The following is a 120,188-nucleotide window of genomic DNA, read 5'->3' on the forward strand; positions in this document are numbered from 1 at the left end:
CTTTCTTTTTCAAATGTCAAAGAAATGACATACTGTATATACAGTACCCCTGCCAAGGAATTAGCATCCCGTCATCTCCAGTAGCAAGATAGGCTATCTTCTACAGTCACCCAGCTTGGACATGGTTATATATAAAGTCTGCAAGGTGCGGGGAGGCCTCCAAAGGTATCAAGGGCTATTCTTAATCCAAAGTCTCATAAAACGTATTGCAACTTTTATAAGTGGATTAAGATCTGTTAATTAGGCAGGGCAGTATTACATAGCTGGTTGACCTTAAGCCTATCTGCTTTTATTTATAGCATTTTATGACAGGAAAGATGACAATAATCCAATCCATCAGCTCAGATAATGGTAAAGAAAGGAAACTTCGCTCTCCCTCGTCTTATTCAATGAATTGATTAATAGCCAGAGATCAATTGAGTTGAGAGCATATACTGCAGGAATCTTAGCCAACATTTCTGAACAACGCAACCCCAACCTAATGTTTTTGTAAAGACAGTACAGTGCATGTGAAAAATCATTAAGATTGCAGTAGTTGAAACATTTAGATTGTTTTTATATGTTACATTTTTGGGCATCATTGTAATTGTTTGTTTTTTCTGTTTAGAAATACAGGAGAAGGCTGCAATTGTATATATATTTATAAGTATTTGTATTCATTTAGTAAATACTGTATAAATAATAAAATACAATTTCAAACAGTTAGATAAGCTCACGGAACACGATTGTTTACATTATAGTAATAGGTGTTGTATATTAAAATACCACGGCTGATGCTTGAAAGTGTTAAACTAGTTTTATGGTCACAATTCCTATCCCAACATCTTGACTGAAATTACCAAGGCTATCCTTGACAATGTGTGGTGAATTTAATTGTGAGACCTGTGTTCAGCTCTGCTTCAGCACTCAAAAGCCATCAGTTTGAATGTCTCATTTCTAATCAGTTAAAGAATGAAGGTGGTAGAAAAAGGCAGGCCTCTAGCACTAACTTAGAAGTTCATGTGTTGTGAACAAGTGACCCGAAATAAAGGCCTCATCAGGCTGTCTCCAGAAGCCCTGTCAAAGTCACATGTTAATCTAAAAAACGTAATTTGTACTTACATTAATGAATACAAATAGCTCCCAAGGCTTGTCATGCTCACTGTAATACACTATTACAGATCCCAACAATCCAATTTCTTATCATTTTTCAATTACATGCTTCTGCTGAGTTGTTCAAGGATAGCCATGTTTGATGAAGACAAATGATCTTCCTCCAACGAGCTGAATGTCAAGCTCTGCTTAATAGTTTTCTAATTTGGGAACATCTTAAATAATAACCTTTTTTTTTTTTTTTAATTGCATGACAGTAAAGTTATGTAATTGAAGGCAGGTGCTAATTACGCAATTAATGAAAATTCCAATTTATAAGCAAAGTTAAGCACACGGAAGGCTGCCCTCGCCGTCACTTAAAATTATTTCAAGATCTGCGGTCATTTTCATTTTGTTCAGCACCAGCAAAGGTTGTTATCTAACCCATTTTGATGCGGGGCCTATAATGTATTCTTTGTCCCTGAAAAAAAAAAACCTGGAAGATAATGAACTCACAATAGGATCGTCCAGACGGACCTTTAAACCCATTTCATTTCAACATATCAACAGTAGCTGGTTTTGATTAATTGGGTAAGACTGAACATTTGAAGTAAACATAATAAATATTTTTTGTATACCCTGGCTAGTTAACAGTTGTGTTTTTGAACGCATATGCCAATTACATAAAAAAATGGACATTTACATTTCGAAGAAATGTTAAAATAGAAATATGTGCAGAGTCACTGAAAGAAGTACTGTCATTCACCAAAATACAGCTTAAATCCAGCCGCCCCTCCTGTGCTTGATTAGAATGTGTACAGCATGTTTTTTGCCATTCCTTTGTTTTCTTTGCACACTTTCTATAAGCGTAATGCTTATAGACATGATTCTCAGTCACATACTCGGGATTTATGGAAGAAAAACTACATTGTATACATATAATTTGAGTTTTTTTCTGACAATATTTTATTTCTACTGTCCCTCCTTGTCCTAGTTTACACAGCTGATATCCAGCTTTCATCATGCAAAAGTACCCGTTTTGTAAATAGATTTGTTCCTCTTTCTCAAATTGCATTTCATGTCGGGCTTGCTTTGAATGCAGGATGTGGAGACGTATATAAACTTAACCCCATTTTACATTGATTTTAGCAGCCATAGATAGTGCTGAAGCTCTTGGCCCGTGATGACCTGCTTGGCTTGTTTCTGCATGCTCTTGACTGGATGCAGTTCTTGTTAGTATCAATTAGAACAGGATATTCTGCCAAGTGCCATCAATCATCCTGATGGTTAGGCCAGGCAATCCGTTCAGATCGCGAGTGAACAGAGAAGAGACCGTCTGACTGACAAATGTAAATCCATGTAGACGGAGATATACATTCATAAAAGGAATTGTTCGTTATAAAATAAAATGTATGTTTTAGAAAATATTGGAGCGACGGGTGTAGTGGGTTCCAGTGGGAAGAAGGAGATGCTGCAAAAGGGTTTCTTTGGTGTCAGAGAGTGCCATTTATCGCTCTTTGAATCTGGACTGGCGCTTATAAGTGCCATTTATTAGCTCTTTTAGCACAAATGGATTCTTAGCTCATTCTATCTCTCCAAACACTCTATGCCACTCACCCAACAGTCTCTCTGACAGCGCGCAGGTTGCGGTTTAAATACAGTCGGCCCTGACCACACCAGCCCCCCCCCCCCCCCCCCCTCTGTACTAATCACCGTGCGGCACACAGACTCCAGGCAGGGCACACTAACCTGGCAGGCGGCAAAGAGCGGACCTGACTGGAGACAGGCAAGCAGCCAAAACACAGACAGACCACACACACACTGTACAGCAATACACAGAAATACAACTATTTACAAGAAAAGTAATAGCCCCGGTCCCCTCGCAAGTTCAATGTAGCACACAAAAAGTCCCACTAGACGGTACTGCGAGACCCAATGCTACAATATTTTGAATGTCGGTAATTTGATTACATTCAGATATTATTTCATTTTTTATTATTTTTTCCACCTAACATGCAGAGAGTTCATATTTAGAATATAGCCCCATATTTAAAAAAAAAAATACAAAAAATACAAAAAATTTTAATAGATATATAAGAAATCTGTGATTGTCACATGTCCTTTAACAGAACATCATGCAGGTCAAAGGTGATCATCCCTTTCCGTTTGGCTTCTGAACTGTAACAGAGCTTGAGAAGGAAGTACTGTACTGTAGTTGCACATTTCATATATTGTTTGTTTTCTGCTGTCCCATTTATGATCATTATGGGTGGTTCTAATTGCAATTACTCAAATACAGTACCGTTTTTTTTTTTAAATGTATATACATTGTTTTTTGGTTTTTGTAATTATTTTTCCAGGTACAAAGATAACTTTTGATGCAGGAGTGCAACAAAAAATGGCCACAGATTCATAATAAATTCAAGCAGAACACTGTAGGCTTAACAGGAATTCCATTGGAATCCATATGAATTTGCAGCAATTATTTTAAAATGTAACTAAAACTAGTTTAAGGGTTTGAGACCAGTACATGAGTCAAAATGTGGGTCTAGTCCATGTTTCACACAGCCCTGTAACCACACAGCTAGAGGCTACTCTACCAAAAGAGGTCATCCAGGGTAGGAGTGACTATTACTTTTAAACTGATCTACAAGGGAAAGTACCCTAATCCAAAACAAAAACGGGGGAAAAAAAACCTTGACTAATTCAAACTAAACCCACACATGTCAGACAAAATGCTCTTGGCTCCAATTCACAGATCTGGAATGTGCTTTTTTGTCTTCAAAATAAAACGTAGAAACAATAATTAGAACCCAGGCAAACAATAAAGAGCATTCCCTTATCATGCTAGGCTGTTATTGACTTGTTCCTGTTTGAATACTGGCAAGTACCCGCATACTGGCGCTCCATTCATTGCTCTATGAATAGCTGTTCTGTGCATTAATGTGCTGTCACCACGGCGACGCCAAGGGAGCCTCACACAAAGAACAAAACAAAAAAACAAACACACAAGTCCCAGATGATGAGCAGCCAGCTAGACTGCTACATATTTGGCCACTTAAACTCGAATGCTGACTAAATTGTAACTCATTTTAAAGGTAAGGCTGGCTTTTGTTCAATATAGTCCCTTTTTCCTCCTTAAAGCACACTTTAAAATTGCATTATGTCAGTTTAGAATAGGACAGCTATAGTTTCGTAGTGCAGTTTGCTTGGGGAGGGCAACTTAAAACATCCATGATAAAGGTTTACCAGTGTATGTTTGTAGTTTTCCCATTTTTTCTCATACTGCACTATGCACAGTTAATGTGCTTCCCTGCACTTTGCTATGCTGTTATATTCAAGACTGCTGACTGTTGGTTTTTGTAACAAGTCTTGAAAAAAAAAAAAAAAAAACTGATTTATTAAAACAGTCTTTAAAGTATAGTGACAGAAATCCCTAGTGATTTGCTTTGAACTACTATATATTCCTTCGTTATTTCCTCTTTCCAATAACTATTACACAAACCATTAAAGACGTCAATGTGTTTTCACAGAAAAAAGTCATTGTGCCAAAGTTTAATCCGCTTGATATAATAATACAATATAAAGAAGTCAATGGATACAAGCTCCTGCTAAAATCACTTGAATATTGTTACACATTTATCAGTCATACAGTTGATTTAACTTATTTTCACTTAATATGTTAACATAATATTACAAGGCAAAGAAGTAAACTGCAAATGGAAATCACATTTTATAATGAATCAAATCAAAGCCTGCAGTGCTATATTTCCATTGCATAACAGACATGTTCTAATGCTTATTATTGGTGCTCCCGCTTATTGGTGAACTCCTGAAAAAGTAAACTCTGCTCTGCTTTTGGCTCCGTCCCTTTGAAATATATTAAAAGCGTTTGACTGAAGGAATTTTAAATAAGCTTGTGTTATTTTTTCTCCATCATGTACTGTGTGATTTTTTACCAGCATAAAGAGAATATATCACTACTTGAAATAACTGAGACCAGTTTAAGATGAGCCAGCGATACAAAGTGATACAGCGAGCTGACAGTATCAACAGAGTCAAAACAAGTTGTGAAAACTCAACAGACTATGCAGGGTTTCTACTGTAAGTATTTGCATTTACTGCACTAAACAGTAAAACGTGCTCATACAATTGCGAAACAAATAGTATGCTCTGTGAATTCCTTGCAGTGAAACTAAAACTAAACCAAAAGCAGCTGCTGTGACTATCAATATTTTAACCAGAAATGAAGGCCGCATTTCATAGTGATTGCAAGTTAAAAGTGGGCAAGCAACAGCATGCAATGCCCACTACTTTATCAAAGCTTTGGGTAACACCTGCCTGTGATTGAGTCATTAAAAGAATGAAAAGAAAGTCTGTTTTTTTAATTAATTTTAACTGTTATATGCCAGTAACACTCTAGAACAGTTTTGTGAATGTCAAACTGTTAAAAAAAAAACTTTAAATAATGCATGACTCAAAACAATTGTATATAATGCTCATATCCCAACAGCTAGGCATGCTTTTTTATAATTATCAAATGTAAATTAAAATGTGGGTATCCTTGTAATTGTTTATGGTTTCTTGCTTGTAAACGATTTCAATATTGTTTAGCTGTTCTGTCTTTATTTCCCTGGGGGTGTCTGTTTTTAAAATAGTCCTGGACAGAATGCTAAGACTAATCACATTGTTTATTTTTGAAGCTGACAAATTCCAGACTCTAGAATAAAAACACAAATCTAGTTTTAATTACAGGGGCCACTTAACACATTAACACAGAAACTTTAATAAGGAAATAGTTCTGAAATTAATGTTAATGTGTCTATGACCCTTTGAAAACATCTGCTCAATTATAGCTAAGCGCTACATTGAAAATGAACAGAATTTTCAGTGAATAAAATGCTTACAGCTGCCTGGCTAACATTTTACATCAGTGAGCTGGCTGACATATAAGCTATTTAAACAAAAAAAGAAGGAGCCTCTGTATTCTTCTATTACATCAACCATCATTACATTTACCAGGAAGTTGTGAGATAATTCAATTCCTTTCAAGGGGCTTGTAAATCAAGAACTTTGGGAACTACCACTGTAAATGACTTTACCATTTTTAATTCATCACTCAGCCACATCTTATTTCATATTAAACTGGCAGACAACCAGATTGCTTAACCTGACACCAAAGCAGAATTGCATGAAAGTTTTATTCGTTGTGTTAAAAACATCAGAAGACAGACGGCTAAGAATTGAGTTATCTCCAGTTTTCAAATGTAAAAGCAGCTCTGTGTCTATCACAGTGCAGCTTTCAAAGACAGAGCAATTAATCACCTAAATGACAAGTCAAGAGAACAAGTTCATGGCAAGACTATGTCAGTCATATTGTAAATAAAAAGTATACTGTTGAGGACACAAGGCACTATTATCGTCCTACTAATTGACAACATTTGTGCTTACTTGCTAGAGAACAAGAGCGCAAATGTGGGCCAGATGGATTTCTGGATTCTAAAAGATACAGGAACCCATATCTTGTAAGAGAACGTTTGGTCAAGAAGCTTCAAACTAACAGGGGTGCATCCTTATCAAGACCTCAACAGAAAGTAGATCTATCATCTCAAAAAGAGTACGACCTGAAGGCACATGAACATGGAATTCAATGTATAGAAGTAAGAGAGAAGCATTCCATCTGCTTTCATCTCAATGTGTCTGGATGAACAGATATTTTGGAATCTCACATTGTTACAAGTATTTGTGGCTAATAAAGGGCACAACTTGTATAGTAAGTCAAATAGGACTGGATTAAATAGGAGGATTTTAAACAATAGTCGAGTGTGATTTTCATGTTTTGTATTTTCATGTTAGTTTGCATTGTATGACATCCCCAGTATAAAGATGCTTTGAGAGAATATATGCATGCACATAAAAAGAGAATACTTTTACCATATTATTATCAGTACATTAAACGTGTTTTTGTAGTTTTGTAATAGAATCAAAGAATAACACTAACATTTTTTGTTTTCTTCACAACAGAAGCTGGTTTGCAGAGCTGCAGAAATTGAACACAAATTGTCCAGTGAGGTGCATAGATCTGAATATGAATGGAAGAAGCAAAAGAACCAAGTGGACGATCTTCAAGCACAACTCTGCAGATTGAGAAAGCAAAACTCAAATCAAGTACGTGGTAACAGTTGATTTAAAGTCAATTTAACGACTGTAGTCTAAGTGACTTAATTATAACACATGATTTTATTGTCTGTAAGATACATAGGGGCATGGCTGAAGCCCTTAGAAAAGAAGAAGAACTACTTTGGCTGCTGAGTAAAGAGGAATCAGAATTATATAAGGTACAGTAAATATACTGTTCTAACATTGTTTAGATTATTTGCGTATGTTTTGTGCAGACCATTTGGGTTGTCTAACAACCTTAGCAATAATCTACATTGTAGATGAACGAGGAGGACTTAAGCATGCAGGCTCACACATTATGCCCAAATATTATTTCTTTTCAGAGGCAAGCTGCCCACAGACAATGAGGAGACTTATCAATTAGCTTACGGTTGGATAGTTGTTGTTTAAGACAACACTATGTTCACTTTCAGAAAAGAAAGCCATATAGGGATGCCATATATTATAGCATGAGTGAAGCCTTCTCCTCCCACTCTCCAGGCTCGCCATCATCCCTGCACTCACTGTGCTGCTATACAAAGTGAAAAAAGATTACTAGTGGAAATACACTGTTTGAAATGTATGGACCCTAATCAGATTTTCTGAAATTACCTCTAAGGAGCTGATTAAAATCAGCTGTTATGTATTTTAAGGGAGGGCACTAATTTGATTGCCTTTTCTTCTTCTGATATTTGATATAGTTCTCAGTGGTTATTTAGCACTAAGAAGAATCACCAGTATATCAGTGTTTAGAACACTACTGTCTGCATCTATGTTACAGCGGTGGGCTGCAGTTTGGGCATCCCAAAGATTAGGTCTGTGGGCCACAGAGCTGAAGTTAGTGCGTTTGAGTTAATATTTGAACAATGTTGTATAGCCAGGCTGTTGGGTTGCGTGGGGTGACAAGGGCTGGAACTGAATTATATTACTGTATGTTAATGATAATGATAAATATCTCTATATGCAGGGAACATTAATGACATTGAGGGATTTCATGCATACTTGTATTATTAGTTGTGGCTTTGTTCAGTACAACAGTACTTAATAATATTGTATTTTTAAAAACAACTTACAGCACCAGAGCAAGAAAGAAAACAGCTATGGGAAATTAATTAATCACAGAGCCCTGCAAAACGAGGACAAGCACATTCTGGCTGAAATGCAAAAGGTAATACAGTAGCTCATTACTATTACCAGTACTGTTAGGAAGAAACAGATACAGCACCAGGCATCTTGGTTTGAAATCATTCAAATTGACATCAGTAAAATTTTAGTTATTGATCTAATAAAATGAGCATTACATGAGCATTTGATCATTTTATGTTTGACTTCAACTGGTAATTTTTATGTTGTTCTCAGAACTTGCTTTTAAACCCGACTGTTTCTGGAAGATACAGTACAAAATGTTATTAATTATGCATGTCTGTACATTCATAATAGCAAATTTCACTTTATACAAATGTACTTTTCTACAATAAGTAATGCTTACCTATTGTTTTATTACAGGAGCACAGAAGATTACTTAAAATCAATGAGAAGACTAAGACAAGGTTCAAAATAAAGGATCATTTCAGAACTCAGAAAGTGCTGTACAAGGTTGGTTAGAAAGACCAGATATTTCACCAATATTGGACTTAAACCACACATACAACCCCCCCCCCCCCCAAAAAAAAACCAAAAAAACGATTTTTTAAAGTATGCTTATACATGTGCATATGCGCTCTTATATCTTGTCATTTACAGAATTTTCGAGGATTTCTTTTGTGACATTTCTTTTAAAGATCGAAGCGAGTAGTGCTGCACTTGTAATGGTACCTTCTTGGAAATAAAATGAAATCAAACATTTTGTGAATGGAAAGAATTTCATTTTAATGTATTACGTATGGAACGTATATACTGTATGTAGATGGATACAACCAAAAAGACACAACAGTTAAAATAGTAAAAAATCTAATATATTAATCAGTATTCAAGATCTCTTGAAAAATAACGTAACTACACAGATATGCCACATGCTTTACAATTTCATGTTCTCTGGTTTTCCAAAATTTTTTACATAAGTGTTGTTTTAAATCAACAAAAGTGTTTTAAAAGTGTTAAATATTAAAGCGATAGAAATACTCAACAATATAAAACATGTGGAAGAGGGGGGCTAAGAAGCCCTACAATGCAAACAAATGCATTAAATATACACTATTTTTAAAGCACTCTATGTTGTATTGCTCAAAGTAATACTAGTTCATAGAGTCCACTGACTATTTCAATATTCAATATTCTGCATCTTAAAGAGTAAGTAGCATCAAATGTCAATTTTTTTAATTTTCCTATGATGTTAGCAATCATTCTGAGTGATTCTAGGTTATGTTGTCCCAATACAGGGCAACTATCACTTCTCTATATCTGTCTTTACCTGGCTTGAAGCTTGTTTTAAACTTGCCTGGAGATCTGCTGGCACACAAGAGACTTGCTAACATTCCATTCAAATCGTGTGACCTACTTGCTCTCTCAATTAATACAAAACATTATGGGGAAGGCTCTGTGACTGAAAGGATCATTTACGAGTTCAGGAAAAAAAAAAGTGGTTTAAAAGCACTCCAATACATTGTTGATTCCACAAGGAGACAAAGTCAAAACACGCTAAAAGCAAAAGGGACTCATACAGTTAATATGACAACAAGAATAAGCAGACAGTGTACAGTAATCAGACATTCATTATTCAAATTGTCCATGATTTGTTACACAAATTAAATGAATACAACTTATTACAATATTGTACAGTAAGAAAAAAAAAGCTAGTTCCCTCACAATGTTAGTTGCTCTGTTTCCCTAGTCCAAGTTGAATCTCTTTTGGTTAACATTTATGTATGCTTTTCATAATTTGTTACTTCAGTGATTATTTAACTCTGGTTTCTGCGCCCCCACCAATTCATTGGACTCACTTACACTGTAATTGATTTACTCTTGGAAATATCAACAGCAAGTGCAAGTAAGTGCAGTAATTGTTTGGCCCTCTTTTTAATCTGATGAAAATGTAATGCTGCATCTTTTTAATGAATACCACAATTTCATGATTTCAGTTTTGCTATGCTGAGACCTACGCATGAGACCTGAGACGTTTTTGTACACTATTGCAGCGGTTCGCAAACGCAGTCATTTTTGCCCTAGCGATAGCGGCTGCACACATATTTGCTAAATAGGGCCCTAGATCTTCTGGTTCATTTTGTATATAGTAGTTCTGGTATTCCCTTTGAATATCTCAATACTGAATGATACACCTTCAGAACAATTTGCATAACAATGCACATTATATGTGGAACTCAAAAGCCTCTCACTGCATCAACGTTGTTATACTGGCAAGACAAGATGAATAAAAGGCCTGCATTGTAGCTTAAAATGTATTAATACACAATAGTACATGGTTTCAGCTGTGCAAATTCTTACAAATGGTGCACTGAAGGATATGCAAGGGAATACTTACAATTTACAAAAACAATATATTTCCAAAAAATAATTCTAAACATATTTACAAAATGTGCCCTTTGCAAACGGTGGAATAACTAAAGTTGACACAGATCAAAACAGTTTTTGCTGTTGCTGTTGGTTACCATGAAGTTCCAGAATGCCCTGCAGAACTTCCACCAAGACTTTGTAACAGAACTGGTACTGATCCTGAAAAAAAGAGATCATTATAATTAAAATGTTAAATGGTACAGTGTTGGCATAATATGACAAGCTATTTGTTATTTTATATAATGTATCATACTCATTCTGGTCACCGACCCTGGCATCATACAAGAGAAATTAAGCCTATCCAGTAATGGTGGTTTAGGGCCTTAAATAAGATGCTAAATGTTACATTGATTTTGAAAGCAGATAGACCGTGTCTGGATTCCATATTCACGAGATTTGGAAATGTGTGCACATCCTAGCATGAAAGCACATTGCTCATACACATGTTTTCTGTATTAACATGGTGTGCTGTGCAATAGTGTATGCTGTGCTAGTCTCCAAACTACTACCCTACACATGACATCATGAGCATCAAGCTGCTAGGTGGGATTTTATTCAATGCAATGGTACTATGTATAGACTTAACAGAGATTTAGTAATTTAATCATAAAATGCTATATATGCAAATTCCATACAAAATAAAAATATAATCTGTTTTTGTAACTGAAGGAATTTCAATCGTGTCAGGACATCGGGAAATTATACTAGCTGTTTTGGGGCTGTTCCGTGTTGTGTTATTTTATTAGTTAGTTGTGTATTTTAAATCTTTATATATTTTTGTATTATATTACTGCTGTCTGTTTCTGGTCATCATGTCAGGACACTCTTGTAAAAGAGGCCTTTCAATGTTTTTTTTTTTTTACTGGTTAAAGAATGAATACATAAATACAAAATACTGACTACATTAAACATAGCACTGTAGTTTCTAATCAATTTACCCTTGTCTGTATCATTCCATGTCTTTGCTGTCGCATCTCCTTCACTATTTCCCTTACATTAATCTGCAGAAGAAAAAAAACAGCAATATACCCCGTAACCATAACATGTCATAACAAATAGATAAGCAAAGCTAATTTTGTCAAGCATATGTGAGAAGATCATTTTAGTTTATCATCAATTTTCCACCTACAAGGCCTTTTGCAAAGCAAAGCCCAGACCAAGATTCTTCACAACTGGAGAAGCATTGTCAAGATATACAGTAGAAACTTTACAATATCTCTTTTAAGTGCTGTTCATCTTTTGCGGGACATACATCTTTATTAGGAAAGTGTATATCCATATCTAGACATGATACACTGACAAACACTAACGAAATGATGTCATTGTTTATTAGTTTAATGTTGGAAATAGCTGCACTTACATTGAAATCCTTTTCTATCAGGCTGAGTATAACGTCAATACAGATGAGTACCCCACACCTCCCTATTCCAGCACTGCAGTGAACAACTCCAGGTCCTGATTGTTGAACTGATCTCATGTAGCGAATGAACCTTACGAGGTGTTCTGATGACCTGGGAGTGCCGTGGTCTGGCCAGGTCGTGAATTTCAAGTGTTTCACCACGTGTGTATTTCCACTCTAAAACACAAATACAAACCCTTCAGTTATAACAGTGTGTAGCACTGGTGCGGCATACCTGTAGCATGATATTACCGTGATACAATAATAGCTAACGTCTCATAATACATTGTCTTACTGGTATATGGTTTCTATACAGGCTGCCAACTAAGCTTCACATGGGCTGTTATATTTCAAACAGCATTTAAAAGCATGGCAAAGCACAAACCTTGTTTTTTCTGTTATGAAACTTGAATTACATGAAGACCTATATGAGTGTCATTTTGAAGAATTAACTTTAAAATATGACAAAATACCACACTGTGTATTTAGCAATAATCACTGAGCACCGACCAGAGGCATTCTACAAGTGCTAAATGTATATATACAGTATCTCACAAATAGACAGCAATGTTGTATTTAATGGATTATTTACATAATATACATGCTAGTGTCATATTTTTCAATAAGTCATTCTATTTCTAAATGTTGGATTGTGGCAACCCTACTATTTACAATAGAGTATGTACACATTTGTGTATAATACAATTATAAATCAAAATTAAACTGTCATTCAATGATTTTTTATTTTTTTGTTATAACCTTGACAGAAGTAGAGCTTTTATGACACAGGCCTTAAGGAATATCTGTAGGAGCTGATACACAGTGAAGCCTGTATTCTGTATTTATGCTGGCAGAGGATAAAAGTAAAAAGGAAATCACTAGCAAAATAAACATTTCCCAAAACAGATTCTGGAGTCTAAGATCAAAGGTGATAATCAGAGCAGACTGCACACAAAAATAATGCTCAGAATAACTAGCTAGTGGTCTTTAGGGGTTGTGAATGACAAATCCCTTTTTTTTTACCTAAACTGGTCAAACTATAGAAGAGAAAGACATTATAAAATAGATCTATAATCCAAAAGAGAAATTCAGCAATGCCCTCCAGTTCTGCTGTTAATTTCAAAGGGGGTGTCAGTAATTAGTTATAATTGATTGTATTGTAAATATTTGGAAGAGATACCAGCAGTGCTCAAAATTAAGTAGATTAAAATAATGAAATTCAAATAAAAAATGCCACTTACTTCCTTTTCAATCATCCTAATGATTTGAATTTGAAAATAGTCTAGAATTTGATAATTGTCCAGAATAAGTTGGTATTTTTTTGTTTCCATTGGCTTGTTTAGTTGGTCAGGCCAGTATTTATGACACTTGACTTTTCCATGCTCCACCTCTTGAGTCATCATTGCAATCACATCTGATTTATTCTCCCAGACCATTTGCCAAAATACATCAATTGTGCCAGGCAGGGGTCCTTGAGATGAAATGTAACAGTACTCTTTTGGGCCAACTGACATTTTGATGTAACTTGCATTTATATAATCTTCTTGTTCTCCAACAGGGACCCGTGTTTTATCATCTGCAAGATTAAATAAGTGTTAAAATAACTGAATGTGTATGATGCACGTCTCTATACTGTTAAATAAACCACTGTTGTGTGAGCTGGAACAATATCTGAAAGCTATTTATATATATAAAAAAAAAAATGAATGACACATTTTGATCCAACATTGTTCAGGTTCTCCTCATTCCCAATACCACAGATCAATCACATTGAACCCTCAAAGAAAGCTGGCCACTGTTTTGACTATTTATGGTGTCTTTACTAAAAAGGAGCAACTTCAACTGTATACTGACATCAGGACCAGAAAGTGATAGGAATGGAGAAATACTTTAACAGAAGGAAATGATACACGCAAGGTATCCTCCACAATGGGTGGCATCAGGGTTCTTGAAAAGAAACTATTTCCAATAACAATAACAGTCAAGACCTGGGCCTCACACTTAGCCAACTCACGCTTTATTCAGAACAGATGGACAGTCAGTAGCCAATATAATAAATACACAGAGCAGCATATCCAGTAGCGTAAGGCCTGGGGTTTGTGGGCTGATAATGCAGTTCATTGTGAACAACCTTTCCTTCATAGCAGACATGATCCAGGCACAAAAAACTCATATCTGGAACAGATTGAGGAGGGCTACCTGCCAAAGTAGGACATAAGCACCTGATAATCCTAACTTAAGTTTTCTGTCTCTCTTGCTAGTCCTAGTGTGCCACTTTTTTACAACACACTTTGTATAAACAGTGCTTACATGATGTAACAGAAAAGAATATTCATGCCCTCACATTCCTATGATCTGTCAATGCTGACAGTTGGTTTTCAAGTTTCTTCAGCAAATTCACTTTTTAAGTAAAGCCTGAACCCACATTTGGCCAGTTCCTGTTTTAGTGGCTTGTTATGAGGATTCTATGGTGCCTTGTGCCATTGCGAATATCTTGGAGTCTTTAACTCAGTTTTGACGACATGTTTTTTATATATTAGTAGGCATCAAAACTTACAAGGCAGGATGTCTCTGTATCTGTTTTTGTCTCTGTTCTCAAGTGCTTTTCCTACAAGGCAGTTGTCAATTGGTTTTAAATGTTCCAAGGCCTTTAAAAGAAAAAAAGAAAAAAATAATGAAACATTGGCCTCATTCACAAAAAACTGACTCACATTTTTACTGTTTTTTTTCTTTCTTTTAGATTGTTAAAGGTTGAAACTTGACAAACCCTATTTAGAGAAAGTGTGGTTATACAATCAATTATACATAGAGGTGAGACTAAGGCTAATATAACATGGCAAGATGCTAGAAAGGGCAGGATGAAATGAAAATAATTTACCATAAACTCCTTATGTGGTTGCTGTTGATCAAGCTGTTGCTGAAGAATTTGAATAAGGACACAGAGACTGGATCCAGAATACAGCCCATTTCTGAGTGGATTCACCACAGACAAACGGGAGAGTTCTTCTTCAGACACAATCATTTTGCCTTCATTTCAAACATACACGTAAATATAAATATTAATTCTGTGTTGGTATTAAACAATAACAATATTAGATACTTCCTGTAATAATACTCCAAATCTTCTAAAACAATCCAGAAACTACAGCAAACTTTTGTAAACAAAACAATAAGGGCCCAATTTTGATAAGGAGGCAAACCTCTGAATGCGTTTGCCCCTGATTTTGATTTTAAAAAACTCTGAGCAAATGGGAGCAAACTGCCTGTGCCCTGTACTGAGATTTTGGTGACATGCTTTGCCCTGTCCTTTTCCGTCTGCATTAGTGCCAGTGGTCGCCATAACCTTCAAGGTGTGGCCTCATTTACATGATAACTTTGAATGATTTTGATGCTGGCGCAGAGGGAGGGGTTGACTGCGTCTGAAACTAACCAGGAAAGGGGAGATTTCTTTTAAATACAGGGTCAGTCGTTCCCATTCTAAGTTTTTACAATGTTCTTATTATATATACTATTGCAGCTACTAGATGCTTTTGCCTCCTAGTGCCGAGCTCAAACCCTTCAAAATCACAACACGAAAAGGACAGAGAAATCCAGCGCAAACGTTTGCGTGCTTCATCAAAATCAGGCCCTACATCTCATTTAGTACCTAAATTCTTCACACAAAAAGGTTATTTGTCAAAAATAATATTAACTGATTGGAGTTTGGCTTAAATTGGAGATTGTGGACAACATTTTGTAACTTATAAACATGTATGATATGAAAAGAAAAATATGTTAATGTATTGATACATATGTATTGACACATACTGTTCAACAGAATATTGGTAACTTGGTACTGAATATTTAATCAACTATTATGTCTTTACCTGTAGATGGTAGAAACTCCCGAAAAGAAGAATGAGGTGGATCCTCATCACTGCTCCATCCATCTGAATCACTGTTTTTCTTTTCCTTAATTTTAGTCTCATGATACATATATGAACGAGGACCTAAGCTTCTGGAAAAAATAAGACTTCAGCTTTTTTTAAATTATGTTATAGAGCTGACTATTATGAATCTGAGCTACTGGGAAAAGGACAGAACTGTGGGTTCTTGCATAGTAAGAAGTTTTCAAAGTTTTCATTTTCAGTAAAGAGAAGTGATGGTTTTCAAAGACCAAGGGTGAGCGCACCTCCTCAATCACTTTGATGCCCATCAAACACTGCCACCTCTACCACGGGTAGAGTTACCAGTGGAGTTTAAAGGGTACATTATAAACGACTGACACTAGACGGGGTTGGCTTTTACTTCAAGAAAAAGACAATTGGATGATCTAGCCAGCTCCTGAACTCAGATTAAATTTCATCACACATGGATAAATAATATATTTCTTAAAATGTAACTCTGACAAGTATGTACAGGTGCCTCCTCTTTATTTCCATTACCTGGAATGTGCATTGTCACACCAGTATATACATATGCATATTACTTTTTTACTTATAAAATTAAATAAAAATCACCTGTTTTTTTCTGTTCTCTTTTCTTTTGAGGTATTATTGGTTCTATCTGTGTTCAAAAACACATACCTGTACAAAATTTTAAATATTTAAAAGCTAAACTGTGATTATAAACTGGATAAGGGCGTCTGCTAAGAAATAAATAATAATAATAATAATAATAATAATAATAATAATAATAATAATAATAATAACTATGGTGGATACTTCATATTTGCACTTTTGCTGCTCTTTCTGTATAGAAAGAGCACAGAAATTGCACGACAGCAGTGACAGAGTAAATTGTGGCTGGACTCCTTTAACTCAACTATCAACTCTCTGCTGCCATCTGGTGAAGAAAACTGATTGGTGAAATAAATATTCTCAAGAAATGCATTCTACATTTTCTTTGTTAATATATATATATATATATATATATATATATATATATATATATATATATATATATATATATATATATATATATATATATTGCTCTCTACCTGTCTGTGTTGGGCTGAAGTATATCTGGGACACAAAGTGCTGAGCTGGAGTTTTGCTGATGAGCTGGGACTGAAACATCGGAGTTAGTATATTCCTGAAATAAAGAAAAAAATATATATATAACATACTGGTATCCCCAGCCATTGTATGAGGCCTCTATATTAAAAACAGTATTTCCTGTCTTGCTGTATCATGAAAAAGTAGGTCACCACAATGTGTTCTAATTATCTTATTATTAATGTCTATACAAAGTTTCATCCAATTTCAGTGCCTCACCCACCTGAGGCCAGTATTCATGCAAAAGTAGTATAACTTATATGGAGAATGTTGAAAATGCTTTTTTCCAGTAGAGGGCACTGGTGCTTATTGTATGTTCCATTACAATCCTTGAAATCAGATATAGTTTATTCTAGACAAATGTATACTTTAAATGTTAGATTTTTCTACTGTTCATTTACCTCAGCTTCTTCTTTTTCTAATGCTTGCATGGTTTTAAAATTTGGTTTTACATCTGTGTTGGCAGGACCTCCTTGTCCTTTACAATGGTCATTAACTGTGAATTAGAAGAAAAAAAAGAAATCTTCAATGACACCAGTATTGGATACAATCATACAATGAACACCCACAATATCACTGGTCTATGGTAGGTATACCACAACCTTTCATGACAACATAGCAGCAAGGAATTAACTGAAAGGGTTATTCCATTTCTAAATCCAACGGTAAGCTTAATTAAGACATATGAAAACATATTAGCTGACAACGTCCACGTCCATTATATTTGTTTTAACCCAGTTAACATTTTACTTTTTTTTAAAAATATTTATACTCACAGTGAAATATATTTCATAGCCACACTCACCCAACTGTTCTGTGTTTGTGTAAGTGGTTTGCATGGTGTGATTTTCACTTGTTGAATCTGCAAGTATATTTCTGCAAACAGTGAGCTTCACAGCTCCCTCAGCTTTCCGCAGTATTTCAACAACCTTGCTGTGACTTAGGCCAGACACAATATCATCATTTACCTGAAAGGCAAATATCTCAACTCTATTAAACTGAAACAAGTTCTGTATTAAATTGTACATTTCAAATGGCAATTCTTTTTTTATCCTATATATTTCTGTACAGGCCAACAAGCAATTGATGAGGATGAGGCAGCAGTTTAAGTCTGATCATTTAGAAAAATCTTTGAAAATTGGCAAATCTGTTATTCACTAGAATTGAATAAAATCATACTCGACTTCAATGAGAATATTCAGAATTGATAAGGTAACTTAGTCTATGCAAAATGAATATTTGCATCACAAAAGGTGGCTATAAAATGCTATGTTAAAATCTTAACAACACAGAACATAATTATACAACAGAATCAAGACTAGACATCTGAGTACCAATACATAAGCTTCTTATACCTTGATCAGAATACTAAGGTACCGATAGTATAGTCCTACCGGACATGTTGTGGTGGAAATTAGATCAATACTAGTTATAGACATACTATTTCTATTTATGCCTTGTTTTAACTGTACCTCTAACAAAATGTCTCCAACTTTTAATCTCCCATCGAGATCTGACACACTGCCTGGACTGATTGCCTTCACTTGAAGCACACTTCCATTGTTGCCTCCCACTAAAGCAAATCCAAAGCCTCCTCTTTCCGGCTTTTTGAATTCGATTTGAATTATACAGCTCTACATAGAGAAGAAAGCGAGGGGTCATTTTACTGAACACTTCAATGAGAAACCAGGCCAGCAATAAGTCTTCCACATGATCAGGACCTGTTACTCATTTTACAAGCAACCAATGATTAAGAAAATACTTTATGGTCAGGGCATCATGCTATAATTGTGTTATTTAAAGAGGTTACTGAACACTGATAAATGTGTGAGGGGTTATATAACATGTCTAAAAAAGAAAACAATACCTGCAATAAAATATTAATGCAGGAAGCAGGTGTCATACAATTTCCCCACTGAACATACAGTGGGGAACAGACAAATAGGGATGATATACATTCAGTTTAAATTTAAAATAGAGATGTAATATTGACAAACAAATCATAACCTCATGTTCGGAAGCACTAGATAATCTTTGTCTAGAGTTAGCAGTATCTTCATCCAACTGTTTTGCTGTAGAAAGAAGAAACAAACATACTTAGAAATGTTCCAGTTCAATTATTGACTTGGTTAAAGTCATTGTCTATGTAACTACAGAGGAAAAACATTTTAATTCACATGCCTTAAAGTACAACTTCCCTGAAATCCTTTTTGAAATTCCTTGTTAACGTTACCTCATGCAATTGTAGGAGTGCTAACTCATGTTAAATAAAGACACAATAAACAATTTTAAGTATACATTTCTAATTAATCTATGGCCTCTTTTATAAATCAACTGCAAAGACACATTTTTATGGAGAAGAAAAAAAAAAAACACTAACATTGAAACTATCCAGAATGTACTCTTTCCTGCAACCAAGTTGTTTCTTACTAGTTTAATAGTATTACATTTGCTTTATTCCTATCCGATAATTTGCAATTGCCATTATTATTTTTAAAAAAAGGCCCAACATGTTAATATTTTATATTGCCATTTTTCATTTGAAACTTACAAAGAAGTCCTCTCTGGTGAGCCGTTCCTGAGATAACTGTCCATCCACAGTACTGTTCTTCCAGGTATTAAACACTCCCCTTTTCTACCTCTACCTCCCAGCTAGCAGTTTCCCAGCAACTCTTAGAGTTACGTGCATAAGATAGATCTGTTAGGTTAATAGACCATGTGCAAAAATGCACTTCAATACTCCAGTGGAGGCAGCCAGCTTGCTAATAATTAATCCCGTTATAAACTACCTCGGAATTCAACAAGCTCGATCTGTCAACAGATAAGTGATACTACAGAACAGAGACAACAAAAAGAAGAAACTAGAATCCTCACTGTCTTCACTTAGCTGTTCTTGTTTCAGAGGGCCCTGGTCTTCGGAACAAGCAAATAGTTTCATTTCCTTTTTCCAGTCAAATAATCCTAGTTTTCAGAAACAAAGCATTTGTTCAAATATATTATTTTCCAACATCAGACATATAAATATATATTTGCATAACGCATTCAAATATATTGTGCTATGACAAGATGTATTGTATTTACACAACCATGCATTTTTTGCTTTACATTTGCATTAGTTGCACTGTATAGTACATGCACATTTATTAAATACATAACTTCGTGCTTTATAAATATGTATTTTGTAAATAACTACTTTAGATCTTTAACATTTTAAGAATGATTATATAATGCATTGAGGACGTATTTGTATTTTAAAAAGAGAGTAGTGAGAATGTATACCCTTTGATTTCCACTTAATCATACAATGAGAAATGTACATTAAAAAAAAAAAAACTGAAGGTATTTTTAGAAATCCGTATTCCGAAAATCTATTAGCATTAAAATAATGTTTATAATCCTATCATACCTGTCTCAAAATCCCTAAGCCATTCTGAGAGTGTGCCTAGTGACAATGGTTGTGTAAACACACTGATATAAACAACTGTTTTTTTTTTTGTACTTGTTATTTTTAATTGTATATGTTGCTATTGCAATGAATCGATCTTGTATGACTTCCTTAAAAATCTACATATAATACAAAAGGGAATACTGGGAATTATGTACACTGTACATATCTACACAGCAATACATTTAAGCAGCAGGATCATAGCTACAAAAATAAAAGAGCTGCCCCTAATAGAAACTGACATGATGCTCCAAATGTCAAACCAATGAAGTGTTCAGTGAAGCCTCAGTTTCCTTGGCAGGCATTAGAACAGCTTTTTGTCTCATTTATGTCACTTCTGACTAGAATAAAATCTTGAGTCTAAGATTCTATCCATTTCAGCCGCATATCCACCTCTTTTCAAAAAGCTAGACTGCCTTGGGTATCTGACAACCAGTACATTAAATTAGCCAAAGGAAAGGTTAAATAGAAAAGCTGACTTATTTGTTTAAGAATTGATTTGCTTACAAAAGGATATGATGACACTGAAATTGAGTAGAAATGGGGGAAAGACACCATCAGTTGAATGGAATGATTTTCATTTGGAATAAATTAGCATGAATGTACTGTGTGCATACGGTTTACCATTTTCATCACGGCAACAAACAGCAACTTTTTGTGTTGTGAAAGTGAAATGCGATTTTTTTTAAATATTCCTCAACTCTAGTAAACTTATACTAACATACTAATAATTGTTGAATAAAGTAAGCTTGAACAGAAAGACATTAGATTTGTTATAATATTAAGTTGATATGTTTTGTTGATCCACCTCTAGCAGATTGTTTATAGCGGTGTCACCCAGAACAGTACAGCAAGGCCCTGCCAATGTAACAGGCTGGACTGACAGGAACCAGATCCCACTACTGAGTGCGTGCTTTTAACCTTATCTCATCTGCAGAGGTTAGAATCTATAACTGCCCTGTCACAGTAAAGTATCAGGGTACGCAACAGTAAACAAAAACGGTATTACCCATATTTAGCTTATGATAAAAACAAATTAAAAATTGAGAATAAAAATCCCTCTCATGAAGTTACAAATGACGCTATCTCATTAAAGTACATACTATACAAACTGGTCTCTTGAATACAAAAAAGAGAAGTGTTTTCAGAATACTGTACAGCTGGTATGTAATGCAAATGTGTACATATATTTTTAGTTGTATTACAGTAGAAAATGTTATTGTCAAACAGTCCTTGACCAATATCTTACCATTCCATTTTCCTTTTGGCACCACTGGTTGATCATCTCTGAAATAAATGTAAATAAAATGACGTAATGTTTAATACTACAATCAATTTGGAACACTTGAGGTTCTTGACAATACTGATTATGTTTAATAACACTACATTTAGTCAGGCAATACATGTGAGGCAGCTGTTAGGTACATAAATAGCTAGGAACACTGCAAAGAGCACTTTGCTTAAGGCACTTTGATTTATATAAGCGATTATACAACAATAGAGCAAACACGTGTTCTTTGTTTGAATAATTGTCAGTTTACCTTGTAGCCTTGATCTTCACTTTCCGTGTGGCTGACTCACAAGCCTTCACAGCATCCTCTAAGCTCATACCCATTGTACATTTACCGCAGATGTACAGGATCTTGTCGTTGGGCTGAAGACTGCCTTCTTCACTAGCGGGAGAGCTTGGAACGACCTCAAGAATGTAAATGCCTTGCCACTTACTGCCAATTCCTCCAGTTAGCTTAATACCTGGTATACCACAGATTCAACAAAACCAATAAGCACAATAAATCTAGATTTTTGAATAGTATTAAGGATAGCCTTGTCAACGGTTTCAGTTAAACTTCACCAATTTCACCCTTTCACCCTTCTCAAATACATTGAAAGTCTCACACCTAAAGAATGGCTTTTCACAGATATTTATTTTTTATTTTATTTTTCAAACTTCAAAAATCTCTCTACCAAGGCGTGTTTCAAAACAGACTTTAAAAAATAGTTAAAATACTCTTGACAGAAAAAAATAAATATTAAACTCCCTATACTGTAGAAGCGGATGTAATGTGCATTTGTTATACTGTGGTATTGTAATACTGTGGGGTACATGTAGAAAAAGATTTTAGGTGTATTACTTCGTACCTAACTGTCCACTTGGGCTCCTCACAAGGACAACGTCTGGAATGTTTTCAGGACAGGGGGGTGCCCTGAGATTCTGGACAACTCTGCCAATAGTCATCATGAGTTTATTAGGTGTGCATCTCAGTACAGACATAGCATCTTCATGGGAAACATAGGTTACATCCTGTCCATTCACCTGCGACATAAACAAGTCTTTGAAACATATTGTAAATAGTTAAGCTTTAAGGTTAAAATAGCAAATCATTTTCTTTAAATGTATTCTCTTTAGAAAAGAAATAAGCTGTGTCAATTAGAATTTGTATACACCTCTGATATATTTTAACGTTGTACAAGCTTTGCAAGCTGCACACGTTCGCAGATTAAAAGCAGTGCCTGGCTCAATGCTATGGTTCGGCTGCATTATAAAAAAATGTCCCCATTTCCCCACGATTATTTACCACAATCAGTCTGTCCCCAGCTCTTAATCTCCCATCTGCCTTGGCTGGGTTATCCAGAATATCTCGAATGTAGTAACAGCCATCCAGTTTACTTCGAACGATAGTAAATCCAAAACTGCCACTGTGAGATTTGGCTAATGTGACAGAAAGCTCAAATTCCTGGGAGAAACCCTGTCGAAAAGAAATGCAAGCAGCATTTCATAAGGGAAATAACATTTCATAATTACTGAACATGTATATTCCACCGATTGTACAGCTTGTCACAGTAGGGGGTTAAAGCTACCGTATACCCATTATTTGGAATACATTTTGAAACTATTTAAGGCACTCCAGTGGGGTGGTTAACAGGAGATTACTGCACACTGAGTGCTATCTTGCAAGCACGCACACATGCATGTATGCACTGGTTGCTGTTTCTTGTTTTATATTTGTATGGCAACTTGGAAAGGTAGCTCATGATCTACTATAAAAAGCTGTATTGAACTTTACTTTCTGTGAAGGAAGACATTGAAGACAAAAAAAGCCATTCAATACTGTATTTTTGTATATTTGAGGCTTATGTTTATAATATCTGATATAAAATGCCCAGTTTGTGATTTGTGATTTGTTATTTTTGAAACACTACGGTAATTTAGAGGATGTATGCAATAATATATCATTAGTGTTTTGTGCTATATTTTTCATCCATAACTATTAAACACTCAATAGTGCTGAATTTATAAATACTAAAAGAAATTCAATGACAAATGTCTTGACTAAAAGTGTTTTTCAATGTCTTTAAATAATGTTAACTACACTGAAATTACTTTAGATTGTTTGGCTGTTTGCAATACCTATAAATCACCTTTATAACATGTATTAAAATAACCAGATGCTACCCATTGGTGGCGCTAGTGTCCTTTACATTGTGAAATCTAGTATATCTGTAGTACACAATATTTAATATTTAGTAAGTTAATTACACTACAAATGATACATGATCAGAAATGAAAAACACCAATATGATTGCAAGGCCAGTGTTATCATTCAAGGCCAAGTACTCGATCACCCATAGGGTAAACCAATCTAAAAATGATCTCTTTGTCTACATTAGCAGACTGTGATGTGACAAAGAACACTTTGGAAAATTGTCATTTACTACGTGGTGGTGATGCCACAAACTTGCATAGCAACTACCCCTTTGTTAATGCCAACTGGCAGTGTCTGAGTGCAATTGCAAGAGAGTTAAACAGAATATTTTCTTGCAGGGTGAAAGGGTGCCTAATGCTTCATAAAATGAGGCATTTAAATGTGGCTTAATTAATATATGCAAGGTTACTTAACATTTTCGAGCTACACTATGGCGCTCTTACATTTTTCTGCTTTTCCTCTTTTTCCTCCTCCAAATCCTCCCACTCATCACTGCTGATGGGTGGCTGTTCCACTTGAATCTGGGCCTGAAGAGACGGTGCTAGTGCTTGGGGCTGAGGGGTAGAGATCAGGGTTGAGGGGGTACCAGAACTACAGGAAGGTGGGGTAACAGATGTTGAGCTGATTGTCAAATATTCCTCATCAAGCAATGCTTTACCCCGCTGGCTAAAAGTGATTGTTGCATCCATGTCTTCTGTTGTGCTACTATAAAGATAAGGAAATTAATGACATATACCTTTAAATTAGCAATGAAATCACCAAAAAGCTATCTTTTCATTCTTTCCACACAAGCATATGCAGTGAATGGGCACTTGTCATGTCTGTTTTCATTATAGCTTTTTTTTTTTCTTTTTCCGACAGGCTTGTTGTTTTTATACACTGTGAAGCTCAATATAAACTGTTTATTTTAAGTTCAGTTGAGGATATAAACACATAAATCATTACCTTTCACAGATTTCATTTAAATCACATTCTGAGTAGCAGTTTTGTCTTACATCTTCAGCTAGTGCAGTACATGTTGGTGAAGTGTTTCCTTTCAATCGGCGAAAATGGATACCCTCGTGTGGAGGAGTTGCAATGCAATGTGAAAAAGCGGCATTTCCTTCATCTAACTCAGAGCCACTGTCGCAGTCTGAAACTGTAAAATCCTCCAGCTGTCCTGGTTCCTTGGAATGACCTTCTCTGTACTGAGCCCTCTCCTCGTTTTGCTGTTGTAGGGTGCATTTATATTCATGTATTGTGACATCGGTTTGGTGGAAGGCAGCTAATCTTGATTTTATCTCTTTAACGGGGGAAGGTGCTGGAGTCTACAAACCAAATAATAATAAATAGAGTAAATTCATTACATAAAATTGGAAAACAGAATACAATATTCCTGTCATAATAAAACCTACATTGTCTTACAAATATTGCTAAGCTACTCTAGTTTCAGGATACTTCTGGATATAATCAAAATCAGTTCCCAATTTTCTGTGTTTATTTACCATTTACTATCTAGCAACCCACCAGTCTATCAGGTCCACCAAAATCTGACATAGGCGTATCTCTAATGTGCTTTAAAACTTAACAGATGGACAGCAGTTTAATGTCTTGCAAAATGTCGTTCCAACAAGTTCAGAAATCAGTATATTTTGAAACACCCCTATAATACCGACCAAAAAAACAAACAAACACATTCTCCAAAGGCCCTGTGGTCTCAGAACCACATTATCCAGATCAGTTCCACCTCATTAGTGAGTTCAAGGGAGCAGCAGGTTAATACACTTGACCAGGGGGGGTTATGGGATACGCCTTGGACAGCAAACACATTCCTAATGGTTTAACAGTTTAAGTGAATCGTGAAGAAACATACATACCAGTGGAGAGACCGCTGTGTGCATACATAATTATTTTTTAATCTACTATAACAGTGTCAGGTACACTTTTTGTTTCTTCATTTACAGGTCGAATTCAGCAAATGCATAAATTAGGAGGAAATCAGGGATAGCAAAATTAAGTTTTTTTATTGTTCGTAACGATATTTGCCTAATACTGTACATAGCAGCATTGTGGACTTGATTTAATGGTGAACTATACTACTATACTACTAAGTTACAAGTGTCTTCAGTAAGAACACTAATATACATTCCATATGCCTCTGGTAAACAAAAGGCTGTATCTTACCATTGCATGAGTGTCTATTTCTGGAAGTACACCACAAGCTGGTCTGCACAGAGACAGTGTCACTGTAGCTGGGGCACCCCGTAAAAGATGAAGGACTTTCTGTATTAAAAGAACAAAAACCATTTATTTCCACTGGAAACAAATTAGGATACCTTTTAAAAAAGGATCGACAGCAGCAATTTTCTCTTTTGTTTTTTACTTGATTTTAAGAGGCCTAATCATTAAAGGTTGGAACTTCCACTTGCAGAGCCAAACACATGTAAAGTTGGGTGATTGTTTTCATATCCGACAGACAAACTCTGCAACACTTGGAATCTGCAGATTACAGACATTTTAAACAGTTGTAATAAATGCAGGTCTTGATTGCAGGTGTCCTTATGTTGCTTTTACCTGATATGACAGTCCCTTTACTGATTCCCCATTGACAGCAAGAATGACATCCCCAACTTCAATCTTCCCACTTTCCTCTGCTGGTTGTCCTGGGAAAAGTCTTTTGATTCTGATAATGCCCCCTCCGTCCCCCGGAAGAGATTCCATCTGCAGGAAACTGAAACCAATGCCACTAATGTTCTTTTTTAACGTTACTTCAAAAGTGTTATCTGTAAAAAAGAAATTTAAAAAAGCACACAATATAACATAATGGTAATAACCTTAAGCCATATATAGCATACAACATTTTTTTTTTTTTTTTTTTTTAAAGAGTGGGTCCAATGGATATTGTACAGTAAAATTTGCATATCATCATATCTACATATAATACCTAAAATGTTATTTGTGACGCGGACATAAATGTATATATCATGAAAGCAACTGTATTTGTAGAAACATCATTCTTTACGGGCAAAAAATCTATTTGTATTGCTGCTTTTACAGTCACTTATCATTCACCTTTGTGACACCCCTATATACCAGTATGTCTGTTGCAAGGAATACCATACTTGCATGCAACTATAACATAATACAGTCTTCAGGGCATTCGAATAATGGTTCTATATTTGTATTTTTCTGTAAATTCAGTGTCAGCGTCGCTGTCTGAAATGACAGTGCTACTAAAAGACTATTCCCTTTCTTATTATCATTTCTTACCATCTGTCACAAAGCTGTAGTCCTTGACATTGACTGACAAGGGTGTTGCCATAGAAACAGCAGCATAGCTGTCTTTTCTCATCTGACTGACATGAAAGGCTGCAGGAGCTCTCTTGGTTCCTGGGCTGTGGCTCTCTGCGGCTGTGTGCTGTCCTCTCTGCAGAAGCAGCTGAACCATCTAACAAAACAATGTTACACATGTGGCTCACATTATTCTCCCTGAACACATTGATAAAGGGAGATGATTTACACGTAGCATTCACAACAATATTTGTTTTTATTTGACAGAAGAATGGGAAACGCCATTTCAGGTTTTTCAAATTAAATAAGCTATTGGTATATGGTTTATTGTGCATATTTAAACATAACAACAATATTTAAACAAGTCTGAGCAGAGTCATAATGGTAATTGCAGTCTGACCTTACGTTACATTAACAAAACCTGCTGATGCCCTGTGATGTATCACAACATACTTGCCATGTGCAGACATGTAATAAATCAGTGGCAGGTATTTATTACAAAGAAACTAATAATAGTAATAAAGGTTCAGTATTAATGAGGAATGTGTTATGTAGGTCCTCTGAGCTATTCTTTAGTTGATAGTGTATGTGTTGTCATTTCTGTTCATTTTTATTTTGAAACATTCTGACATCTAAGACTGAGCATTCAATAGTGATAACTGACCTCTGGCAAAATGTGCTGAACATTCCTGCTGTGAGTGGTTTTAGTCAGATATTTTTAGACTTGCATTTATTGCAATGGTACACTAGGCTTACAGTAGTAGCTGGCAAATACTGCATATGTATTTTCACATTACCACATCAATAACAATATTTTAGAGCCACCGCAGGTAGTGTGCCAATTAAAATAGTACAGTATCACACTGAGACAGTCTCGACAAACCTAATTCAGAACGCACTGCAATTACCATTATGACTTTCACACAATGCCTTTGTTGAGTGAATTGTCTGTACATTATAATTCTAGTTTCAAAGTACAGTGTCAAACAATCTATTGAGGATTCAAAAGTTTGCAGTCAAAATATATAAAGGCCCAGCTTATCACAGCTTGTCACAGTGTACTGCCTCATGTTTCTGTAAACAAACCTCTCCTGTTCTCTTCAGACACTCCACAGCTTGCTTGTGAGTGATACCCTGTAGACTGACACCATCTACCTCCAACAGGCGATCACCTAGCAGATAGGAAACAATCAGGCCAGGGTAGCTGTTAAAAATATACTATCGCAGCACGATCATCATTCTACACGGGAGAATGAATGACAACAACAAGATGGGAGTACAGTCGTGATTCAAGTCCATCCATTTTCCTTGCTTTGACTTGACCTACTTTTAGTTTGTTAGCATACCTGTAGATCTTAAGTCTTTCAATACCAGGTGTTGTTTGTGCTATAGGGAAGGTAATCCAATTTACAGGTACTACTTATTTAAAATGACATGTAAGCACACATACCTACAGTAACTAATCCACGTCACTGTACAAACTCATTGTCTACTTTAAATACCTTTTCTGATTCGCCCATCTCGGTCAGCTGCTCCTTGGGGTACAATAGTCTTGATATAAATCCCACCATGACGTACACTTGTGTTCACTCCACCCTAAATACATTTTAAAAAGCCTGTTACATACATGCCTAATGAGATACTTAGACGTGTGAACAGCTTGATACTGTCTTCGATGAAAACCAATTCGTTTGAAATAAAAGGTCTACTGTATGATCTTAACTGCTCATTACTTTACACTTCGCAACACTGAAATGAACATAGACATAAGCACATACTGTATATTACAAAGGACAGACTCATCTGGGATACCATTGTAATATAAGATAATTACCCAGAACAAACCATCAAACCAGCAGCAGAATAATTATAAGATACTATTTTCATATTTGATTCATTACTTACAGTGACACTGATTCCAAGGCTTCCATCAGTTTTTCTTAGTTCCACACAGTACACTTCACGTGGCTTTACATTGTCTTTAAGCACAGATTCTGGTCCACCATCCTATGACAATCATAAATCGAAATATATATTATCAAATGTATTTATGTTGCGGTGCTTATGTTTACACAACGTAACTTATATGGAAAGTTAGGGCATACAATGAATCAGGTCTATTCTAAACATGGAGCATCTACAGTAATATAATATGGTAGCTTTTGTTAACTGGATTTATATCATTGTATACAATACTAGGTTTAGAATAATTGGTTTTCTATTTAATGTAACAATACTGCAATGACTAAAAGTAGAAGCATTAATGAGGTGATATTGTACAGTATATTTTCTTTGAAGCTATATATATATATATATATATATATATATATATATATATATATATATATATATATATATATGGAATAAAAATGGGAAAGGTTAAAAAATTCACTTTTTCTTGACCCTAATAAAAGCAGTACTTTAAATGACTGGTACCTGGGTATCCATGATCCGATCCACATGTACTTTTGTTCCAGAACAAGGTGTTATTGTGTCAAGTTCATTCAGGGATAAGTGGTTCTCTGTGGTTAATGTTGTTTGGGAGTCATATTTTCCTTCTATATTGCAGTGGTTGCCTTGCACCTTATGTTTCTTGCTCCATTGTGGTGTTATTTGATCTGGAATATACAGTAAGGTACTGGCTGTTTTGGCTGGCATTACAGACAATTGCTGATATATTTTTATGTTTTTATGGTCTAGTAGGGGGCAACAAAAACATCAACATGGTCAGATTAGCCTACTGAAGTCCAACATGCATCATTCACCAATCTGAATATTATGAGTAGCAAAACCTGTTAATGCATGGCTGAGAGAGTAATATTCAAACTGTGCTGACACTGTATATTCCAACTGAAGACAATACATTGGAATGGACTTAAATCAGAGTTAAAACCTACTTTTTGATTGAGAAATAATAAGTTCCACCTCCTCTGGAGAATTTTGCAGGATTCCAGCAGCTGTGCTGAATGTGACTCCTTCCAGACTTGCTTTGTTTAAAGAAATCAGCCTTCCACCTGAGGTAAATAAACATCCCTAAGAGATCACCAATATACACCTTTGAATGCATTTGCACTATAATTTAATTTATAATGTTAAAAAGGGTAAAGGGAGACTTTTACTACAGGGACTGTTACCTGGTTTAATACGACCATCTTTATCTGCAGGGCCACCAGGTATAATGGATGCAATAAAGATTCCAAGATCTAATTTTCTCGTTTTGTCTTCACCAACAATTATAAAGCCTAATCCAAATAAAAGTTAAGAATCTCAATAAACCAAAAGCAAATAAATAAAGATTGAAAACTACAGGGGGGCATTCTATTAATTACGTGCTCATGCAGTGTTTCATTGTTTATAGCTTTTTTTCATTTGTTAACCAAAAAGTTAAAACATACAAAGGCATGATATTCAGAACTGTTTAGTCATTTGTTGATTAATCTTCATATACAATAAACCAAACTCTGTATCCTGAGCCCTGTAGCTTTTGGTTAAATTAGGTAGTAACGCCTCAATTTACTCACCAAGGCCAAGCTTTGGGTCCTTCTTCAACGTTGCACAGATAATTTCTCTCTCTGGCATCTTATTTTGAGAACCTAAAATACACATATAAACAGATGCCTCTTAACAAATGTTTGATTTTCTGATAAGGCAAGAACCCCAACAAGTCTTGATTCACAAATCCATGCATAGCCCAGGGATGTAGGGATACACAAACACAAAAAAAGCAACTGAAAGGATCATGCTTGAAAATAGAACAATTCACCAGCTTTTAAGATAAAAACTCAAAAACAAGCACAAGGTTCATTTAAAAATGAAATAACAAAATTACCTCACAAGAGGTGGAGCGTGGATTGATTCTCTACTACCATTACAATTGTAAAAGACAAAGATCAGAAGTAAAAATAAATCAGTATTTTAAAAAACACTTTGTACTGTATCTACTGTAAATGCCATCAATGTGTTTCCCTGAGGGCACACAGTCTGTTTCTCAATTGAATTATGGGTATAAGATGAATCCTTGCATAACACAGTATGTACAGCGTTAACAGCAATTATGTTTGTTTAATATGAGTGCCTCATATTAAACAAGCTTCTTACAAGAGATATATTTAAGATCTAGCTGAAATAATACAATGATGCAACAATTAAGGTGTATATTCTCAGTGTATAAACCTACTGTAATCAAGATACAGTGTGAGAGAAGCCAAAAGCAATGGCTATCCAGGAGTAAATTGCTTGAAAATCCTATCCTACTGTAGGGTTTCTGTGTTAGGACTATAACATGATGTGTTTTCTCTCCATGTCCATTATTGGCCCATTTTTTTTATATATATATACGCTGACTTGAAAAGAGAGTAAATCTCGTTCCATCAAGCAGATGTTGTGAGTGATAGGATGACAGAAGTGCATTTATATCTGTAATAAAGACTAGAGATCTCCTGGGTTTTAGTTTATCTAAGGTGGAAAATGAGCTATGTCTATTATGGTGCACTAGTAGGAATTACAAATCTGTTCTCCCTCAAAAAGAAAAAAGAAAAAAAAGAAAGTCTCTGTCCTAATGTAATTTAACACAAAAACAGAAAGAACACACTCCTGGTGGCCCATTCATCAAATACCTAGAAGAGAGTATTACATGTATTTCTCTCTCTAAGCAACTGTTGCCAATAGGCTGAATTCTTTTTATAAATGCAATACATACCATTTAATATGGGGTGGCTTGAATGACTGGGTGCTCCATCAAAATGGCTTTCTTTTTTTTGCACCGAGGAGTATGTTTCTAAGTGAGAAAGAGCATCTGAAATGCTAAAAGACAGATGTGTTGTGTCAAAACCAGACTACCATTTGCATACGCTACATTTGTTTCTTATCTAATGGATACATAGTTGTATTTTTTAATATTTCACCATGCGTATTTTACCAAACAACTGTTCCTTTCAGTCTGATGAATACAAAGCTTTATATAAATCATATAAACAGACTTTTGAAAAAACATTATATGTGAATTGGGTTCCATTATGGTAATCAATATTATAAACCTACCTCCAAATCTGTGGTTCATCTCCAGACCCAGTCTCCATTTCAACACTAATATCATCACAAGACTTGCTCATCATATCACCTGGCATTGGGTTCAGATGGGAGGGATTTAGCACACTTTCCGAGCAAGACAGCCTTTGAGCTAGTCCTTTGTGTCGAGCAGCATACCTTGATATGCTTTCTTCTAATGCAGTGTATTTATTTTCTTCTAGAAAGATTATTTAAAACAAATGCTGTCAGCATTATGCTTGGAGTAGTGAATCATCTCAATGTCAGTTTACAAAATTTACAGCACTTCCAGTTTACAAAATACAAAACAATGCTGCACTCACCTGTTGGAGGGTTTAGGGTGAGTTGTCGTGAGTTCATTTCATTTTGAAATTTGTGCTGGGCAGAACAAAGACTCAGAAGGTATTTGGAAATCTTTGAGCTCTCTGTGAGAAAGACGTGCTTTTTCCCACTTGAACTGCTCTCCACAGTAAATTTCCTCCTCTGTTTGAGAAAAAGAAAGCATTTCCTACACCTTTTTATTTTATTATTGTTTTTAAAACACGTTTTAGCCCTCTATATTCAGGGGATAGTATTCATTCAAATCTCCCCATGCTCAAGAGACTAACGTAACTTGAATCAAAAGCACATTTACTGTAGATATATGTATCGTTCATTTTTAAGTTCACACCCACATATTTCACAGTTTCAACTGAGTTAAAACTTACACTTGAAGAAATACTTTCAGTTTCCCGCCATTGGAATCTAAGGCTTGCAATCCTGGAATTATTTTTGACTTCATAAACAATGATGCCTTTGGCACATATCCCGAGGACCAAGTGTCCTGGCACAACTTTCTTTTCCCGTGTAACACGATGAAAAAGCACCCCGTATTCTGGAAGCTGCTGCAAAACCTGGTGACACAAAAAAATGTTTTTCTAGATTTCACGGGCTAATTTTTATTATATAACAACATGTTGTAACGTAAACATCTTTGAACTATTAACTGTGTTAAAATTCTGTATTGTATCACATGTCCCAAGTTTGAGGATCTTGAATTATATATAGATTTTTTTTAATAAAATCTATTACCTTCAAGTATTCAATTTCTGCCTCTTCAGCGGACAGTCTGCTATAATTGGCATGTAATCTTGGAAGCTCCTCGTTCAAGCATGTCAAGGCCATTTTTTCCATCACACTTCCAGGAATGTAATGCTCCAGCTGAAAGTAATTCTTCCCATACACCTTAACATACAGTGATATATTTATCAGAAAAATGATATGCCTTCAGTTGAATGATTATTGCTTCACATGAATTAATTTCCTAAAAAGCTAACTTAACTTGCAGCCACACAATACAGACATTATATAAATGTATTAAATCTGAATATGAACATTTAGCTATATTACACACAGTTTTTTTTGTCAGAAAGAAATGACTCTTCAAAGGTATTTAAATGTTCTATTAAATGTACTACAATTGTTTTTACAACTGTAAAGAGTTTCAGTTAGGAAATGATTTAAGAACAGGTATCAGTGAATCATTTCTAAAAAGCGGATTCATTGAGTATCCCACTTCCTGATAATACAATACCTAACATTGGCAAAAGAATAAAATACCCCCGGGAGATAGTCCCCATATTCTGCCTGTAGAGCGATAGCACCGAGCTGTAGGGCTGTCTCATCATTACAGTACAACCTTTCTTCAAGGATATCCTTCCGCAGCTGTAGATAGTGCTGGTGCCGAGTCAGTCTGTGTCTTTATAAAGAAATAAATAAGACAGTACTACTATAGTATAACAGTTCACAGGTGTGCACTACTGTAAGTCAACTAGAACCTCAGTGTACTCTTCCTTGGCCTTGTAACTGGGATCATTGTTTTGTTCATCTTTGACACTGTTAATCATGTAATTTGATATGGAACATCTCGGAGGCAAAGCTCACAAACACACCAGAACCAAAAGGATTATATTTAATCAATGCAGGCTTTAGTATCAGCATATGTTTTCACTCACTGGATAAAACTGATGTTATCCACAAAAAACTTAATTCTAAGAAACAGAGTAAAACGGACGGGCGCTCCTTTCTTCCATCCTTCGGGAACAACTTTCGACAGCTTGGTTTCGTGGTCCACAAAGAAAAACTCATTGTCTGAAAAATAAATAGAATAAAAAATACTCAGCAATACAGAGCATTTAGAGGTGTGTGTATGTGTGTATATGTGTATGTATGTATGTATATATATATATATATATATATATATTATACATGAATGAAGACTCTATTTGCATCCTGAGCCATTCGAAAAAAGGCATAATACCACAGTAGTGACGTCAAAAAGTGATAATTCCTCTACAGGAAAATATATTTGAACTTTGATCCATTCGACTCCTCGAGACCATCACTTTCAATTCAAACACAAAATGTCTTGTTTTCAATCACTCGACAACACCCACAATACAGAAATGTTAATTAATGATCAACAAAATGAGAATACATAAAAAAAAAAAATGATGTAAAGCTGGTACATTCGTATCTCAGAGAAACTGGAGAGTAATGGGAAATTAAAACAAGGCAAAGGCAATCATCCAAATAAAGCTGAAGCACTAACGGATAACAACATAGAACGTACGGCACTGAAACATGAAGCCCATCTATTATACATATAGATATAAGAAATGTAAATATTGGCTGTGTAATATATTGTTTTGCTGTTTTTTTAGTTGTAAGTTGTTTTTTTATTAAAATGTCAGTTTTTGAATATTTTCAGACATAAGTTAAAGTAGTGTGTATGTTAGAGTGTTAATTGTAAAAAAGATACACAATTATTCCATCCATCCATCCATTATCATTAACCGCTTACTCCTTTACAGGGTCGCGGTGAGCTGGAGCCTAACCCGGCATACACAGGGCGCAAGGCGAGACTACACCCTGGACGGGACGCCAGTCCATCGCAGGGCAGATACACAATTAGGTGTAGCTAAATAATAATAATAAAAAGATCCTATTGGTTGACTCAAATCCTGTAATTTTATGCTTCAATGGAATTACCTTATCAATGTTTTTGAATGCATTTGGAAGAAAGTTATGCCAATCAAAAATGTCATATTCCTATTTTTTAAGAATCTTTTGAATAGGGGCTTTAAACAACCACATTCATTTATAATTATTCTTGATTGTAACAACACCCTGTTCGGTGTTTTCTTTCTTTATGTTTTGCAGTTGAAATCTAATTTCTAGTTCATTGCTGAATAATACAACATTTCATAATCACATAAATACTTCCTACTCCCCTGCAATAGATGAGTTTTCTTCTGTTTTTTTTTTTAACTAAATAGTTAATGAAACTCACTTACCATCAATGAAAGCGAGACCAAAGTAGAAGTGTTCCAATAGATTTGCATGAGCCACAACCAAGTCAAAGACATCTCTAGCTTTAGACTTGATATCACACTTCACTTCAATACACTGTCCATTTGGCATAATAACACTGAGATCCCTTTGCGAGTAACCAGACTTGCCTTTCTTTGTCTGAAAGTTATAAAAAAAGCAATCTTGTTACGGGAATACAGACTTGTTATGAAGACAAAGTGGAATATCAAAATGTTTTCAAATAACCAAAGGAGAGAATATACTGAATAACTAATTTTAATAAATAATTTCAAAACATAAGAAAAATGATCAAGAGAAAATGTGTTATTGGTAGAAAACAAATTACACAGCCAAACTGAAAACCAGGATTCCATCTTTTTTTTTACCACAATTGATCCAGATAGTTCCAAGCTTGTTTGTGGTTCTCCAGGTTTTCGATGGAACTCAGGCCCTAAATGCTTTAAAGAAATAAAAAGTATTAGGCTATAATTACATACAGTTTGAATAGTGTGGTTCAGTGCTCTGGCCTTTTTTATACATTCATTAATCATTCCAAATTACTGTATAAAGTACACATTGGGACAGACATACTAAGCTTTTGTTTGTCGTAATGTTCATGTTAAAATTTGGTTAAATTCATGAAAACAACATTCTGAGTTGTACATTGTTAGTTTTTTTTAGAGCAATTTAGCTTTGTACAGTAAATCTGTCCTATTGAGATTATTCAGATGGCACTCCATTAGTCATATTGGCCAACACTGTAAAAGCATCTCAGACTTCAACATAATTATCAAAACAAATTGTGGGTCGCCACAGAAGTTTGGATAATTCTGTGTCTACTGTACATTATTCCTATCTGTGTAACATTCAATGCAAGTTCCTAAGTGACTACCTTTGCTTTTCTTTTGGGTGGATTAGCAGAATAATCTGCGGTTCCTGGGGACCCAGCTTCACTGTGATGAAGAACTTCCAAGAGGGAATTTCTATTCATCCAACCACAACTGTTTGCACTCTGCTGGATCCCCATCGTGGCTCTGTTTACAAAATACATCTAATTATTGAAGTTTCAGTTCAGTAAATCAATACAACCCTGTAATAGAAGGTAATTCCTAGTGAAAAGTGTCCTTCTCTAGCAGGTGCTTTTCTATAAATGTTTGTTTTTAAAGAGCCAGTATCATTATAATGATACATTAAAGGTTTAAACCTTCAAAGTGTTGTATGTACATTCTCTTTTCATGAAAAAGTGTTTTGGTATTCTGTTGTTTTCTCGTATAGAAGAGACCTGACTCCTACAGAGAGGCCTGATCAATCCTTTCATAGATTGTCGACCGGAAATAAAAATATTAAAATCGACGCGCAGCTGGGAAGTGGGGCCAACTTGTTTTGTGACATCAAGATTTACTTGCTGACCTCAATAGAGGTAAACTGCTATTCAAATACCTGCCACATCTTTCCATCACTTTTGGTAATAAATTGTTCAGATTATTTATTGTGTTTTCTAGGCATGTCATGTATGAAGTCAGTTAAATATTCTAAATAATAACGCTGCTTATACTGTAATACCAAACAGCACAGAAGGTTTTTTCAGGTGAACACAGGAGAATATGTTAAGGTCTAATACATCTCGTAGGTATTGTGTTCCATATAGACATGATACTGGCTCTTTATGTCTGCTGGTGTAGCACTGATTACCTTTCTTGCTACTAGCGAATAGACCTACTATATAATAACCACGTACTGTACAGTATACAGAGTATTACATACAAAGTAATTTTGGTTAGTTATTTTTTCATACCTGTCTGGGCATGCCATAAATGAGCTGGCTGTTAATCTTTTACTATCAGATGCCCAAGCAGAAGGCTGATGCGTATTTCCTGAAAAGCAATGACATCAATTCAATTACTCGGCTACTATTAGCAACGGCTCAGCTCTCCAATTAATATGTTCAGCTCTCTGCCTATCCACAAAAAGATCATGAACCCTAACCCCTCCCCCCCCCCCCACCACAAATACATTCCCTGCAGCTCACATTAAAAGTTATAGCTGGGCCTATTTATTAAAACCGATATAACATTTGCAAAGTTGTAGATATTATTAAAATATAAATGTAATAATGTCTGGTCTTACATTAAAATCCAGGCTTACCATCTACTAACATTCTGTGATCAACAACATATACACAACATATTCAAATTTGAATTACAGTTTTATAGCAAAAATATCAGGTACTAAATAATGTGCCAAAAAAGCCACCATGTGGTTAATTCTTGTTTTGCTAAAAAAAAAAAAAAAAAGTTAAATCTACTGTCATTCCTCTTGTCATTATTTACATGCCTCCCTGAGGCAAATGACATTTTAAAAATTCTATGATAATTTAAATGAAACCAAACACAGAGTAATAAAATGTACTGTACTCTATATACTTATTCATTAATACAAACTACTTAAGGCAGTGAGATACACACCAAAACATGTAGATATAATTTAGAAAACAAATCAAAATCATATATTAGAAAAAATATTTTGTTTGAATATAGAATGTAAAATTCCTGTAAATGCGCACCTTGCTTTGTTTCTGTATCTGTAGACAAACTTTCTCCAGAAGCACGGCTTGTGTCACTGTACCCTGAATGAGGTCTGTGACTACCTGTAAATGCATTGCAAACAGCTAGACCAAATACTAAATGACGATCTTCAGAGTTAATGGGTATCGCGTGCAAAGGCAATCCAAACTCAACATAGACTGCTTTGAACAATTGCTAGACTATAGAACATGGTTTGACATAAGTAGCTATCTACTGGCTTTAGCTTGTTCTCAATTTAGGTTAATCTAGGTTCATCCGTAATCTTATTGTGGGAATAACTAGATATCCATTCTCCCTACGTACAATTTTTAGTTGTAATATTTGTTTCCTAATAACAGAACAATATAATGCACTGTAATTAAATAATAAGTATATCAAACCTTTTTGGAGTAACTTTCTGGCATTTTTGTATTTTTTATTTACTATATTAAAAGGGAGTATTGGAGAGCCTGCAAATCTTCTTTTTTTTAAGTTGTTTCCAAATTCAACACCTTTTTTCTACCCAATGTTACCCAATTACCAATCAGGAGGACTGAAGATCAACAGCCGATTTCTGTTCTCACTGTCAAGCCAATCAGCATCCACCAAAACTAAGCAATGGATGTTCAAAGCTACAGAACCATGGAGGCAAAGCCAGTCTGGAAAACCTTACTTTATAATCTTAAATGAGGAAAAGTCCAAATTTACCATGAAGTCTTTGCCTGATTATTTGAGTCCGATCACCCATGGGCACTGGATTTTCTGAAAGGGACAGATGGTCTACCTACGTCAAGCGAAGATAAGAATGCTTTTTACATATTCATTGCAAATATTTCACTAGTTTTACAAACAATAGGATTAGTACCTTTTTATATAAACATAAACTATGAAATTACAGAACAATATATAATATAAAATATAGAATAATATGTAAATATTTGACTGCAGGGCATTGTCTAGGATTCTCTAGGTTTTCATCCATACAACTTTTAATACTATACTTAAAGGGTACATAAGGACCTTTTTATTTTATTACATGTTCCCAAGGACCTCTCAGAACCACATTTCTCATCATCCACTGGTAAATCCATCTCAGTTACATATGTGAGAACATGGGAACATGTAACACAATAAAATAAAAAGGTCCTTATGTACCCTTTAATTGGTTCATGTGTCATGAAAATAGCACTATACTTAACAAAAAAATAAACGTATTCTGCATTTTTAAAACATATTCCTTTGAACTGTAGTTGGCAGCTGCATGGTGTCTTACGGATCAAAAAATCCTGTGAAAATAATTGGGTTTGTTATATAAAATGACATACTGAGTTTTGAAGGACTTCTTCCACCAGTTGTTTGATAACCCTGCTAGGCTCGTGTAAAACAGATGTTTTATTATGTATTTCACAAACTTCTAAAATAGTTTGCAGATTCAGTCTCCTCTGGGCCATGTCTTCACACATGCTGAGCAAAAGGCAATTCAATGGATCACTCAGTTTGATGGGCTGTAAGAGAAAAGAGCATTTGTTCTGTAGGAAGATGATATTAAAATTAGAACATGTACGTAAAACAGATGAAAGTCAGCAGCAATCCCACAATTCATAGCCTGGAAGCCACAGCTTGTGCGTACAACATGATACGGGCTAATTCTGCTGCCTCACTAATAACACAACAGTTCAAAGTAGCTTATGGGGCAGGAGGCGTAAAGGGTGTTATTGTATGCTGCCTTCTGCTGCAATAATTACTTGACACATGCTAACATGGCATTCACATACAGTATGAGGACTTACATTACATTTAAAGCTCTATCATAGTTATTTACAACTATCATGACACATCCCATTACTATCCAAATGGTTCAAATATTCAATACCCAGGTATTCTTTTCCTACTCTCCCTGTTAGAATATTCAACTACACCGAATCAATACTTGTTCTGGCTTTAACACACTCTAATACTCTTAGAAGCATTCTTACACACACACACACACACACACACACAACATTGTAACATTTGAAAGCAGACAAACATTTTGTCACAGAGGAGCAGGCCAGACCACAAATTGTAATTTTATGTTTTATGAAAGCCATAATGGCCATATTTTCAAAGCATTTACTCCTGTTTTTTGAAAGAGGTAAAATGCCTTCAATTTTACAAAACTAAAACCAAATAGCTCAGTTATAAATGTGTTTTACCTGGTTTTGAGGAACGTGGTAGTCAACACACCAATAAAGAGTCATACCCAAGGAATAAACAAGCATCTGAAAAAAAAGAGTAAAGCGATCATTCATACAATATGAACAAGGGTTTCAATTAGTAAATTATACTGTCTCACAAATGAAGATTAATAAGTAATTATTCAAAATCGTTTTACATTTGGCAAAAAACAACAACACACACTATACGTCTGTTCATCTACATTTTAAGAGTTTAATTCTGTCATAACTTGTAAATTGTTTATAATGTATGCATTGATTTGTAAACATACTTTGTCACGTGACACAAATGTGAGCTAAGGCTGGTCAGCTCTTAAACACACCTCATGTGACAAGCAACTAAATTTACAAAACACCTTTATCTGAGTTAAATTAGTATGTACATGTATGTAAGTGGAGCTTGGAAATGTAACAATTTTAACAACAAATTAAGTTCCACTATGAAAGGAACATTCAAGCCAACATGTCAAAGAAATAATAACAGCAAGAAGTCTATTTCAGTTTCTGAAAGAACAAATTGTTTAATGAAGAAAGAGGTTTGTTTTTGTGTGAAAAAAAAAAACATAGCACATTTTTTGAAAAATGTTTCTATTGGTGTTGCTTATCAACACACTCAGAGCTAATGCTGAAAAGAAATCTAATAACAAAACCTGGACTCATTTACCATGGAAAATGTGCCAACAACTGAAGAGTTCAAGTTTAAAAGTAGTTACGAATTTGGTTTGCTAGTTCCTTGAAATGCTGCTTTATAAACAAACACTCTCTTTCAGATAATTGTTGCCTTTCTGTCACAATAACCTTTTGTGAGCTGAATGCAGTGGTTGCCAAGGAGAGGGAATGCTATACCCGTCTCTCTGATCATAAGCTCTGTGTGCTGATAGGCAACACCAACGGAAACTAAAAATGTAAGAACCAGGCTTAATCACAAAATATACTGCAGCAAAGTTCTATTAAGTTGCACTAGCTTACCAAGCCTTAAATTCATTATATTGTGTTTGTTAGGTATACAGTAGTGCTTGTGCTAGAAATGTCTTCAGAGATTTTTACCTCCACTTAGGGTTGAATAAGCAGTGCACCCTGTCAGGATGTTTCTGGAATTCAACCACCATCATTTCAATGCTGACATTCTTGGAGTCACACAATTGTTTGTAATGTGGTCTACTCTAGAATTTCAGTTTTTTTGTTGTTGAGGCTTTGATTCCACAAAGTATGCTGTAATTTACCCAGGTGTGTTTAACAGACTGAAGTCCTCTCACTCAGGAGTCGAGTCTTTTTGTTGCTGCAAGTGGACTTTATAGTGAATGGCATTAAACCCATTATGGACATTGTCTTGCTGCAAGTGACAACCCACCCATATACCGTACTGAAGAGATTGAGAAAACTAGTTGAAACATTTGTCATTTAATTTTATTAAGTTTAAGTGTTTCTTCATATGTATCTACATGCTTTCACATGCTGTAACAGTTCACAACATATTTTCACTCATGGTAGATTCTTTTGTATACAGCTTCAGAATCTGTTTATTTTGAAGCTTGGGAACTGTGATCTGGCACACTTGTCTCAAATGTTGTGCAGCCTGTTTTTTTTTTTTTTTGGGGGGGGGGGGGTGGGGGTGTCAGTTTCAGGTTAAAGGCTTCTCTGTTGTGGTATATGGCGCCAACATACTGTATGTCTTTTGGACAAGCAAGTTGGTAATTATAACAACCACTTATGCTGAATTGATGTCTGAAGGCACGTCACACAAATATCGAAAATATGTTAAAACTGTGACAGAGCATATTGCAACAGGGCATTATTATCGAGCGTTAAAAGGTATTTGGATAAGTTGTGTGTGCTGGTAGGCACGACGATATTGAAGTCATTTCTCTTGATAAGGTTGAGTGTGCCAGTGATGACAACAGTGGGATCTAGGGGTTGAGCATTATCACAAATGACCCCTAGAAGAGTATTCCTTGGCCCTGATGTGTAAGGCACTAATGTATGTGAGTTGAGGTCTATAGTTAGGCACCCCGTACATGTTATTCAGAACTCTGGTATCTGGAATAAAGTAAGAATAATGTGGAATAACTCTGAATATTCAGTACAGAAATAAAGTTACTGAATGTTAAAATGGTGAATGGTGTTATGAAAAACAAAGTAAAAAACATTATCTACTGCCACTAGAGGGTGCAGTGAGCTGTTTGTTCTTCACATTAACAAGAAAGGTCTCCATAGTATACAGCACCAGACCATGCAGGAGAGGCCAAGTCACCAGACCTGCTGTACCAAAAAGGAATGGACTGAGGATCCTCTGTTGTCTTAGATTTAAAGTCACAGGAAAATATATGACAATCCTGTGATTTTCCTTTGGCACGAACACCCAGGGGATGAAACATTTTGAATTATAATCCTGTGTGAGCTAAAGGCCTTGTTACAGGCGTGCGCTCGCTGCTGCCAGGGTGAAGTACTTCTCAGAAATCACATCTATGGGTCACGTTAAACCAAATATTCTCTTCAAAACCACTGATCAAATCCTGCATCCAGCCACCAATAAATCCATCTCCCATCATCCTCCTTTCTTACCTGCCATAATTCTCCTCTTTCTTTTGGAACAAAATCGACAACATTTATTCACGCTCCTGCCACAAATCCAGTATAGTACTTGACCACCGTGACTCCCCCCCCCCCCAATTGCCCCTCCTGCTCTCTTTTCCTTCTCTCCATTACTGATGACTCCAGCCTATTGTTGAAATCAACTACTGCCACGTGCCCCTTGGACCCCTGGCCAACAAATCTCATCTGTCTCTGTGCTTCTGATCTTGCTCCTTCCAGTGCTCAAAAAACCCTCCTTTGACCTGGCTGTCTTATCTAACGTCCGTCCCATATCCAATCTTCCTTTTCTCTCCAAAACTCTCGAAAGGGTTGTAGCCAGCCAGCTGATGAAACATCATCACAGTACTGAAACTGCTTTGCTCCGGATTGTAAATGATCTTCTGCTTAATGTGATGCTGCTGCTCCATCTGTCCTTGTACTCCTTGACCTAACTGCTACTTTTGATTCCATAGATCATTGCATTCTTCTTGACCATCTTCAGAAGTATGCAAGGATCTCTGGAACCTGTCTCTCCTGGCTGTCCTCTTACCTATCTGGACGCATGCAATCTGTCTTCTATGATGGAAGCAGTGGTGACACAAACCCGGTCACCTGCGGTGTCCCTCAAGGGTCTGTTCTTGGGCCTCATCTCTTCAACATCTACATGCTTCCCTTGGGTCACCTCATCCGCCAACATAGCCTCATGTTTCACTCCTATGCAGAGGATACCCAGCTCTACCTAAAACTCGACCCTGGATGTCCCTCTGCCATGGTCCAGCTCTCAGCTTGCATCCAAGACATCGAGGCCTAGATGTTTGCCAATTTCCTTCAGCTCAACACTAACAAATCTGAACTTCTTCTAGTAGGATCGAAAACTCAACTCAAGAATCTCAATATTGCTGCCTTGAACCTCGGAAACTGTCTGCTGCTGCCTTCCCCCACTGTACGAAGCCTTGATGTACTTCTGGATAGTAACCTCTCCTTTGATGCCGAAATCTCCTCTGTAGTCAAATCCTCCTTCTACCACCTTCGAAACATCTCAAATGTCTGTCCCTACCTTTCCCTCCCAAATGCAGAGATACTCTGTCATGCATTCATCTCCTCTCGACTTGACTACTGCAACTCTCTCTATGGTGGTCTTCCGTCACGCACCATAAACCGTTTGCTGCTGGTTCATAATGCCGCTGCTAGGATCCTTACCAGATGTAAAAAACATAATCACATTACCCCCTGTCTTGCTCAGCTGCACTGGCTACCTGTAAAGTTCAGGATTACTTTCAAAATTCTCCTGCTTGCCTACAAGGCCCTTCATCACACAGGTCCAGAGTATCTCTCCAACCTGCTGACCCGCTATGTCCCTGCATGCAAGCTGAGGTCCTCTGACTCTGGCTTGCTTGTTATACCCAAGCAAAAGTGCACCACACTCGGAGAGCACTCTTTTAGCTTCATGGCCCCAACTCTCTGGAACTCTCTCCCAGCTTTAGTGCGTGTAGCTCCCACAGTCGCTTGCTTCAAATCAACTCTCAAGACCCACTTGCTCTCTTTTGCTTTCAATGCTCTAAAAGCCTGATATCTGCTCTTAGCTTGTCAAAATTGCTATTTCAGGTTTTTCACTCCATCTTATTCGTATGATTCTGCATGACACATGCATCCACAATGTTTAGAATTCACATCCTAGCATTGTATTTAATGTATTTGCATTTTTTTTTTACTCTTTGGATTTAATGTACTATTCCCCGTATTTAATGTATTATGCATTGTTCCTCGCTATCTTGTAAAGCTCTTTGTGATGGTGGTCCACCATGAAAGGCGCTATATAAAATAAATATTGATTGACTGATTGTTACTCATGAAGGCAGGAATTCATTCATTCCACAGCAGCATGTCAGGGACATCATCATCATCATCATCATCATCATCATCATCATCATCTTCTTCTTCTTCTTCTTCTTCTTCTTTGTTTTAATTTAATACTGACCTCGGGGCAACACATTTAGTTTTTATTTTAATAGTAGTTTTCAATCATTATTAAATGGTGCGGCAACCAGTATTTTAACAGAGATATGAATTCATGCAAAAGAGAAATAATACCCAACTATGATACAATAATAATACAAGAGTTCAGTATACTGTGTGCTCTATGCCGTTTTTGCTCTGTATCTTCCATCTCTTCCATCTATGTACATGTATTTAAAAGTGCTGAAAAAATGATCCCTGGAGTCATTAATGTTATTTCCCCTTACCTTTTCTATTGCCAAATGTGTAGTACTTGCCCGACCCTGAATCACTTCAGGAGCTTTGAAGGGACACAGGTCCTCTCCCAATGCATTATTCTTAAAAGCAAGCTGTCCATTGGCTGAAAGCAGTAGCGACCCAGGGGAAATAATATTACAAATGTTTTTGTGACCTGAAAAGTAATGACATTAAAGTTAATTTCCTTCACCATTGCATTTATTGGTCTAGCATGACAATTAATAATCCAGTCTGTTCAATTGATCTAAACGTTGGTGGATACTAATAACATAGTAATGTAAATTATTAAAAGAAGACCCTTTCTGACATTATACTGTATATTTCTATGGACATAAATGCACTAAAGCGACTTGAATATATCGTCATCTGTTTAATTTGCATAACCTTGGAACCCAAAGAGCTCTATTTTAATAATCCAAACAGTAATAACATTTACATCTGCCAACATTTAGATCAATTGAATACACCCTGTGTTCATTTTATCATACGGAGCATCACAAAATAGGTTATAGAGTAAAAGTAGTTAGTTGTCAACTGTCTACTCTTCTCATCGTACATCTGGGATGCGTATACATGGTTTGATTTAATTTGATCAGATACCTTTGTATGATGCATCCGGCAAAGATTCAGCAGTCCTCAGTAATAGTGACCAGATTTCATCTTCTTCTAGAGGTCCCCTCCTGGCCTCTAGGACTTCAGCCAGTGTGACAAACGTATTACTCATGCTATACCGCAAAAGCAGACAACAATACCAGAATCAATATATTATCTTATTCTCTCAACCTTTGATTTATTTTTGCAAGAATAGGTACAAATAAATACATGTCTAAGGACTGGGCATAGCATATAACACTTTTACAATAAAACAGAATGTAAAGATCAGGAGAGGAATTAGGTTAGTAAATACTTTAGCCCAATTAGAAAAAGCTGTTTTCTCAAGTGGGGTTACCTTGGGAAATTCTCACTGACCAGGGAACTGCTTTTATGTCTTAAGTATACTCAGCAAATTTGCCAGTTGCTCAAGATCCATTCACTCAGAACGTCAGTTTATCACCCACAGACTGACAGCTTGGTTGAATGTTTTAACCAGACCCTAAAGCAAACGTTACACACTTTGCGAAAAAAAAAAACACAAAACTGGACCAAGTTGCTTCCCCATTTACTCTTTGCAGTAAGAGAAGTGCCACAGTCCTCTACGGGGTTCTCCCCGTTTGATATGGGCAACAACCCCGTGGTATTCTCGACCTGGTAAGAGAAGGGTGGGAAGCAAACCAAACCAGAGCGCAAAATGTAGTTGAATACGGGCTCGAGCTCGTGAACGCCTGGAATTGGTCGGTAAATTGGGCCATGAAAATTTTAAAGCAGCACAACATACACAGGAGTGGCATTACAACCAGAAGGCTTGCATTAGAGCATTTCAACTTTTTACTTCTTCCTACACAGGAAAATAAACTGTTTGCTAAATGGCAGGGACACTGTGAAGTGGTCTGCAAAACTGGCCCTGTAAATTATGAAATTCAACTACCTGACCGGCATTGGGAGAACCTAATTTATCACTTAAATTTGTTAAAACCATGGAGAGATAGACCTTGTTTGTGTCACCTCTACAGGCCGACGCTGGATGGGGCCCTTGCGTGTCCACTCAGCAAGCAGTGAAGGTTCCTCTGGTTGAAAATCTTAGTGTGCGTCAAAGAAATGAATTACACATTTTAATTAACCAATTTGTTGACATTTTTTCTAAAGATCCAGGTAGGACCCATTTGATAGAACATGGAATGATTACCGAGGTGGGTGTATGGGTAAGACATAGACCGTACTGAAACCATGAAAGCAGGGAGAAGGATGTCCACAGGGAGGTGGAAGTTATGCATGATTGAGCCGTCGCAGAGTAAGCAATTAACCCTAATCTGTTAATGAGTGGCTGAGAACGTATTGATGGGGTGGAGCCTGGAGCATATATAAGGAACTGTGATAGCTGTAGGGTTGGTCGAGTAGGCAAAGCAAAGGAGCGAGACAAGCCGCCCAGAGACGCTGTCAAGAGAACTTGAGAACCGTAACTGTTTTCTACTGTGATCAGAGGACTGACAGAGCGCACCAGCCGAGAGATGGACTAGAGTCGGTGGAGGAAGAATGCAGTGCACTGCGGTCGGCGCTTGTCTTGGGAAACAGACACTTTCCTTGCTTTACTTTTGTGTTTGAATTCACTCTCCCATAGAAGAGCGATTGTTATGAATCAATAAAACGTCCACCGTACGAGTGAAGGTAATATCAGAACTCTGTTGTTTTTCCCATATCTCAGCATCTCCACCTCTGTACCACTTACAGGGGGTTTAATATGGACCAAGTTATTTTGAGGATCCCAATCTAGGGATATATTAAGGAATTTGTCCCTCCAGCACAAATACATTTCTACGTTTGGAAATCACGGTGATCGACTTCTTCATGATATTGATAGCTCTGTTTCTTAGTATTCATAGTGGATATATAACACGAACAATCTGTTTTAAACAGATTCCAATAAAATCAGTGGTAGCCTTGATAATAACCAGTGCTTTGCATAGTTACCATGCATATTCCTTTAATTTAATCATATTTTTGCTATAATAGTTTTCTACTGTTTGTACAGTATTAACTATATTTTATTGGGTTTTGCACAGATGTAAATGTCATACTTTAACTTGGGCAAAGTCTATGATTTTGTCTGATTGTAATTCCTTCATTTGTTAATATATCAATTTATTTAAATTTGTAGTAAATATATACACATATCCTTTGTTTTTGCTGTTATAAGTGTGTCACTTAATTGCTACTACTGTATCGAATTATTTTATGGCTGTACCTCATAATTCTGGTGTGTGAATTTGAGCAGCTCTAAATATTTTAATTGAAAAAGTGGGTGCACTGTTGCATTGTTAAAAGCAAAAATGATGGCCGTAAAGTCTCATTGCCAGTGTTTGACACCATGACACCAGGGGGCTATATTATTGTGCTTTACATAAACACACAGCCAAGCTAAAGGGTCCAGCTATGTGGACCCTATCTATAAAAAGGGCCAAAAAAGGATGAACCCTATAAGATGTGATATGGGCAGTCAAATGGCAGTCAAGGTGCAAACCATTGCTGGAAGTGGAATGGTGTTGTTTTTTTGGTGACTCCACAGATGGTGAGGCTGGCAACACTCTGGTCTTGAGCCACTTTAATGACAGCCAGCTGTCCAGAATCTGAAAACCTCAGACATTGATCTGGGGTGTATAAGGACACAAAGTGTCATAGATATAGTCAGCCTTAATCCCATAAAAGCCTTGTATGTAAGTGTAGGGCTATAATTCGGTTCTCTCAAAGCTAGGGCACAAAAAGCCAGTGAATATACAATTAAGAAAGCAATAGAGTTACAGAGTGAGACTGAATACAAGATCACTCAGGTGAAGAGAAGACACAGAACACTCTGTTTCCAGAAAAAAACAAAAAACTGATACCTTAAGATTCAGATAAGAGACGAAGATGATGACAAAGAAATAAGTGTTATGTTTAACAGTTATAGCTTTGTGCATAATACCTGCACAGTTAATCTTATTCATTTTAAGCTGCTCCATGTATGTTCTCAGTTTTAGTTTTATGTGAAAAAATTACCTCTTTAAGGACATTAACATTTAAAAGTGGAATTGTATATCAACTATGTATGTCAATAGACAATATCCATTCCCAATATTGTGATTTTAAGAACCTATATGTGGATGTATGACTTAAATATGAATTGCTTTGATTTTTGAATATTATCAAAATATAAGAAGGCCTAGCAACTACATGGAATGACTCAAATAAAATAAAATGTTGAAAAGATTAATGAAAGAATACCAAGATACTGGTACAATCTGTAATACACTTTTTTGAGATCCATAAAAATTCAGTTGGGACCTCACTTCAAAAAGGTTGCACATTGCTGATTTAGCAATGCATGCCTTATACATAGTGTGGGGTATTATTATTATTAATTTCTTAGCAGACGCCCTTATCCAGGGCGACTTACAATTGTTACAAGATATCACATTATACATTATTTCACATTATACAAATATCACATTATTTTTACATACAATTACCCATTTATACAGTTGGGTTTTTACTGGAGCAATCTAAGTAAAGTACCTTGCTCAAGGGTACAACAGCAGTGTCCCCCACTGGGGATTGAACCCACAACCCTCCAGTCAAGAGTCCAGAGCCCTAACCACTACTCCACACTGCTGCGGTATATTCTAATGATCTAAACAGTGGCAGCAGATCTTAATACAGTACTGCTTTCCTTAAACGTATAAACCAGATTTTTCCCAAACCTCATTTCACTTTATATTTATTGTATGTAGTAATGTTAAAGCAGTTTAAAACACCACTGGGTGGATTAATAAAAGCAGAGATATTTGGGTCTGCCACAGTTTAGATAATTACAGACCCCTGTACCTGTTCAAAAAGGTACTACTTAGTACTCTTTAAGGTACTACTGTACTGTAAGTCAGAGGTAGTAATGGTGAAATTAATTAATTAAGCTGCCATTAAGTAGCATTTTTGGTAAGGGTTATAAAACATTACTGTAGAAAATCAACAACTCCAATCGAATTAAATCACATGCCTGTTCATTCTTAACAGTGACGCTTTTGTTTTATGCTGGTGTAGCAACCCTTTACACTTAATACTGTGTGTATCGAAATACGAGTTCAAAACAAAGCTTGCCATTTATTCTCCCACAGGACACGACTGCAAGGTGCAAACACAAATACATTGTGGTTTATTAAAAATGTTTTCTCTATACAATGTAAGTGAAGAGAAAAAAAAAACAACAACACTGTAGTATAACGACCTACAGACTGTTTCCCCATAACCAAACACAACCAATTAATATGGTTTTAACATTGTTCTAATCATTCATTTGACACACACGTGAAGAACGGTGTAGGTTGTTTTAAGCTGGCATCCTCGTGTATTAGCACGACGTGTTGCATCGCATGTTTCATTTCAATCAAAACAGCTCACACATTTAATGTTAATGTCTAACAAATGCATGTTAATAACATATTTATATATATATATATATATATATATATATATATATATATATATATATATATATATATATATATATATATATATATATATATATATATATATATATATAAAGTTACCTTGGTTCATTCGATAGATGGAATAATGTTTAGCCTTATCGCTTCCTCTGGTTCTTCAGAAGTTCTTGTTCTTGAAATCCCACTCCAATCATTGTTTAATGTTTCGTTTACATTTCTGTAACTAAGCACTGGCCAGCACTGGAACTTGATTTCTCAACCGACAACATTTTGTGTTCTGGTGTCTATAACAGGATACACTGCAAAGTTTTTTTTAAAAACGTCGAACTGCCTTTTATTGTGGTCGCTTTCTGATATCGATTCTAAACTTTTTCCAAACTGGTCCGGTTTTAAGACGTTTGTCGTAAGAACTCAATTGGATTACATTGACTGCTTGACAAGAGCAGAGTCCAAGAGCTGTAACCAAGAGGCGTGGCAAAGATTTCTGAGCAGAACAGCGGTAATCCAGTGAAGGAACGACGGAGTTACCGTGAAATGTGAGAATTACTGTTGCTGTACTTTTTGCTCACTACAGAAATGGAATTGTGTTTTCCAGTTGGGAAATGCGAATTCGTGTTGGAGTTCTCCGCGTCACCTTTTAGTTTTAAAATCACATTTTGCTTGGTTTAAAAATAGTTTTTCAAATATGTATGACAGCTGAAAGTATCAGTTCTATATTAAATTTTCTAACTATAACAAAAGCACCGTTCCAGAAGTGACATTTTATACTACAACAACATCTGACATTCAAAACCCCTAGCTGCTGCATCTGAAAGCAGAAGCAAGGAGGGAGGATGTTTGTGCGCATGCAGTCTTGCGAAGGAAACTCTATTGGGTATAAAAACACACTGGAACGCAAACTGTGTGAACTCTGCAGCTTTAAGATAAACAAGCAAACTTATGTATTTTAGTTGAGTTATGTAAGCTCCCATCTGTTCCTTTTAGTTTACAGCTTGACACGACTGTGTCTCAGTAAAACAGAACATGAATGAATGAATTGTAACATTGACCCATTTCTTAACAGCCATCACACTGACATTATGTACAAGTAACCTAATAGCTACACTACCCATGAAATAATAACATCTTCTCCCTAATACCTTGTCCATTGAGTCAATGATGCCTCAGTATGTATCAGGGTGCAACTACCTTTTACTGGTTATATACTATGAGGAGGCTGTGTGGTCCAGTGGTTAAAGAAAATGGCTTGTAAATAGGAGGTTCCCGGTTCAAATCCCACCTCAGCCACTGACTCATTGTGTGACCCTGAGCAAGTCACTTAACCTCCTTGTGCTCCGTCTTTCGGGTGGGACGTAATTGTAAGTGACTCTGCAGCTGATGCATAGTTCACACACCCTAGTCTCTGTAAGTTGCTTTGGATAAAGGCGTCTGCTAAATAAACTCCATCAGAACCTGGTAAGCTGAGACGAGTGGCAAGGTTTACAACTGCACATTCAAAACAAAGGAACAAACTCCACCGATAAGCCATAACCAGTGGCAATTATATCATACAGCTTGTAGAACACAATATGTCACAAAGCATTATCCTTCATAAATCATACAGTCGCTGGTTTCACTATGTATTACAAAATATATTCCTACAATCACAGAGTGGGTCTCTGTGCTCTCAGATATGTAACCTCGATCAGTTTGTCTCTTAATCTTTATCCACTATCCCAGTTTTTCCCAAACATTACTCAAGTGTTTGCTGCCAAATAGGTTAACACTGTTGCAACAACAGGGCACTCCAAAACTGTAAGTAGCCTATGTCAGCCAAGTCTACTTCTTTGTACACCGATTCTATTGTACTCCTACATAAATGTAGCAACGCATGATCAACACAACAATAAGGAAGTCTTGGTACGTTCTATCACAAAATCATCCACTAGGACTCTATTTCTGTGGTACAATGGTATGACTATTCTTTTTTTGCACGTAATACTGTCAATACGTCCTGAGTGGTTATAGCTTTGTTTTGTGTATATGAAAAAGACGCAGGAGAAGCAAAAACTGGAATGTCACGAAAGCGCAGAGATTTGTGACGTAGTACGCAGGTCTTTTGCAGAGCTAGGCCTGCCAGTGAAAGGAAACGCAGTCAATGTAGAGTGTTTGTGTTTCAGAGCTCAAAATAATAATAATAATAAAAAAAAAAACATTTACAGTGGATACGAACAGACTGGCATTAAAAGCGAAAAGATAGAGAAATATAATACGTTTGTTTTTTGAAAAGGTAAGAAAGAATTGCAATCTTAAAACAAAAACATGTATTGGTTGATCCGTGGGGGATGGTGCTGATTATTATACACAAAATAGAAAACAGAGTATATGTGGTTTTGTTTTATTTCGATCTTTATTACGATATGTGAAATGTTAACATATTAATTTTGCTTTGTCATCAAATTGTAATCATTTAGTACTAGGGTTAGAGCTTAAATTGTAATTTTTGCTAATTTATGTTTGGTTAAATGCGTATATTTTAAAAGGCATACACTGCATTATAATATAATAATACCAAATGTATTTAATTTGTTGTTAAGATAAAAACCGTTTTATAGGAAGTGAATATAAAAATGTATACGCATTTAGGTAGTTAAATATGGGAATACAGTAATAATATTGCCCCTTTAAAAATATATCGTTACAATAACAAAAGGTTAAGTAAAGGGCTGTGATACAATGCTGCCGACTATACATTTGATTACATTAATTGCCGAGTCTATTTTGTTTTCTACTTTGCACATTTGTATTGTGTTAAAGCCAGCATCGCTTTTGTTTTTATGATTTCGACTTGATTTAACATTAATTTTTTTAAATTTTTTTCAAACCAGTCCTAAAGCTGATTTTGACATTTTGCCAAGTCAGTTCACTGTGACAATATAATACATTACAAAATGTGTTTTTGTCTTGGTTTGACCGGTTAATTAATATAAACATTTTCAAATTATATATTCTTCTTCGTTTTCAGGTAGAGATATTATTCAGTGTTATCATTTAAGAAATACGTGCTTAACTGCATAAGACGTGAGCAGGTGTTTTGCCTTGCACAATATTTTGTTCTGTACCTTATGTGGCAGATTCGGCGTGCTTGGAAGTTCTAATCGTCTTTTAAACTCCTGTCTTCACATTACAACCCATAAAGGCATGCATAATGGCAAAATAGATTCTTCAGTTTGACCATTAACCTGATACTGCAACAGGATGGATTCTAGCCTTAAGTTATGCTACTTTTTCTTTTTTAAACCAAAGAGTTATCAAAACATAAACGTGTTGCTGGGCATTTCAGTAAAGGTAATATTTTAACATGTAAAATCGTATCCAAGAGCTTGGATATCAAATAGTATTATAAATGATAATTTGCTGTAGAAATAGCATACAGCACCTAGTGTTGCACTGTACCATGGCAGTAGGTTGTCTTGGGAATGCAGTGGTTAAGTTGTTGCCCTGTGCACCAGGATGAAGCCTAAAAGTGGCAATGGCATTGGCATTGTGTGTGGTTTATACATATCTGTATTTTTGTATTTAGGAAGTAATTGAATAGGTGATTTTATAAAAAATAGTAAAACAATATAGCATTTTTTGTCTGATTATTCATGAATGTTTGTGTCACCTCGGTACAAACTGTATACTGCACAAGGTTTCTTCTCATTAGATCATATACAGGATTTAAGCATTAAACCATAGTTTAACATGCATGCAATAAAAACAAAAGCCAGTGGGGTCAGATCACACAATCATGGTAGCTGATGTATAGTATATTTTTTGTCGGTCCATCTGCGAGGAAATTACGTAACAGAGTGAGGGTGATGGACGTTTATGCTAACAGTTGCTGCAGGCTTGTCTATATAGCTCCACTGATGCAGGTTATAAAAGATTCAGTTTGAAAAGTTGCTGATGGTCAAACTCCATGCTTAGAACACGTTTCTTTATATCTCTCCATCCAAATAAAGTGCACAGTGTGGTGATCAGTACATTTATATTTGCATGCCATGAGTCCCAAAATGTAACAAAAAAAAAATACTACAGTGCTTGTAAATGATTTAAAGATCATTTTTCTAAATAAGGGGACAGGCATTTGGGTTGAAGTTCAGCTGAACTTACATTTTGATAGTCCTCACAGAACAGACTGTCTTCTCCACAACATATTCTAGTTCACGAGCACAGACAGTGTTGTCATGAAAAATGTAGGTATTTTTTATAAAGAAGTCAGTGGAGTTATTTAAATATTCAGGCAATTTACTGCCCAAACTCCAGTTATACCTTATATATTTATATTTTTCCTTAATGTAGAACCACATGTAGCTTCATCAGTGCAACACTATCTTTGTTTAAGATACATGTTAAATGTTCTAATAATAATTGGTGAATGGGAATTTAAAACTTGAATTACACATTGAAGGGGTATTTTAACATCTACATTTTCCAGATGTTTAATTTATTACCTGTTCTTATCTTGTTTAGTGTGTTCTGAATGATTCTACAGCCACTAGTGTAGACAATTATCTTCTGTGCTTACTTTTCCAGCAAAAGTTGCTTTTGAAAAGTGAGTTGGCAAGTTTAGTGCAGGCTACAGTGCAACACTAATGTGCTTCCCCACCTCACTTCCTCACAATCAGCCTTGAGGAATCTTTGCTTGCTTCTGGGCCTACTTGCTTCATGTTTGCTGGAATAGTTAGAGAACATGGGGAAGGATGATAGACAGTAATGCAAAACACGCATAAGAATATTAAACAATATGAAATTAACTGGGCAAATGTAGATGGTATGAAGCAGGGGTCTTCAACCCTGGTCCTGGAGAGCCCCTATCCTGCAGGTTTTATAGGTGTCTTTACATCACCAGTGGCTAAAGAACTGGACTTAATGAGTTCCCTGGGGTCGAATCTTTACTACAAGTTTGTTAAGCAATGTTGTGATTTTGTGTATTGAAAGTTGCTGATGGCAAAGTTCCCCCTTCTTTTGTTTAAAAAAGTCCAGTGGTTGTTTTTTTCACATTCTAAATGGTGTCTCAGATTTGCAGGTTTAAGAGCTTCATTTGACAAAACCTGAAAAAATAACGCACTGGGGCTTTGGTTCGTCCTCAGATCCACTAAATGTAAATACCAGTTCACAATATTCTGGATTGTAAAATTTATGACACAGAGGTTTTCTTTTCTTAGAAGGTGGCTAAAATTAGTCAATTCCTGTTTTTGGTTATTGATGGCGTCAAGAACAGACTGTACACATTATTTCCAGAGGTAGCGTTAAGAGAATTTCCTTTTCACATAGTCTTGTGAGATATTAAACCTGGACTTTAAACCTGAAATTGATCATTCATACTACGGTACAGTTCACAAGCCAAGTAACAAATATAGCCTCTCTTTGTTTCACATTAACTGTTATTAACATTTATTATTTCTTAACAGACGCCCTTATCCAGGACGACTTACAATTATTACAAGATATCACATTATACATTATTTCACATTATACAGATATCACATTATTATTATTATTTTTAATTAATTCATTTTTTTTACATACAATTACCCATTTATACAGCTGGGATTTTACTGGAGCAATCTAGGTAAAGTACCTTGCTCAAGGGTACAGCAACAGTGTCCCCCACCTGAGATTGAACCCACGACCCTCCGGTCAAGCGTCCAGAGCCCTAACCACAACTCCACACTGCTGCCCTGCTCCACAGTGCTGCCCTAACATGCAGCTAACCTCTCCAAAAACATAATATGTAAATAGGAATATTCCTATTGGGGCTGTCAGTTAAGCCTCCAAATATTAATCGATTAATTGGGCACACAATCGAATTGTTCGAATAAATATCGATGGTTGTACTGCCCTCATACAGTTTTGCTCCATTCCTCTCCCCCCCCCGACGTGATTTATTTTAATATCATTGCTGTTAAGTAAAAGCTTGTGCATAACAATTGCATGCAAGGGGTAGTTACGCCTTGGTAGCGTCAGGAGAAAAAAATAAAAATAAACACAACATCATTCGCAAAAAGCCTAAAAGCAAGTAACCTACTACAGGGGTGTTACTAAAATACTTATTCCAAACAGATTACAGTAATTTGGAATGTAATGTATATACACGAGACACGAGTTTATGAAAACCGTCTTTTTTTTTTTTAATTGACAGCTGCAGCATCACTCATTGCATCTTGTTAGTACTGTACCACCTAACCTTCACTATCTGTGAAATACACAATGCAGAAATCTCTGCCTAAAACTTCATCATCATCATAATAATAATAATAATACACACCACATAATACTTACCACAACATGCACACCTGCTATAGATCAAGCTGATCGTTACTCCAAAATTGCGTTTAACATCACTGATCGTTTTTTTTTCCTTTTAATGTTAACGCTATTGAATATTGTTAAATATTCATATATAACAGTTCATTTTGAAACTCCAAAGAAGCGCAAACTATATACAGTCAGTTTCCTTCAATGTTCACAATGTATTTACAGGCTGGAATACAAGCCTGTCGTCCTGCTCTGGATTCAAGGTGGCACGCTTTGTTGTTTGTTTACATCGAAAACACAGAGCGGCGTACCTACAAAGCATTTTCAAAACTGATTCGCTGGTAGGATGGGACCAGCAAATCAGATCCTAGTTAACACTAGCAGGAAAAGAAGAGCACGCCCACTGCTTGTCTGGCAGAAATACTGTAAATAGCAAGGCAGGGCGTACAAAAATGTTATTATTAAATCCATTATTCAGTATTTATATCGATGTATATAATGAGAAATAGAATTGATCAAAAAATTATTTTTCGATTTAATCGTAGCAGCCCTAATTCCTATATCCATGGCAACACTGTAGCACATATTTTATATTGTTGAAAATGAAAATTACCAAAACTGTGATTTAATGTTTTATTTTTAACTTTTTTTTTTAATAAAATGAAAACAAGCAGTAGAATTAGAGCACAGATTAAAGATTTATGTTCATTTACGTGAAAGCTAATACTGGCTAAAAAAAGAAGTCTGTAATTTTGACAAGACAAATATGCTCCTTCATGATGTGGAACAGTTATTTAGTTAGTATTTGTTTCACATCGAAAGCTGTTTCAGTTAATGGTGACTTTGGTATTGCATCACTGAGAGCTAATGTAAATTATAAACACACATATTAAAAGAAAACAGATAGGGGGAATGGGGGGGCAAATGCAGACTACATACATATCTTATTTATATATATATATATATATATATATATATATATATGCCTTCTTGTACCTATTGTACACTGCAGTTTTATATATATGTGTTTTATATATATATATATATATATATACAGTGCCTTGCAAAATTATTCAAACCCCTGACCAATTCTCTCATATTACTGAATTACAAATGGTACATTGAAATTTCGTTCTGTTTGATATTTTCTTTTAAAACACTGAAACTCAAAATCAGTAATTGTAAGGTGACATTGGTTTTATGTTGGGAAATATTTTTACGAAAAATAAAAAACTGAAATATCATGCTTGCATAAGTATTCAACCCCTGTGCTGTGGAAGCTCCCAGTTTACACCGATGAAAGAAATTGCCCTAACGAGGACACAATTACCTTACCATTGGCCTCCACCTGTGAACCATTAAAGTTGCTGTCACATTTTCTGGATAAAAACCCCACTGTTGAAGGATCATTGGTCAGGCTGTGAATCTGAAGGAAAATGAAGACCAAAGAGCATTCTACAGAAGTTAGAGATAAAGTAATACAAATGCATAGATTAGGGAAAGGGTGTTTGGATATCCCAGTGAGCACAGTTGGATCAATAATCAGGAAGTGGAAGCTGCATCACACCACCCAGGCACTGCCAAGAAAAGGCCGTCCCTCAAAACTCAGCGCTCAAACAAGAAGGAGACTTGTGAGAGAAGCCACAGAGAGGCCAACAAGCACTTTGAAGGAGCTACAGAGTTCAGTGGCTGGGAGTGGAGTAATGGTGCACCAGTCAACCATATCAAGAGCTCTGGCCTGTATGGGAGGGTGTCAAGAAAGAAGCCGTTACTCAAAAAGTACCATCTGAAAGCAAGTCTGGAGTTTGCCAGAAAGTATGAGAGTGACCCAGCTGTGATGTGGGAAAAGGTTTTGTGGTCAGATGAGACCAAGATAGAGCTTTTTGGCCAAAACTCAAAGCGCTATGTGTGGCGCAAACCTAACACTGCCCATGCCTCAAGACACACCATCCCTACAGTGAAGTATGGTGGTGGCAGCATCATGCTGTGGGGATGCTTCTCATCAGCAGGGACAGGGCATCTTGTTAAAATTGAAGGAAGAATGGATGGAGCAAAATACAGGGAAATACTGCAAGAGAACCTGCTTCAGTCCGCTAAAAAACTGAAGCTTGGGAGGAAATTTCAGCAGGACAATGATCCCAAGCACAAGGCCAAAGCAACATTGGAGTTGCTCAAGAACAAAAAGGTGAATGTCCTACAGTGGCCCAGTCAAAGTCCTGATCTCAATCCCATTGAGAATCTGTGGCACTATTTGAAAATTGCGGTCCACAAGCGTCGTCCAACCAACCTGAACAACCTGAAGCAAAGAATAGGCCAAAATCACTCCGACACTGTGTGCAAAGCTGGTAAATACTTACCCCAAAAGACTTAAAGCTGTTATTGCAGCGAAAGGTGGCTCTACCAAATATTAATGTGTGGGGGTTGAATACTTATGCAAGCAAGATATTTCAGTTTTTTATTTCTTAAAAATATTTCCCAACATAAAACCAATGTCACCTTACAATAATTGATTTTGAGTTTCAGTGTTTTAAAATAAAATATCAAACAGAACGAAATTTCAATGTACCATTTGTAATTCAGTAATATGAGAGAATTGGTCAGGGGTCTGAATACTTTTGCAAGGCACTGTGTATATATCATGTGGTTAAAGCTGTTTGTGTTGCTTAGTAATACATATTGTGGTGGTACAACATGTGATTGTGTAGAAATGAGTTTATTCAAGAACTGCTAAGCCAAATTTTGGGAGTTGTTTGTGGATCACCTGGAGTTTACTCATGGAACACAGGTTGAGAACCACTGCTCTACAATAAACAGTGGTGGATATTAATATTGTCACCCTAATTTATAAACCAGATTTTTTATAGACTTAATTTTGCTGTAATTTGTATTGAATCGTGCATGTTAATAAGTGGGTCAGGAAGTCACCACAAAAAGACCCAGCTGGATAAATTACTATTATTATTATTATTATTATTATTATTTATTTCTTAGCAGACGCCCTTATCCAGGGCGACTTACAATCGTAAGCAAAAACATTTCAAGCGTTACAATACAAGTAAATATGGAGTTAGAGTGGCAGTATTTAGGTCAACCACTGCTTGGGTCAATACATGTTTTTTTACTTGTTGCAAGTTATATAGCATTCTACTGTTTCCTTCATTAGAGCAATATCAGAAAAAAAATGTATTTCCTTCCATGATCCATGTGTCAAGACTAAATGTTAACAATACATGTTCTTTTCGTCTTGCAGGATCTGTGAGAAGTGTGATTTGGATGCTCATATTAAAACTGGTCAATATTTCATCATGAATAGAAATAAGCGTGAAAAAGAATACTACAGTTTAGATGTTGGAGATTCAACATTTACTGTTTTGAAACGCTATCAAAATTTAAGACCTATTGGCTCAGGGGCCCAGGGAATTGTCTGGTAAGTTGATAACAATTTATTGAATCATTTTTTTTTTTTTTTTAACTTGTCCGGATGTTAACAATGAAAAGAAGTGTCACAGGTACGTAAATTAAATAGTTGTTAGATACCTATGTGACATGAATACACGAAAGTGTGGTCTGAGGTACAAAAGATACTACTTTTAAGAGAATGTTTTACAGTGCAATGGTTCTATGGACTGCATCAGCACTGTACTGTATCTTGGTGCATTTTTAAAATGTATTCACATGAAAGAGCAGGAAGACCAAATGTATTATTTTACACTGAAGTCCAGAGAAGCTAATGATAAAATTGGCTTTCTATTTTTTCAAAAAAGAATATACAGTGCTCCCTCGCTATAAGCCTCTCGATTATAAAGCACCGTGGAGATAATGCTCCTACAGCATGTCCCCCAATTCCCTATACTAGTGATTCATGCAATATTTCTACAGTAAATACAGTACCGGTGTTGTTCAAACTGTAAACAACTTCTCAGTCTAACTTCCATTTCTGTCTCTCCTTTTTGATACAGTATCTGAACTGAAGAAAAGCTGCGCTGGCGCTTTATAACACAGACATCTTATTCAGCATGCGTTTTATAACTAAATAAATATTAGGCCTATTACGTGGTTATCTTTCCCAATGTATTTACTTTTGTGCTGCGAGAGGAGCTGCGGCTTTCTCTGAGAGACGAGACTCTTCAGCTTCTCTTCAGCCCCGCTCCGGCAGCCGAACCTAGGGCGAGCCCATTCCCTCTTCCCCTCGCCCGACCCGCTCTCCTTCTCGCACTTGGTTTGCTTGTCTGTCGCTTCGAACTGAACGCCGCACAGCCGTTTAGCCAGGCTATTTTGTAGTTTAAAAACTGTTAATTAAAATGATCCACGAGTGGGAATGTTACCCTTTTTTTTTTTTTTGTAAAAATATTGTATAGTGTTGATTACATGGTGCTTTATGCATGGTTAATTCAAGGAAAGTTACATTTTTACTTCAGTATATGCGCATTATAGAGAGGGAGTTTTTTAGGCACGTGTGTGTTGTGTCCTGTGGCACCCCCCACCCCCTCCCCTTGTTTATAGCGCTCTTCATTTATAACACTCATCTTGTGTGTCCCCCGAGACCCACGTTCTAGCGAGGGAGCACTGTAGTACATGTTTTTATTTTATGATTTGGTCTGTAATTCTGGGCATATGCCAGGGCTTAAGGACCCATGTCGTAATCAAAGTGTAATATGAAATAACTTAGATCATTAATTGTATATTGTGGAATGTAATTGTATCCCTCATTTATAAACTTGATATCATTTATCATTATTTGGTGTGCATCTAGTATGGTAGCGTGTGGGGAATTTTTGTACACATTTAAAATTGAACTAATGTGTAACATAAATTTCTGGTCACTGGTACTCACTGAAAAGTATGTTATGTAAGGAACATACACCAGTTGTTTTAAATAAATAACCATTTTAACACTTCTTTCGACCTGATTTGATGCAATGGAATTTTCTGAGCTGTATTTTCGAAGTACAGTATAGATCCGGTTATTAAGTATGGGTTTGGTGATAATACTCAAACACAATGTTGTGTAAGAAGGAACAGGTCATGCTAACAGGATCGTAAATTCTAATCTGTGATCTCGGATCATGTAAAAGTAATGTACCGTAGTAAGCAGATCAGACTCGGGATCCACTGATCCGCACATGGCAGGACAGTGTAATAAGCATTTTAAACGTGTTTATGAATGCAAGGGCCCAAGCTAAACCTAAAAAAAAAAAATAAAGGTTTGTCTGTGTCAAGCAAAAATGTATGTAATAATGTATCAAATCGTAGAGTCATATCTTAGGTTGACATTGAAATTTCATGTTTAACACTTGTTTTATTGCAGTTCAGCATATGACCACAACCTTGAAAGAAATGTTGCCATTAAGAAACTTAGTCGTCCTTTTCAAAATCAAACCCATGCCAAAAGAGCTTACAGAGAACTGGTGCTAATGAAGTGTGTCAATCACAAAAATGTAAGTTGTTTGTATGGTAATACATTCGTGATACCCTTTATTTTAATTGATTTATCACAATACACTAGAGTTACCTACTTCTTTTATTTGCTGAATATTATTGTATGTTTGCAGTGTATTGTCAAAACATGTAAATCAATTAATCAATTCCTCGATTTTAACCAGGATCCACTGTTTTAATTTACAGTAGAGACTTGAAAAACAGGGAAGGAAAACTGTTGACTTGTATTAAGAATAATTCATATTTGGGATATTTTGGCTATGTTACATTTTAAGGACCTCCCTTTTTGACCCTAAAATGTTGCCTCACTAGAGCACTCAAACTTATCTTCTCTTAGTACAGCTGGTACAAGAGATTGTAACCATTAATCTGTCTCCCTGCGACACTGTGCCCCTAGTGGATGTAATAAATACAGCAGTAAGAAATGCCACATTGAAAACTGGGTAGGGGCAGGGTTACACTGGTGTACTAGCTGCGCTTGGAAGTAAGACAGCTTTATTGAGACCACAGGGGTGCTTTAAACTTTCTAGTCTTAAACAGATCACCAGGAAGCTATGACTGAAACAGAAAAGGATATACAAAGTTATCCAAACGGGGCTCCCGAGTGGCGCATCCAGTAAAGGCGCTCCGTGCGGAGTGCAGGATGTGCCCTATAGCCTGGAGATCGCAGGTTCGAATCCAGGCTATGTCACAGCTGACCGTGACCGGGAGTTCCTAGGGGGCGGCGCACAATTGCCTGAGCGCTGCCCGGGTAGGGAGGGCTTAGGTTGGCAGGGGAATCCACGGCTCACCGCGCATCAGCGACCCCTGTGGCCGATAGGGCGCCTGTGGCTCTGCAGCGGAGCCACCAGATCTGTGTTGTCCTCCGGCACTATAGGTCTGGTGGCATTGCTGTGGATCTGCAGTGCGAAAAATGACAGCTTGGCAGGAGCACGTTTCGGAGGACGCGTGTTCCACCCTCCGTTTCCCGAGTCGGCGCGGGGGTTGTGAGCGGTGAGCCGGGGATACAGATAATAATTGGGCATGCTAAATTGGGGTGAAAATCGGGGTAAAATAATTGGCGACGACTAAATTTATAAAAAAAAAAAACTAAAAAAAAAAACAACAAAGTTATCCAAACAACATTTAAGATAACTGATAAATCATGCTCTAAATTGCTTTTTAAATAAAATTCTTACCTACATTGTGGATTATCCTATTGTTGTTTTTACAGATTATTGGCCTACTTAATGTATTTACACCCCAAAAATCTCTTGAGGAATTCCAGGATGTGTAAGTATTCATTTGTATAATGAAACATTAACAGCGTTGTCAAAATTATTATTTTTTTTTTTATCAGGGGAATGGCATGCGTTTGCATTTATTGCTGAGGTTTTTCTGAAGGAATTTTGAAAAGGTTTCAAGATACCCAGAGTATAATGATTATCTTTGCTGTACACCTACAAAAAAAGTCACTGATTTAATTAGTGCCCTTTTCTGTATTCCATCCAATTAAAAAAAACTATACATTGCAGGATGCATTGAAGTAATTACTTAGCAGTGCAAATGCATCACACTGGCTTTTATCAGAAATAAATTACATTTGTATAAGAAAAATAACATATGCCTACTTAACCAAGGCATCTGTAAATCTGGAAGTCCAGTTTTACTTGGTCATTCTGTGTTAGCTCTTGACAGTTCCTATAAAAACATTGCTGTGCTTTTTCATTAACAATGTCATTGATTGGTGACAGTTACATTGTTATGGAGCTGATGGATGCCAATCTCTGTCAAGTGATTCAGATGGAGTTAGACCATGAGCGATTGTCCTACCTACTGTATCAGACGCTATGTGGAATCAAACATCTTCATTCAGCTGGAATCATACACAGGGTTAGTGGTCATATTTTTGAAATGTTTCACAAAAAAAAAAAAAAATGCAATGAGGCACATGTGACTTTCAAGTTTTGAACAAGTAGCTTTCTAAGAATAGTTTCACTTAATTCTTGGTGAGACCTCTAACTGAGAATCAGAAATTAATGCAACCTCTACAGACTTCTCATAAATAAAGACACACAAAATGATACAGCAGTGTTCTGCCATCCAGATGTGTGTCTTCTGAGGTTCAGACGTTCTTGACAGTCTGTGAAAAACCAGGCTTTACTGTTGGCCAGTCTGAATGGATGGTTGTGCTTTTTTCATTTCTTTAACATTGTCGCTCTACAGTTTAAGGAACTCCTAACAGTTTAGAGCTTCCAATTGTCCAGCGTTCTGCGTTTCCTTAGCATGTTATTTATATCTTAAAGTAAAGTAATTTCTTATTTTCAATTGCTGTGTGCTTTATATCAGAGTGCCATCTGGTGCTGGATATATTTATTTCTGAACAGTCAGGGAATATAGAAACGGAATCCTTTCTTCAAAAACTGTAAATCTGGAAAAAAAATAAATAAAACTGCATGATGAATTCATAGATTTTCTTTTGAAAACACAATTAATGTTGAATGAGAGAGTAATTCATGCCAGAGAAACACTCCACAGCAATGAACCAATTTCTCCATACTGCACTAGACTGATAAAAGGTGGGGCCCCTTACTTGTGTAACAGTATTCACAGGTGTTTAATAATTACACACAATGAATGAATGGGACTGTAAGGTTAATATATTATTAATGTCTCCTGACCGTATAACCTTCTTGATTATACACCTGTTATGTTTACTAACTTTTGGTATACATGCAAATCACTTAAGTAATAAAGGTCATCCACCACCTTCTCTATTGGCTTTCTTTCTCTCTCATGGGTACAACTATTACATCAATTGTTATCTAACTTCTTAAGGTTCCTGTAAAGTAGAACATTTTCAGCTTTTTGTTTTTCAAAGTCATGAGTGAGGGTGAGTGTGCAATAGGCAAGGCAGATGCACCACAATCTGTTCCCTCCTGAAATGTTTTTCTTTGTATTTATTTTTTCCTCAGTCTAGTGCTCCTGGTGTAGTGGGGGATGCATTTGAATGTAGTTATTATACAGGCAGGGACCAACAGTTTAATTTGAAGTTGGACTCTTCTAAACATTGAATTACTCTCTAATATAGTGATAACAGAGGACAGATTATAATACTGCAGACATAAGAGAAAAGAGTTTTGTTTGTCGGGTGACCTGGTTTGCTTATTCCAGTGCAGTATCAGGAGATTGGTTCAATCATTAGCAAAGGCTATACCATGATGGACTTTACCAACTGTAATTATTCTTGTGCAGGTAGTTGTATTTGAGGATCATCAGTTTCATTCTTAATTGTGAAAACATGGTAAAAAAAAAATATATATATATATATATATATATATATATATATATATATATATATATATATATATATATATATATATAAAAAATAATAAAAAAAATGTTTCCAAATGTATCTAGCATAACACTTTTTTTCAGGATTTAAAACCCAGTAATATTGTAGTGAAGTCAGACTGCACACTGAAGATCCTTGACTTTGGACTAGCCAGGACAGCAGCCACTGGTTTATTGATGACACCTTATGTGGTCACACGCTATTACAGGGCACCTGAGGTCATTCTTGGAATGGGATATCAAGCAAATGGTCAGTAATGTTGGATGTTCGCTATTAGTCAATTCTGTATATAAAGTGTTGTATATTGTTGAGATCACTTTGTTAAGCTCTTGCCTAGACCAAGTCTAGCTGTCACCTACAAAGTGTTAATGTTAATATTATTAACTATAATATAGATACACCAATTTCTGCATGACAATTTTAATATAAATGAAATTCCACCATTTCTGCATTTTACAGCTGTGCATGCCTTTAACAATTTCTGCAAAACTATTTTTTTTAATGTGTCGCAATGGGTAAAAAAAAAAACAAACATATAATTTAAATTACACCTGTGCAGTGAAATTAATAATTGTATCTTTTCTGCTGACTTGTCACTTTGCTTATGTTTTTTCCTTCCTTCTATGCTACACACTTTTAGTGGATATATGGTCTGTGGGGTGCATTATGGCAGAAATGGTTCGCCACAAAATCCTATTTCCAGGAAGGGACTGTATCCTTATGCTGCTTGCAGCAGTTCTGTTCATATTAAAGTTATATATTTTTATTTTAATCATAACTGGGGTAATTCAGTACAACACTAAAGGAATCTTCAACAATAATAATCTGGCTATTTGATTTACAATTCGCACAGGTAAGAACTGAGGTTATTGATAGCACATATAACAGGCTGCATCTAGTGATGGGACATACAGTCTCTGCTGGTCTATTAAAATTTTGAACACCAATTTGTATGTACTGTGTGTGTATATATATATATATATATATATATATATATATATATTCTTGTCAAACCTTTTTTTTCAAGTATAATTTAACATTTTATATGTTACATTGTTGGAAGATATTAAGTATAGACTGATATTCATTTCTGCAACCATAATACAGTTTCTGCAGGCCGTCTGTGTCAGTGTCTTGCTGATTTTAATTTATAGGTCAATATCTCTAATTTTTTTTATTAAACAAAATTGCTATTTATGTTTACAAAAGTGTGGTGCACATATATAGCTATTTAGAAGCTTGCTTTTAACTTTGGCTTTCGAAACTTATTTTGCCAAATTGCAAGGAAAACTTAAGCTATTTACAGTACTTGGGGCTAGACACTGACAGTGCTTGCATGCTTTTCATTTGATGCTTTCTTTCATTAGATTCCCATTATTAAGTCCTTGTGTGACATGTTGTTTTTTTTTTTGTTTGTTTTTTGTTCTGCATGTTAATGTCATGTCATTTCATTTTTCAGTTGATGTCTGGTCAATTGGCTGCATCATGGCAGAAATGGTCAGAGGTAGTGTGTTGTTTCCTGGCACAGATCGTATCCTTATTTGTGTTTCATAAATCTGTGAAGGTCAATAGTCTTTTAAATGATGACCATAAGTCATCAACGATGTTTACTTCTATGCACAATTTATTGTATTTAAAACCAATAGGAAACAGCTATGTTGTGAATGTGATACAAAACAATATAAACAGTTACATTTCCTACTTTGAGGATTCCTTGGAAATGGCTGATTTTAAATACCTTATAAAGGTTTTGGATTTGGGCGAGATAGTCCCCAAATTCCAGTTAGTAGGAATTAAAACATTGACCTGACCAGAGAGTAGGTTTTGCTTATTGCTAAAAGTAAGCAAACATGTTTCTTAAAATTCACTCACCAGTTCATTTTGTATTTACCAACAAAAATGTAGCTGTTAGTTCTGTTAAAATTGTCAGAATGGCACCTTGGATTACACACCACAAAAAAAAAAGTTTTTTTTTCTCTCTCTTTTAAATTATTTCCTGTTTTAAAATGTTTACCATTCTTGTTGATTTGACGTGTATTTTGCTGGTACAACAGCAACTGTTTTGTGCTGTAAACTTGAACTTCAATACAACTTTACGTAGTATTTCTATTGAAAACTGCTCTGCAGTATTTTTCTTAATTGTCTGACCTTAGATATTGATCAGTGGAACAAAGTAATTGAACAGTTAGGGACACCATCCCAAGAGTTTTTGATGAAACTCAACCAATCCGTTAGAACCTATGTGGAAAACCGACCCAGGTATGCTGGATACACCTTTGAAAAGCTTTTCCCAGATGTCCTTTTTCCAGCTGACTCGGAGCACAACAAGCTCAAAGGTAAGTGATATACATTGTCATCCAGACCTAAAACATCCATCAAGTTACTTCTATACCTCCACTAGTCCGCATTCATCTTGTGCAACTGTAGCTTGATGTGGTGTGTGTGCTATTATACAATATTAATGCATATTTGTATAGTTCTTCACTTACCAAATTTGCATATCTACTGTACATGTTATATCAAATTGTAACACTGCAACCTGCAGCAGGCAACTGTCTACATTTACTGTAAAAGGATCCCGGTACAGTTTTCATAATTTTTTTTTTTCTATGTCAGCCTATGATGCATGTGGTGTCATTTAAATGTATTCTTGTATACAACTTTATTCTGTTGCAGCTAGCCAAGCTAGAGATTTGCTATCTAAAATGCTTGTAATAGATGCATCCAAACGAATCTCTGTGGACGAGGCTCTTCAGCATCCATACATTAATGTCTGGTATGATCCTGCTGAAGTGGAAGCTGTAAGTACTACCTTGACTCTCTGCACACCTTGAGTGCAGAAGTGTAGCATACCTCATGCGCTTGGGTGACCCAGATCAATAACTAGAGAAGTTCTGAAGCATTGTTATTAATGTTGGTGTATGAATCCTTACATAGTTTACATACTTCAGCTGTACAATACATACATCCAATATTCAATTATAAATACAGCTGAATATCAATTAGAATTCAGCTGTTTTTTATATAGGATCCAGCTATTAAAGCTAAGCAAGACAGATCAATAATAGTAAAAGCAAAGATAGTACTAAGCAGGGAATTGGATGTGTTAATCTTTTACATTCACTTACAACCAGGCTACTTTATCAACTTACTGTTGTATCTCACTTTAATATATACAGAATGTTTAGCAGAATGTTATAAACATGTTGTAGGTAAATATACATGTACAGCAGGTCACTGGTAGAGCAATTCTGTCAAACTGGTTTTACTAAGAAGGACTGACCATGCAGTCATTTAGATGAACATTGTTATGTTAAAATAAGTGGCTCAAAAATGTTTGGGATAGTTCAAAGCCATCAAGGTTGTCTTGTACTGGTCACAGTTACTGACTTCAGTTGCCTAATGTATTTGTATTAACCCCTTTATAAGAGACCCAGAATCTAGCTGGGGCATAAACTGCATTTTTATTCTTCCAAGTTCTGTCACTATTCTCTGCTGGTCAGTATACTCATTACACATGACTGCTATCAGCTGTTTGTATTTGGCTGTACTGGATACAGGGAGAGTTTCTCTGAGGTTAAAGAAAAAGCGAAAATAATATGTACTTACCTCTTTTACATGTGTCACTTTCTAGCCCCCACCACTGATCACTGATAAGCAGTTAGATGAAAGAGAACACACAGTCGAGGAATGGAAAGGTAATGGAAATACTTTGTTTTGTTTGTATATTATTTATATGAGCTAAGATTGAAGTAACTCAAACCTGGCTTGTTTCCTGTTTAACTGATGGAGGTGTATTGCTAATTGTTTCTGACAAAAAACACAAACTTGTGGTTATTTATCAACAGAAAAAACGGATTATTGTGTCTATAAATGGATGATTGTAAAATGCCTTTATTCATGTTTCAACTTGCAGAGTTGATATACAAGGAAGTCCATGAATGTGAAGAGAGGACGAAAAATGGGGTAATCCGAGGACAGCCTGCATCTTTAGGTTAGTTACAATAGTTTCTTTTAAAATATTTGGAAAACTGCCTTTTCACTTGTGCAGCAGAACGCTATTAAGGACAGACATTAAGAATAATAAAAATCTTAAATTGCCAAATACAATATAGCATTGACCAAAATGAAGCTAAACCAAAAAATCCTAATTGGGATCTGTGCGTGCATTCTGACTTTTTTTACCCTTTCAAAGAAGTTTTTCAGTTGCCAATATTTTGTTTGGACACAGTCCACCAAGCATATGCCTTTGAACTGACTTTTACAGGAAATGTAGATCTCTGGCCACTAGATGACACTGTGGGCCCAACTATCTTGGCAAACCCAAGTAGCTAGAAAATACAAGTTCTATTTGGTAATACAGTGATAGCTAGAAGTAAACCATGAACCATATAGTAAATGTCACAGCCCCGTCGTTTGGTATTCCGAAATGTATGTTACATGCTTTAAAGAAAATTGGAATATATATTTTTTTCAGATACGTTTTCTAGTTGTTCTCATGTTTGTATACTCTATTTGCGGCATCTACACAAACTGATTGATCAAACTAATTTCCACAGGCCTTTACTTTAGTTATTATGAGACCTGATCTGAGAAGGGGTGAGGAATTCTGCACCGTTTTAGACACAGACTAACAGTAGATGTGCCAACAAGTGGAGCCTTTTCAGAATGTTGGTATACAAAAAAAAAAAAAAAACAGTACAACAAAATGACTGCGAATTATATAAATTAAATATAACATGGAGCAAAGCTTGGCATTGAAATTGGCTGACCCAGCTTGGAAAGGACAGTATAAACTGGCAGAGATTTTGACCAAGGCTAAATTACTGGTAGGTGGGTAATTAATCGACCAGGGCTGGAATTAATTAGTTTATGGCACCACCATAGCTATATTTTATAATGGCTGTGGCGTCGTCCTAATTTTTTATTTAATCCAGGCCCAGGTAGATGAAATATTCTTTGCAGAGGGCAGGCCTGTCAGCCGGTGGGTGTTTAGTAGAGGAAAGGTGCAGCTGCATAAGGGTAATATCTCCCAGCCACTACTCTTGTGCATTTCTGATTTAATACTTTGTTTCTCATAGCACAGGTGCAGCAGTGATCAATGGCTCCCAGCATCCATCGTCGTCCTCATCTGTCAATGACGTATCCTCCATGTCAACAGACCCCACATTGGCTTCAGACACTGACAGCAGTTTAGAAACATCAGCTGGACCACTTGGCTGCTGTAGATGACTATGCTCTTTTTTTGGTCCTTCTGTTTGTGCTAGATGGTATAGAGTATAGGCCAGTTTTTAAAAATGCTCCAGCTTTTTTTATTTTTTTTTCCCCAGAATGCTAATTAGGCTGTAAATAATTGACATATTTTTTCTTGAAAGAATCTGAGAACAGATTTCACTTTTAAACACTAAGGTATCTATGTGCGAGCAGTGTAAATTAAGTCAGTTCAGCTTTTTTTTTAAGTTTTTTTTTTTCCAGCTAGTGTTAAATCCTAAGGTTACAACTTTATTTTGCCATATTGCTGTAGACTGCTTAAATTAATTTATAAAGATTTATGATAAATATTTTTTAATCCTTTTTATTTAAGTTAAATTTACCATTAGCCATTTTGCCACATTTGATTTTACTTTGATTTGCTCATTATGTCTTCTATGACATGCTATAGAACATTTTTTCAGTTTAGTTTACAAATAGATATTGTATAAAATACATAATCTTCTAGAAAAACAACATTTAATTTCAATTTGTCTAGAAAACAACTGAAAATGGTCTGATACCTGACTACTACTTTCATTTCAAAATGTTTGAAGTTTGCAATCGGCTTATAGTTGTGTTTTTAATAATATGTATAAATTGTCTTAATAAGCTCTGGAAATCTTTCAGGCTAGTGCATTTCAGATGCTGCCATTGATCGATTAGTTTGGTCCACAAGGCACAAAACGTTGACCTTAAATAAATAAATAAATAAATAAATAAATAAATAAATAAATAAACAAACAAACCCTGCTTTTAAAGATGTTTCATATACTTTGTTATGAATTTGCTGATGTACTAGTAGTAGTTGATACATTATGATTAATGCAATTGAAAGATAACTAAAAAGCCTTTTAAAAGAAGCGCAAAAAGCAGGCTGAAATTTGGTTTAGTGCACATCTGACTACGTGCTGTTCTGCACTGGCTAGCTGGAACTTTATTTTCTTGAAATTTCCTTTGCTTTGACAGTGGGGAGTGCTTGGTGAATGTTGAGCTCAGCTGAGGAGATTTTATTATAAAATGGTGGCTTCGTAATAGGATCACAGACAAGGGATTTTAAATGTATGGACACATGTTTGCAAAGGATGGCTTGTAAAAGGATTTTGAACTGTCCTTTTTTTATTAATTTAAATAAGAAATTAAATGAAGCAGTTTTCAAATAAATAGAAGTAGGATACTGAAATATTACAGTGCTGAGCAACAAGGATAAGAACAGTTTGACTTGGCGGAAAGACATACTGTACAATAGGAACTGAGAATCATGATTTTAAGTGGTGGACACTTGGTGGACACTCAGTATTTTATTTCAAAAGCTGGTCAACTTCCATTCTAATCGTTTGCTTTCAGCAAAGCCTCATCTTCATTCCAGCTGTGTAGCTGAATATGGGATCTATGTTATGTTGAAAGGAGTGTTTAGGAAATTAGAGCTCCTTTATGTTTGAAAGGTATCTCTATTTGTTTACATTTTATTATTTTTGCCCTAATTTTTTAATTTAAAAAGCAACAAAGACAAGTTAGAAAATTTTAGGCTGATTATTGTTATGTATGCAATAATAGCATTCTATGGATTATCCATCATTTTATATTTCAAGAGGAAAAGTGCCTGCAATAAGTGCAGTAGTTCAGAAAAAAAAGGTAGCAATGCTTTATGAATAGAACAATATTTTTTTCTCCCCATGATATGCATTTATTAATTCGGTTCATCACTGAGTTGAAGAAATTGAATATATTGTTTTATCCTTTGAGTATGTGTTTCATTAGAATGTAAGTTAAAATTGAGTGTATGAGAATGTGAGAAATGTAAAGAAAAAAGGGAAAGCCGGTATACAAAACCCATTTGAGGTATTTGTGTGGTCAGAATTCATGACTATTTTGTCCATTCGTAAGAAGTTTATCTTCTAAAACTAACATGATCGATTTTTAAAAAATAATTTATTTTTGTTTTTCGTTTTTTTTTTTTTTTTTTTTTTTTTTTTTTTTTTAAGTGCTCTTAATTTTAAGTCTTTTCAGATCCCTGGAGAGATTTGCTTTTGCTTCATATGTTGCATCTCTCAAAATATGTAATATTACAATTAAAGTAGGCTTTGATGAACTACCTCACACTAAATTTCTACAAGTTATTGGATAAACATAGCAGCCCACACTATTAGATATAGAAAAATGTGAAATATAGATTTTCTTTATTTATTTATTTTTAAGTGTACTATTGCCAATGTTAGGAGACTTCTAGTATTGTATGTAATGTATACTTCACTTAGAAGTAAGAAAACTGTTTATGTATAATTTTGTACAGTTCATGTGCAATACCTTCTTCAGATTGTGCAAGTAGTTATTAGTGGGTCTAGCCATGTAGATGTATGTTTCTGAAGGTAGAAAAATAGTTTGGTACTGTCAATCCATGTTTTCCTTTTTATAAATTAAAACAATTTTATGTGACTTGATACAGTCATGATTTAATGTAATCAGCCTTGCCACTTTTAAAATCTGCGCCCAGGTAGCAGTGGGTGGATGTCATGCATGGCCAGATAGATTTTGATCTTTAGATGGTAAGGTAAAAAATACACTGTTTAAGAAATAAATGCATAGAACAAGCTGATGTAATCATGGGGGCTGGTTTATAATGTTTGCTTGTAAGACCAGCAGTGCAGATTGATCAAGTCCTTGTTCTGGGTATACCATGACACAGACCATGAAGTGTGCACTATTGGAATGTATGCACTGGAATCCAGTAATGCAAAGTTAAAATGTATACTGCAAATAAACCATTTGAATTTAAATAATTGTGCATGTCATGATTGTTCCTTTTTCTCTGTTCATGGGACTGTTAGCCAGCCATGGCACATACTGTACAGCTCAACATTTTAAAATGAAGCGTTTTATTTATTTGGTGTCAAAATTCATTGGCTTCATAATTGAATAAGCAAAGAATATGTTATCCTGATATATAATTGTCTTGCAGTTTAATGTTGCCCTGCATTCCCTGACAGTAGATGTTACTAAATGCATATTACCCAGAAATTATCTTGCATACAAATCTCATGGCTCAGGCACTGTCAAAATGCAATACATTTGTGTTCATAAAATAATAACAGGAAAGGATTTTTACATTTAAATTGCATGTACTGTTCTTCATTTGTTAATGAATATGAAAAGTAAGGGAGAACTGCCGAGGTTTTGTATAATGGTTTGGGGGCACAGTAATAGCCCTGGTTTAATCCGATTACTTTTTTTGCGGCACTTTTGTTTAAGACCTTGATGCATACTACTTTTTGTTGGAAATGCATCAGTCCAATTAACGTTTCTTGAGGTGGGAACTGTTCTCTAATATTTGTAGTTATTTATTTCTCTCTTTTTTTCTATTTATTTTTGTATCTGATTTCCATGAACAGCCATAACCCTAAAGTTAACCATTATACACTGACGAGTCTCCCATGTCCGTGCTCCCTCTTGTGGTTATCTCTCCAGGTTTCAGCCTGTACGAGGCTATGCTAATCATTTCAACCTTTGAATTAAGGGCTGCCTTATTGGTGTTATGTGACCATTTTGTTTTCCAGATGATAAAGACCTAATGCTTCTGAATACGGCTTCATGCTCGGTACATAGCTGTATTCTGTGTTTCTCTCGTCCTCTTTGATTGCAGGTATAATACAAGAAAGAAATAACCATCTTGTCGGTTATTTTATAAAGGTGCAGCCCCCACAGTGTCAAAGCTTTATATTTCAGAAACCTTTTGAGATGGTGACTTCATATTTGCATGGTTATACAGCAAGGTCTTAATGTGCTGACCATAACCTTGACCTAATATTACTTCTATATTGAGGTCATGTGACTTTTTATATTTCTGCTGTATATAGAGTATACAGTTTTAGTTATTATCTTAGTTTAGTACACAACTGTATTTTTCTTAGTCAAGTTCCATTACCAGTGGTGTCCAGTAAACATTAACCCTTTACACTGCTGCATTGTGGTAAACGCTGTACATATCAATTATACATACCACACTGTTGTAAATGTTCACACAAGGAAAGGAACAAACTGTAATTGGCTGACTGGGCTCTTCTCCACATTTCCTAAACATACATTCATACTTCTTGTATGTGCAAGGTTCTGTTTTCACTGTTAGTAGAACATGTCCAAGGGTAGTGTTCATGGAACTAGAGTAACTTTTATGGTAGCCTGTGTTTCTTTGCTTCACCCTGCAGTACAGTAAGAATGAGCTAATGGTAATGTAATGTGCAGTATTCCAGTGAATCTGACTCTTGTTACAGGTGAAAAGGGTTTGGTGGTCACAACCTGGTGCCTATACACACATTTCAATATGTGAATAAGTAGGGTGCATTTAATATTCCAGGAATCTGCAGCAACAAAACTGCAGCTTGACTGTCGTGAACCCCTTGCTGGAATTTGGCATCGACTGCATTTATATTTATTTGTGTACCCATTATTGAAAGCCATTCTAATCTAACAGCACCATTTATTCACTCGAGCACTTACCAATCTTAATCTGATGCGAAAAGCTTTCTCCTTAGGGGGTGTGGATTTTGTGGACATCTGAACAGCAAGGTATCAGTGTCTGCTGGTTTGTAAGTCTTCAAAATAACATTCATATATTCAAGCAAAAATGTATCACAATTTGGATATGAATTATAAAGCCTTTGTGTATATCGGCTAACGCCTTTGACACAAATTAACCAATATTGTTTACTGAGTTATATTATAAAGTGGAATATTCAGGATTGATAGGAACCCAAAGTTTATACACTGTTACATATAAAAATGACCTTCAGACTTGCTGTGAAACAACAATGCACATATTGATCCCTTTATTAGGTGAAGAAAAACTGAAGTGCAGTGCACTGATCTTCCTGAGTTATTAGAAGAGTCACAAATGAATGTTACAGGGCTTAATACTGTGTTTTGGATCAAGGGAAATAGTTAGCCACAAAAAAACAACCCTTGGAGGCATAAATAATAATAAAAAATGTTATTGGGAAATGTTTATATTGCAATAAAATGAAAACTCAATACAATCTGTTCAGCACCATCATGAATATAACTGACTGTGGGGCCTGGTGATTGGATTATCATTGGAATAAAGCAAATCAATAACAATAATTTCAGCTGTAAATATCACTGACATCTTACAACTAGGTCTTAAGTTTTTTTTGCATAATAAAAGGCAATTTTTGGTCAACATTGTGTGCTTGTGCCACTATGGCCTATTCTAATTTTAGATGGTAATACTAAAGCTTTAGACAAAGCTTGTACTGTTTATGTGCATATATAAAGGCCATATGATGATTATCAGTGGTATGTAATAATTTAAACGCATCTTGTAGCCATATATTTGATTATAAAATCAAGCCATATATATATATATATATATATATATATATATATATATATATATATATATATATATATATATATATATATATATATTAAAGCATAGTTAAAGCATAGGTAAACCAAAAGTTAAGTTACTGCAATAAAACAGTCATTGACAGCATGGAATTACTTCAGAATACTCATGATACATGAGTACAGAATGCTATAAATACAAAGTTCACAATGGAAATAAATTCTATTTCATCAGTAACAAGGATTCTGAGATTTTAGATGTTTGTTGTCCTGGTTCCAAGAGTTAGATCACCGAGTGTAGCAAAAAACTCCTCCATTTCTTTTTGCAAGAGTTGGTTTCTTTTCTCTGCATCCTCTCGAGCCCGGTCTGAGTTTCGAAGTTTTATTTCAAGCATTGCATATTTCTTTTTTTCTTGGTCCAGTTCCTCCTCAAGTCTATTGACTTGCACGTGCAGCTCTGCACTTGACTCTTCAAGCCTAGAAATTAAGAAACAAGCATGTGAGCAACATGACTGCAAATTCAAAATTAGAGCTCTCAAATTATTTATGACCAACAGTATGTTCAGAATATTCTAGAATATACTAAGTATATTGACATGACTGATTTACAGTATGTGTTCTCAAGATACATGTTCAAATTCAAATGTGACATACAAATGTACAAACAGACAGACACTCCCATACTGTATATTCACAGATAACCTTGCTTTGCATACAAGCAGTCTGCATTTTTCCATTGCTGATACAGGATGGCTGGCTCCAGTAGTTTTGGAGTGTTGCCCCTTTGCGTAAATGTCAACAAATCCAGCCCCCTTTGTGTGTGGTTTTGGGTTTATGAACAGGGGTGCGGAAACAACTGGCTTGTTTTCAGATTTTATTAAATACAGACTGAGAAAATGAGAAAGACCAGCCAGAGGCAATTATAGGTGGATTGAATAAGAAAGAAGCTATATATTCAATAAATAAAATAAAAAAAACTGACGACTGCTGGTAGAAAGATCTGCAGTCGTACTGAACCCTCAAATGGTTGTAGATGTGCAAAAATAAAAGTAAAAAGATGGTTTTCGTAAGCCTGAAGGGAACTAAAATTTACTCTGAGCCTGCCGTTAAATCAAAAGTAACTGCAGATGTATTGTTTTAAGGTAGATTTTAACTGTAGTACTGCATAAACATGTAACTGTTTATTTATTTACATGAAAAATACTGTCTGTAGACTACTAGTTGTACACAGTTTTTTTAATTAATAAAGTTTGTACAGTGGAGGTACGAAATAAACATCCTTCTGTACAATTATGTTGCATTGCTGTTAAAAAAACAAACAAAAAAAAACTTCTATTTAGCAGCGTCTCTGCTCCAGATGCCATGCTGGATATTGACGTAAGTAAGTAAGGTTTCAGAAGCAAATTAATTTCTATTGTACATTATTTTTCTTTTGAATTTATTAGCGGAAAATTATAAGAAAATGAAATTATGAAAATAAACATTTCACACTATTTATAGAACTTTAAATCCCCAAATTGGTTCATGAATAAATCCAATACAATAACCTTTATTGGCAAAGCCAATGTAACACAACGAACAAGTTTCATGACACTTCAGTGATAAACCCGAGGCCTGAATCAAATCAAAGTTGATGGCACTGCCATAGCTACACTTTATAATACTTTGACATCATTTTGATTTACACCAGGCCTGACTCAGCTCAAAACAAATACAGTCTTCTAAGGTGAGTGATTTATTACAGCATTTTGGGAACTTACAAAAGAAACTACACACGGATCAAATTCCAGCCCTGTTTGAAACCATACTTGGTTAATTTCTCTAGAAATATCAGCATCATTACCCTCTTATCCTGGTCTCGTATTCCTCTTTTTGTTTCCCTAGCTCCTCTCTGAGCTCTGTAACCAGGCTGGTCAGTGCTTTTGAACAGCTGGCAGAGTCATTTGATGCAGTCACCACGTTACTGTGTTCACTGCAGTTCATGCTGCTAATGTAAACTTCCAACCCCTCGCTACTGTTCTCCAACTCAGAGGTTTTGATGTCACTCTGCCCTTGAGAGGCTTGTGTAGACCATTCCACTTTGCCAGAGATCTGCCCTGAAGAGTCACTCGCATTGTAGGCAGGGCAGCTACTGACAGAGTCTGGAACAGAAATCTCACAAGAGGAAGTGGACCACGTTGTGCTGGCTACACTCGGTACACTCAGACTAGATGCAGTAACGTTGTCGTATGTTGACAGTCTTTGGGGAGAGTCTTTAACCCGGTCTCCCGATGAAGTCCTTCTATGGCCACGGAGGGATGAAAGTCCATTAATCAGCCAGTTTCCACTAGATGACAAATTTGGAATATCCACTGAGGAGCCACCTAATTTAACATTGCTGGATCTCCCCCCTGAACTTTTAAAGGAATATTTCCAGGTTGGAAGGGACTTCATCTGTTTACTGGGACTGGTTGCCGCTTGGCTTTGTATATCTCCCTTTCCCTGAGATGCAACTTTGGAGACCATCATGGGGGTGCTGATGTTAACGTCGAGTGAAGTGGCACTGCTGCAGAGATCATCAGGTTGATTCACGCTTTTGTTCTTTGAGTGGCTTTCCTGTAGGTATTCTTCAGAGATCCACTCAACCGTGTTGCATTGAAACAGGGGTCTCCCTTCTTGCTGGGTGACAGTGGCTTCTGTTTCTGTACTGATGAGAAGTTGTTCATGTTTGCTGATAAGCACTGTCATAAGATGCTGCACAAGTGAGGTTCCTGCAAAGAAAATTCAAAGCTTTATACAGTAAATCTGATAAAATAATCTAGTAATATTGGTTTCTTGAGGAAACAATCCTTCAACAAAATTCTGGTTTTAATGTGTATTTTTTTTAATTAGAATTCAATAGGTGCTGTCATTCATACTGGTGTCTTCCTATCAGACTAAAGCACACACCTTCCATTATAGTCACTGGGTCTTCAAATTTAGGTCGTAGAATATTTGGCCCAAAAACTGTGGCAAGGTTCTGCACACTCATTTTATTTTCATTTGAGTGGGACTGGACTTCGTCAAGGAATCTGTAAACAGTAATAAGAGCAATGAACGAAATAAAACATCTGATTGAATACAAATAATTCCTATTAAAAGATGGATGGGTATAGAAAGTCATGTTTTAGAATCCACAGCATGGTTTTTATGGATTAAATAATATCTCAGATATGGAAGGCATGACTAAAAATGCTGAAGCATCATGGTAGAGCGATAAGTACAGTCCTCTGGTGTCACATCACGTTTAGGTCAATATTAGAAAAAAAACATATTATTACAGTATTATACAATTATAATTCAAAGAACTGATTGGGGGACTTTTTCATTTGCTCATTATGAATGTATGTCTTATTTACTGTGGCAAAAGAGAGGCAGAAAAAATCTAACTTACTTGCAGATATATTTCAGAAGGTTGTAATTGGCCTGAGGAAGACCTTTCACTTGGTTTACCAGCTCCTGAATACCCTGCAAGTGTGAAGTACTTCCATCAAGGACAAGTCATTCATACACATGCCTTACTCTATATTACACCTGCTCTATATTGCACAGTTTTCATTTGTATGATTTGTTACAAATATTTCAGCTGTAATTCCAATGTCCACAGTTAAAGTAGAGTTTGGATAAACTCCATGAGTAAACGTGATGAATGTATTGTTAATTCCCTGTTTAATCCCATGAGAAGGCTGGTCAGTATCAGCCGTGACCTGAAGTACACTGACCTCCACCTCATCCTTGGCTAACAGCTGTGCACAGGAGAGAAAGTCTTCATACTTGGCAAAGGGAATAACAGGCTCTGGCAGCTCTCGAAGATATAACTTTAGTAGGGACGCGACTGTGTGGACGTCAGTGTTACTGGAAGAGGTGAAACAAAGGTTATCATATTCATAGCCAAACCAGAGCTGGGCACAAAAAGAAAACACATGTTGAGACAGGAAAAAGCATATATAATTGTTCAGTTTATTGCTGTCATTAATGCATTAAGGATACATCCTATATGTGTTATCACCTTTTAAAGGTTCAAACTTTCTGTAGAAGGTAGAACATATATTCAAATATAATTAAACCAGGATGTTTTCATTCACCAAAAAAAGTGTATTTGAAATATGTTCTACCAACGAAGAAGTATAACACAGTTTATTTTCTAATACATAGAGCTGAAATTTATATCTACAGGAGGATTACAAAAGAAAAAGGATTAATCTCTGAAAAAGATCATCATTCCCACTGCAAGCGGTCAGATAACAGCACCAAAGCGTGACAGATTGAACCACATTACTACATACTGTTCACGAATCACATTCTTTTCACAAACTGGAAGATATTGTACATTTCGACATAGTAGTGGGACTTACCTGTCAAAAAGAGGCTTGTCTCCACAATCAAAGGCATCCTGCAATTCTTTTACTAAATTTGTCTGGCCGGGCATTCGGAATAATCCCTCTTCATCCAAGCCTCTCTCTCGAATGAAATCTACGCACTGTTCTACCATCAACGGAGCCAGTCGGTGTCCGAACTTCTTTTCATACTGTACAGTGTCTTCTAATCGTTGGCCAAATATTCCTGAATTGTAAAACAGAGAATGGTGTAATTGAGTATTATGTATTTTATGCCACAAAGTAAAACTTTTTAAAATGATCTGCGTAACAAAATCAATTCAAAATATTGAGGCACGAATCAAATGGGTGATCAGAAGCCTTTAAAAGTAATCAGATAAGGTGTGTGTGCTGACATACATTACACATGGTTGTTGTTGTTTTCAGTCAGTTGAAATGTCACACATTATATTATACAGTATATCACTTCAATACCCAGCTATTTATATCTGAGGTAATTGTAGAAGACATTGAATCCCTGTAATGCTAAATGTAGATCCAGAGTATAATCACAATGATAGACTCCCACCTTGTGACCAGCTCCATATAAAACTGTCAGACATTCAATTTGAAAACAGATCTTCCTCTATTAGGACCAAATAAGACATTTTACTGAGTCATTGTGGTTCTCTTAATAGAGATATTCCACTGTAACATACAATGCTACCAGTAGCTTTATGTTCATATGCAAATGTCTGGTATAAGAATAATATAAGTAACATGGTTTGGTCTCTTTATAAAAATAGAATAAAGATGTTATACAGTATATTATACAGTAGTTCTTCATCAGTTCTAGTTTATGGCGTATGGTAAAATAATTTAAAAAATTGCATTATTTTCGGGACAAAATCATAATCAAATATAATAGGTTATAGAAATAATTCTACAATTACTTTATGTAAATCAAACATATATTTCTACAAAGTACAGTCACATCAAATATCATACAAATAATAATACTACAGGCAATTCTATACCAGGCTATCTCTCCTACCTTCTTTTGTTTCACAGCATTGCTGTACACTGCAGCCACTGGAGATTGCACAGAAATCACGGTAAGTCAGAGTACAAGAGCTACAGAAAAGCAAAGCCCTGACTTCAGGCATCATGAGAAACATTCCAAATCTCAATAGTCCCGGTAAAAGCAGCCTTACGTTAATCCACTGAAGCCAGCATACAGTAAGAGACCTTCTCATAAACGACCAAAGGCACATGTGCTTTTATCTTCACGACCAGGTTCTAATCACAGCTTGCAGTAAAAAGTATTTGAACAGTCATAAAACTACTCTGAAGTAAGCAACAGGACAGGCAGGTATAATCTTGCCTGTGTTTCTTGTATCCAGCATTGCAGCCAATATAAACAGCAGCCAACTGTAGGTCACAAGTTATGACAGAGACATTCCCATATGCAATACATTTCTAATCTAATTGAATGTCATTTCTATCCCTGATGACTCTGGTATGCGTCTGGTATGCCTAAAGAAAAAGGAAGACATGCTGCTCTCACTTTGACACTTGATTTATATTTCTGTGTCAAAAAGAGACAAGTTACAAATAAGTAATAAGATTTTTTTGTGTTACTGCTTCACAGACTTTACAGTAACAGATTGCACTGGCTGGGGGTTGCTCTTGTTTTATAGTCTTGCTATAAATAACTAGTTATTTGTAATGTAATGCCTAGAAATGTAGACGCTTCACAGCCTCTTAGCTTACCGTTATGTTTGCATACATACCATACTGCATTTCCATCAGCAGACAGAAAACACCTTAAATTCAGAAGCCCTGGGTTACAGGGATTTGATTATAACCTTGTCTTTTCTGAATCATATTCCATGTGTTAATGCCACAATCTCTTTTCTTTCAGAATTGGCAATTCCTTAGATAGTGATACACCATGCCATGTAATGTTAATTTAATACCAATGCACAATGACTGTCTGGGAGATTTTGTTCTTCATTTTACACCTCATTTTTACCCACCTGCAATAGTGACTACTGTACAAGACTGACGCCACATTGAAGTGTTTCCAGGTGTGCATGCAAAGTTTGTATTGTCCATGATTAACACAGTTCACTTGCCTTCCCTTGTTGTTGCATAAAGACAAACTCAAATACTCATCATTTAAAACAGTACAGAACACACCTGCCACTTTATATGCAATCAGATTCTGTTTTAGGAAAAATAAATTATTATTATTGTGTAATATATACGGTATTTTTTTTAATCATCATCATCAGTTTTTCAAATTAAATCTGTATAATTTCAAAATGATTAAACAACACTTTTCATAAAATCCACAGCATGGAAAGTCTAACAATCTCCACAATTTTAAATAAAAAGGTAAAGGTATTCCTTCGCCTTTTAGCAAATAATTCGTATTATTTTCTAATGCTATTTGTAATACCTCCTCCAAATGGGGCCCAGATGACACGTCGGATTGCTTTCACCCAATCTTCCATGTCATTCTGGGAGTTGGCCATGAGGAGAAAGGCTTCATGATTGATGGCTGCTCTGTCCCGCTCCCCTGCACCACCTGTAAGTAAAAAAGAAGATAGTTCAGCTGCTTGATTTGAACTCTAACACCAAATAGAGAACAAATTGTACTTTCTCTGAATAAAACTGTACAAGCATGTGTGGCAGACTAGGGGAAGGAGAGAAAAAAGTAGTCCGGGAGGGGCTTAAAGGACTACATCCCCCAGAAAGCCACAGGAGAGCGCCAGGAGGAGGTACACCTGGCGCTAATAGTTAATGAATGCCATCTGCCTATGATTTTGTGATTTATCAGCAAAATAATGTTTGTTCAGGGCAGTCTGCACTGCTGTCTGTGTGAAGGCAAGAGGCTGTCAGTGTGGAGAGACCTGTGTGGTTCATAGAAAAAGGATAGTGTGTGCTTGTAAAGTTTTTTTAAAATCAGTAAATGGCTTAGCTGTCCGATTTTAGTTAGAACCGTGAAGAAACAGTTTAGTTTAGTACTCCATGTGGGAGTTGGATTTTGTTTAGATTTTTTCTTTTATTTCTGTACATAATAAAATTGCATGGAAGTGCTTAAAAATGCAATGTATGTGTCTGGGTCTGCTTAAAAAGGGCAAAATAATCTAAATATAAGTGAAATCTTTTACATATGATAGAAGTAGTACATCGTAGTATGAAAATAGAACTCCTTTCTATTTCATACTGCAATCAAACTGGAGCGCTGTAGCTATTCATAAACAGTGATTGGTAGTGGACTCCACCATTAGCAACCTCTTTAATTGGAAGTGAACACCAGAAATAACTTAACTAGTATCAGTATGTAGGTGTAGATCCAGACTGAATAATATATCCTTATAGCACCTTTTAAAAAGTACCAGATTACAAAAAAACAACTATGACAGAGAACTGTATGTAGTGCTAGCACAGCACACATAACAGTTATATATAAGAACTGAGACGAAAAGTACTTTGCACTGTATACGAATGTCAAGCTGGTTTTCTGTTGGGTAGATTTCAATTTTTGAAGGTCAACAGTAGCCATTTAAACGTTTTTTTTCTGATAGAGATCATGTGATGTCTGACAGAATTTTTTTTTTCTTTAAAGATTGGTTAATAGGTTTGGATGCTCTCTGACAATGAGTATGACACTTCAGTAAAGCGGTCATGAGTCCAACATGTACTTGTATCATTTTGAAAGGAAACAACAGTGCTTTAGGCCTCAGCTGTTTACTTGTAGCACGGGTGCTTCTCTAGTCTTCTCTTTGAGGATTCAGACAGTGATCAGAACAACCACATATCTCTACCAATTCAAAGCCTCTTGTGTTATGTCCTTGTTAATCTTCTTTCTGCCACTGGTGGAAAATGCAGTGTTAATAGTCATTACTATTACACCTTTAAAACGTGCATATGAATGGACTTTTGGATTGGGTATTGATACTGGTAAATATTCAAGTATATTTCAAATTTTAAGCCTCATATTTTATTGTCCTTATGTGTATCAGGTACAGTGTGATGTCTTTGAAATTTGGGGCAAACTTAATACTGTACTTATAACTTATCCTAACACATTTAATCAACTTCCATCCTATTGAATATAACAACAGAATACCACACACTATACATTTAGTTTATTTGAGCTCAAGACAAGTTTGAATGCTTATTAGTGAACACACCCACCAGGGGGATGCCACTGGTGTGTGACATCTGATTTCAATACTAGAACCCCAGGTTCTGCAGTTATACCTGTGGTATAAACTCATCCAGGCTTTATTTTTTTACATCATTCCGATTTGCATGCACTTGGTGCAGGATTTCTGGGTTCACGTTTTGGTTTCTAGTCACATACTGAGTGTGTAACCTGCCCTGACACAAAAAGCTATTTAAATCTTTAAAAGCTATGTGAAATGAGAGCCAACCAAAAATTAATTTTATAAAAGTTATTTTGAAATGAGAAAAGGAGAACATTTCCTTGGACATACTGCCCTCTCCTCTATTGTATTACTGTACATTTAAACAGGTATACCACAAAAACAAAGCATATAACTGCAGACTTAACTCCCTAATACAGCCTAACCAGTAGTAGCACGCCTAGTTTATACAGCACCTACTGATTTCATTTCACAGTCCTTACAGTAATTTGCAGTAAAAAGAACGAGTATATAGATTATTTTCATATCAACTTACCCTTTCGAACTGTTTGGTCAAAAGCGAAATTCGAAATTCTAAGTTATTCATAGCAGCAAGTTACATATTGTATCACTATAAGCTTTTGATAATGATGTCCTATGTTTAGGATAAAACACAATTACTGCAAAGAATAAAGTTGGCAAGACACAACATCAGTTTCTGTGATCAGGCTAAATATGAATGCTACTGGATGTACTGGACAGTAGCACTAACTTCACCATGAAGTTATTAAAGCAAGTCTTCACGATTCACGCTTGACTTTGTAGTTCATAATTTTGCATTGTATGCCGGTCTGCAAATCTGTAAGGGTAAGGTGTAAGGGTAAGGTGTAAGGGTAAGGTGTAAGGGTAAGGTGTAAGGGTAAGGTGTAAGGGTAAGGTGCCCACAATGACAGTTAATTATATTTCTTCCCTTTCAGTCTCTTCAGACTTTTCCAATCCCATTTGAAAAAGCACTTTTTTATTTTTTATGTAACAGCACATACTAATAAAAGAGATTAAATAGCCTCCATTAACTGGCGGTACAAAGTCATAAGAGGTTTGATTTGTCTTTAGGATGCCTTATTGTTTCATTTTTGGGTCCTCTGGGGACAATGTAATTGCAGGTTGTCACTTTAATGGAAATGGTTCATAAAGGCTACATTTTCTCATATTCTCGACAGAAAGTGCTTTTCGTTAAATATAGCGACAATGTCAATGTTTGAGGGTGTTGTAGTTCTATAGCACTAATCCCAAGTGTAGCAAAGGAAAGTATGCCACCTCTGAGATGATAGAAATGTTACACATTTTAAAATCAAATTGTTTCCAATATGTTTGCAGTACGGTATTTGATTTTCCAGATCTGAGGAGAGGTTGCTGTGTTGTTTATTAAAACAGACACATAAAGGTACTAAGTGGGTTGTTATAAAGAATCCTCTGAAAGTTAAGTTGTATGGCAAAAACAATTGCTTATTTCCATCCTTGTATTTAGAGAGAATCGCTAATATATATGAAATAATGTAACTTAAGAGCCAAGATTTATTGAAGAAACAGAAAAAATAATCTGCAGTCTTTAAATTTTAATTTCAGGACTCTGGACAGAGCACTGGGGGGATTAATCGGCAGGGGAAATGTTCTCAAGCAATACACTTTGAATATACTAGTCACAGGTAATTGAAGAATAATAGGTGCTGCATGTTTAATCCAATCTTTTTTTGTTAAACTTGATAGTGTATAATTATTTGCTGCTGGCACGTTTAGAGGCAGGACAAGTCGCATTCTGCAGTAACATGAACTTTATCCTCATGTAGGTTTTAGATAATTTGGGGCTTTTACTTCTTTGCCGATCGCATAAATTCCAACAACACTGCTGCGCAGCAACTTTCCACTGGTGCCTCAGCAGCACACAAATATCCCCTAGAAAGTGTCCTGAGGGCATCAGATGATTCTTAATGGTTAGGTTTATGGTTAGGTATTGGGTTTGAGGTTAGGTTTTAGGGCAAGGGTTGCTTAAGGTTAGGGTTGGGGGTGGGTTAGGTAGAGGGTGGCACTTAATTTAGTAGAGTTGCCGAGCTCTGGAAGTGAAAGGTGGGAGTAAATGGCAAATGCCCTAGAATCATATGATTCCCTCAGTACACTTTCTAGGGGATATTCCTTTACACTGTGGTGCCTCACAGGCCATGGTTACCATGGCAACGCCTTCATCAAGTGATTACTGGGGGTGTTACATTGCCGTGGTAACCAGGCAGTTTCATGAGGCCCTGTGAGCTGTGCCTCAGTACTGCAATCTCCCAGCTTCCTGCCACTCCGTTCAACTCGCCGAATTTGTGACATTTAAATCAACTGCAGGCGCGTCTCATGGACCTACAGGTAGTGGATAAAAAAATGTTAACACCTGGGGAAATGATGGACACCAAGTATATTGAAAGCAAGGGCTTCAACACAGGTGTGGCTCATGCATTAATTAAGCAAATAACATCCCAGCATGCTTAGGGTCATGTATAAAAATGCTGGACAGGCCTGGTTGCCTATAATTATAGCTAGCATGGCTGCAAGAGGAGACCTCGCCTACTGTAAAGTATGGTGGTGGATCTTTGATGTTATGGGGCTGTTTTGCTTCAACTGGTCCTGGGGCCCTTGTTAAGGTCAATGGCATCATGAACTCTACCCAGTACCAGGATATTTTAGCCAAAAACCTGGTTGCCTCTGCAAGGAGGCTGAAACTTGACGCAAGTGGATCTTCCAGCAAGACAATGACCCCAAGCACACATCAAAATCCACAAAGAAATGGTTAATTGACCACAAAATCAACATTTTGCAATGGCCATCTCAGTCTCCGGACTTGAACCCCATTGAAAACCTGTGGTTAAATCCTCCCTGCAGAAAACATGTGCGTGGGCACATTTGTTTAGTTTAGTCGTTTATTGTTTGATTAAATTTGTTAATTGTTTTATTGTTTAATTGTCCCCTGCACCTGGTGATTATTATTAAATTAGAGCCAGGTGCAGGATATAAAACAGAAGCAGTTAGTTTGCTCATGGCTGCTCAGTGACTTTGAAAGAGGGGTGATTGTTGGGGCGTGTTTGGCAGGAGCTTCAGTGACCAAGACAGCTCAACTTGCTGATGTTTCACGAGCAACGGTGTCTAAGGTGATGTCGGCATGGAACTCTGAGGGAAAGACATCATCAGCAAAGGTCAACAGTGGGTGGAAGCACATACTCCAGGATCATGATATCCGTGCATTAATTTGAAGTGCAAGGCAAAACAGGCGAGCAACTGCAGATCAATTGACTGCAAATTTCAACCTGGGGCGCGAGCAGCCAGTTTCATCAAAAACGGTCCACTGAGAACTCCACAGAGCGGGATACCATAGTGGCCCAACGCCCTATTAAGTGACTTTACATTAGTGTTTCCATTTTTTTGTCCACTACCTGTATGTTTAACTTACTTGTATACATGCTTAACTGTCCTAAAATATGTATCCAATACATTTTTAAATGAATAATAAATATATAAAGAATATGCAAAGTGTCTTCATAGATAGTCAGATAGACGACGCTCAGCAGGCCATGCCTCACTTGCCTGTACTGACGAGCCGCCTGTGATTTCAACAGCCCCATTTATCAGGCGTCACGCGCTCTCCTAACATCAGAAAATTAACAATTGAAGGTAAAGATATCAATGTTACACTCGAGTCATACAACATTAAGTTCCACACCGCCACTGTGCGGAAGGAAAACGCATAATTTCACGGTTATGCGGGGAGCCGGGGGTCCAACCTTTGGGGGTAAGTGAGGCTCACTTCCCGACCTCTATGGCCGCCTCCATCCGCGCCTCCACCGAGGGGGGGGGTTCTCACTGAGTCAGAGGGGACCCCCGGCCACACACTCTATCCTTTAGCAGCTCCTTCTCTTTATCTTACTCAAATTGAGACTGGGGTCTATTTCCAGCTCTCTCTTCTGTCATTCCTTTTCCAGGTTCTTCAGCGCGAGAGCCTATTCCTCCTACATGACTGCCTATCTCATGTGTTTTCTGGTTCCCGAGGCTGCTGAACAGTCTGCCTTCGAGGCCGCTCTCTCTCTACTGACCAAGAAGGCTCCCGCCGGTCGGGAACCTCTTTCCTATCCTATCCTATCCCCTGAGGCCACTCCTCAAACTACCTCTCCAAGTAACGACCTTTCACTCCAGCTCCGGCTCTCTCCCCGTGAAATACTGTTGAAGAACTGTAGACATATGCTTTTTTTCCAGCAGTAAATACAGCAGTCATGTTACAGTTACCTTTTATATTTGTCCAAACAATTAATATATTAAACAGACATTGAACCAATATTTGCAGAGGTAAAAACAAACTTTCATAAACTAATAATTATTACAAACATACTGATGTTATAAATGAAGAGCCAAAACTGACTTAGTAAATGCTGCTTTTCAAGCAGAATCTCTCCCACAGGGTTTTCTTTGTTATTTCTCCCCTGGCTTCAGCTATGTTAAAGTGAAAATAAATGGAACAGTCAGACTACCAACACCATTGCTTACACTGCAACTAACAGCCTTGTTCCAGACAAAGCAAAATGTTGTTTAAAAAACGACATGCTTTGGCATGAAGAAAAGAAAGAACAAAACGTATTACTCTTTGATTTTTCATGAAAACAAGTATTCCTTGGCTTTCGTTTGTTTGTACAGCCATTTTAAGCGCAATGCTAAATGTTGACATATTACTAAGTATTCAGACTATTTGTATTTCTGTTGTTTTTTTTAGATATATTTTTAACTGTGGTTTTAACTGTATAGTTTTATCATTTGTATAATGTCTGTACTGTAAGAGCATCAATAATGAATAAATCCACCTATGGGATGACTGACATATTTTCTTCACTGTGTATCCCATATAAGACCTCTTGAATAAAACCGCACATACTGTAACTTGCTCTGGAGGGAGCCACAAAGGGCTAACACTATTTAACCGTTTCACTGCTGACACGCCAGCCAACACTCCACTAGCACTGTGAGGCAGCTCTTCAGAATAGGTCTACACAACAGCTGACCCACATTCTCAGAGCTGACCCACATTTTATTCCAAGAATGTCTCTATACTGCTACACTTTTACAACTATAACTTTCGTAAAACGTTAGCAAGCTGCTAGCTGTCATTACTTTAGTTTTGCCAGCAGTAATCGACCCTATAAGGTGAAACCCAGGGCTATGCTGCACCCAACCTACAGAATAATCTACTGCAGACATCTAAATCAATTTCAGAATTCCTCCAAATTAGAAATCTAGTGGCTCATATAAATAATCACCGCAGGACCTATACAGCATACAGCAAAGCATTCTACTTGCAACAAAGCCTGACATACGAGAAATATTAACTTTATATAAGGCTCTGTAATTTAAAACTGTTGCTTCTTGCTAACGATAACTTGAATGTATAGAGTTCTTAATGTGTACTGTAGATGGAACTTGTCCAACCAATATTTAAAACTGATTTTATGGTAAAATAACAGCTTTATATCTAGCTTTAAAATGGTTTACAACCATGTTTACAGATGATTTAACCATTTCAATCTTTGTGATAACCTCTTTCTTTTGTCAGGAAAGGTTTAATGACTTGTTCTGTCAAATCTACATTTTCACTTCTATAAAACTTGGCAAGCAGCTTTAAAGCCACCTTTCCTTGACCCAATAGGTGTCAAGCCATAGCCTGCTTACTATCAACAATGTATAACTGGTACTGGAGCTATCCTGAGAGATTTGGCAGTAGAGTCTATATTCTGCAGTATCACAATTCACCCCTATTACACTTAGCATGAAAGGAATTTTACACCAATCTTTTTCTAAATGTATACTCCACAGTTCTCTTTCTTGCTGCAGCTTTTTACTGGAGACAAAGCTTTAACTGTGACTTTTGGCATGTTCTCTTGCTGAGGGAGAAGGTCATGTCTATGGATTTATTATATGCTTGAGCTAAGCAGTAATGTACATTTGCAACATTCCATAAACAGCAGCCTAATATACAAATCTAATACAAGCAGTTTTCTGTTTAATTTAAGAAAAGGACAGAAAGGAATGTGATCTCAAATCGCTGAAGGCTGAACCATATTTTTTTATTATAAAAAACAAAACTGTATATAATTAGGTAAAGATGCATACTAAAAAAAACAACAAAAAAAAAGTTAACCTTGGCTTGTTTCCCTCTGCGATCGGCTCAGCTTGGTTATCAAAAGCAGAGTAACACAGCGGGTGTCCTCAAGCTTCTCCACTCAAGCACATTATGGGACACGTTCACATACACGTGAATGGACACATAAACTAAGCTATTGAAAAAAAAATTAAAAAATGAATGCAGCCAGAGTGGTTATAGTATTTACTTTCCGAAAATGCTCAGTGGGATTACAAATGTGTTCTCACCCAACAAACGTTTGATTGATTAAATACTCCAGTCACCAGTCAGTCTGTCTATATTCCATAACTTTAAGGGTCTGAGAAAAATCTATATCCAGTTGGAAGATATTGAATAAGATTCACTGTGTGAGTGAACATGTTTCAGATCCCTTGGGTTCAGTAACACTCTATTGGTCCATTGCAGGAGTGACATGTCATCATGAGGGGCGAGCTGTGTGGTTTTAGCAGGTATTTCCATATTGTAAAAGAGTAGGGACAGTTAAAAGCATCTAGATTAAGTGGATCAGCAATGTCACAAAAGAGAAACCTGCATCACACACCTTTGCTACAGTGCACCATGGCTACAAGGCCACTGCTCATCCCCATTTACTCTTTATACCCAGGTTCTGACCTGGTACAGACTTTCAAGAGACACAAATTTGCTCATGCGAAAACACTTACAGTACACCACAGTGAGCTTCTGGGCCGGGCATAAGTAATGGTGAGGAAACATGTGCTGGACATGGGTAACAGTGCCTGCAGGGGGTCACAATACACCAATGAGGGGCAGCCCAGCAGAGTCAATTGGTTCTTTTTATTGATGAGTCTGTCTCACCTCAGATGAATTGGGAGTGTGTTGCAATTATCCAGTTAGCTACATGTAGCAGCAGTGTAACAACAAATTAAATCAGTTTAACCTGTCTCCTATCTTTGGAAAAAATGTGGGGTAGCAAAATCCTTGCAATGCCCCTGCTTCATAACCCATAAGAGAACCAATAAGAAATAATATACCAAGCCGTTTAAAATAGACCTTATTATCTGAAAAGGCTTCAGGCAGACAGACAGGTTTGCGGAAGCTGCACTTTAATTAAAAATAGGAATTCATGTCACCCTTCCAAGATTTGCCTAAGTTATCTTTTGATTAATGGGGTTCCAATAACAGTGTTTGTAAGTGAAAAGGAACATGAAGTCAAATATGATAAAAGTGTCTGACTACTGAAGTCAGAATTAGACTGCATTGAGTACTGTGTCCAGTTCGGGTCACCACAGTATCATAGGGTCATTGTGGCCTGGAGCGAGTCCAGTGGAGCAACCAGACTAATCCAGGGCTTAAAGGAGTGAACTATGAAGATAGGTGGAAAAAGCGAATCTATTTAGCCGAGAACAAAGACAAATTAGGGAGGACATGACTGAAGTCTTTAAAATCTTAAAAGGAGTTGACATAGTTAACCCTAACCAGTACTTTAACCGTACTACTACTGCATCACTGCTATAAATAAAAGCATTTTTTAAGACATGTATTTGTGCCTACCATTATCTTCTTGAATGTTTCAATTTGTTTTTAAGATTTGTATCATCAATACACTATTTATAGTCTGACTGCATTGGGTTTCATCATTACTGTAAGGCCTAAGTAGAAACAGCAGATTTAATTACAGCATTATCAATATCTGGTTTTATGCTACCAAGTCGGGTCAGAAGACAGACAGGCCTGTACTGCAAGTATAAATGAACAACCTCCACATAAGAAGACTGCCTTTCCTACGATAATCAAGGACAGCCTATTAAGTGAATGGGGAATATTTTTTAATATCGCTGATAAATAAATCTGTTTGGTCTTGAAACGTGTACTGTATGTTTGCCCTACTTGTTGGTCCAACACAAACTCATTTTATTTCAGTATCCGCACTGGTCCTGAAACATCATGTTTAAGTCCAAGGTGACCGTAGAACTTCATGTTTGTTTGTTTCTATCAGTCAACATCTCCTTTAAAGTGACTCAGTCAAGGCATCTTATTCACTTAAGAAACAAAGTAGACTGACAGGTCTAAAGATGAAAGCAGACTGTAGATGGGCACACTACCAAGCGTCTTACACTGCTTTCTAAATGTAACCTTAAATAAAGAGCCAGAGACCTTTCCTTTCCCATACAAACTAATCCCTGCTACTAATTATTATTATTATTTATTTATTAGCAGACACCCTTATCCAGGGCGACTTACAAATGTTACAAGATATCACATTATTTTTATATACAGTTATCCATTTATACAGTTGGGTTTTTATTGGAGCAATCTAGGTAAAGTACCTTGCTCAAGGGTACAGCAGCAGTGTCCCCCACCTGGGATTGAACCCACGACCCTCCGGTCAAGAGTCCAGAGCCCTAACTACTACTACATACTGCTGCCCAATGTAAATTCCAATTAAAAAAGAATAACAAAGTCTGTGTGTTCTGTATGGATGCAAAGTGAAACACAGTGACTGAGCTCTGATGGCAAAAATCTGACATTATAGCTACTATTTTAGCTAGAATGTATTATTTAGATTCTTAAAGTGCCTTTCGTATTGCTACAAAGTGCTGCAGTCTAAACATAGATACAATTATTAAAAACAGCACAGAGGTTATCAAAACAAATTATACCCCACAATATAATACATAAGTGATAATTCAGTGAACGCGCTGTTAGTGTTGTGAGCTTGGAGGTGTACCTGATTCAAAACGGCAAGAAATCCAACCTGAATTCAACAAGCACTGTATTCTGCCCAAAAGTAGGCACAGCACCTGTTGTATAGCATACCAGAAACAAACACGACTGGTGACAGCTCCAGTCAGTTTTAGTCTCTAACCTCTCTATCCATTATTGTTATAATAATAATAATAATAATAATAATAATAATAATAATAATAATCTCCATTTTATAAAGAGCCTAAATGCATGCATCTCAAAGTGCTGAACAAACACAAAACAACACAGAGAACCATATATACATACAGCATATTAAGAGTATATGTAATATAAAAAGCAATTACACAAATCAAAAACCAAATCATGATAAAAATGCCTGAACGTAAAAGTGTGTCTTTAACTTTTTTTTTTTTTTAAAAAGCATCAACGGTCTTAGCATCCCTGATAGACTGAGGAAGGTCATTCCCAAGTTTGGGTGCATGGCACCAAAAAACCCCATCGCCCATGGAGCGAAGCTTAGTTTTGGGTATTGCCTATAAACCCAAGGATGAAGAACGTAGATTACATACGGGTGTGTAACATGTAAGCAATTCAGCCCAATTCACCCCAATCCCAGAGAAACCAAACATTACAGGAGTAGAAAGACTTATTATACATCAAAATGGGACACATCATATTACACATTTTTTTTGTATATCTTTTACTGACTCTTAGCATACCACGCTACATTATTTTAATTGCAAAAGGAAGTCTGTGTCGAACTACAAAGTAAAATGAACTAGGTGCGAGTTCAAGTGTTTCTGGGGATGTGAAAATAAACTTTCTTCTTAAAAAAAAAAAAACAACTAAACAAGCCAAGTTTAGACACTGGTGGATATCGGTTTATATTATATATTGACCGAGTCTACACAGAAAGGGGATTAAAGGTACCGTACTCTGAAGCAGATGTTCACAGGGAGTTTAAAAAAAAAAAAACTAGGAGCCATGGACTCCATGGACAAGATAACTGTAATAAACATAATTCCTATCCCTCTCTCCCTTCTCATGTCAAGGCCAAGTGAGGCTGCTAATTATTTTGTCTTGCCAACGTGTTGACTTCACAACATGAAGAATGAAGACACTGTTTTGATGAATAGTCTTGAACAGTTCCATGAATACTAAACTGTATACCGGTATCATTAAAGCACATTTTAAAAAAAACAAAAAAAACACTTGATGCAACATAACACAAAGCAAACAGGGGATAAGACTGGTCCTGACAAATGTCTTAATATGGAACCGGTAAAAAGGAAGAATAGAAACAAGACACAGTCTCCCAGATGGGATTCTTGTTCACACACCAGGCCCTTTATTTCCTTCTTCACATAGATCCCTCCCAGCGTATTTACTGCAAGTGGCGTCGCTGTTTGGTATCACGAGTTTGTTGTTTACTGTCTTTCACTGTCTCAGACAGAGCTCAGCTCACAGCACGGGAGTGTGGACATTATCAAAGTGTCTTTAAAAAGTGCCCACTGGGTGGGTGTGGCCCTTTAAAGTGATCACAAGCTCACACTAGCATGGGGATTTATTTTCAAACAAACTACATGGCAAAGTTTGATTTTACATATTTGTAAGATAAGGAATATATTATATACAGTATATATATATATATATATATATATATATATATATATATATATATATATATGGTAGTTCATAAGACGCCAGAGCAGTTAACAGGCAAACTAACACCATCACACTGTGTCCGATACTGATGCTGAGAAGACTGCTGGAAAGTTACCAGTACAACCAAAGGTAATCAGTTGTTTAAATAAAGGTAATGCACTTTGTTTACTGATATTAATCATTTGCAAGCAGTGGAGGAGATATTAGTATAGAGCCTTACAATTACATTACAAAAATTAATAAACCGGATATATTAACACATGAATGTGAATGTGAAGAAACTTAACTGAAATTATGTTTAAAAGTCAGCACTCTAGAATAAAAAAACAGCAGCAATCTATTTATATACTGTGCAGAATAGCAAAATGATTGCTGAGACTGTCCAAGGACGTGTGTGTGCCAGGTTCAGTCTCCCTCATGATTTAGAAACTGTCTAACAGGCACAAGCTGGTTAAGATTAATACCGGTGAAGCTTCACAACAGAAGTCATTTTTCATTCTCAGACTACACCACTACGGTAACCTTATTTATTAATATGCAGTATATTCACTTATTTTGAACAGAACATTTAAACAACTTGTAAAAAGAGTAAATCATTTCACATAAACCTTTAATCCATTTCATAGTAAAGCTGGTCACACCAGACTGTTTCGAGTTCCTCAGCATATTTTCTGGTGTTTAAAGTAATGTCAATCTGACAGAAAATGAAAAAAAAATAAAGCAAAACTTTTCTAGAATTAAGTTTAAAAAGTTGGTAAGTCAGACTGAGAATATGTTTCTTTGCGTTTAGTTATTGCTTAGCTTCTAAATGTACTAAGAAACTGTGCCATGAAAGGCATGCAAAGACAGACAAAACAGCAGTACCTTTTATTTGATCAGCGTGGCGTTTCTTGACTTTACAGCAGCAGACTCCCATATCGTGTTTAAATAGTTAGAGCGTGGCTACAGTTGTGCCATGTCAACTATATCACCACCACTCCTGGAGGTGTATCCAAATGCAGGTACGTGCCAAGGCACTTCAGTGCCAGAACGTTTTACAAATGCCCAGAGGACCATTACGGACAGATATTTAAAAACAAGTCATTCTCTTTCATTCATTGAATGAATTTTCTTTTCCTTGTGCAGCAACAAAACTCTTGTCTGACTGTAAGCTCTCGACATCTGCCCCCACTCCCACTCCTTCGAAAAGATGTGCAGCACAGCTCATCTTTGCCAAATACTGCAAACATCCCCAAATACAAACAGACCATGCTAATCAATCTGAGAGCAGACTGTTGTTGTGGGTATAAGACACCACTTTTTTGCTGTCTAGACGCAAATCCCTGCATGTCACTAGATCTTTTTCCCCTATTAAAAACTGAACTACTTATTAATTATGTTCTCCCCCTTTGAAGCAGTGGAAGACCACAAAGGGTTTATGTGTTAAGCAGATGGCTGCTCTCAGCTCTCATAGCTAGAGGATAACAGCCAAGCTTTGAACACCTATGTTAGAAGAGGTTCTGTAAAGACAAAATAGACCATGAAGATAAACCCTGCAAGTGTAACAAATTATAGGGGAACATACAGTTTTAACATACAGCACACAACCCCAACCCCACCCCCGTTTCAGGCCACTTCGTAAATAATCTTAACTTTCATAAAGAAAGCCTTTGTTAAAGACACTGACATTTTATTCAGTGCAGTTTGTGGAATTCCTAACATCAGGCTTGAATCAAGCAGCAACCATAGAACAAAGTCCTAATGTTTTCAATATTTTAAATGCTGCATGCTAATGAAAGGCAGGAGCCTGACTTTTAAAGCATCGGCACAACTGGCATACTATTAATGAACTTAAACTGGTAAAACACAAATTAGGATCTGCAATCAAAGTTGTTTATTCCTAGTTTTACAGCATTAACATATTTTGATGTGTTTTGGTACTTTTGGGGAGTAAATCCTGCAGAGGTATAAGTCTAATGTGTATATCAAAAGATATGAGGTTTGCAATAAATTAGCATGAGATAGGGGGACTGGTTTATCTCTCAGCCTTTAGTCATACATTTAATTTAGTGTGTTACAAAAGGACCCCTCATAACAACCATACCTGTTGATATGAAGAGCAACAGCTACCGTCATTCTAGGCCTCAGATTCTACAGCTGTCAGCAAACAAAGATTTAATAGGTACGACAAAGGCAAATATGCAGCTTCTGATAAGAGGGGGTATATTTGTTACTTATTTTTTTAATTAAGAGTCTTTCAGAATTATGTTTAGGTTTAACCCAGAGTGTTTAACCATTAAGCAATCTACAATTACCAAGAATCTGCCTGTGAAAAAGAAATAGAAGTCATTAGTTTAATGGGCAATATGGGTCTTTCAAGTCAGCTAAACAAGCACGTCTGTAATTATTAATTAGATTAAGTAGTGGTGTTTACTCAGCAGCGTACCCTCCTCTGTGTGCTTCAAATGTTCATGGCTACTCCTAGAAAATGCAAAGTCAAAAGATCACTAACAAGCACTGGTAAGCAGATATTTTTCAGATGTATTTAGATAAAAATGTCCTTTCAGGTTTATATTTACCTGTCAACTGTAGTGATATATTTAAACTATCAGAGATGTAAACACATTGGGAAAGGTTTCCAGGGGTGTTTTATGACTGTATTTGACCTTTACAAATTCTACCACAAAAAATAAAACACATCTTGTTTATATTTCACATTTGTTGGTTGAACTGAATTTATCAACATCCCTTTTTGAAAGAAAGTACAGGGGAAAATACAGGAAAGAAATGAGGTGTAGCTATACCAGGCTCCTCTTTTCATCACACTTGTCTAAAACTCATTTTTTAAAGCTATCCCCACAATCTCTCAGACTTCAGTTATAAATCCATCAGCTCCCAGAGAGTAAACATTACCCCATGGTGCGAGACAAACAGTGAAAGAGAGAGCAAGAGAGCAGAACAAATCAACCTCCACTCCGAGGCGAGGCTTTGCAGAGCTCGTCAAACCATTTTCCAAACGACTCGCATTTTATAAAATGTGCACTTTGTTTTATTACATAGGTGTAAGTTTTCCTGATGCTACTCTAAGGATTTAGCCTCTATTGTATACCTGTGAATTATAAAATACCAATAACATGTGTCAGCTTTAAATACATTTATAATAAGTGAATGCCCAGCACGGCACAGAGCAAATCATTGTGATAGTAACAACATATGGCATAATTGTATTGACATGATACCTACTAAAATTCCAGTTAAATACAGATAAAACAGAGATCCATGGTAGCACAGTGATTGTCAAATATAAAAGCTATTAAATAAATTATTCAGCACTAGCCTTTTACAATCACCAGGCTACGTTCATGTTTACAGCCTCTATGCCTCTAGTAAACCTTGTATATAGATGGCCACCTTTCCCAGATTAAAAGGACTCAAGAGTTTATATGAAATCTGCCATTTACCATTATAATGAAAATGAATTAGAAGACATCTACTTGTGTGTCGTATTTAATAAATAATGTAACATAAACTAATTAACCTTTGATACCCCTGTCCCTGTAAATTATGGGCAACTAACAGGGAGAACTGAAAACCAGTTTTATTTAAGTTACCAGCATCCTCCCACAGACCTTCTGTGGAGCTCACAGCCCTGCTGTCACACAGACATATACAACAGCTGAACTGCAAAGCATGCTGAGGAGCTACTTCGAGGAACAACATTCTGAAGTTCTCTTCACTATCTCTCCATTGAGGGTATTTGTGAAATGCATGACCATGGCAAATACATTAAATCGTTTCCATTAAAAAAAGAGACACAGTGATTAAAAGAAAGAAAACAATACTTTTAATGAAAAAACAAAAACAATATAAATCTCAACCATAGCCTGCCACCTGCTGATCAGTCATTGTATTGCAAGACAACAGAACTTCTGGCCTGAATACACTCTGATCAACAGGTCCCATGTGAGACGTGTCCTTTTCTAAGAAGTATGTCTGTATTGACTTGATAGCAATTGAGAATACCAAAGAATAATGAAACATAGCACCATCAGAAAATGAATAGCATGATTTTTACTACCATGTATGTGTAACGGGCAGTGTTGTGTGTTACACTGCCGTTACGGATTCTGCTCCCTGTCGGTGAGATGAGATGCGGTTAACCACGAATGCAGACGAGACCGACTCTTTTGCATTGCATGGCGTGTGGTGTCGGCAGGTTTGTGTCCAGCCTCTGTTCTGTTAAATATACATTTCCCATCCTTTTTTCCATCCTATAGAAAGCATTAAATAAGGTCCAATTTTTTCAATACAGTGGTTACATGCCCCCCCCACCCCCCCACCAGAGCAAGGTAGACAATAAACAAACACCTCAAAATTAAAACCAAGCCACAGATAACTTCCCACTGATCAAAGAAAGTGATCTGCCTGTAGCATACTTTATTACCTGGAACAATTTCAAAGAGATGTTTGCCTGGCTCCTCTGGATTGGCTGGCAGTTCATTCACTTGACATCCCTGAAGTGGAATACAGCCCTGGGGATACACAAAGAGAATGGAGATTTAACAATCAACATTTTGAATCCCTCCTTGCCAAGAGTGTTTGTCTCTATGTTTGTACAAGAGAGATACGTAGACAAATACAGACAGACTGAAACACAGATAGCTTAAATGCATCTAGAATTACACTGACATCAGATCCTGAAAGCTGTAAAAACTGTATTCTATGCATTCTGACATATTTTCGGGGCTAAGACGTGCTTCGTTACGATGCAGTTGATTAGAATTGTTGACAGCTCTGCAACATGTTTTTTTTCTGACAATTTACTGAAAAATGAATGACGTTCCTCAGCATTATAGCCATCATATAGAATCCCACCAAACTAACCATTGCCTTGTTCAACTCCAGCACAATCATTCCAAGAACAAATTATTTGTTTTCATTGCAATTTTTGTTAGGGAGGAAACATTTCCCCAATAATGTATTTTGCAGGTACTTGCAAGAGGACCTCAGAGATCCATATCTGATTTAATATACCTTTGGCTTCCACCAAGGAATGTAATGCAAGAGACTGATGAGAAAGGACAAATCAATCCATTTAAATTTAGTAACCCTACTTCACCAATGACTGCAGTAGTCTGCATCGATAGTGTTCAGCAGCATACAGAGGTCACATTTCCCACATCATCTAAATGGCTTGATTTACAATGCTGCCAAGCAGAAGAGTGGAAAACACTTCCTCGTCCTCCATTGCTAATTGGTATGTTTAAACTTTTAGTGGCATACGTTGTATAACACTAACCTAGAGTAAGATTGTTTACAAAAAACAGGGTTGTAATTTATTGTCCTTTTGAACATGTGCAAAATTGACCAGCAGTACTCCTGATTATCATACAGGAAGTATGATACAAAAAGGTATCATCTGAATAATTTGTGAAAATATCAGGCAATCACCTAATGCAATCCATTTGTAAAAAGAGCCTAATTATATTTCCCTGGTTTAAATTTAAAATGGTTTGCGCTCTTTGGAGTACTGTAAAGTACTGTAGTCACTTAACAGCCATGAAGAGCAATCTAGGTTCCTGAAAGCTAAAGTTGATGAAGTATTGATTTGTTCCACAAAGAAAAGGTAAAGGTCAATGACCCCACTTCAAAGGCAAAACTAAAATCCACCCAAATCCAGCATTTAAAACTATCCAAGTGATATTTTAAATATTAAAGACTGCACTTTAGTTAAAATACAGTCACAGAGAGAACAAATTGTACACTGCTTTCCCATGTTTATGCTATAAATGGAAGAGTTTATGCTATAAGCAAGTCCTAATGCTAGCACTCAAAGTTCATAAATAATGTACCATTCTTGAAAGAGTACATGACACTAATGCTATTTGATAACCATAACCCTATATTTGAAGTATATTCCTAATTCAGTCATTAGTTTCGACTGTACCAAATTGTGTGGTGGTTTTATGATGTGACTATTGTCTACTGAGGCAAAGTTGGAATTGCCAGATTATTCTGACCCAAACGCAACATTCTAGAATAATAAGGATAGTGTCACCTAGCCACCATTCTTTTATACTGTAGTTTTAATACTAATCCATGGTATTAGCCCATGGTATTAATGTTGAGTATCCTTGATAAAATGATTAATAAAAATATAAACAAATACTCTTTGGAATCTGTCACGTTTAATTGAATAGTATTGTGTTATACTAGAACAACAGTATATTGTACATTGTAGAATTCATAGACTGTTTGAATTTTACAAAAGCTTAATCAACCAAATGGTATAATATCTAGTGGGGGTTTCAATATGGACATAACTGTAAAAGTTCACCAGGGGAGAACGGAGTGCTCATTTATCCTAAGTGGTGAGAGAAAAGGATACCCACAACAGTTCAAGCCCATGGAGGCTCTGCATGTTTAATATGGCAAAGTGGTATGAGAATAGTCCAATAACATGATATATGGTGCTTTGGCTTTCTATTGTACTACTGAATGATACATGGAAATGTATTCAAGACCACACATATGCAATAACTTCAGTACATCAAGTAAAAATATTTAAGCATTAAACTAAGAACAAAGTTTGTGAAGTGTGTATATCATCCTGTGCCTAGAAGTGTGTTGAAAAGGTATTTTAAGTGCATCAGTAATTCTGATTACATTTTATCAAGTAACATCATTTAAAGGGCACATTGGATGATGAATCGTTTTGTTTAGATTCACTTTGTATCATTTTCTGTTTCAGTCCTCACATCCTGTCTGCTTTTCAAATACATCCTGTGGCCTCAGCAGATCTCTTAAAGGCACGTCTAAAAATGAGTTAAGAAAACTCAGACATTTCAAACACATACCAAGTTGCCCTTTAAGGAATAACCAGTTCCTTCAAAATCCATGTTCTTATCTGTTTTAGCTTTATTAGCTTTGTTACTGTAACCCCTTTAAAGTGAGGATGATAATCTTTTGGTTCTTTTTTTTTTTTAATTCAAATACAAGGCTATTGATAAATGGCTGCATCCTGGTACTTTTGCTGTGCTGTAGGTCACAGGTCTGACTGCTTCTGGGACCATTGTGTTGAGTACAAGTGATTAGATACCAGGTTGCAGACAAAACCTTCCATCTACAGTGTTGTTTTTGATATACCTGCAGATTCTAAATTGTTAAATATAAGCGACAATCCAAAAGATCTTCAGATCTTCAACAAAAGAAAAGTGGGCCTGAGGTAAGATTGCTGGTGTTAATAAGAGCTACAAAATTGATTTTAAAACTTTATTATCACAAAAAAGACTCCCACATTTACATATACTGTAGATCTGTTCATATTTGGAAGTTTCATTTTTACTAATTAAAAAGAAAAAAGTTTCGGGATTAATACCTGTGGTTTAGTTTCTTCCTCGTCTTTGTAGAAGTAGAGCTGATCTGTCCTGAGCACAAACCATCGCAGCTGCCAGTTTTTCATGATACTTCTCTGTTTCTTCAGCCACCCTGTTTTCACAGCGCGCTCCTGCAAACCTGGGGAAGCAGGCCGGTTGGAGCTCCTGGATATCTCCCCCATCACCATGCTCTTAGACCTGGCTAAAAACAGAAAACAACTTACACACACGTTATTACTAGTCATTTGACATGTAGTCATACACCCAATGATGTAGCCTAGATTTTACAATGCTTTACCATATTTAGAAAATATACTTGTCTCTGCTCTTACTTTGTTATTTCAGAGTGTACAGAGCATTCCCACTGTCTCCACATTAATTACTACATATATATTAGCTCAAAGAGCCAACTGCCATATATATATATATATATATATATATATATATATATATATATACACAGCTGTAGTCAAAAATTTACATACCCCAATGGAAATGTTTAATTTCTAGAAATTTCTCAAAAACAAAGAATTTGCTACAAAAGATTTTTCCTATAATTATTTGTTTTCGAGAAATTTCTAGAAATTATAAATGTCCATTGCGGTATGTAAACTTTTGACTACAACTGTGTGTGTATGTGTGTATATATATATATATATATATATATATATATATATATATATATAGCAGTGTGGAGTAGTGGTTAGGGCTCTGGACTCTTAACCGGAGGGTCGTGGGTGTCAGTTATTAGTATACTATAACATCAAAACGAAAAAAGAAACAAGGACCAGGAGTCACAAATGGAGATTAGATAAAGGGATATTCAGAACAGAAAATAGGAGGCACTTTTTTACACAGAGAGTTGTGTCTGGAACCAACTCCCCAGTAATGTTGTTGAAGCTGACACCCTGCAATCCTTCAAGAAGCTGCTTGATGGGATTCTGGGATCAATAAGCTACTAACAACCAAAAAGCAAGATGGGCATAATGGCCTCCTCTCGTTTGTAAACCTTCTTATGTTCTTAAAACATTAATGCATACAATGGAAAATGAATGATTATGATCCATGAACCTAAATCACCCATTCTAAATGAAAATTGAACAGGGATTGCTGATATATTAAATGCAGTAGAGGTGGTAGAAGGTTAGTTCTACACGTACATCTTGCAGGGTGAGTTTAAAGGTGGTTAGTGTGTTCAGTGCAGTCCTGGTTAGAGACAGGTTACAGGACTGGAAATACATGCATTTTAAAGAAGAAAAAAAAAGAATGAACAACTTGATTACATATACCAATGAACAATTGCTTGAAGTTTCAGTAGATATCTTTCCCATAAGATTGTAATGACTGGAGTAGTAAAAGTCGTATTAACTAACATTTTAGTTATTAACAAAAGACGGTTATCTTGCTGTGTACAAACAGTTTGAGACGTGCAAGAAGCACAGCCCACTCAAAAGAAAGCAATTTGCCTATTTCTCCTCTTGTTTTTGTACATAATATAGGAACTAAATAACAGCTTCTGAACCAGGCAAAAATATATTACAATATTTACGAAATATTTTCTAAACAGTCAGTGTCGCCATGTTTAACTGACCTTTTTGACACTCGCTGCTAGAGCCTTTCGTTAGCAATTTCCTACAAATGTAACATTATAAGGACACCAGTTGCACACACCATTGGTGAAAATTCCCTTAGCGCCTTTCTTAAACATATCTAACACGTTCACAAGGACTGAACTTCAAGGTACCACTCAACATGAGATCTTTTAATCCTAGCAAAATAACCTCATTAAACATGCCCTTTCCTGCACCAAAAGCTAAAAGGAAGCACGACAAGCCATTTTATCATGGATTTTTTTTTTATCAAAATCCAGTTTAAAGACAGCAGTTCTGTTTAGCTTCTATAGCAGAGACAGCAAATCAATTTGTTTATTGCTTTAAGAAATCAATACTGGGGGGGAAGGGTGTTTTTGCATTTCTTTCTGCTGATGGCAGGTGAAAGCAACTTCCAAACGGGGCGTGACCTTGCCTCAATCTGATCTGATCTCTTTTTTTGCAAAGTCATGATTGTGTGTTACTTCTGCTTCCAGAAGCAATGCTTATAATGGCGTTTTCTCATCAGAAGTGCTTCCAGTGTATTATATTAGCTGTCTCCACATATGCTACAGAACCTTCTGAATCCCATTAAATCACAGAGCAGGTTAATGGAGGCTTCATTAGTGTTATTGCATATCCTACAGTATGAAAAAAAGCAAACCTAAAACCACTTTCTTTCCAAACATGGGTCTCTGAGGGGGATAATGAATGATGCTCCTTATTACCCATAGAATGAAGCCATCCTAACATGTCAGTTAAATCAATCTGATTCAGGAATAGAGGTGGTGTAAAACCACCAGGACAGCCTGGAAAATGTTAAGCGATTTAACTGGCATCTGTTTATTTTTTAATGCAGAACTGTTCAGTAAACCAGCCTGGTAACATCAAACCCCAGCACAAAGTAATGACTAATAAAATAAATAAATGAAGTGCTTTTTAATGGAAAGTGTAAAATTACGCTGCCTTTATATTATGCAGTGCTTCCTTGTTATTAGGCAGTCCTTTATACGACAAAGCAAGTTATGTCTCCCATTTGCCCCATAACGCCATTACACTAGCATTGGCAGTCCTATTATAAAGCAGAACACAAATTGCATAGGTTTATTACCTATAGCTCCTGAATAGCGTGTAATAAAGAGCAAACCCCCACCCCCTTTTTTTTTACCGTAGCAAATTTAAATTAAAAAAGGAACATATAGAATTGAAATATGAGTGGTTCCTGATTTCGAGAAAATACGTTGGAATTTTTTTTTCTTTTTTTTTTAAACGACAGTCAACAAGAGTCAAATTTATAGTGAGTGAAGGATGTGACTGCATTGCAAAACAGCTACTGGCAACATACCAAGATTCCTCACTCTTAATATAACTCTGGATCTGAACCACTACAATATGTGAATGTTAAGGTTGTAACCAACAACATAGTCTGCCTATCTGTATCTACACTGCATGTAACTGTTTTTATTAGAGGTTTTCTTAGATTATTTTTTTTTTTTTTTACAAGGTTCCTGATGGACTATTCAGTAGTGCTGATACGTGTTGAAATCAAAGATTGTGTCTGTCAAGGTCACTGTATATTTAAACTGCGAATATCTTTAATAGAGCTGCCAGTGCAAACCCAATAGCAAAAGGCAAGTACTTTTAAAGCGGCTCTGTCCCAGCACAGTGTTCAGTACACACTAAGATATACTTCACTGGTGTCTGTTCATTACAGTCCATGGTTAAACCTTTTGTGCACTCAGTGAGACTTGATGCTAGTACAATCACACATTATAGGAGAACATAGGCATCCAATATAGTAGTCTTGGGTGATAATCAGAGACCAAATTAAAGTGTTGTGGACTGAGGCTTGTTGTGAATTTCTATTGGTATGTGCCTAGGTCCCACATTCCAGCAATATTGATTTACCTATTAGTAATGCATTATAACATTATCTATTTGTTTTAATTCAAGTAGCTCAATGTTAACAAATTACTGGCATGTCTTGCTTTCTTGTTTTTTTTTTTTTTCAATTTTCTTGTAATGGCGTGTTGGCAGCAAACAGGGAGTGTTTATGGGAGAAAGGTTTCATGTGGTAGAATACAAATAAAGCTTTAGCCAAGTAACCTGTGAAATATCCCAATGCCATTGAAATATCGGGTATTTTAAGACTGTATTATACATATCAGAAACTGAGTAAATAAATGCAATTCTCTAATATATATATATATATACACTTTTTATTATTCCACAGTAATTGGTTATTTATAGTTTTAAATAAATGAACAGCTGTGGAAGTTGAGTATTGGAGCCTGTTGTGCTAAATAATTGGAAAGAAATGTATCCATGATAAGGAAAACTACCACTCCCTAAATCATAGCTGTGCTTCAAGTTCTTTTTTTTTTTTTTTTACCAAAACAGATTTTATTTTACAAATTAAACCAATAAAATATCGTGGCCATTAAAATTATACTGGGCGTTTCCACTTTATTAGAAAACAAAGTAGGCACATCATTATGCTAGTTAGGTGGCTACACGTTGGGGTACCTGGCTAGTCAGAGCATCTGTAACCCAAACTGAAGCTGGAAAATCAAGCACTGTTCCATGAGTCATTAAATAACAGCAAACATCCCAGAAGACTGGTTACTAGTCATTGGTGACAGATTGTTTTGGCAGAGATACAGAGGTCCTTGTAGTTTTAAATTAAACAGAATCTAAATTGAATCACCTGTCTATCTAAAGATACTCTTATGCTTGTACAGTACTTCCACACTGATATTTTGATATCTTGATGTTATTACTGTGACCTATATCAACATCTCCTGCCAGGGTAGTCTGATTTTGATGACTTATCAAATCTAACAAAAGCTCAATTTTCAAGAAATTAGTAAACTTGTTAATAAGACATATGGGTTAATAAAACGTACTCAAACATAAACAGAACTTACCAGGGTTTTTTTTTGTGTGTGTGTGTGTGTGTGTGTACAGAGATTAATATATATATATATATATATATATATATATATATATATATATATATATATATATATATATATATATATTAATTCAAAACTAGACAACAAACCAATGAACTAAGTAATAAAATTAGATATCTGAAGTGCCTAATCAATCAAGTTTTTTGTTTCCTTTCAAAAATTAAGAGTGAATTACATATTGGAGTAATTGTCTTGAAAATATCCCCCATGATGTCAGTGTTGCATGAGTAATCACACCATCACTGCTTTGTACTCTAAGACATCATTTGACATGGTTATGATGTACACATAGTATAACACATTGAAGTCCATTATCTTAAAGTGTCAGCAGTACAGTTAATTGTTTTATTTATTGGGAGAGACACCATGTTTTAATAATTATCCTCATATTTAAATCTAACATTATATTTAATATTGTATAATATTTTGAATTATAAATAATAAACCTTAATGTTTTAAATAAATATATAAATATATTTATTAATGCATTACCTAAAGTAACTGGGATTTGTTAACAAAATAATATTTATGTACTGCAAGACCTTCTTCCTGCAAGTTTTTTTATTTTATGGTAACCTGAAATTCAATATTTCTATTGTACTATAGTTAGCTATGCTCATGAACAAAACAGACTAACAGACTGAACAGTTATATAGTACAGATCAGAGGTTTCTAGTGCATGTAGCATTCCACAGCATAACTTAATTAATGGACAATGTATTGAAATTCAGTCTGGCTAGTTATATACCACATTTTACAGTTTGAGAAAAGTAACAATTGCACAACAATTGCACAGAACTGTGTACAAATGTCACTGACCAATATGTTTATAGAAGCAAGATGTATTAAATAGTGCAGTGCTCACCTCTCCTGGTCTGTTTTATCTTAGGACTCAGCATGCTCAGTCCTGGGCTGACCTCTCTCCAGTGTTCAGCATGCTGTTCTTCTGCTTTGCAATCCTCTCACCCTGTTGCACCTCATCGCTGTGGGTCTAGCCCCAGCACCAGAAATGTCAGACTAACCTAGTGCACCAGCAGACACACTTTCTGACCACTCCCACTACCGGTCTGGGGCTGATGTCTTGCATGTGCTTAGATAAACCCGACTGAATTATTTATCCAGATCGGAATTAATTCCACTTCAAACTAACCATTAAGTGCCTGAGTAATTACTGTCAATAAATCACTGGAGCAGAAACAAAAGGGCTGGGCCCAGCTTCCTCTTTCCTTCCCTTAATTGGCTGTGCTCCAGATATATTTGTCTACTACAGCAAGCCGTTAGTGAAGTGGTGTTTGCATCCTTTATCTTCTGCTCCCGTCCTGCAGCATAAAGGCTTTAACTGTGCCAGCAATCAAATCAGTGCTGATTTGCAACCCTATGCACAGCTTATTACAGGGGAGGGAGGAGAAGGGCATTACACACTGGCAGCACAATCCAGAGACAGCACATGGAGGAATAAAAAGCACCATACCATGAAGTTAAATCAGCCACTGTGAATCTCAGAGCCTTCTTTTTTTGTTACTGTTTTGCTAAAATATACAATCTGGAATGCTTTTGAAATACTGAAGGACCTACAGGGGATATTATATATATATATATATATATATATATATATATATATATATATATATATATATATAATCCAAATGATCACTGATTACATTAATCATGTATTATTCACTTGTATCATGATCATTACCTAATATGCTTGAAGTGGCTAACATTATGAACCTGTGCTGACTCCCCCCTCAGAGACCTCAGCTGAAACCTCTTTATCTAGATGCAGCTTCATCACCCTGCAAAGAAAGATAATTGACAGGTCTTCCTAATGACAAATTATACAGAACACACAAAAGAAACTAGGATTATCGAGTATGCCCTTATCGATTTGATTGTGAGGAGCCTCCTGCTTCTAAAAATACAACATGTTAACCTGAACAAAAATCTTAAGAAATGATTTGTTAAATCTCTGATTCAAAGTAAAGATATCTAATTCAGATTATCAATCAAGATACATGACCAAATTGTTCACCCTAGTGGATTAGGGTGGGGGGTGGGGAGCGCAAACCACCAAAACACTTGATACTATATGGCAGTGTTTATAATATCAGCAGCTTACATTGCTATTTACTGCTGATTATTTAACTGTAATTCCCGGTGTTGTTTTGTGTTCATGATTTGCTGTGAGACACAACAAAGGATATAAGGAGTGTAACTGCACTACATGTCCAGTATTTGCTTGTTTAAGTTTTATGACTAAATAAGAACAACGTAACTGAAAGATAAACATAACTATTGGCAGTCCTTTGAAATAATATTTAAGGGGAGTTCTAATGTGTGGCTGTTTCACAGGGAGGGCCAATAATAATAATAATAATAATAATAATAATAATATGAAAGATGGCTTGTTGTCCATTGTAATGCAGTGGTAGGGGTACTTTATATTCCTTATATAGCAGTGCATCACAGCCAATATGTACAAATGTAATCATATTCAGGACCTTCATCATTACATTACTCCTATTGTTATAATGTATAATTTAAGACAGCTGTCATTCTTTATAAAATACTTTTTAATCAAAAATATCAATGTATTTTCTTTTCACTGTAGATTTATTTGTATTCTTATGGGTAAATAAGCAAAAGTGAAATACTGACAGAGTGTACAGGGTTTAATGATGACTTGACACCAGATATAATGTTAAAAAAAAAAAAAAAAAAGGCTGGTAGCATTTTCGAACCATAACATTATATACTGACTAACCATTTCCTAGGCAAAAGAGAGAAAGGATAAGAAAATTGTGTTTGACTACAGAAAATCAATATAAAATATTTGGTTTACAGTATTTTTTACAATCTTTTTTATAGTAACAATTTCATCATAATACTTACACTGAAAAATGTAGTAACAATTTTGCACATGTTTACCTAACTATACATCCTGGCAATGTCAGCACTGACATTCCAAAATGCCCTTTGTGGTTTTTACACACTGACTTCAGTTACATTCTGCTTTGCTGGCTATTTCAGTATATGTCCCCCCTGCATATATACATTACAGACAAATGGCACTGTAAAAGCTAATTGATGGAACATGGTAAACATGTAAATACATTGCTCAGATGTGAATGTACCATTAGATTCAATGCCCAGTTTTAGAATACTTTGCAGAAAGAAAATGTTTTGGCTCAAAAGTGGGTCTACGGGTCTACAGTACATGGATATGTAAACTGCAATTCTTTCTCAACTGATTAGAATGATGTTTCAATGGTATGTTTTTTTTGTTTTTTTGTTTTTAACAACCATCTAAAACCTAAGATGTTTCAAACAATCAAAGCCCAATTTGGTTTCCTTCCAAAAACAATGCTCAGAAAAAAGTTAACTTCTTCAAAAGAATTCCCCTAAATCCCCCTTTTATTTGACTAGTATTTGTCATTCAGCTACTCCACAACCCCAGGCGTAGAAATATATACTGTGGTTGTCGGAGATCTTACCAGCGCTTTGTTGGGGGTCTATAAAAATAACATGCAGAGGTGAAAATCCAGCGCTTGCTGTCTGAAAATGGAAATGATCAGAATGGTACATGTAGCCACCTACATTTATACTTAATTGGCATAACAAACCCACAATCATTCAAATTAATATTGAGAAGTTTTATATACACAGCAAAACAGCTTGTAAACACATAACACCAATTACTTGACCATCACTTATGCAATACATAAAGCTGTAACTTAGTGACTCACACTCTTAAAAAAAAGACTGTGCATCTATTGTTGTATAAATACATTTGCTGAGAAACAATTTACAACATCCACAGTTTTGAAATTGCCAATATGAATGCCTGTGACAGAGAGAGAGAAGGTATTTGAACTGCAAATCTCCCTCCCGACCAGAAAAGGCACTGTGTAAGGTGGGTAGTAAGGTGCTTCCTCCTAGACTGGCGGACTCGACGGTAGGCGGAAACCGAAAGTCGGCCATCTTGGAGGGGACGCACACCTGTCTGTACGTGGAACAACCTCATTGCGATCAGCTGCGGTCTAGGCTGGGATTGGATAAGCCCTGACGCCGGGCTGATCAAGGGGAGGAGTTCTGGTAGCACAAAGGAGAAGCAGATGGGTGAATGCACCCCCTTACGCTGAATGACTAACCAAGCCGGAGTGCTGTGTTTTGTTTTTGTTTGTGAAATCTCTGATTTGCAGAGTACTGAGAGCCGGGGAGCTGTTGCTAGAGAGCCAGCATCACCACCCACTGCACGGGAACCAGACTGCACAGCATAGCACAGCACATCACCACCCACTGCACGGGAACCGGACTGCACAGCACAGCACATCAGCACCCACTGCACGGGAACCGGACTGAACAGCACAGCACATCACCACCCACTGCAAGGGAACCAGACTGCACAGCACAGCACATCACCACCCACTGCAAGGGAACCAGACTGCACAGCACAGCACATCAGCACCCACTGCACGGGAACCGGACTGCACAGCACAGCACATCAGCACCCACTGCACGGGAACCGGACTGAACAGCACAGCACATCACCACCCACTGCAAGGGAACCAGACTGCATAGCACAGCACATCGGCACAAAACCACACTGGAGAGCACGTGCTGTGCACTATGGAGAAACGTAGACTATTATTATAATTTTTATTTGAGGATTGCAATTCTTGCTGCATACCGATACCATTGTTGGTAGAGGGGCAATTATTATTTTGGTTGTTTAAAATAAATACGGCCCATTTTCTGGGAACTTGTTACATTGCTTGGACTTTACTTTATTACATGCACCACTCACATCCTGACAAGGCCCTTTCAAGGCGAGATAGGAATTCTATTTTAAAATTGCACTTCTACATTTCAAAGCCTGTTTCCTCAATAGGGGCATTTACAGTAGTTAATTGGAAATGATCTGATTTTAGTTTATTTCTGAGAATGGCATTTATTTTTTACAAACTGGAATAACTTGTTTAATTCAGGCCAAGGATGTATACACTATACTGCACATTAAAAATGCATTTATACAATGAGGCTATTATGTTACATTTCATCCCTTGTATATATTTATATTGCCCAGTCATTAGAATTGGAACTACAAAGAAATTAACTGCCCTCCAATAGGGCATCTGAGAGTTTAAAAGTCCAGCAGCCTTCTGACTCATAATACAATTTGTCTCCATACCAACTGACAGCTATTTTGTTCTTGTCTGTAGTGAATCATGGTTATGGACTATAACAAGCATCTTTATGTGAAACACTGCATCTACTGGATGTCTGGTATTCAATTGTTCAGCATCCATTAGTAAATTAAATCATATTTCAATCTAATTGCACATAACACGTTAATCTAGTTTTCAGGTTTATGCTCGGAATTTCCTGGGCCATTATGTTTGTTACATGCAGTCTTTGCTAAATCAAATCATGTCATTGTTTGAAAAATGATTATAGGCACAGTATACTATTGTACTGTGTTTATACAAGATATATGTATATGCATTTTATTAATGATCATAATTATGATGCAGTTTCTTATGCAAATGGTACTTGATTTATAGAACAAAAGCCCATCTAAGATTTACTCCTAGCCAGCCCTTTGTTTTGGACTTGCATCACCTAGTAATATACTAAATTAAAATGTATATTTTATTCTTTAAGTTTAATGTTTATTTGAATTTGAACACAGATTACTAACATTACAATTTAAGCTGGTACAGTACATAGTTTTGTGATTCTAACCCAAACCACCTGCCAGTCATCACTCCATAATTCATATATTTCAGAAATATATATCTAAGAAACATCTTCAAAATGTAATCAAATAAACACAGAATAGTCAAATTGGCTATACTGTATTTTTTGTAAAAATCTAAAATGGTGCCTTTTTCACCTTACATGTAAAAATACACAAATTGCATATAAATATAAATTCTGAAATATCAGCATTACAATATCTAAAACATGTACCACATTTGTGTACACTAATGCCATCTGTAATGCCACTGTAATGCCATCATTTGTGTGCCTTTTTATTTAATAGATACATAACATGCTTTAAAATATGTAATTGTCTGCAATACAGAGATACATTTCATATAATAACAGAAACCTCTTCTTGAAGTTTGCTTGTCCTTCTGCCTCCCATTAGGAAAGTGAAAAATGTTCTGCACCTGTACATCCAGGTGTATTGCCTGGCATCAGTTTCACGTTTAAAATAGATAGTGGTACCTACTGAGACAACTTCAAATTGCTCCATTAGCAGCCATCCTTCCCAAACTAACGTTAAAATGTTCATCACTGCCAGTACTATAACCCAAGCTTCATTGCTAATGACTGTTGTCAATAGAGCCCAAAAATGTAGGTCAAATTTCAAGTAAATATAGTAAAGTGCTGAAAATGTAAAAATCAGATGAGCAACTGCAACCCCCATAATAAAAATGATGAAGAATTGATGATTATTCTTCCCGATGCAGTTCTTTAGAAAAATGCAATGATGGTCATACTCAAGCACACAACAGTTGCAGAGTTTACAGTGCTTGGCTCGTTCTGGTTGAAATACCTAAAACAAAAAGGTAAATATGCATCTTTATTCTGAACGGTGAGGCACACAAAACCAATTGGTTTATTTGTTTAACAGCAGTATGAAAGATATTGTGTCTGAAATCTTACTTACGGCACATCAAAGTTTAGAGGCATAACAAAATAGTGATTGACTAGCTTATATGTGTCTCTGTGAGATTTACTTGTAATCCAAAAACAAGAAGAAAAAAAAGCGCATTTGAAGTTTTAAGTTTAAATACTTACAATAGATACGGTTTTGTTCAATGTTCACAGTTTCTAGCTTACTGTATATACTTTATGAATTTCAGATTTGTTTGATTAAACCGTGCTAAAAATAAGGAAAGCATCTGACTTAAAACAACAACACTTGGTGAATGGATCTGTAGCAAAACGAGACGTGGTGTATATAACCTGCACTAGATGTGGCTTACCTCACAATAAACACAAAACTTGCTGAGACTTTCATTTGCATTCAGAAGGTCAGCAATTTTTGAAAACTTTGTTTCAGATTCAGCACTTTGAAGCCGTCCTGGATCCTTTGTTAGAACTACCTTAAACATCCACAGGATGCCACTGAAGTGAGTGGCTGATACAAGCAACAGTGTATTAGCAGGCCAAAGAGGTGATCATGGGTTAAGGAAATGCTAACCTTCAGTACAATGTTATAAAAATGCATGCATTTCACTTTTCAAACACTTCAATGTTAAGAATACTGTAAATGCACGGCTATTGTTTATTTATAAAGAGAAATATGGCAGAAAGTAAAACAACCAGAAACAAGAAATGCTAAATTTCTACTAATATTCTTACAGAATGACCAACAAGAAATAGCCATTACAGCAAAGGATATTTGGTAGGATCTTGTAAAAGAAGCAAACCAATGAGTGAAATATTCCAGCAGCAAATGTACCCAGGTATGCTGGATTTGGCAACCTGCAATAAAATGGCACATATTCTAAACATGGATAAGGCTATTTACATTTGTGTAAAGACTGGGTTCCTACCTTTAAACCTTATCATTGGGTTTGCTGTTGATTTTCTATGATGAATTACAGATGTGTACTTTTTTGTTTGTTGTTTTTATCAGTTTGCTATATGTAAAAAGGCCATGCATCAAAACATTTGGTAAATCCGGCAAAACTCAAATTCCCAGATTCCTCTCCATTCTCAAACTGTTTCAAAAGACGCAGCAGGAGGTAGACCTGAAATTCATCTGTGCAGTTCAAGCCAGGCTACTAGTCTTCGGGCAGCAAAGATGCTGTTTGTATCCTTAAAACAGACCCCCAGGTCGTTCATCATTGGATTGTTTATTGTAACAAACTGTTGCCTGATATTTATGTTTGAAAAAAAAAATCAGATCAAACATACCTCTGAATGTCATTCATCCTATGGTACTGAGAGAATGTTGTCCTTGCCAACCAAGGGAAAACCAGTGCACAAAAGATTCCACCATACTTGCCCAAAGCAAACGAAATAAGGAACACAACTGAGGCACTGACACCAGGGAATAGCAGAGTCCAATAGTACATGCCTAAAAATTACAAAATAAAATGTTTTCTATACAGTACCACATACTGGAAGTACATTACTGCAATGTCTGTATCTTTTCTCAAGGTGTCATTTGCATGCTGACATGAACCTTTTTGTAAACACAATTTATTAACTACAGGATAATTCACATATTTTAATATTTTACATTAAAAAAAAAATACTAGAAAGTTTGGATATCCGGTAGAACGATATCTTTAAAATGGTGTATGCAATTTAGTGGTCTCTACTGCCCTCTAGTGCAAAAGAAAAGTAAAATGTGATTTCTAGGACAAAACCGGACTCTGCCGAGTCAACAAGTCAGCAGCTCTGAATTGTATTTCACCAGTCATTACATATGTTAACTGCACTTCTTGATTCTTTATCGTGATTGTGTGCTGTCTCTACCTTTGAATTTTAGGCATGCCGAATTGTAAACGTAATCTATCTACTCCCCCCCACCCCCAACACACTTTTGCACTGACTCAGCAGAATCTGGTCATTTTGTATCATTACTAGTTTATGCAAAATTGCTATTACAGCACCCTGCCTTAATCTATTTTTTGTTGTATAAAATGCTCTTATATTGCGACTAACATTTTCATAAATGTTGACTTCCAATTACAGTATTATTACTATTTTCTTTTAGCTAATCACAGACTATTTAAATCCCTACATTATCAAAAAGTCTGCAAAATAAAATACAAAATCCTTACCATATGACTCCTTGGGTTTCTGATCATGTGGCTCTTTGCTATATTTATTTAAAACCTTTGTAAGTTCTTGGTGTCTAGAAAAGTAAAAAAAAAATATATATATACAAATATCTTGTCCCTTATTTTCAAAAATTTCTAAAACTCAAAACATGTATGATTAAGGGTTTGTTACAAAATTAATAACAAGCAAGATTGCAAAACAATGCACAAACCTGTATGTTATTCCTTGCTTGGCAATGTCGAGTGGAGTAAGTCCATTCTTAGCTTTTAAATGCAGATTCCGGAATCCAACAGCTTGCAAAAGCAGCCAGCTTATTTCTATTGCACCTTTTTCAGCAGCTATGTGCATGGGAGTCATTCCTTGATTATCAGGAGCATCAGCTTGACACCTCTGTACAGAGAAAATATTCATATTCATGAGGTGACTGACTGAATACCAGGAACTGATTTAACTTGTCACACTCTGGGGGATAGCTCAGTGTGAAGGTTGGATCACTTTCAGGGGAGAAATTGAAACAGAATTTTATTTAGATTTTTACAAAATATGTATCTCAAATAGTTTCTGAAATAACTGATGATTAGAAAAGTCGCATAGAAACAAAAATAGATACATACACTGTTTCTCAATAAATATCTCACAACATAAGTGTTTCCAGTTGAAGCGGCAAGATGCAGGGGTGTGAGTAAACACTTGTCTGTATCGCAAAAATTGAAACTCCCCAATTCCTCAAGGTATCTTATGGCAAATCTGAAAAAAATACAAACCAAACAAACAATATGAAACAACTGCTTTATTTTTCAAAACATTATTTTTGGAAAAGCGAATGTGTTATAATAATGCTACATAAATCAACACCGTCCCACTGCCTTTGACTTAAAATTAAATTGTATACAAATGATAGATCAACGAAAGCTGAAATAACCTGTAACCAAATGAACATGTTGCTGCAGAAAACAGATGAGTGCTTGTTCAAGTTGCTTTTAAGTTTAACAGCTGTAAGGCTTCCACCTTTAAACAAACTCCTCTGTTTAGTAACACACTTGTCCTGCCAGCACCAGTATACAGTATCTATGTGTACAAGTGGCTGTAAAGAAAGTAGTGACTATATGGATATGTCTTGTAAAAAAGCCTTACAGATTTCCACCTATCACTGCATGATGAAGTGCTGTCTTCCACTGATGGTCGGTTAGGTTCACATCTGCTTCATATTTCAGCATTCGGTGGATAACATGAACATCACCATGTCTGAGATAATAAATAAATAAAGCATGCTTTTTAGTTTCCTTCAAGTTTCTAAAGAATGTAAACACAACTTAGCTTTAAGCCAATAAGTAGTAAAATGAAACGTTATTAATATTATATACCAACTAACCTGCAAGCAAAGTGAAATGGTGTTTGGCCTGCATCATTTGGCAGATTAGGGTCAGCTCCATGCTGCAGAAGCAGTTCTGCCAGCCCCCTGTTCCCCTGGAATGCAGCGTAATGAAGGGGTGTAAATCCACTCCAGCCTACGAGAACGGGAAGACGAGCCCATCAATTCAAGAACAGCATAGAGGACAGCCCACATCATCTCCATACCAGTGGCGTGTTGTCCCAATAACCCAGGGCATTTTTAACAATTAAATAGTATGTCAATCATACATGGCATGTACAAAGGTTTTTCTTTTTGTTTTGTTTTGTTTTTTTTAAATATCATGTGATTCTTGATCAACGACTTAATTCTCACTAAATCCTGACGCTCTGGTTAAAGCCGTTGTGTCTCTTGTAAGTTGCAACTTGTCCTGACAATGCGTGGCGGACAGGGTTTATCATAACAATACCATGTGTCCTGCGTATTTGAAGTATATTCTGCGATTTGAACAATGTAGACTAGAGACGTTTTTTCCTAAAAAGAAGCATGGTATGGTACCTGCAGAGCCTTTATCCATTGCTCTATGTACAGTCTTACCTTTACGCACCAGGAGTGACTGGTCTTGCTGAATTAAAGTCACACAATGCTCCAAATTTCCTCTCTGGATGGCGTCAAAAATATCAGTGCCGACAGAAATGGCTGAATTGAGTTCCATAGCAGACGAAACAAAAATGGTTATGTTTGAGCAGCGGGCGTAATTAAATGAAAATTAGATACGTCTGATGCGTTATGATTTTTTTCTTCATATTACTACTGGTAACTTTTAAATACAAGAGTACATACACAACTTCAAGAAAGCCGCTGGAAAAGCTGTTCCAAAAAAGCAAACATAGCATTGAGTTTCCGCCTCGGCAGTGGTGTAGGCATCACGTGACAAAAACAAAGCGGAAGATACTTCTAATGACAGATGACACCGCACATGACAAAAAGAGTTCAAGTCGTGACAGTACTACAATACTGGAAGGCTGTTTTTCCAGAGGAAGTTACAGAACAAGAACTTACAAAACAAGAACAGACATGTTAAAAAAGCTCATCAGACAAGCTTTACCGTACCATCGGTGAAAGACTTGGAAAATCTGATTCTTAACCAATCACACACAGACACAATAATATACAGTTTGGAAAGTGCGACTGAGGTCGCCAACTGGATCAGCCAAGTTGGACAAGTTATTATTATTATTATTATTATTATTATTATTATTATTATTATTATTATTATTATTTCTTAACAGACGCCCTTATCCAGGGCGACTTACAATTGTTACAAGATATCAAAAAAGAAAACTAAACCAGAAAGACCGCCCTGAAGGTGTTCTGCTTTAGACGACATAACCCCTCATTTCTCCGTCTAATATAAACCACTATCGATTAAGAACTTCGCGCAACCCAGGTGTAATGCTAGTTTCAATAACAAACAGACTAACGTATCCAATTCAGTAGTCCCTCAGAAATATGTATCCCCTGGCGTATTGCGCATTGCGCATGAGTAAAATGAGATAGTCCCACAGGCACTCATTTTTCTTTTGTTCGTGTCTGAGGTAAAATACGAGTGATGTGCACGCGCAGCAGTTGTCGGCTACATTTTGCAATCATTTACTAACTTTTTCGACAGGACGGCATGATTTTTTTGTGATGTGTATAATCAGTTATAGTTTGTTTTCATTAAAAACGTCTTTGACATGCGCAGCTAAAACAATCTTTGAATAATTAATGATTAATGTATTAACTATGCGACCTACTTGTTTATAAACGATTGTGCCGATTTCAAAGTAGACTATTATATATATATATATATATATATATATATATATGATTTCAAAACTTGGAAGTTCGAAGTAAATGATCACGAAAGTTTTCAAGAATGTTGTTGCTCTGTGACTTGTGCTGTTATGGAATAAACACGAGTCGTGTAAATTATATTAAAAATGCATAATGTACTACATATAACATTATTGTTTACAGATATGTGTTTATATATTTATTTTATATACAGTACACACACACGATTGATATTGACAGTGACAAACACGGGATACCAAATTAGACAGCTCCCAATAGTCTATGGCTGTACTATATTTGGTATCCCCTGTGCATTTCAGGCAGTGGTGCTCCTAGAAACAAACTTGCAGTGTGTCTCCCTGTGCCTCATTATCACACACAAAGGGTTTGATTGATTTTGGGTGTATTTACAGTGATAAACCAATAATACAGCCATATACTAAGATATTGTCAGCTGTCTAATTTGGTATCCCATGTGTTTCTCACTGTCAATACCAATCTTGTGTGTCTACTGTATATAAAAGAAATATCTAAACAAATATCTGTATTAACGTATACATTTACACGACTCGTGTTTATTCCAGACATAACAACACAAGCCACAGAGCAACACTCGTGAGAACTTTCGTTATCATTTACTTTCACTTTCAAGTTTTGAAACCCCCAAAAATATATAAAAAATAGTCTACTTTGAAATCGGCACCATCGTTTATAAACAGGTAGGTCGCATAGTTAATACATTAAGTAAATGAAACTTTCTAGGGGCGCAGTGAACGTTTAATCTTATAGTAATTATAGCAATAATTAAAAAAAAAAAAAAAAATACAATTTGAAGTTTGCTAACTTTAAATGTGAATTTTACAAATTTTACAGCAATTTTTGTTGTTGTTTGTTTTTAATTTTTTTTTTAAATGTTTTTTTTGCTTCCGTCTGATACCGATGTAGTGTTATTTTCAGGTATGCAGTAAAAAGTGTTACTCAGCTCACTGCGCTTGCGCGCGCATACCTAAACAATGCCTGTTTTTGGTCTTTTACATCTTTTTTGAATGTATCATATTTTCCAGTCTTTTACATGGTTGTTAATGTAATTGATCACATTTTTCCACCA

The 120,188-nt window shown here is 36.1% G+C and overlaps 4 protein-coding genes across 18 annotated transcripts; 2 read left to right on the top strand and 2 right to left on the bottom strand.

Moving 5' to 3' along the window:
• Positions 1-4,065: 4,065 nt before the first annotated feature.
• On the top strand, positions 4,066-8,891 carry LOC117416247 (uncharacterized). 2 transcript variants are annotated; one of them, XM_034027345.3, is made up of 7 exons: positions 4,066-4,169; positions 5,034-5,175; positions 6,530-6,731; positions 7,096-7,239; positions 7,326-7,409; positions 8,306-8,398; positions 8,737-8,891. In XM_034027345.3, the coding sequence occupies exons 2-7, from the start codon at positions 5,081-5,083 to the stop codon at positions 8,833-8,835; spliced, it is 717 nt and encodes a 238-aa protein (XP_033883236.3). In that variant the 5' UTR covers positions 4,066-4,169; positions 5,034-5,080; the 3' UTR covers positions 8,836-8,891. The 2 variants fall into 2 exon arrangements, with proteins under 2 accessions (XP_033883236.3, XP_033883237.3); XM_034027346.3 differs by having other exon boundaries at positions 6,530-6,596.
• A 152-nt stretch (positions 8,892-9,043) lies between these two features.
• Positions 9,044-51,408, bottom strand: LOC117416246 (tyrosine-protein phosphatase non-receptor type 13). 9 transcript variants are annotated; one of them, XM_059026323.1, is made up of 47 exons: positions 50,551-51,408; positions 45,977-46,101; positions 45,367-45,530; positions 40,532-40,597; positions 39,662-39,841; positions 39,045-39,120; positions 38,336-38,419; positions 37,568-37,646; positions 36,665-36,806; positions 36,159-36,230; positions 35,757-35,931; positions 34,416-34,551; positions 34,021-34,159; positions 33,493-33,645; positions 33,129-33,314; positions 32,745-32,904; positions 32,416-32,620; positions 32,075-32,178; positions 30,897-30,968; positions 30,510-30,617; positions 30,273-30,389; positions 29,812-29,993; positions 29,281-29,382; positions 28,878-28,971; positions 28,462-28,547; positions 27,355-27,532; positions 26,659-26,867; positions 26,269-26,367; positions 25,051-25,412; positions 24,549-24,807; positions 23,197-23,367; positions 22,760-22,934; positions 22,162-22,372; positions 21,870-21,907; positions 20,050-20,136; positions 19,183-19,247; positions 18,648-18,809; positions 17,981-18,143; positions 17,577-17,671; positions 17,118-17,212; positions 16,006-16,136; positions 15,018-15,166; positions 14,697-14,787; positions 13,381-13,715; positions 12,101-12,316; positions 11,679-11,741; positions 9,044-10,899 (listed from the first exon to the last, which is right to left on the bottom strand). In XM_059026323.1, exons 2-47 carry the CDS (start codon positions 46,098-46,100, stop codon positions 10,804-10,806), a joined length of 6,456 nt encoding a protein of 2,151 aa, XP_058882306.1. In that variant the 5' UTR covers position 46,101; positions 50,551-51,408; the 3' UTR covers positions 9,044-10,803. The 9 variants fall into 9 exon arrangements, with proteins under 9 accessions (XP_058882306.1, XP_033883231.3, XP_058882307.1 ...); XM_034027340.3 differs by having other exon boundaries at positions 16,006-16,133; positions 24,549-24,810; XM_059026324.1 differs by having other exon boundaries at positions 24,549-24,810; positions 32,416-32,494; positions 50,551-51,407.
• A 1,075-nt stretch (positions 51,409-52,483) lies between these two features.
• On the top strand, positions 52,484-73,536 carry LOC117415548 (mitogen-activated protein kinase 8). Of its 3 annotated transcripts, none has more exons than XM_059026328.1 (12): positions 52,484-52,717; positions 59,984-60,160; positions 62,042-62,171; positions 63,386-63,444; positions 63,906-64,044; positions 65,590-65,755; positions 66,147-66,218; positions 67,660-67,842; positions 68,183-68,307; positions 69,141-69,204; positions 69,423-69,500; positions 70,593-73,536. In XM_059026328.1, exons 2-12 carry the CDS (start codon positions 60,039-60,041, stop codon positions 70,736-70,738), a joined length of 1,284 nt encoding a protein of 427 aa, XP_058882311.1. In that variant the 5' UTR covers positions 52,484-52,717; positions 59,984-60,038; the 3' UTR covers positions 70,739-73,536. The 3 variants fall into 3 exon arrangements, with proteins under 3 accessions (XP_058882311.1, XP_058882310.1, XP_033881938.3); XM_059026327.1 differs by lacking the exon at positions 66,147-66,218 and adding an exon at positions 66,966-67,037 and having other exon boundaries at positions 52,485-52,717; XM_034026047.3 differs by lacking the exon at positions 66,147-66,218 and adding an exon at positions 66,966-67,037 and having other exon boundaries at positions 52,485-52,717; positions 70,588-70,738.
• A 2,660-nt stretch (positions 73,537-76,196) lies between these two features.
• On the bottom strand, positions 76,197-118,296 carry LOC117415077 (rho GTPase-activating protein 22-like). Of its 4 annotated transcripts, XM_059026329.1 has the most exons (16): positions 117,839-118,296; positions 117,263-117,398; positions 117,025-117,135; positions 116,505-116,637; positions 116,102-116,280; positions 115,890-115,963; positions 115,015-115,177; positions 102,518-102,713; positions 99,584-99,671; positions 82,916-83,044; positions 80,491-80,698; positions 79,858-79,990; positions 79,530-79,603; positions 79,046-79,167; positions 77,961-78,867; positions 76,198-76,594 (listed from the first exon to the last, which is right to left on the bottom strand). In XM_059026329.1, exons 1-16 carry the CDS (start codon positions 117,954-117,956, stop codon positions 76,372-76,374), a joined length of 2,994 nt encoding a protein of 997 aa, XP_058882312.1. In that variant the 5' UTR covers positions 117,957-118,296; the 3' UTR covers positions 76,198-76,371. The 4 variants fall into 4 exon arrangements, with proteins under 4 accessions (XP_033880906.1, XP_033880905.1, XP_033880908.1 ...); XM_034025015.3 differs by lacking the exons at positions 115,015-115,177; positions 115,890-115,963; positions 116,102-116,280; ... (2 more) ...; positions 117,263-117,398; positions 117,839-118,296 and adding an exon at positions 107,945-108,400 and having other exon boundaries at positions 76,197-76,594; XM_034025014.3 differs by lacking the exons at positions 115,015-115,177; positions 115,890-115,963; positions 116,102-116,280; ... (2 more) ...; positions 117,263-117,398; positions 117,839-118,296 and adding an exon at positions 107,945-108,400 and having other exon boundaries at positions 76,197-76,594; positions 102,518-102,717.
• Positions 118,297-120,188: the final 1,892 nt, after the last annotated feature.

This window comes from Acipenser ruthenus, chromosome 7, assembly GCF_902713425.1.
Source record: "Acipenser ruthenus chromosome 7, fAciRut3.2 maternal haplotype, whole genome shotgun sequence".
In the NCBI taxonomy this organism is placed as follows: domain Eukaryota; kingdom Metazoa; phylum Chordata; class Actinopteri; order Acipenseriformes; family Acipenseridae; genus Acipenser; species Acipenser ruthenus.

Coding starts and splice junctions, on each gene's coding strand:
- LOC117416247 (XM_034027345.3), top strand. CDS start 5,081: ATGAGCCAGCGATACAAAGTGATACAGCGAGCTGACAGTATCAACAGA. Junction 7,410..8,305: donor AGGAATCAGAATTATATAAG/GTACAGTAAATA, acceptor AACAACTTACAG/CACCAGAGCAAGAAAGAAAA. Junction 8,399..8,736: donor TTCTGGCTGAAATGCAAAAG/GTAATACAGTAG, acceptor GTTTTATTACAG/GAGCACAGAAGATTACTTAA.
- LOC117416246 (XM_034027339.3), bottom strand. CDS start 46,100: ATGAGTAATACGTTTGTCACACTGGCTGAAGTCCTAGAGGCCAGGAGG. Junction 34,160..34,415: donor GATAACATCAGTTTTATCCA/GTGAGTGAAAAC, acceptor TTCTTTATAAAG/ACACAGACTGACTCGGCACC. Junction 15,167..16,005: donor GGAGTTTCTACCATCTACAG/GTAAAGACATAA, acceptor TTTGAAATGAAG/GCAAAATGATTGTGTCTGAA.
- LOC117415548 (XM_059026328.1), top strand. CDS start 60,039: ATGAATAGAAATAAGCGTGAAAAAGAATACTACAGTTTAGATGTTGGA. Junction 65,756..66,146: donor AATGGGATATCAAGCAAATG/GTCAGTAATGTT, acceptor ACACACTTTTAG/TGGATATATGGTCTGTGGGG. Junction 69,205..69,422: donor CACAGTCGAGGAATGGAAAG/GTAATGGAAATA, acceptor TTCAACTTGCAG/AGTTGATATACAAGGAAGTC.
- LOC117415077 (XM_059026329.1), bottom strand. CDS start 117,956: ATGGAACTCAATTCAGCCATTTCTGTCGGCACTGATATTTTTGACGCC. Junction 117,399..117,838: donor GTCACTCCTGGTGCGTAAAG/GTAAGACTGTAC, acceptor CCGTTCTCGTAG/GCTGGAGTGGATTTACACCC. Junction 78,868..79,045: donor CCCAGTGACTATAATGGAAG/GTGTGTGCTTTA, acceptor TTTTCTTTGCAG/GAACCTCACTTGTGCAGCAT.